Raw genomic sequence first — 144,179 nt, 5'->3', positions numbered from 1 at the left:
CTTGTCATGCATTGTATAGAACTGATGATGATTTTCTGCAGTCGGCCGACAGCGAAAAGGAGCTGTCATCGGACATCGACAGCGACTAGCCACCAAGGCTCAGCTGTGTGAGTGTCTCTGTGCTTTTATAAGTTCCATAAGAGCGTTTCAACACGGTACGCGTCGACTCAGGTTTTGTTACTTGATGTGTGCGGTAGAATCGGAACGAAATTGTGTTTTAGAATACAGTAAAAGCTCGTTAATTCGAACCGCAAGGGAAAGCCGCTTCAGTTCGAATTAACGAAAGTTCGAACTAACGAAAGCGAAGGACGGCAACAGTACACTGCGATTTGGAAGCAGTAGGGCATGTCAGAAATTTGGCGTGTCAGAAAGTGATGGCGTGTGCCGCGGGCACAGGCCATCTTCAAGTCTAAGCTCTGATTCCAACTGTGCCACACCGCCGATGTCCACCGAAACGAACGTTAGCCGAGGCTTAACACCATCACAATGAATCGCGACGGCCGATACCTCCTAAGTTGAAAACAGAGGTGCACAACCGATGAAGACTGCCGAGACAAAGACGCTGAACATGTGAAGGTGGCGAAGGCCCTGATTCGTTGGTTCTTGATTGCAAGCGCAGCTGCGACGTACTCGATTCGCTGTGTTTTGGAGCTTGCCGTGCCATCTCCGCACAACATTAACAGCTGTACAAGATTTGCAAAGCCTCCGAGATTCGCAACGGGCAAGAAGTCTCGGAGCTCACGTAGAACGGAGTGGCGGCAGCCGCTGCTGCCTTCTGGCTGACTCCACGTCGGTTCGATTTTTTTCCGATTTTGCCTTCTCTCGCCGTTCTCTCCGTTTCGGAGGCAATACAGCCTTGTGTGTAGGCAGTAGGCGCGTTTCTCTGGCCGTGTACCAGGCGAGGGTAGTTCTAATTATCCGTGAGGGAACCATCTTGCGTTCGAATTAACGGACTTTTTTATACATGGACTTCTGTGGAGCTTGGCCGGACCAAATCGTACAGTTCGAATTATCCATAAATTCGTATTATTGAAGTTCGATTTAACGAGCTTTCACTGTATATGGGCGGTAAGATAGAGATAATTTAATTGAAAGAAGGCAGAGAGGTCGGCCTGAGCTAAGGTGCTCTAGCCTGCTACTCTGCACAGGGGGAGGGGGAACGGGGACATAAAGATGTGATGAGGGATGATGATGACATAGCAAGAGAGATGCGCAAAGGCGAAAGCAAGTTCAACACTCTGATGATAAACATTCACAAATGTCATCCATGAAGCCACAATCAGGCTTCGCATCAAGTTTGTAGTCCCCAATTTGAGTGAACATAAAATAAAGGCGTTAGGACGAAGCTGGTGGGGGCCTCCCCTGCGTGAACAGCACAAGCGCCAAACAAAATATTTATAGAAAAAGACCTGCGATAAGCGGCTCTAGCACGGCGAGCACTTGTAGGGCACTTTTAGCGGCCGGAGTTTCGAGACCACCGAGAATCACGCGCATTGATTCTACTAGGTGCTTCAGCATTTTTAACGCGATAGCGTTAAGGAGCTCGTGTCGCAGAAAAGCCGGTGCCGTCGGTGTCGGCGTCGGCGTCGGCGGCGTTGACCGTGAGCGATAAATCACGGCAGGCGCTTCATAAATAAAAAGCAACTTCCAAGATTGGCCCGGTGGGAATCGAACCCAGGTCTCCGGAGTGTGAGACGGAGACGCTACCACTCAGCCACGAGTTCGATGCTTCGAAGCGGTGCAAACGCGCCTCTAGTGAATGCGGTGTTGCCTTCGAAACGAGCCGTAGAAAGTTATACTGCGGTGTATATCGGTAATTATGAACATGTAACGTACAGAAGTCACAATTACACGAGTTGCGAAGTGCGTTTCCGCTGCATTTCTTCTGCGCTTTCCGCACACGCAGAGCCATCTTGCGGCAAACACAGAAGACCCCCTCCTCTCAATGTACGGCGCTGCCCCGACAGGAGGCGCGCCGCGCGCGCATTGGGACCGCTGCCAGGCGCGTCGCGGGACTCCCTCTCCCCTGACGACGCTTCGCCGTGCTTCCGGTTTAGATTACTATCTATCTCTCTGCCCGTGCCGATCACGACGTTTGGCTGGCGTAGATCGTTTCCCCTCCGAGACACCGAGTTCTTTGGTTCGTTTCGTTCGCTCAGGCGCACGTTTCGTTGCCGCGCCCAACGCTGCGTTGCTCGACGCTCACCGCGTGATAGGTGGGCGCTAAGTCCGATGCGGGGCGCATCGTAAGTGATTGCTGTGCCGTAGCGCATTGTCATATACCCCTTGGCGGGTCGACGGGAACGCTGTCGCGTCCCACTCTTGAAGGCGAAGCTTAAGCGTCCTCCAATTTTTTGTTCACTCTCCTCATTGTGTTCATCTCTTTGCTTGCTCGCAGTGTCGCCGGTTTCATTGGCCATATGATTCTTGGCTTCATGGCGCAGAGGACCGCTAGTGCCCGCTGGCAAGGCCGTGGGCCTAGAGGGCAGCAAAGGCCATTCCGTGTCTGTATCAGCCGGTGGAGGTGAATGTTTGCCGCGTGCTCTCGTCGACCTTGGATTATCAGTAGACGCCTTTACCGTCCTCGGTGGACGCACAGGCAGAGGTGACCGTGGTACTTCTGCCACGCTAGGTAGTTCTCCTGGAATGGTTTTGTGATGCTTCTGTCGCGAGCGTTGGCCACTTTGGCGAACAGATTGAGCAGCCTCTGTACGCGAAGATTGGTCTCTTGCCATTTTTCGAAGGATACGAACCTCCTGTTTTATCTTCGGGCATTCCTTCGAAGTCGCTTCGTGAGAGCCAGTGCAGTTGGGACACTTAAATGAGGACGCCTCACAGTCGGTGGTATCATGCTCTCCGCCGCAACGCGAGCAGGTGGCTTTGCTTCTACAAACGGCGCTCACGTGTCCTATCTTGTGACATTTCCGGCACTGAATAGGCCTCGGAACGAATGGTCGTACTCGGTGTATAACGTAGCCCACTTTGACAGACGCTGGTAATGTCGAAGAAGCAAACGTTAACTTGATACATCGGGAGTCCCCCAAGCGGTGAATGTCAAGAATGCGCACCGATGACCCCAATAGACTTGAGGTCCGCATGCTTGATTTCAAGCTCTACGTCGGAAATCACTCCAGTTGTTGTCTCCTTCCCGTAAGTAATAAAGAAGCGGACGGGGATTGCGCTTAACTGTGGAATGTTCTTTAACTTCTCAAGTATTGCGGAATTTTTCACATCTATTGTCAGGATGTTCTTGCGAGCGTTGATCCTGATTTCGTTAATTTGCCCAGGGGCCACACTTTCAAAATATTCGGTGAGGAACTGCCTGCTGATGGAGTTCATGCTGTGTGACGTCGAGAGTGGCACGTAAGAAACCATGAAGGATTCTTGCTCACTCTGATACGATGAAGTCGCCTCAGTCGACATACGGCGCATCTTCTTCATGCGGCGGCCCATGACTACGGTTTACTCGCTGTCAGAGTCCATGGCTTCTGGCGTTGAGCTCTCCCAGGAATCGAGCTGGTCCGAGCTTCCAAAGGCACGCCGTCCAAAATTGAGCGATGAAGTAGACGACTGACCTTGTTCAGGTGGTCGTGGGTACATCTTCTTGCTCATCGTTGATGATATAACTCTCACGAAAATGACAAGAACGTAAAAAAATGCATAACAGCGAGAGGCCCAGAACACCAGTGAGCTCTGGGCACCTCTTTCTCTTCCTCGGCGGTAAGATAACTGCGCCTTACATAAGGGGCACGGTAGAATCGTGCAAATGCGGTGTTCAGCTGACTATCGATGTGAACGATGTTCTAGAATAAAGCGCGGAATCATAAATGAACGAAATCGTTCGCGCTTATATGGGTTGCCCATAGAAGAGGGGAGTGGTTTTTTTCCCCCTGAGTCACTCAACATAATGGAACGTACTCTATGCCTGCATCTGAAAAACCAGTTTTGCTGGTCAATTCTGGACAAATATTTATGTGCTTAATGCACTTCACAGTGGGCAAGTTGTTTGTAGCTTACTTGGAGCAGATTAGCGCCGTTAAAAGGCCTGACAGAGGACTAAAGCGGCACTGTTTTGTCCCCCGCTACCTGTCGTTTCTTATTAGCGTTCTAATGTACAAGTTGCGTAGTGATGGTAAAAAGTGTTCTAGAAAACTAATGAGTGAATTAATTAAAAAACATGGAATATTCAGACGTCGTTTATTAGTGTTAGTTGGCTACAGGCAGATACCTTGAATTTACGAGAAGTTCTGCACACATTTCGTTCTGCCTACATTTTTTCTGCTTGTTCGGTTCTAGAAAACATAGAAAATAGGTTGTTCATTCGTCCTGCTATGAGATAAAACAAAACAGGCAGCTTTTAGGAAAAAAATACGGCAAAAGAAAAGGCGCGGGAACACAGCTGAGGCATACATAAGCAATATTTTCGTATCACCATTCCGGTTTAGCACTATGAATAGCTCGGCGGAAAGAGATACAGTAACACCCAAAACTACTTGTCGAATAACCCGGAACGGCGGTGCACTGAAACCTAAATAATTGGGATAAAAAAACGCTTGGATCGCCGTGCCTGCAGGCATGTATGCAACAGTCCTTTACGATTCACTCTCTTCTCCAACGTTAAAAGTTCATCGCACATGCCAATGCTCGCGCACTTTACTCACAGTCATTTGGGATCATAATCGGTGCATTCATTGGAAATCAATTACCACGATGTGAATGCCCCGCTAACAACCCTGTACGTACCGACTTGGGAGACCATCGGGCCATTCACGTGACTGCTCGCCACCGTGAGATATGCAACGTCAAGCACGCTGCACAGAATGTTGAAAGCAAATAACGATTATTTTTAATTATTTCAGTATATCTCGTTCTTATAGCAGGAAACAGCTTAAATTCACTGGTAGCCCAAGAGTAAGCGACGTGATTAACGGCCGTTACAGTGGAGTGTTCCCAAAAACTATTGGTCCTTTTTTCATTCTGCTTATTCATTTATATTTGAGACACTTCTAAGAAGAGTGCATCGTGAGTCAAACACAAAATACGAAACTAAAGTTCCTATGCTTCGACCGCCAGTTCGAGATTACACTATCTCAAAATTTCACACGCGAACGCGAGATCTGCGACAAGTACAGGCTGTGTATGCAGCGACCAATTCCGAAACACCGTGTCCAGATAGAGCCGCAGAAGGCAAGTGGAGATTCACGTAAATAGCGTCCGGGGGCACGTCAATCGAAAGAGACCACCCGCTGAGTTTTCTGGTGAATCATGGAGCTCATTCCAGCGCGGTGGCTGTGGAAGCTGGAAAACAATTTCAGAAATAAAGCAAGTAAGCACAAGAAACCCAACTTGACAAGCATTCACAAGCCACCACGCTTCTAAAGTTGCCCGACTTCTTTGAATAACTTGAACCGTGCATCGAAAATGGAAGCTCTACTTCGAATCCAGTGATCCGTGTAGTCCTAAGATGCGTTTCAGGTGAAGTCTATTTGTTTCCCACCGAAGGCAACGACGCTTTTTTTCTTGCTACTCTCGCTATAAGAAAATTGTCTGCGAGTTCATTTTAAGAAGTCACTAACGTACGGCTGGTATCCGTGTCTATCGGACGTACCACATCGACGTCTGTGCCCACATGATTTCGTAACGTTGAAGACTAGTTTCATCTCCATGGAAGGTAGATGAAATTCGAACTTTCCCCTGAAATTTTGTTTGATGCGGCACGAAGGCCGCACGCAGCGAAAGGCATATCCTACATATCGGTGTTAGAATACGGGGTGGAGAGCCTGTACGAATTTAGTGTGTTTCCTTTCTTTACCAGCCAGTGCCTTTCTGGCGAGTCTGAATGGCCCCTGTAGCGAGCGGTGAATCAGCGAAGTGGGTTTGGTGGTCCCTGGATTTTAGCGGTGTGCGAGGTGTGTACCAGGGCCACGCCTCCTTACGGTCTACCTCGTATATTGACGAGCGTACTTCGTATGGGCGAGCGTACGTTGCATTACAAAACGGGTGCATTTCGTGTCAAATGTGTTTATAAGACGTAAAGTTTGGCGGTCATATCGCCGCGCTCTTTCTGAAGCGGCATCTGTGCGTAAGCGTCTCTGGATTGCTGCGTTTTCACTGAACGGGGTAATGGGGGCAGGGGAGTGTGAGTGAGAAGAAAGAGGAAGTGGCTGCGCACGTTGTGCTACTGGATTATCAGCGAATGTGGCACAAAAGCATTGTAGGCTGACTGGTGCCATATTCCGCATAAGTACATGCGCACCGGAATATCATATTACCTGGCTTCGTTTGCCACATTGTTGATACTACGTGAAATATCGAGCCTGCTCAGAAAACGAAACCATACCCCCGTCCCCGCTGGCCAATGCAATGCAAAACATTAAAGGGCAAACGTATGTGGCCGCTTCTGCAACAACTGCGCTCATTCTTTTAAGGGTCAGAACACCTCCTCTTTGCTGGGGTGAGAAAACTTGAATGCGCCGTTCACTCATGGGCACGTTCCATAAAAATGACCGAAAAATTTTACTTCGTGATCTTAAATGCGAGCATAAAGAAGAATTAACACTAGTGAGCCACTCGAACTAAAATATACCGTGCTGGGGCTGTACAACTTGAATCTAGTCGATTCTAACTTTATTCAAATCTTCAGAATGAAATTTACGTAACTGCCAACGGAAGCATCGGGCAGTGACCCGCAGCATTTTATGACCTGCCCTATGAAACGCTTTCCTAGTTTATAGCGGCCCCTTTTGCTTGCTTTCAAAGCGACTTGCATTGATTACCTTGACAAGGCGTGGAGAGCGCAAAAGTGCAGCGGGGATTGGCGGAACTGAGCCAGCACTTTTAAAGTAGATAACTGGGTGAGGAGGGTGGTACCGGCGTGTGCGGCTGGTCCGCTTCCCCGTACTTAGCTTGTGGTGGCTGGTCGAAATTGTGGCAGCTTGCAAGAGAATGATTAAAATACCGCTAATACGCGTCCCCGGAGATGAGTTGGCAGAGCCACATAGTATTGTTTCTGCCAACGTTGGTGCCAACTCTGCCAGCTTTGGTGCTGAAAGGGCTCGACAACAATATATTTCCAAGCAAAAAAAATTATTATATGCAAATATGACAATTTTCCCCGGTGGCTGCGAGTAGCCAGTGCCATAATAACCAGTGGGCAGCCTTCTTCAATATGTTTAGGGATGCGGCAGTCTCCGGGTATTCAGAACAGCTTTCAGTTTTGTTCGGCCTATTAATCAATCTTTAGTGCGTACATGTCACTTTGATGAGTAAGCTGTCGTGGTTTTATGACGTAACTTGACAGAGAAGAGAAGTGGCACAGCCCGATAAGTTTTACGTAATGGTAAAAATATGTAGAATCGTGAGGCTTTCTTTTTGCTTTGTTTCTGCGGTCTAATCATGCATAAGGAATTTTCGCGGTATCCATGAAGTTGCGTGAAAGTCAAGTAAAGTGGAGGTGGCCCTATAATTATTTCACCACTTGTATAGCCTTACAACTGGTGAAAAAATTATCGAAACCAAATAGAACTCAAATAGAAACAAATTGAAATAGCCTTACGTTTTGGCTCCACACCAAGTAGTAAAAACACACACTAAACTTTCCGGCATCAGATTAGTTTTTCGAGGCAGCCGAACGAGAGAACGCCAGCGTCATTTCAAATTTCCGTTTTTTTTCTTTGTGTGGATGTGCGGAATGCGCTAACGCCCATTTCTTATCAGAGAGAATGAACCTCTCCTATTTCCGGGTGCATTTCCCTTGCGATGGCGAGGGAATTGTTGCGTGTTCTCGCTCAACCGCGGTACAGGAAGGAGGGCAAGTCTGCCGTTCTTTCGTTCAGTCTGTCTAATCACTTACACTGCACTCATATTCAATGGTCTCTGCGCATTTTGGCGGGCTGGCTATAAAAGAGATTTTTTCATTATTATTAGGAGAAGGCAGAGCTTTCCCTTTGTTGTTCTTGGTGGGGACAATGCAACGGAGGAGGAAAGGGGGCGAGTGTCCGACCCAGCAACTATGAAGTAAACGTCGGAGAACGATGACCAGTGCTTAGTTAAATGTGGATATACAAAACAGTTTCTCGTACAATCAGCAAAACATAAAAAGATCCAATTTCGTTTGTTCTGTGCGTTTCTTTATCTTCAACATGGATGTCATAATCACGTGACCTTCCGCTTGGTGACTAGATGGCGAGACACGAGTTTGGCAAGGCTGGTTTTGTATGGCACATACGCGTGTTGATTTCTTTTTTTTTTTGATCCAAATGTTTAATTGAATTCTCTTGCTTGTCTCTGCGTGTATGGCTTTCTTTTCTCTCTTGTGTTCGCGTCTTCGAAGGCTGGGCTTCGTTGTTTGTCTAGCTATGTACCAGCAGGCCCAGCACCAGACCCTTCTGCATTACATGACCTGCCCGGCTTCATTTCTTTTTCTCTTTATGTCAATTAGAATATCAGCTATCCCCGTTTTTTTCTCGTACACACCACCGCACTCTTTCCTTCTCTTAACGTTACGCCTAACGTTCTTCGTTCCATTGCACTTTGCGCGGTCTTTAACTTGTTCCCGAGCTTCGTTGTGAACCTCCACGTTTCTCTCCCACATGTTAGCACCGCTAGAATGTATTAATTGTAGACCTTTCTTTCATTGATAATAGAAAGCTTCCAGTCAGGCGCAGACGATCTCTGTCGCAAGCGCTCCAACTCATTTTTATTATTCCGTAAATTTCGTTCTCATGACTGGGGTCCCCTGTAACTAATGGACTTCGGTAAACCACCTTCTTAGCAGACTCTAAAGGCTGACTGATGATCCTGAACTCTTCTTGCCTTGCCAGGCTATTGATCATTATCCATGTCTTCGGCGTCATACAGGCATTGTGTAATCAAGGAGTACAGACCGCTTACGTAAATACCCTGGAAAATATTTGCAGGTATTCCACAGCCACCTTACCTATAAAGAAAGGGGTCAGACAAGGAGGCACAATCGTTCCAATGCTATTCACTGCGTGCTTGGAAGAAGTGTTCAAGAGAGCGGTTAGGATCAGAGAGAAAACGGTTATAGTGGATATGCTACATTAGGGGAAAGAAATGGCGCTGGGCAGGTCATGTAATGCGCAGATTAGATAACCGTTGAATCATTAGGGTGACAGAATGGGTAACAAGAGAAGGGAAGCGCAGTAGAGGAAGGCAGAATACTAGGTGGTTCGGCGAAATTAGGAAGTTTGCGGTGGTGGTGGTGGTGGTGGTGGTGGTGCTGCTGCTGCTGCTGCTGTTTTGTTGTATGACGATCATCATGATGATGATGTCTTCTGCATATCAATCTTCAGCCCTACTCTTAAACCCTCTCTGTTAAGGTCTTCAATAATTTGTTTTACCTGATCCGCTGTGTTGCTGAACAGGGCAATACCATCTGCAAACCGAAGATTGCTAAAATATTCGCCGTTTATCCTTACTCCTAAGCCTTCCCACTTTAATGCCTTGAATACTTCTTCCAAGCATGCACTGAATAGCATTGGAGATAGTGTCTCCTTGTCTGGCCCCTTTCTTTATGGGTATCTTGTTACTTTTCATGTGGAGATTAAGGTAGCTGTGGAATATATGTAGATGTTTTCCAATATATTTAAGTAAGCCTCCTGTACTCCTTGATTACGTAATACCCCCATGGCTGCTAGTATCTGTACTGAATCAAATGCCTTTCCGTAATCTGTGAAAGCCATACAGATAGGTTGATTGCGCTCTGCATATTTCTCAATTACCTGATTGGTCACGGGGATTTGATTCATTGTACAGTATTACTTTCTTGAGCCAACCTGTTTTCTTGGTTATCTGAAGTGAAGTGTCGCCCTGATCTTGTTGGAAATTATCTTCGCGAATATTTTATACAATGCTGGACGTAAGCTAATGTTTCTTAAATTCTGTAATTCTTTAACGTCTCCTTTTATGTGGATTGTTATTATGTTGGCATTCCTCAGTTCTCTGGGACCCTTGAAGTCCTGAAACATTTTGTATAAAAGGCCGCCAGCTTTTCTAGCTCTCCTTTATCATTCATTAAATCGTCTGTTATTCCCTCTTCTCATTCCTATTTTCCCCGTTTCATGTGTTGCTAGGCGCCTTTAACTTCATCGCTATACATAGAAGCAGACACTGCAACCTGTTCATTACTACTTCGAATGGAGGTATTATGGACGCTGTAGGTAGTGTAAAGGTCAGAACCGAATTATTCGGATGATTTTACTATATCTTAGAAATTGCTGATGAGATTGCCCTGTAGTGCATTCATTTTGGCTTTTCTTATGCCAAGTTTTCTTCTCACTGATTTCAGGCGGCGTCCATTGTTTAGAAGTTGAATTGTGCAACATTGTGACGGGACACAAAGAAGAGAAACACGCACCACAGACGCCTCCTCAGTCTTTATTACCTTACAATTTCGAATATTCCTTATTTTCGCTATGTTGATCAGTCTTCGCAGTTCCCGCGAGTTCTATCTGATCTCGAAGTTGGACACTTTCACTCTTTGTCGTTTCTTTAGTAGGTCCTTCGTTACTTGCGAGAGCTTACGTACTGGTTGCCTCGGTGCCTTACCTCCCACTTCAATCGATGCTTTTGAAGCCAGCGTAGTAACGGTTTCATTCATTACCTTTATGACATCATAATCTCTCGGTTCTAAGGCTGCATATTTCTTAGCAAGTGCTAAACTGAACTGGTCTGTTTTTGCCCTCACGGCGTCTAGGTTGGCCTGTTTCTTCATGACCAAACTTACTCTTTTTTCTCTTCCAATTCAGGTGAATCGTAAGCCTCAGTAACGTATGATCACTGCACTTTAACCTACCTAACACTCCTAGATCTTGCACTATGCTGAAATTGGCAGAAAGTGTGAAATCTACTTCGTTTCTTGTTTACCGACTACGGCTTTTCCAGGTCCACTTTCTAGTGCTACGCTTTGTGATGAATGTGTTCATTATTCACAGCTCATTCCTTTGTCGAATCCTACCAGCATCTCTCCTCTAATACTCCTAGAATGGACACCGTAGTTTCCATTTGCTTGTTCACCAGCCAGCTTTTTCCCCACTTTTACATTGAAGTCGCCCGTGACTACAGTATATCGAGTGGACACTTTTCTCATCGCTAATTCAACATCTTCGGAAAACTAATCTATTTCATCATCATCATGACCAGAGCTTGGAACGCAAGCTTGTACTACTTTGATTCTGTATCTATTATTAAGTTTTATTACGACTACCCGTACCCTCTCATTATTGCTGTACAATTCGTGAACATTGGCTGCTATGTCCTCATGGATTAGGAATCCTACCCTGTATTGCTTCGTATAGGGGAGCCCTCTATAGCAGAGGGCATGGCAATTAGTCAGCACTGTATAAGCCTGACCAGTTATTCTAACCTCACTAAGGCCAATGATATCCCAGACTGTGCTTGGCTGTTCCTCAAAGAGTTCTGCTAAGCTAGCTTCACTGGAGAAGGTTCCGGTGTTAAAGGTCACCAAGGTCAGTTTCCATTGGTGACCTGTCCGATTCCAGAGATCTGTCCGATTCCAGAGACCTGTCCGATTCCAGCACGCTTTGCTGCGTTACAGGTCCGACTGCCGCCTTGGTAAGATGCTCCGCAGTTGCTGGGTACGTAGGGTCATTGGTTGGTCGAATGAGTCATTAGGGGTGTACTGGCCGAATGCAGCACCAGGAAGTCCAATTCCTGCTCCAGTGAGGGAGTGTCTTCGTTTGAAGCTGAGCGGGTCTTCTAATTTGGTTGTACCTGGGCCGCTATTTTGTAGAGATGCCTTATGCCCTATTTTATGCTATTCTTATCATCCACCACCCACGGCCGTCCGATCCGGTTGATAACGTGGGCAGGCCGTCGCTCTCACCACTGGCCAAGCGCGAAAAGCCTGAAAAAGCATATAATCGGAAAAGGCATCGCTACAAAATACCGGCCCTGGATTAGTAGAGTCCCACTGGCTCTCGGTATAGTATTTTTTTCATTTGTCAGGCGCCACTGCAAGCGTTGAGATGTAGTGAACTGGAGGATGCGAATTCGAGCTTAACACTTTCAAGATTTTGTTTTTTTAAAAAGCCGATGATTCGAACTTCTGACTATGGCAACCGAGCAGCCGAGATAGCTCAGTCAGATAACCCTGCAGGCGGTGAGGCCGCCTTACTGCGGAGAAGTCCAGCACCAACAGTTCTAGAAGTTAAAAAACCCACTTAATTATACGCGATGGACGGGTAAGTAATAATTTTTGAATAAGCTATGCTATAAAGAAGTGGAAAGCTCTCGAAGCGCTTCTCACCGCGTTATGTAGGGTAGCATTCTCTATTTGGCTCGGAAGCAAATGCTAGTGTCACGTCTCTGGCCGCGCCGAGGTATGCGAGAGAAGAGTCGATAAATAAATGGTAAATAACTTTATAAATAATTTAGACAGCATCGTTTTTAACCACAAGCGACTAGGCGACCGTGTATACGTTTACAGATACTAGGCAATTACGACATGCTTAATATTTGAAGAAGAAAACCATCCTGGACAGTGCTCAAATGCACACAGAAAGATTTGGTGAGTTTCTGTTTTAATGCTCGCTGAATAGAGATTATTATTCAGTGCTCTGTACCATTGTAGCTAGGAAGTTTAACTAGTTTAGAATTACCAAACCAGAAAACAAAAGAAAGTGGAATAGAGAAAAAATTTAAAAAGTTCTTTTTAGCGCTTACCATAGAGCAACTGTCCATCCACGCTAAGGGCACAACGTTGGCAGCGTAGTCCTTTGCAGCCTAGTCCTAGAGCTTTGCGTACTTTCAAGTAACTTAATATTAGCTGCAGAAGGGGGATTTCACATTTTCATGCCACTTGAATTTTGGTACATATTAAACACTTCGTAAAGCGCAGTTTTGTTATACACTATGCATTTTTTTCTGAAATGTTTGTAGAAGAAGAGGAGGGCTGTTGCTAGCTTGGTTGGCTTAGCATCAACCACAAGAGATTTCATTTTGTATATTTCATTTCTCCCTGACAATTCATATGATAAAACTTCACATCGAAAGGTGCTGTACGTATCCCCATTATAAGATACTTTCTTTAATAAGGTTTTATTGCTGAACTAATTTGTGGACTGGAAGATTATTGTCATGACGTAATCTTCTCTGCAGAAAGTTGTAAGTAGTCGCCTTCAGGAATGCTTACGAAACAATATATGTTATGACTCGCAGTGACGCTTCCGATTTGTCCGGCAACAAAGAAAAGATCGGGCACCTGTCGTGTCACTGTCATTGATTTCATTACCAGGACAACCACTTTCTAACGCCTTGCGAGCATTCTACAATCGGATGATGTTCGCGCAGGCAGTGCAGGAACAGCGTCCGTGTCGCTCGCTGCTCCACAGGCAGTGAAACCGCTACAGTCCTTCTCAAGCGTGACTGGCCTCTGGGAGCGCCAATGACTAGTGGCTGGCTGTAGCGCGCGTGAAAGTATTGATGGCAACTTTGATTACATCTTTTTGCAGCGAAGCTGTATAGGCTAGCCGATTCGTCCGTCCATGCGTCCGTGTGTCGCTTAAGGCCGATCCACACGACGGACCAAATTGCTCTTTTGGACCGTGGTCCGCGCATCACGTGATAGGACGTCACCAGTTCCTGCGTACGGCCGTTGGCCCGCGCAAGACCGCGGCCCTCGCGGTCGAACAAATCACCGAGGCTTTTCCCGCTTTCGTTTTGGCGGCGGACCACATGCAAACCGCAGCGATTTTGGCTTAGCCAACGAATGTTGTCTGGCAACAGAGTGTCGTCAGCCAAATCCAATCTAGTTTTCGGCTCAGCAAAAGCCAGTCAAGCCAGTAGTTTCATGTCCGCCGTTCCGCCTACACGTGCGTGCAGCAGACATATTTTTTAAACACCGTGTCCTCTTGGAGTGACGAGGAGGTTTTTTCATTTTGTATACCTCGTTGAGCAGTTCCTGGCTTTGTGGGGCTCGAGCCGGAATGATAACAATGATAACACTCTGGCTGAGAGTGTAGCTGGTTGGTCTGCTCTGCTGTCTGCTATGCGGTGCACCGTGTGGATGTGCTCTGCGCCGGACCGGACCGCGCCGGGCCGTGACGTCGCATCACGTGACCGAGCGGCCCGCGGACTTGGTCCGTCGTGTGGATCGGCCTTTAAGGTGGATACACACGCGAGGGCAAAATCCGCCTGGTCCGCGGACAAGATAGTGACGTCATCACTTGGATCCGTGCAGCCGAGTTAGGTCGCATTCCCACAGCCGGAGCGCCGTTTGCGGAATCCGCGTGCTTACTCTCGGCGCCAACGCCACGCACGTTGCCAAATTGCTGGGTACGAGTGCGCATTCCCAGATAGACAGCTATCGGAGGCGGCGTTTGTCCGCGTTGGCTGTTCTACTCGAAGTGAGTGAAGACGGCTAGGTGTAGGGTGTAAAAAGAAAACGATTATGCTGGAAGAAGCCACGGATGTCGAAGAATACGCTGTGTGTTCAGAGCTTGCTTTGTGAAGATCTACTCAAGTGTGATCCGGACGAATACAAGCGCCTACTGCGCGTCAGCAGCACGCACTTTTTCGAACTTCTGGCCCGCGTTCAACATACGATCGAGCGGCAAGAAACCATCGTGAGATCATCTGTGCCAGCGAAGACACGGCTTCAAATCACTCTTCGCTTTCTCGCCGCAGGTAAGCACTAGCATTTGCTTCAATTTGAAGTATCAAGTGTCACTTTTCATGAGGCGCGCTGACTTTTAAAGCAAAGGCATCCCCCAGCTTTCTCGACTGTGACTGCTGCCGCTCTCTTGGGAAGTGCGCGCTTCACGTCGCGTGTAATGTGCGCGTGCACTTATTTCCGTTAGCCCATGGACGCAGGAATAAAACGAAAAAAAAAGAACCAAACCACTCTTTAGCGTCCTAGGTCTCTGTGTGGTGTGTAGAATGACAAACACATCTTCGTTGTGACGTGAATACCCTTACCTCTCGCAATGAACAGTTCGTGTATTGCGGCGTAGATATAGCAAATGCTACGGCGCATCAACAGCACTAAATTGTTTTGACCGGCACGGTGCATGAACATCGTATAAACATGTTGCATAAGAATGTTGGAAATATGGTGAAATAAAGACAACTGTGTGCATGGAATTTAGTTTCATAGCATGAAAATAGCAGCTTTATAAGAGATCCGCTTTACACAGATTCCAGTGTGAATATCAGATGTGCATATTTTATTCGAATGCGGGGTTCTGTCTTTCTTTGTTAATTTTTAGCGTAACCAACAATTTCTTGTTTTTCTTTTTTAATAGGAGAAACGCACTACTCCTTAAGCTGACAGTTCAGGGAGGACACTCAAATGCCAACCAGCTCATAAAGAGAGATGTGTGGCAATCTACCTGGAGCTGAAAGACGAATTCTTGAAGACCCCCAAGACTGACGGAGAGTGGTCTAGAGCCATGCAAGACATCAAAGAAAAGTGGCAGTTCGCCAATTGTATTGGTGCGATAGATGGAAAGCATGTGTGCATCATCAAGCCAAATATTCAGGCTCTTTGTATTTCTACTACAATAAAACCTTCAGCATAGTGCTATTTGCGCTTGTTGATGCGAACTATATTTTTTGCTATTTGGACATTGGCGCCCCTGGTTCACAAGGCGATGGCGGACTTTGGCAGTCAACACCTCTGCGAAAAGCAATTGATGAAATAAAATGCGGGACTGCCCAAAACCGTAAAAGTGGCAAGTTCGCCGGATCTTCAAATGCCCCCGGTTATTGTAGGAGATGATGCTTTTCCTCTGGGTGAAAATTCCTGAAGGTGCGGCGTTTGTTCGCGAAAACCGTTTTTAGAAACTCTGCAGAAGTTCAATCAGATGAAGAAAACGAAATGGTTCAAATCTAGAAGAGCATTCCCAAAAATGAAGTAAATGTTTCGGCTACATGGTTCATATTGAACTGGTAACGTGCTGCTGACCACAAGAGAAGAAAAGGAGAGACAGGGCTGAGCGCCGAAATGACAGAGCACCCTGCCCTCTCTCTTTCTTTATTTTTTGGTTACGGAGCACGTCATTATCCCAGAAATGAAGTTATAGCTAATAATACACACCGACAGAGTAAGGCGCTGATTCTGCATGCCTCTGAGCCATTTCGAGAGCGATCTCTTGCCATAGCCTGTTACGCAGCTGCGCGCTTGCATAATTGGCGAGCTCTATATTCAATAGCGCTGCCAATCCATCAACAAGAGCAAAAAAAGTACCGGTTGCTTCGTCATTAAGCATTTTCTTGTGCACCTCACTCATGTTGAGGTCACGCAGGCTGCGCGGTCTAAATAGAAATGCGCGCGCAACCACGACTCGCCCTTCCCGCTGCACCACAACAAAAGCACATGCGGTCACTCCTGCACAATCCTGCACAACAAAAACACACGTGGCATCAAGCCACGGATGCATCAAGCCGACAACACGCCATCGTAGCCACGCCAACCCGTCCAATGTTGGCAGATTTGACGCTGTCTACGTTAAATTGAGGCCAGACGCCCGCCAAACGGATGGATGGAAATACCGGCGAGCATTTTCAATCCGGACCGCGAGCGGAGGAGGCCGGACAAGGCGAGGGCGGCAAGTTTTGATGACGCGCGCGTCACGTGATGCGCCATCCGCTGCGAAAATTCCTTCTCCGTCCTGTCGTGTGAATGCACCTTTATACGCCGAAATCTGCTCCTGCGCAACCCCATGCACATGCGAGAAAAAAAAAAAATTATCCGACGATTACGATACTCCCTAATGCGAAATTTGAGCGCAGCTCTATACGTGTTTCCATTTCGCGATATTTTGAAGCAAAGAATTTGAGAGAGACGTGTAGCAGAGTCGGTAATGGTCGAAAATCTGATCTGCGGATCAAGCGAGCCGGCGTTTATACATGACTCGTCAAAGGTTCCAGTGTGATCGCTGGTGCCACATGGCTCCCAGAAAGTACTATACAATTCGCATAGCGCGTATACAATCAGATTAAGAAACAATCTCACACAATAACAACCAAAACAAGCGCGAACGAGACCGACCCAACAGAACCAAACAGGCGCGGGCGAGAGCTGTGGCGCGAGCAGACGATAGTACGAAACGAGCGGATCGGCTGAGACCAGACACGAGTGCGCATCGAGCCGTAAGGAGGGTCCGCATGACACCAGCATCGCGCGCGCATGTCACTGAAGGGGCCGCTCTCATTGGTCTCCGCCATTCGCGGCTCGCGTCCTTCGTCTCCCACTCCAGCGAAGGGGGGCGGAGCTGGTTACGAGGCCGACAACGCCGACGACGACGCGAAACCCAGGAACGGACGCCAAAGAGCTGCGCTCTAAAACATGTCGCGGCTTTGGCTCTGAGTATTATCGTCTTTTACCTATGTGCAAATTGCATTAACATTTCCGCGTGTTGATGTCAGTCGAGGTGGTTGCACTGAATGTTATGATCTTACCGACCATGGTATGGCGCATGATCTCAATGGCCAAGCAGGCAACGTGGGTGGCGGCTCTCCTTCGCTCCCGTTGGAGGGTCGAAATGCATAATAAAATGCAGTAGTGTACCCACCAAACGTCAACTTTAACGTCGACCTAGCTCGCCCTAATGGCAAGTGCATTGTACCCTTGCTGTTGGAACGATTTGTAATTGAGCGCTACACGGACGTCAGTGCGCCGACCAAGCGTTAATGGCCGTCTGTAGATTTAACTTTTGGCAAGAACTTGTCTAGCATAGCAGTACCACCGATCACGGTGAACCGCAGGGACCACAAAGCTACAGCCACTGTGATAAATAATGAGATAAAATAAAGATGATAAAACCACGGAGTTAAGGGTATATCTCTTTATTCAATCAATATAGCAATCAGTATATGTCGATATAATTTTCATAATAGTCATTCCAATACAGCTTCGCTGGTTATCTTTCACAGAGTGGAAGGACACTAAATTATTTTCTTGCTGGCTTTCTTTCTCTTGATCTGTTGTAATCATTTCGCTCGTTCCTCTCTCCCTCTTTGTTTGTAATTTTATCTAGCATATAATCAACGTTTACTGCGTTGGTGACTCAACCACTGGGAGATTTCGTGTTGCACAGAGCAGTAGTTTGCGTTGCGGTGGAGTCGCCCGAGCGCGTGTTTTGAGGAAGGCTGGAAACGCAGCTTCGAGATCGCGACACACAATGCGGGTCACGTTTTCGCATGAGGGTGGCGTACTGTCATGGTCGATTCAGGAGGATGTCGCTGCAGTTTTCGGCTGGCGGGAAAATTGATGGGCAACACGGCGGTTCTTTGGCAGCACAAAGCGGCGTGATTCTTTTATAATGGCGTCAACAGTAGACAGACAGGAACCAGGGGATTTAATGTCGCATCCGCAATACCTTTGAGGATATGTCCTACTTTGTCGGACTCTGCCGTGGACGTGTACATTGTGTAACGAAGGGCAAGGACGTCTTGAATTTAGGAGACGTATGAATCAGTAGCTCAGTCACAATCGATAGCGACTGCCAAAAATATCCGACAGCTTTTGCGTGAAGAGCTCCTAGCTATTAAGTTCCTCTTCATGTGTTTGGAGCCAAATGCGTGGAGTTCCGTCCAGATAGAAAATGAGATTGGCTACCATTGCGGTCGGGTCTCACCTTTTCCCGTTGGTTACACTTTCGTACGTGCTAACCCGTTCTTCGACGTCCATACCATCAAGATCGCAGAATCTGCTGGGGTCATGATAATGAGGAAGGGCAACGTACTGGGTCTGGGTAGCGTACGGTGTTCACGCAGGCATAGATAACGTGTCGTCCCCAGGAGGCATTGTCACAAGCTTGATGCGACGTCCGCTGCAGAGCTCCGTAGCAAAGAAAACGGGTGCCTCGCACATCCACCAAACGTTCGCGCATAAAACTATTTACAATATGTATTTACAGATAGAGAACATTCGTGGAGATAGAAGAGAGCGGAGCCAGGATATGTCAACTCTTCGTCGTCTTAAGACCCGTTGTCGTTCTCTTCTTCGCCTCATCTTAACAATATGTTTGGCTTTCATACCTTCAGATCCTTGTGCGACTTCCACAAGTTAAATTGCCGTTATCGCTTGTTGCAAGTCGTAGAATTTACAGAACCTAAGTGGTTGATAGTGTGTGTGCATTGGGCCCAATCGCTTCCTATCTTTGCCGACTTTCTGTCGATGCTGACCACGTGGTGTCGGGTGCTACACGGCTTCAGAAGGCCGCCTCCTCGACATCGTGCTACCTTCGTAAACGAGCACTGGAGCTGTCGTGGGAGAAGTGCGCAGTGGTGGCATTTACCCGGCAGCCAATATGTGCATACGCCATATCAATCAATTAACCGGTGATGTTGTCCAGCAGAAGTCGCAGGTTCTTGAGAGGCAGAGATGGACCGAGACTTGTCCTTGAACCCCTCACCTGAAGCACATGAAAAGAGAAAAAAAAATATCGGTCCTTTCACTCTGAAGAAGGACCACCAGCGAAGCTGTTATGTGTTCTAAAATGGCGAAATTATACATATATTTATTTATTCAAGATACCTTACAGGCCCGAAGAATGGGCATTGGGTAAGGGGGAAAATTTGGCACAGTATAAAGAGCAAACAATTATACGAAATTGTACCATTATACAATGCTTTGTTAATAATAACACAACGAAGAGTCAAGTTTGCACAAAGTAAAAAATTCTAAGATAAAAAGAAAAAAAGCATACAAGAAGCAACACAGACAAGAAGATTTTTTTTGCTTTTTTAAGAAAGAAATCAATGTTTATGTCATTACGGAATTTTTCTTTGTTAGCTTCAGCTACCAGGATATCGCGAAGGTCGTTCCACAAGCGGATGACACGTGGAAGCGCAGATGAGTTAAAAGCGTCTGTTTTGCCGTATATGCGCGTAAAAGAAAGATGATTATGCAGTCTTCGTGAGGTGAGTGGAGAAACTTGCAGAGCTATTGGTGATGGCCTCGGTCCGTGAACGTACTTGTGAAACAGCAATATAAGTGCTACATCACGACAAGTGGTCAAAGAAGGAATTGGTAGATTGTTTTCAATTAGCGTTATACTTTCGTTCCAGTTGTAATTTTGTGAAATAAATCGAGCGGCTCTATTCTGAACTGATTCTAGCATAGTGGGTAAATAAATGTAATGAGGGCACCATATTGAAGAAGCAAATTCAAGTTTAGGGCGAACAAATGTAAGGTAGGCTAATTTGCGGATATTTGTCGGCGTCTTACGGAGGTTCCAGCGTAAATATCCCAAGGATCGGGTGGAATTTCCGCAGATATTTTTTATATGTGTAGTCCAGGAAAGGTTTGTTGTCAGGGTTACGCCTAGGTATTTGAAAGAAGTAACTGCAGACACAGGATTGTAATTAATATAGTATGAGAAGTCGGAAAGGAAATGTTTGAGAGTGAAAGACATTACATTTATCTGGATTAAGCGACATTTGCCAGGTCCTACACCAACTGCTAATTAGGTCAAGATCATTTTGAATTTTTACATGGTCATCAGTACTAGCAATTTCTCGGTAAACTATACAATCGTCAGCAAAGCTCCGCACATGAGAAGAACTGTTATTCAATAAGTCGTTCATATATATAAGGAAAAGTAGTGGACCGAGAACACTGCCCTGTGGCACACCAGAAGACACGTAAGAGAGCGGGGAGGAAAAATTATTAACCACGGTGAACTGCTGCCGATTGGTAAGAAAGTTCCGAATCCAAGATAGGGTTGGTGAATCTAATGACAACGAAGACAATTTAGAAATTAGTCGGCAGTGAGCTACGCGATCAAAGGCTTTTTGAAAAATCTAAAAACATTCAGTCAGTTTGCAGGTTTTTGTCCAGATTAAAATGTAATTCAGTCGTGAACTCAAATAGTTGCGTGTCGCACGATAAACCCTTCCTAAATCCGTGCTGGTTTGTGAAGAAAAAGTAATTATTCTCTAAATGATGGTAATTATGGGAGGTGATTATATGCTGTAGCATCTTACAGCAGATGGAAGTAAGTGAAATGAGTCTGTAGTTTAGTGGTGAATTTATATTGCCAGATTTAAAGATGGGAATGACCTTCGCGATTTTCTCGACCTTGTCGATAGCGATTGTCGGAATATATGAGATAATATTTTACTCGAGACTGATATCGTGTTTGTTAGTATTTTTCAGTTTATGTCGTCAATGCCAGCTGATGAGGACACTTTCAGATTATTTATAATGGATGCGATGCCGTCGACAGTAATGTCGATGGGCTGTAAGAAAGGGTAGTCAAGATCAGCTACCTCAGGCACGTTTGAGTCGTCTTCTGTGGTGTATACTAATGAAAAGAATGAATTGAACGCGTTTGGACAGTCACAATCTGGAATGGGAATGTGGTCGTTATCATGCAAAATGATGTTGCCGTCCTGTCGCTCCGGACACACTGAATAGGGGGGGGGGGATACAATTCACTCATGATATTGTAATAAAAATGACTGAAGGCAACAAGCACAGACTTCGGTAGAAGAAACACTTCGTAAAATACAGATGAAAAAAAAGAGAAAAAAAAAACGAAAAGTAATTTGGGCGAGAGTACATGGTACAATTCATATTTGCTGTACATGGCACTTTTCAACAAGACACAAGTGGCAGGTTGGTGCGGGTAAATGGAAATTTAGAAATTATACTTATATGTAACACAGGCCAGTCAAGAAGTGGCAGCTGAACATTTTATACATTTAAAAATGTGCGCAGGGCTGATTGGAAGGCAGACGGGTCAGTGATTGTTACAATATCTTCAGGTAGGGCGTTCCATTCGTTCACTGATAACACGAAAGACGAATTTTGGAGTTTTTCGGTCCTAGCAAATATGGGAGCCACTTTGCATACATGGTCATTGCGGGTGGACAGATAATGGGCGGGTAAGATGGGAGCAGATGAAAAAGATGAACCACAATAGTAAAGGGAGTGAAAAAAAGACAGACGGAAATATTTCCGTAATGTGTCAAGATCCGGAAGATTAAGGGTCTGCTTTAATGCTAACACACTTTGATATGGAGAGTAGGAGCGCAAAATAAAGCGGGCAGCATTATTTTGAATTGATTCGATGCAATCAGAAAGGTTAGCTGTGTGAGGGTTCGAAATAATTGAGGCGTAATCGAGGGTTGTTCTGATAAGGGAGGTGTACGCACGGAGTCATTATGTATATATAGAGAGAGAACATCAAGTTGGAACAATTAAGCATGTCTAGCGCCCTATTCGCAATCCTTTGGCGCATATTATTAATTGCATGTTGGAGTCTGGTGTGTTTTCGGAGGACCTTAATGTACCCAGGATGTGTCCAGTGAGGAAAAGGGGTGGAGATACAAACTTTAATAATTATATGCCAATCATTGTAATACCGGTATTATGTAAACTGTTTGAAACCGTTATCACAGATCGTTTAACAAGTTTTCTTGCGAAACGTAAAATGTTGCCTAAATTGCATTTCGGTTTCCGTAATAATTTTTCTGTTGAGCAGGCACTACTCGACTGAAGCTCACTATAATAAACAACATGGAAGACCGACTATTTGCAACAGGTCTGTTTTTAATCGAGAAAGCTTTTGATTCGTTTGATCATGACGTGCTGCTTTCCAAACTCAGTTATGGCATCTGAGTAACTTCAGTTGACCAAATGAAGAATTACGTAACATACAGGCTGCCGTATGTAGCTTTCAATTACAGTGTGTCGCAGAAAACGAGAATAATCTGACGGGTACCCCAAGGGTCAACACTTGGGCCATTACTATTCAATTTATACATAAATATTCTAGCTGAATTAGCACATTTCCATAGATTAATTATGTGTGCTGATGATGCCAAAGTGTTTTTCATGGCCAAAACAATTTCGCATATGCAGCAGTTAGCTATTCAGTATTTAAATGCATTGGTAATTTCTTTACTCCAAAAGAAACTACAATTGGGTGTAAATAAAACTAAACATGTTATTTTTGTACCAAGGAATTACAGTTTTAACGAAGACCCAACAATGCTATTAATGACGCTAAAATAGAGGAGGTAGAGGCACAGAAAGCTTTAGGTGACCGGTTTCAGAAGTACCTACGTTGGAATACCCATGTTTCAAAGTTACAGCAGAACTAAATGAAGCTGTTTGCTGCCTATGTAAGCTTACTGAGTTGCTGTCAATGTAGTTAAAGAAGGTGCTCTATTTCACGCTATTTCATTCAAGATTATCATAGTGCTGCTTAGTATGGAGTGCTACAAGCAACGAGAGTATATCTAAAAAATTTTATTGTGGGGTCTTACGTGCCAAAACCACTTCATGATTATGAGTCACGTCGTAGTGGGGGACTCCGGAAAATTGGACCAGCTGGGGTTCCTTAACGTGCACCTAAATCTAAGTACAAGGGTGTTCTCGCATATCACCCCCATCAAAATACGGCCGCTGTGACCAGGATTTGATTCTGCGACCTCGTCCTTAGCAGTCCAACACCATAGTCACCATGCAAGCACAGCCCGTTATTTGAAATATCTATTACAGAAACAGATTCTCCGAAATTTTGAAAACTATCATGGCGACCGCACGGCTTACGTACCCATCAATTGTTTCTTAACCACGAAATACGGAATGTAAGCCAGGTATATACTTATAAACTAATACAGTTGATGCAGCATGGCGTTAGCGACGTTTGCGCCATTAAACCCGAATTAACTAACAAACCAATACAGCGTATAAAAGTCTATATTACAGAATTGCATCAATTAAACCTTCACAACAGTATTGCCCTAGCAGAAACATCTTAAGGACATCGCAAATTCGAAATAATTGTGGTATACAGCACATAAACTATCAAATTCTCATTGTAATAAATGGAGTAGACGAAGAAATTAGTGAAACTATCAATAAAAACATTTTATAAGATAAGTGTTACCATATGGTACTGTGCAAAAGTGACGTTTTCTTGTTTGTTTTCATGTGTATTTTACTTCTCTTCCTTTTTTGTGCTTTTTCAATGCTTTCTTTGTTTGCGTGAATGCATTACATGTAAAACAAAACTATGTTTCCAAAAATTTCTTGAGGTATGTTGTGTAAAATTATTGTTCTCAATATGTCCATGTGTTAGAGTGCATTTACAACGTGTATGTAAATATTACTTTATATTTGTGAATTTCCGATAACATAACTACTGTCGTTATTTACTTTGCTAGATTGAAGAACATATTATAATTTGTGTCTATATATATAATGGCATTGAATCACATTACATTTATCGTATGTGCATTTTCTCCGCTTTCAATGCTGACTAGAGCAAGAACCCTTGTCAGGCTATGTGTATCTAGCTCTTGCTTAACTTTCTCTTGTTTTTTGAAAGAAAGAATAAACTTTTCTTATTCAATTAAAGACCGCGCCTCACCGGTGCTTCTTTGTCGCTGCCGGCGCTCGCGTTCCCGGTTCTGTACGCGTACCCGCCCGTCACGGGCACGCTGCGCATCCGTCTCCGGGTAGGGAATAGCTACGGCGCGCCTGAGGGCCCAAACATCGTCAATACGCGCGTCCGTGCGTCCCTCGTCCGTCCGCGTGCAGATGGCTGTCCAGTCGTCTGGGCCACAGACGGACCAGCCATCGCAACTTTGCCATACTTCGCTGCCCCCACGCCTGCTCGTCTCCCATTGGCTGGTCCGAGGCGGATGGCGTCGGGCGTCATCACGGCAACAATGGCGCTTTCTCGATGTGAAGAGAAGCGGGGACGCGAGGCCTAAGCTACAGTCGCGTCAGAAGATGTCTATTTTTCTGTTTGTTGTGATTTTCGATAGAATGATCTAGCACCCACGGAGATGATAATTGAAGCCAGCAAGCTCTTTCAGGACGCATCAGTCGCAACAGAACACACGGAGCGCAGGGAGCGTATGTATTGTTTACGACAGCGTCCGAAGAAATATTTGACGCCGTCGACTTCGTTATTTTCGGTGCCGTGCTTCGCGTGTTCATCGAAGACAAGATGTCTATCACGCACACATGCACTCTGAACAGGATCGACGCATGTTCAGGGCGTGGAGAAATGAACAGTGTCCGCTCGGCCCACCCACCATAAGAGATTCGTATCAGTTCTGAGTATCGGGTTCGTTGTCGCGAAGGGGTGAACGTCAGCCCTTCGCAATATTCATAAGTGATGATACGGTCAGTAGCGATAACCTTTTATTGCCTCGTTATAGCTGTCATTTTGCGTGTGCTATGCTGCGTGAGAGCCATTTTGCCAGCTCCGATGCGCCGTGGTTACCACGATGTTCGAGCTGTGTTCTTGCTGCTATGAAGCGTGTTCACAGGATGGAAATTGTGACATATATGTGCGATGTGTCACAGCTTTACTGAGTGAAAAGTTCAGGCTTTATGCGATGGGCTTGTGATCAGAAGTGACCTGTGCATAAATATTGCCGATCGCGTTTTCTTATATAGTACCCTGATAATCCCTGTCACGCCGACCTTTTCTGCTTCATACATGTATTTTTTGTTTTGGAAGTTGTTACTGCTCTTTTAAAAGTGCTTCTATTAGTGTTGGAAGTTTAGGAAACCGCATAATACTTACAGACATCACGACATACAGCGCTGTCGTGAAATGTGGACACGCCTGAGAGCACAAATGTCATGAATGAAAATTTCCGGCAGCCTCGGTTTTTATCATGGGGACATTGGTGTGAATAGCAGCAATTTATATATTGCACGAAGTAAATATCTTTATATTTTATGATGGAAGCAGCTTGCATACCCACGAATCCCAACTGCTTGTTCTTTGCTGGTGTCTAAGCACACAGTATCTTTGTGAGGAGACCAGTGGTAGATGGCTATGTTATAGATAAGAATTGGATGCTTCCTTATGATTAAGCACAAATTTGCGATTCCGGACAAAAAGGAATATGTATATAAAAATGAACTAATCAGACAACTATGTAGTAAGAAGTAAATAAGTATCACAGGTATGATGAGAAGCCCAGAAACAAAGACGCTAAGGGCAACATAGGGAAAATTACTTGTACTCACAAATTGAATTAAAGAAGTGGTAAATTATTGGCAATGAAAGTGGATTAAAAATAACTTGCCGCAGGTGGGGAACGATCGCACATCTTCACATTAGACGTGCGATGCTCTAACCAGTTGAGCTACCGCGGCACCATTTCACCACCCACTTTCTTGGGTATTTATGTTTTACTACTACAACTAACCTAGGGGATTGGGAGGTCTCGAATCAAGTAACATTGCAACGCCTTCAGGTACCATGTGTGGGTTTAATGGCCAGTTGCCTTCGTTTAAAAAGATTACGTACTCGTGAAGCCTGCGGCAGGAAGGATGTCATCCACCGCGAGGGTTTGTGAGTGATGGGGCTGGCTAGGAGTCCCAAGGTTAGTTGTAGTAGTAAAATATAAATACCCAAGAAAGGGGATGGGCACACGGCGCCGTGGTAGTTCAATTGGTGAGAGCATCGCACGCGTAATGCGATGACGTGGGATCGTTCAACACAAGCGGCAAGTTTATTTTTTCATCCACTTTCATTGCCATTAAATAATTATTTTTTCATTCAATTTGTAATTAGAAGTAATGTCTCCTATGTGGTCTTTGGCGTCTTTGTTGGCTTCTCACGATATCATTAATAAAGTCGGGCTACTCGGGTAAACCCCCTTTTTCTCGTTTATCACAGGTTGATGATATCTGATATTCTGTTAGGAGCCAGGAAAATTGCGAAAATGAAATTTTGCCTAGAGTTCTTCCTCACTGGCTAGTTATGGCCACGTTACTAATGCAGGCAGAGTAAGCTAAGTGAAAGCTTGCCGTTACTTTGTGCATCCACCCTATTTCATTCTCTGGTTTGTGTCACCTGTTTTGACTCGAGCCTTCAGTTTAATGAGAACGATATTGTCACAAGTAGCAGCATTATGTGCCTGGGAAGTTCTTTATGTTATATCCCTTTGTTCATTCTACCGACAGTCATTACCAAATAATGTGCGTTCAACTGGCTTGTGCCTGCAAGCTATGTTTATTAAGTATTTTTCCGTGCACTTTCATCTGGCTGTGAGCGTACTGCGACTTAACATTCGTGGTTGTAGGATGTTGGACACTATCAGTGGCCGTCTCGCTGATTCTTATTTTGCACAGGCCACGGCCCCACTCATTAATTGAACCGCCGTCAGCTGCGCTGCCACACTATGAAAAGAGACGCCTGGCCTTTTGTCGTTCATTAGCATATTCATGGCCACAGTGCATTGCGCCTGGGAATTCAGCTGCTGTCACAATTTAAATTAAGGGTGCCTGTTCGCTGTCATGAGAATATTATGGACACATATTTTTACTATTGCATCAGGTTTAGTTATGTAATCAATGTCAGCGAATGAGGACCAACTGCTGGCAAAATCATTAATACGCTCTGGCGGTGGAGTGCCTACACCCTATTTTATGTTACCCGCACTGTTTCGGTCAGCGTGTTGCATTGTTCTTTTGACACAAATTCACTACCTAGGCAGATAAGATACTCTCAAATCATTTATTTTTGTCCCGTACACATAAACACTTCTTTATTTTATAATAGTCTGGAAATGATACCCTGCCTCAGCTTAGATTACCAACATCAGTTTAACTTATGCACGGAGTTGAGTCGCTGCACGTGAGAAAAAGAAGCCATTGCATAACTAATAGGAATTAGTCGGGTACAAAAATTATTTGTGTATACGTCTTGATTATGTAAGCTGTGCTGTTCATTTGATGCACATAGTAACAAGCAAACCCAAATTGTATGCGTACTTTGCGTTCACTTGCACGTCTGTCTGAATAAAGCAGCACAACTAATATCAAGATAAGTTGCACCAACTAAACCTCATCAAAGATGTTCTATACGGTATTCAGCTGACCTTATTTAAATGTGGTCACGTGGTGCAGTTACAACATTTCATACCTGTATGTAAACCAACATATAGACTCTATCCACTGCATCTGAGAAAGCATATTTTAGACCAAAGACAATATCTGAGGAAGCAGCTCTTCATTTAGCCTTTGCCGTCGCTTATTAGAGGGCTCTTGTTGATTACGCCATCTAAACGACTCATATAAAGCTTTATGTTTAGTATACCAGCACTGAAATACAGCACGCAGCTACACTTATTTGTACGCCATGGGGATGAATTCCACAGCTCATCTTTCTGTGACGTGCTCTTCAGTCATACATGGTGACTGCAGTGGTGTAATGAGTGCTAGGCTCATTTTCACTTGGGCCTTGCGACGAAGTGGAATCTGCCTCTTCAATGGTCAAATTAGTGAAAAGGTGCCACAGAACCAATAGCGCAAAGACCAATTCCTGCATGCTTTTGGCCAATCATATTGTGTGAGGGCACTAGGTATGATGCATAAATTCAGCTGCGCCAATAATCACACATTTTACCTTCCTACATGTAGTTAAGTCATTGATATAGGCAGAGGAAGATGTTGCGTGTATGCACACGTTACTCATTTCTTGAAAGTTGAATGACTCAAACCTTCGTGAGCATATGCGTCACAACCGCGAGGGACAGCACAAGGAGGAACACTTGTAGTGTCACAAGTGAGAACAAGTAGAACAGTGCCACCATCTCAGCTTCTTTGTCATGATGCCAGTAAAGTTTTGTTCGTTCTCCGTCCTCGCTTCACCGTTGGAACTTGAAGTCTTCGGACGATGATCGGCAGTTGTTGATCAAACGCAGGCAGGAAACGATGAGGTCAGATGTACAAGAAGTATTTATACGTAAACTTTTCTATGTACATGGCAGGTACAACAAATACATTACAATTTTGAACAACTGAGAAACAAGGTCTCACTCTTCGACTGTCTCAATGACTGTTAGAGCCCAGACTCGTTTTAACGTACATAGTACGGAGGCTCACTGGTCTATCAGCAATCCTGATCTCAGCCAAGTCTTTAGCTGGCGTGAGCTCAAGTTCATCTAATACTGCCTTCTTTACAGTCTCATAATCTGTACATTCCTCGTCATTAAGGCCACGCAACAAATAACGGACCCGCTCGGCCAGCGCAGGCATGATCAAATGTACCCGGCTATGTGCCGGTACTTGAAAAGATGTAAACAACTTTTCGACCTCATCAAACCATATCGGAACGTCAGCGTCACACGGCAACCGGTATGCCTTAAGCACTTTAGCACATTGTGCTATTCCATCCGTGAAGGCACCGCGCCGATCGCTTCCTTCCGACACCGAAGGCGGCCTGCTCGACTGCTCGAGCTCCACTCTCCGTAGAGCAATGCGCTCGCACTCTAGCTGTAGGCGCACCTTTTCTAGCTCCAGCTCCAGGCGTCTCACCGCCATGGCCTCTGGATCTGTCGTGCTCGGAGCCTGTGAAGCGCCTTGCGTCTCACTATCCATTTCAGTATCCGACATCTCAGACTCGGTCTCTCCGATGCGTTGTAGTTCCTGCCGTCTCTGACCCTCTCTTTGTTCAGATGCCGTATCAATGTTTACGTTAGCCTCACTCGCATTTGCTGTCCTGCGCGTGAACACCATTAACCTCACTGAACAACAGTCATGCCAACCAAGACAAAACGCAAGGAATCCCGCTCACCCGTTGCTGCTGGGGGCGCCGCCTGACGTCCTTGTCCAGATGAATTGCAACCCTTGCGGAATTCGCTGGTGGCCCTCTGATTCCTTGCGCCTGGCTCGCTGCTCGTTGCTCGTTGTGGGGCTTGCCGATCCTGTCGGGCTGCGCCAGTAAAGTTTCGTTCGTTCTCCGTCCTCGCTTCACCGCTGGAACTTGAAGCTTCTCGGACGATGATCGGCAGTTGATGATCAAACGCAGGCAGGAAACGATGAGGTCAGATGTACAAGAAACATTTATAGGCAAACTTTTCTATATACATGGCAGGTAAAACAAATACATTACAAACTTGAACAATTGAGAAACAAAGTCTCACTCTTCTACTGTCTCAATGACTGTTAGAGCCCAGACTCGTTTTAACGTACATAGTACGGAGACTTGGCTGAAATCAGGATTGCTGATAGATCAGTGAGCCTCCGTACTATGTACGTTAAAACGAGTCTGGGCTCTAACAGTCATTGAGACAGTAGAAGAGTGAGACTTTGTTTCTCAATTGTTCAAGTTTGTAATGTATTTGTTTTACCTGCCATGTATATAGAAAAGTTTGCCTATAAATGTTTCTTGTACATCTGACCTCATCGTTTCCTGCCTGCGTTTGATCATCAACTGCCGATCATCGTCCGAGAAGCTTCAAGTTCCAACGGTGAAGCGAGGACGGAGAACGAACGAAACTTTACTATGCCCTTGTCTGCAGGTTCCATATTTACACCGGATAGGCTTTCTATTTTATGAATGCACAGCTTTCGTAACATTTACTGCACTAATGAAGGCACTGCACAAATACCACTAATAAAGGCGGTGTCTGTACAAGTAGAGCATAAATAATTTATGGGTAAGTTGAAAAACATGCAGATGAAACTACCTAGCAAAGTATTTGCAGACTAGAAGATATACCACCGGCAATGAATGCACATTCAGAACATGCAGAAAGCGCCATGTGTGGAAGATGGAGACGTGTGGGGCTCGAAACCTGCTTGCAAAGAAAAATTCCAGCCTGAGGTACTGTGTCAGAGGGTAGAATATCAAAGTAGACGTTCACAACGGGTGTTGTACGTAGTAGACCATTATAAATCTACTACTCAAGTTGCACCAAACATAGCTATCAATGTACAAAGTGTTGGACAAGGTACCATATGTATGTTAAAAATCCTTTGCACTGATCATTCTGCGCTCTAATGTGAAAAACATGCTGTTTTCAGCTAGAAATAGTGAATGCATTTATTTGATCGGCACCACAAAGAGCTCATGTGACCAAAAATTGTGTACACTTCAGTGTTACGTCGCTTTTCATGGTGTCTCAGTTTGCTTAATACAGTTTTGAATTTACAGATTGCTTCTCACATTTATAGCTTAAAACCACAGAAAACTGTCTGCATTGTGGCTGGGAGGTCAGAACGCGAGTATTTGTGGTGTCCTTCGTTTCCATCGATGTGGTCTTGCACTATAAATATAAGGTGCCATACACGCAAAGCTTAGCATCCACACTATATTTCAAGGGCTTTCTTTATTGCTAGGCAATTAAGCATATCAGCACATTTTTACAGCAAATGTGCACCATCTTAATTTAAGCGCGATGTACAGTGATCTTTGTGCATAGCCAAGCTGTTCTAGTGTGCCCGTAGGAATAAAGCAGTGCCCGTTAGCACCGAATAGCTCAGGCGTAACGGTGAATAACTATTAAAGAAAGGAGATGATACTAAGCGGGCCCATAGGTAGGAGCATTGTATTATCTAAGCCACACGTAATGTTCATTACAGTGTACTAAATTATCGCAGCTTTGATTTGTCAAGCTATATTACTGCAGACACAAAGCGCTGCATTAAAATATGTGCAATGGTAAGCAATATGGCAAGGAACGAAATATTACTGGTGGCGTGTGAATTTGAATAATATATGGGAATGCCTACCCAGTTCACCAGTATGCATCTTTTCTTCTGCACCATATTACGTTTAGCAAAGAGGCTGAGTCACTGTGGCCTCTTGACTGCAAATTTCTGTGCTATCTTTCACAGCGCTCCTGGGGGTATCCTTCACTTCATTACTCGAATAGTGAGTAGATAATGGAACTCACGAATCTTGAAGCTTTATGGCGTGCACCATCTGCATAATTTACAAAGATGAACCTAAGGAAGTATTTGTTGGTTAGTAATGAATAGAAAAAATGGCAATGAATATTGTCTCACTTTTTGTGTGGTCCTGTCTTCCGGAATATGCCTTCATTTTATTCTCACGGGTGTGTTAAAGTAGCTACTTATTAAGAAATACAAACACAAAACCACTTAATACATCAACCTTTTCAAAACTCGAGACGTCACTGAACTCGCTACTAATTCACGTGATAATCTTGGTTTGCTTCAACTAAGTACAGTTACTGGCCAGCTCTTTATGTTATGCTATGCATTTTTTTATTTTCCTAAAATATGGCTGTGCACCAGGCAGGTACATAAATACATAAGCAACACGCCACCCACACCCAATTAACTCAGATAACCTGAGCAGAACTTGCAATAATTCACTTGTCATGTCGTGAGCTTATTCTTTACATTTATAGATGAATCAAAATAGAACAGATATGTATAATGCTGGCCGTATCAAACAGTCTCAAGTCGATCATTATTGTTTGCTGCCATGGCTGAGAGAGGGAGCACGCCTGTCATGATACTGCTTAATTTTGTGCACTTTGGTAATGTTTTGCACATTGTTTATACGCTAAATTATGTATGTGTGAGTAGTAACGAGCCAGCAGATTGGTAATCCAGGGCAGCAAGAAAGAATGTAATTATTTGATATCACTCGAAATAAGTTGTCTTATATAAATTATTTGCTTTCAAATAAATATTCACCTTGAAAACATCTCATGATTATATATCTGCATAAGGTCACTGCTATAGGTACATATTGCTGTTATGCCCATAGTGAATTGTACGCTCGCTCCTTAACCTTCAATTGCTTGCTGCATCAAGTTAATCGCTTATGCAGAACATTGTCACACATGTAAGAAAATCATTCATGGCTGAGCACACCTCCTATTTTTCTCCTTCAGTTAAGGTATTATTTTCTTTGCAACGTGTACAAGTAGCGAGTACTAAATTTCTAAGAGGCATGTTTTATGCCTCCCTTTGTCTTTCGTGGTTTTATATATCGAAATAAAAAAAAAGAGGCATCTCATTCATCCAACTGCTTTAAGCACACTCTTATAATTGGCAGAGGGAAAAAAAAAGCCTGATCAAGCAAATGCAAGCACATCAGCTAGCTGTACTCGGAGCCGCACACGCGTGCTCATCGGTAAAGAGGGAGTGTCCTGCCGACCCACGCAGCTGTATTCGGCGACATTTGTGCGTGTGCTCTGTATTCTTGCAAGCTGTCACTAGCACCACAGAAACTAGATATGCTATGTTCCGAGACAATGCTCACGGGGATTCTGACGTCTGGGATATTGCGGAAATGACAAGCAACGATACATGCTTAATTTAACAATTCTCTTTATGGTCCGTCTATCTGCAGGATAAAAACTGTCTGCGTGACTTTACCGCACCGAATATACACGAATTGGGAAGAATAAAGACACGTGCGCATATAGACGTGTGGGTCTCGATATACGCACTGTGGCTGCAACAACACACAACTATGGACATCTGAAGTTTTGTGTTGGTCTATCCTTAATAAGCGGAAAAGATTATTTGGCTGTAAAAAATAACTTATTATGCATATTCAGCACATCACTGCGATAGCTCCAATCAGAAAGGGTATACTCTAGCATTAGAAAAATACGGAAGGACAAGTACTATATTTTTTATTTATCTACAAATTATGCAAGTCTTTCACAGAGTTAACAAGTGAACACTTCTTTTTTAATAAACACCGAGCAGAAAAAAAAAACAGGTACGTTTAGGCAGAAACGTGCTTAGGTAGTCTACGAAACAAACTACTTCAACTGTTAAGTAAGTTGGGCTGGTCACTAGATTTTGAATAAGAACGTCAGTAACAGAGCAGAACACAAAGCGTTAAGAAGAAAATGAAGGAAGCGCTGACTAGCAACCATTTTTTCATTGCGCACAGGGCAAATATATGCAAATATATGTGTGACAAAACGAAAGAAGGATGGAAGAGACAGGGTAAGATAGATGGCGAAAAAAATCTGTCACAATATTCAAAATAAAAATCACAAAAAAGTCTGAATGAGTTCCATCATCCAGGTGCAAGTAATACGAGTTCCTTGGTAAGAAGCGATATCGGTGGCACATTGGAGCACGTGTCACTTCTTCCGTGGGTGCAGAACGTCTCGTATGTATCACGTGCGCGCTGGTCACGATAATGCCTTAGTATTTTGCGCTGATAAAAAAAGTCGCAGTTTCGGCCGAAAGGCGAAGCATCGATTGCAATACCAAATTATTAGACAGCTATACGAAGTAAGCATAGTAGTTTTATCTGTTGTATAAACTTGTGAACAATGCTCCTGATTGTATTGCGTTTAGTGTTACACTGACGAAACTAATGCACGAACATAAGGAACAAAACGCCGACGTACGCTGCCCCAATAAGCCTCGTTCATTGGTTTACTAAATTGTGAACAATGGCTTACTAATTGAATTATATACCATGGTGTCACGCACGCATAAACAAATACGAACGCATCGCTCTCGGTGAGCGCTGACACACGCTGTCAAAACGCTCGTGTGAGGCAGCAAGGCAGACGCAGCGAACGAATTCACCTTCAAATCAAATCAGTTTATTCAAAACAACCTGAAATGCTTAGGGGCACGGGAAAAAATCCCCGAAAAGGAGTGACGTGGGTGCGTGCCCCCTAAAAGGCATAGAGTAGAAAGCGCGGCATGTTAAAATGCACACAGTGAATTTGCAGGACGCAGCTGCTCACGGACAGAAATGGGCACAAACACACGCAAAAGAAATTGTGCTGTAAATCACGAAGGCAAATAATATCAGTCTGGGAAACAAGAATGATCTGGCGTACGAAAATGTGCGTGAAACAAAGGTTTAAAAAACGAAAAAAATAAACATTAGGACAATGCGCATTACACGAAAACTAAGTATGCGTGAGCACAATGTGTGATAAGAAAACACTGGTGCTATCATGATCATCATCATCAGCCTATTCATGCCCACTGCAGGACGAAAGCCTCTCCCAGCGATCTTCAATTACCCCTGTCCTGCGGCACCAGGTTCCAAATAGCACTCGCAACTTTCCTAATTTCGTCACTCCATCTAGTCTTCTGCCGTCTTCTACTGCGCATCCCTTCTCTTGGTACCCGTTCTGTTGCCCTCATGGTCCAGCGGTTATCTAATCTGCGCATTACATGACCTGCCCAGTGCCATTTTTTTCTCCTTATGTCTATTAGAATATCGTCTACGCCCGTTTGCTCTCTGATCCAAACGGCTCTCTTTCTGCCTCTTAAAGTTATGCCTAGCATTCTTCGTTCCATCGCTATTTGCTCGGTCCTTAACTTGTTCTCAAGCTTCTTTGTCAGCCGCCAAGTCTCTGCGCCGTATGTCAGCACCGGTAAAATGCACTGATTGTAGACTTTCTGTTTCAATGATAACAGTAGGCTCCCACTCAGGAGCTCACGATGTCTGCCGTAAGCGATCTAACCAATTTTTTATTATTCTGTGAATTTAATTCTTATGGTCCGGGTTCCCTGTGATTAGTTGGCCTAAGTAAACGTACTCCTTCACAGACTCTAGAGGCTGACTTGCGATCTTGAACTCTTGTTCCCTTGCAAGGTTATTTATCATTATCTTTGTCTTCTGCATATAATTCTTCAGTCCCACTCTTACAGTCTCCCGGTTAAGGCCCTGATTCATTTTTTGTAACTCGTCTGCATTGTTGCTGAATAGAACAATTTCATCGGCAAACCGAAGGTTTCTGAGGTATTCGCCGTCGATCTTTACTCGTAAGCCTTCCCACTTTAATAGCTTGAATACTTCTTGTAAGCACGCCGTGAATAGCATGTGAGAGATTGTGTCTCCTTGTTTGACCTCTTTCTTTATAAGTATCGTTCTCTTGTGTAGAGATAAGGTGGCTGTGGAATATCTAGATGTTTTCTAGGGTATTTACGTAAGCGGTGTGTACTCCTTGATGACGCAGTTCCTCTATGACTGCTGGTATCTCTACTGAATCGAATGCTTTTTCGTAATCTATGAAAGCCGTATAGAGAGGTTTCTTGTACTCTGCGGATTTATCGATAACCTGGCTAGTGACATGCATGTGATCCATTGTAGAGTAACCTTTCATGAAGCCAGCCTGCTCCCTTGGTTGACTAAATTCCAGTGTTGTCCTTATTCTATTGGATATTATTTTGTTAAATATTTTACTTAATACTGGGAGTAAGCTATTGGGCCTATAATTTTTTAGTTATATAACGTCGCCCTTTTTGTGGATTAGTATAATGTTTGCATTCTTCCAGTTTACTGGGACCCTTGCAGTCGATAGATACTTCGTATAGAGAGCCGCCAGTTTTCCTAGCATTATGTCTCCTCCATCTTTGAATTAATGTACTGTTATTCCATCCTCTCCCGCCGCTTTTCCCCGTTTCATCCCTTGAAAAGCCTTTCTGACCTCAACTCTAGTTACAGGAGAAGTTTCTGTATACTGTTCACTGTTGTTTTGAATAGAGCGCTCCTGAGTCGTCTGAGTACTGTAAAGGTCAGTGTAGAATTCTTCCTTTATTCTTTATTCTTTATTCATCAATTACCCCGCAGCGCCCGAAGGAGTTACAGCAGGGGGGTTACAACATGGTATAAAATACACCTTCGTTCACACAATGCACTTGCTTTTCAGTCAGCCTATTCCACTGTTTAATTGTTCGAACAAAAAATGAGTTGGCATACATGTTCGTCTTGGCAGGATACTCGAGGATTTTGCAACTATGATCAGTTCGTTTTGAAATGTATTGAGGTTTCTGTAGGTAAATTTCCTTATTTTTTCCTGTTTTATTGTAGTAAATCGAATACAGAAATTTTAATCTCAGTTTATTGCGGCGGGCAGAAAGTGATTCCCATCCCAGCTCAGCCTTCATTGCAGTGCAGCTCTCCTTTCTTCCGTACCGCCCCAAGACGAACCTGGCAGCACGGTTTTGTATTTTTTCCAGAGCGGCAATGAAGGTTACCTCGTGGGGGTCCCACGCAACACAGCCATATTCTAAGAGCGGTCGAACACAAGTTGTATATGCCATACGTTTTAAATTCGCATGTGAACATCGCAGGTTTCTCTGAATGAAATTCAAAGCTTTACCAGCTTTGGCTATGATACTGTCTACCTGTGGTTTCCACGAACATTCAGACGACAGTAGCACACCTAAATACTTATACGTACTGTCTTGCTTCAATAGTACGTTGTTCAGATGATACCGTGACTGAATTGGTTTCTTCTTTTTAGTAAATGAGAGATGTACACACTTTGTTATGTTCAAAGTCATTTTCCATTTAGTACACCAATCATGAATGATTGATAAGTCGTTCTGAAGTTCAATTGTATCATTGTGATGGGAAATGTTTTTGTACACAACACAGTCATCCGCAAACAACCGTATAGAAGATGAAATTCCGGCAGAGATATCATTAATGTACACCAAAAATAATAACGGACCCAGAACGGAGCCCTGTGGGACTCCTGACGTAACATTTGAATATTCGGAGCATTTTCCATTCAGTATTACACATTGCCTTCTTTGGGAAAGGTAACATCAATCCATTTAAGAACAGTTTCATCAATGTGTAGGGTATTAAGTTTAAACATAAAGAGTGAATGTGATGCTGTGTCGAAGGCTTTCCGAAAATCCAGGAACGCACCATCTACCTGTCCTCCTGCATCTACGGTGGATATTATGTCATGATAAAACTCAACTAGTTGTGTTGTGCAAGATAGGCCCCTACGAAATCCATGCTGCTGGTTAATTAGTACCTTATGCTTATTTAGATGATTTAGTATTTGTTTGTATAATATATGTTCAAGTATTTTACACGGGATAGACGTAAGTGATATTGGCCTGTAGTTACCAACGTCTTTCTTGGACCCACCTTTATGTATCGGAACAACGTGTGCAATTTTCCAGTCATGGGGTAAAATACCTGTCGATAAAGATTTTTCAAAAATTAAATAAAGGTACATAGAAATTGGCCCCACGCAACGTTTGAGTACACGTGGAGAAATACCATCCGGACCACTAGATTTACTCTCATCAATATCTTTCAATAGTTTTTCAATTCCATTAATACTAAGCTCAACAGGAAGCATAGGCGAAATATTAGTTGTAGGTTGATGAATATGACAGGGGTGGTTGGGTAAGAATACCGAATGAAAGAAGTTGTTTAGGCAGGCAGCTTTATCTTCGTCTTCCATAATTATCTTACCGTTATAATTTAACTCCTGTATTCCGAAGGAATCTGATCCACACTGTTTTAAGTACTTCCAAAACATTTTAGGGTTTGATTTCATTTTGTTGCTCAGCTCGCTGAAGTAGTCATCTTTAGCTTTTCCTATTTTTAGCTTATATTCGCGTGTAATCGTATGTAGCTTTGTAAAATGAGCAGCTGATTTCCTTTTCTTGAATGCGTTAAATGCCCTCATCCTTTTCTTGATAAGCTTTAGTATGTGTGTTGTTACCCATGGCTGTTTGTGCTTTTTAAGCCGTGAAGAATCAACATTGGGGATATGTACACTTACCAGCTCGAGTAACATATTCTTAAAATTGTCCCACATATCGTGCACATTATGCTCCTCAGATAAGCACTCGAAAACAGAAAAGAAATTACGAAGTTTCTCAGAAATTGCATCGTAGTCACCCTTCTCATAAAAGTAGACCCTCCTAGTCGTGGATAACTTCGCACGGTTCTTTTCTTTATGGATACCGGAAACAACAGCCAGATGGTCGCTAATTCCCGGAATGACATTCACATTTCTTATGGAATCCGGCGAGTTACAAAACAGCAAGTCTAACAAAGCGCCATTGCGAGTAGGATCGGTAACGTACTGCGTCAGACCAAACGTGTCTACAATATTTTTCATCGCAAGGTTCATGCGCCCGCCAGAATTTAAACACGTATCATTGCACCAAGATAACCCAGACAGATTAAAATCCCCCCCAAGAAGTAGCGTCTGAGCTGACGCCTCTGTGAGAATTTCATATAATGTTTGCACTGTGCTGATATCCGAGCTGGGCGAGCGATAAACCACACCAACAATGAACGTGAAATTATCTGATAGGACTATCTTGCACCATACAGACTCCAGTGTATTGCACTTGTAATCAATTGCTGAAGACTGTAGTGATGAATGAACAAGCAAAAAGACGCCCCCACCTGCAGTGGGCCTATCTTTGCGATAGACGACGTAGTTTTCTGGAAACACCTCACCATCAGCAATTGAAGGCTTTAACCAAGATTCGGTGCCAATGACTATGTCAGCGTCAACACTTTCTATCACCCCAGAAAGTTCGGCTGTTTTATTAACGACGCTTCGGCAGTTCACGACGACAGCAACGAGTCGTCGACATCGGTACTTCTGCTTTTCTCTGGTCTGTCACTGCCTACGCAAAGGGACGACCTCTTCTTTGTCTTCATCCCACCTGAAAGCCCTGCCATTGATAAGCAGTTTGTCAAAATTCAGTTTTACTTTATTGTTCTTATCCTCTCTTTTTGCCTTAGCGTATTTAGCTGCATTTACTATATCTTCGAGATTGCTGTTGATATTAGCCTGCTTTGGTTTAGTGCATATATATTGTTTTGTCCTATGCGAAGTTTCCTTCTCACTGATTTCAGGCTGCGTCCATTTTTTACAGCTTCTTCAGTCTTTTTCATGTTACAGTTTCGTATATCACTTATTTTCGCCTGGTTGATAATTTTGACATTTCCGCGAATTCTATCTAATCTCTTAATTTGGACACTTTCATTCTTTGTCGTTTCTTTATTAGGTCTTTTGTTACTTGGGAGAGCTTGCCTACTGGTTGCCTTGGTGCCTTGCCTCCCACTTCAATTGGTGCCTCTGAAGCCATCCTCGTTATGGTTTCATTAATTACCTCTATGCTATCATCATCATCTCTCTGTTCTAACGTTGCGTATTTGTTTGGAAGTACCAGCCTAAATTTTTCTGCTTTTACCCTTACTGCCTCTAAGTTGGCCTGTTCTTTCTTGACCAATTTTACTCTTTCTCTGTTTGAGTTGAGGTGCATCCTCACCCTCACTAACCTATGATCATTAAATTTTACCCTACCTATTACTTAAACATCCTGCACTATGCTAGGATCGGCAGAAAGTATGAAATCAATTTCATTTCTTGTTTCACCATTAGGGCTTTTCCAGGTCCATTTTCTGTTGCTATGTTTCCTGAAAGAAGTGTTCATTATTCTCAGCTTATTCCTTTCTGCGAATTCTACCAGCATCTGACCTCTAGCGGTTCTGGAATCGACACCGCAGTTGCCAATTGCCTGTTCACCCGTCCGCCTTTTCCCCACTTTTGCATTGAAGTCCCCCATCACTACTGCATACCGCGTTTGCACTTTTCTCATCGCTAATTCATAATCTTCATAAAACTGATATACTTCCTCATCGTCGTGACTGGACGTTGGAGCTTAGGTTTGTACTATCTTTAGTCAATACCTTTTATTGAGTTTTATTATGACTACTGCTACCCTCTCGTTGATGCTGTAGAATTCGTCAATGTTGCCCGCTGGGTCTTTATAGATTACGAATCCTACCCCGTATTGCTTCTTATCCGGGAGACCTCTATAGCAGAGGACATGGCCGTTATTCAGCAATGTGTAAGCCTCACCAGGTCTTCTAATCTCACTAAGGCCAATAATATCGCAAGCAGTGTCTGATAGTTCTTCGAAGAGTCCTGCTAAGCTTGCCTCACTCGAGAGGGTTTGGGTGTTAAACGTTGCAAGATCAGTTTCCATTGGCGGCCTATACATGACACAAAACAGAGAAAGAACTAACCATATTGCTACGTACATTTTTGTTCGGTTTACAAAAATATTCTACGTAAATCTCTGAATGATTTATTCATCATATCTTGAGTATGTTCTTCGTACAGGCTGTTGAGGATTGACGGTAAGCGAAATTTGAACATTTGCTTTCCGTAATTTGTGCGGCATACATTAGCTTCCCATTTTTCGGGATTTCGTGTACAATACAAAGGACGGTGCGAAGCAGGGCCGGCTAAATCGGCTAATGGATTGTGATGCCTATTTCTGACTCGTAATAACGGATCAGTCTATAGGTTCACAAAGAAAGCACACGGATAATGATAAATATAATAAAAAGTTCTGCTGTATGCGAATGGTAGAGGTAGCAGGATCCTTATCTATTATGCGGATAACACGTTTCTGTAAACGCGATAGCTTATCGAAATTTTCAACTGTTGTAGTTGCCCAGACCAGAGCGCCGTAATTCATGATCGAGGAAAGCAGGGAATTGTAGAGTAGTGTATTGACCGAAATGGGAAAAGACGAACAATAGCGACTCAAATACCTAGCCGTGCGCAAATGCTTCTGCACAAGGTAGGCAACGTGGTCGTCCCACGACATATTCTCTGTGAACATCATTCCCAGAGTTTCAAAATGTCGAACGAATTCGATTGCAGTGTTGTTAATTACGAAGGGCAGAAGATCAAAATCTTCTTGACGTGGGTGAAAGATCGGTACCGAAGTCTTATTAACGTAAATTTTTAGGTGATTTTCATTTGCCCTGGTGTTTATTAGTCCTAATGCCATATACTCTCGTTCAGCTAAATTGATGCTTGACTGTCCAGAGCAAAACACACTTGTGTCGTCGGCGTATATATTATATTAAGCAGATTTGTCTATAATAACGATATCATTAATATAGGTTAAAAACAAGACGGTCCCTAAAATTTTCTCCTGAAGAACACCTGAATGTACTTGTTTATGCTGAGCGATGTCTATGAATGTCGATATATTGTGTCTGATATTGTAAATAAAATATTAAAGAAAGCACTTTGCTCCGAAAGCCATAGTATTCGAGCTTCTGAATGAAGATGTGGTAGCTGATGAAGTCGAAAGCTTTCCTGAAATCTAAAAAATGCCTGACGCCATATTTTCCGTTTCAAAATTATGTGGTATCAGTTCCTTTTGAGGAAGTAAGGCTAAATCGGTTGATTAATTCTTTTGGAAGCCATACTGCGCAGAAGTTATCGCTTTGTGCTTGTCATAAAAAGCCATCGAGCATTGCAGGCTCAAGTTTTCGAATCCTTTGGAAAAGACGGGGAGAAGAGAAATCGGCCGATAATTTCACAGATAATCTTTTCTGCCTTTTTTATGAATTACAGTTACTCTTGCGGATTGCATGTTATGGGGAAACAGGGCTAACGGCAGGCACGCGTTGAATATATGCGTCAAAACGGGCGAAATTACTTCAATGGCGAACTTAATTGGTGTGATTTGAAAGTCATAAGCATCTTTCGTCATACTGTTGCTGAGCAACACAAACGCAGCAGTAACTTCATCATTAGTCACAGCTTTTATAAACATAGTGTGACTGCTACTTGGCTCCATGTAGCAGTAATTTGTAGTTTTGCTTTGCACCTTTGCCACGAAAAGGAAGCAATTATTAAACGCATCGGAAAGTTCGAGCCCGGTTAATTCTACATCATTTATATTTGCTTTTGAGATACTTTCGGGTGACTGCCTGGTTAGAAAATGCAGTGCCTTCCAGCCGTGCCGAGATTGCCCTGCCCAGGAATTGAAAAATATTTGTGCGGTAATGCCTCTTGGCGTTACGCAATTCTTCATTTACGAAAATTCGGTATATTTTGATACCTTTTTATTTTGTCAAAGTTTCTAGTTTGCAAAAGGTTGGCGTCTTGCTGATTGGCGATCTTGCTTTTTAATAAGCCTCAGCATGTGAGATGTAACCCATATGGTTTGCGAGCATTTTTAGGTTGTTTTAATAGAACAAGTGGAAAAAAGTCATGGTAGGCCCAAGTAATTTTTTCCGTTAGCTTATCATAAACTTCTTCAGGGTTGCTCAATTCAAGAACTATCGCGAAAAGAGGACAGCGCTTCTGGGTTGATTGCGCGGTAATGGAAATTATCTTTCTGAGTGTTTGTTGGTGTTAATGATGTGCTCAGCGGCGAAGAAAATCGGAAGGGGATCACTTAGCGCGCAATGGATGATTCCACATTTCGCATAAGGTCTACCAATATTGGTGAAGAAGTGGTCTAATATAGTCCGTGACGTTTGTGTTATTCCTGTGGCTGATGATATAACCTTTTTTTATTTATTTATAATACCCTCAAGGCACGGTTGTACGTTGCAGAGGGGAGGGGCAAAGTAAATACAGAGGCAAATCACAAAATAAGGAAGGAAGGCAAACAACATGGCAAAAAACATCGTATACAAAATAAGAATGGTAAATAGAAACTTGTAAGCGTGGCAAAAATACATGGCGTAACAAAAAAAAAAGAAAGGAAAGAACATACGATATAAAAATACAAGCCATAATGTAAAATAATGGCATAAAAAGCAGTTACTATACAGAACAAGCAAACGCAACATTAATTTATAACATGAAACATTGAGGTGTGCTTTTAATGTTATTGGTGTCAATTATGGTTGTAAGTAATGCGGGTAAGTTATTCCAATCTTTGCTCGTTTGGGGAAGAAATGAATATGAAAAGCCGACGGTGTTGCAGTGCGGAATGTTTACCTTTTGGTGGTGGTCTATGCGAGATGAAATGTATGGTGGTGGTTGAACAAAGATAGAATATAAATATGTGTTGTGGTAGTAGATTTTATGGAAAAGACATATGCGAGATAGTTTTCTACGGGTTGCTAACAGCGGGAGGTGAAGGAGAGCTTTCATGTTAGTGACACTCGCAGTTCTTTGGTAGTTGCTGAGAATGAAACGGGCTGATCGATTCTGTATTGTCTCTAGAGACTGTATGAGGTTGTCATGACCAGGGTCCCATACTGATGATGCGTGCTCTAGTTGTGGAGGAATGTAAGTTGTGTACAATAAGAGTTTTAGCGATGATGGTGCTTGAGAAAATTTCCGACGAAGGTATCCCAGTGCACGAGTGGCCTTAGATGTTATGTGATCAATATGAGTTTTCCAGGCTAGATTGCTGGCAATGTCAACCCCCAAGTATCGATATGACGTATCGAAATGACCAACATTCGTACACAGGAGAGTGTTTCACAGTATTTGTAGGTTTAATTTTACGTTGCTATTAGCCAGCCAGTTTATATTGCGGTCCCCAGCAAGAATTAAGTCACATTTGTTCTCGTTTACAAAATCCAGAATGGGGTCCAAAAATGACTAAAAAAATACTGGCTAGTATCTCCATGGGGCTCTCGCATTGCCCAGGGGGCGCTGCGAAAAAGGTGCTAAAAAGCGCCCTCTGTGCTAAAATGGGTCGTACCAAGCTCGGTCGTCTGCTTCGGAAAGCACGTTTACAATATGGACCCGCCACTATCGGTTGTGTTGTTTCACGGCCTGCAGCGAATATCGGGCGCCGAAGATTTTTTTCAGGGGTGGTACGCTGCGTAAAGGCAAGAAATTATGCAGTGCCGAATACGTGTACGCCGTTCAAGAATTAGGCGGCGAAGTTTAGCACCGTGTCAATCGCAAGTGAAGCGAGTCGCGTACGAAGTGGAACTTCAGGTAAGGTTTGCACGCTAGCTGCTAGATTCAGGCGCACAAACGCAAGGAAACGCTTGTTATAAATGAATCCACAGCAGCGATAACCAGGCATCATGTGTACGGAACTGCTCGAGCGCACGACCGTGCGCGCCGCGACGGCAGCGGTCTTTCGACATGCTGCGAAACAGCGGGCCTCCTGCAATCTTTTTTGACTGCATGCCGCTAAACAAGTAGTTATGCCTGCGCTGTAGTAGCGGCCATCTGTCCCTTTAGTGGCAGGTAATAACTGATGCAACGCATGTGAGCTCGCACGTACGTGCGAATCGCGCTGCAGCGCGAGCTCGTGCGCTGCTCGCTTGATATAGGTTTTAATGACAGCGCTCGAACATCGATGTGCTGCAATCAGTACTGCCTTGCTGCGCTGCCTCAACGTGTTAGCTTGAGGTGAAGGATGAGCGCATTTAATTCTCTTAACCCGTGCTGCTCGTAGTAGAGTAGCGAATTGTCATCGAATGAGCCCGACCATTTGTGCTCATTTGCACACACCTGGTCACTTCTCCACTTCGCATCGGTCGAATTGTTAATTGTCGCTGTGGCCTGGTCTCGAATCGGGAATTACCAGCCATGCCTGCTGCTGTCGGTCTGCCGTCGGGACTGCAGGTGCGAAACACTGAACTTTAGAACGCAGATAATCAAGCAAGCTTCAAGACAGGCGAAGCAGTCAGCATGGCACGAAGTTTCACTTACTCAGCGCGACGAACTGCAGCTATGCCGCGCGCCCGACGCTCCACTTCGTGAGGCCTTGAAGGAAAACGGTAGAATCTGATGTTGGGATTCAGGCTTTTTGTTCATGGCAGCCCATGACGCAGAAGTAATGACGGTGACGCCTTTTCGAGGCTGGGCTAGGTCTCTCCGGATCGACGTCACCGATTCCTTCTGCTCCTGGCATTACGTCCCACGGCACACGGAGAGTCCGTTTTAGTTAAACTATAGGCTGCGGCGAGCTCACAGCGTGGTTTGTGAGAAGTGACGATCCTTTTCTCACTTGCAACAGGGCAGAAAAAAGTGCGAATCGACGCAAAACTCGGCCTAGAAACGTCCTTCGCCATAGCCAGGGTTCAATACGACCCAAGCTGGTACGACCCAGATGTTGTTTCCCGCGCCGCCACCAGGCGCCGCTACTATACCTCAAACTCCAGCGCAAGACGCCCATAGGGTGGATGATAACGAACACAACATATGGTGGAACTCGACCTTAACGTCAGTGTTTCGTAATCTGGCGTGACAACACTGAATTCTGACCGCCGTTCGCAGTTCAGATTGTTTGAAGTCAGAGCACAAACGCCACCGCCGCGGCGGTCAGTACGATTCATGTAATAGGATCGGTATCCAGGCATGCGAAAGACCTCTCGCTTCAACGCGAACTAAGCGGCCTAGAACACGGCGCACACGAAGCTATGAGGCCTCTGTACGCGTAGACACCATCGCATGTAGCTTTCAATACAGGGTCCGCGCGGCCGCGCTAGAGAAAACGCGGGACTTCGCATGTGTGACGACAAACACGCTACAAGATTTGTTTATTGTTGCCACTCTACTGTGTATGAAATTCCCGTGTCATGCGTCATTGCTACAGTGCCCAAACTGACCGCGGTACGAACGATCGTCTCGGAGAACGTCCCAATTAAATAAAGGGAAGGGTAGTCAGCCACATAGCAGCACATTGCTCCCAATGTGGCTGCAAGGCGTTATTTCACCAGTGCAGTGTACTAAGGTGTTATCGTGACCAGTGTGCAGGGGAAATAACGGCAGCTTTCTGCATCGAGATCGAACGGACACTCGCGTGAGTGTGCCGTGGATATCGTTTCTCATCAAGGAAATCGCCTTGCACGTTGATGATAATCCTATTTTAGTTATTTTGGAGATCTTGATATTAAATATCATGCCCTAGTTCTTGACCATGTATGCTACCTTGTCTCTGCTCGCCTTTTTTCATTCACGCGCCTGTGTGTATTTTCTGTGTGCGCAACAAAATATTATTTTATGTTCAGCGGTTGGTACATTTCCTTCTTTGTGTCCCGTCTTTTTTTCTTTTATAGCTTTTCTTACGCAGTTACTCGTTTTTTGATGCAAGCTGCGAAGGCTGTTCCACAATTTTACGGTAAGAGTGAAACAAAAGCATTGTTCGCGTTCAAGCTCACGTGTATAAGTGAATAGTTCATGCATGGGCCATCGCTTACTTCATTGCCCAGCTGTCCACTCCTTTGCGAGACGAAAAGAGCACGGACAGTAGAGTCGCAATGCGTGCAGCCCGCACTGAAACAACATATGCATATGGAGAATTGCTGTGGCGGCGATTCGGCGAAATAGGTCAATACATGGCGATGACCTCTTTCCATTTTCCCTCGCCTTCGACGAAGACCTGATCCTCGCACCGTAGTTCCATATATATCCAACCTATATATGCCTTGGCCCCGCACTCGTGGGACAGTGGCGTCGGTGGTATAGTGGTTAGCATAGCTGCCTTCCAAGCAGTTGACCCGGGTTCGATTCCCGGCCGACGCATATTTTTAATTTTTTTCTTAAATTTGATTTTTTTACGTTTTATTCTTTTCGTGGAAGTTAACCAGCATCACTAACTAGAGATCACCGGAATTATATACCGGTCGTGTAGTGAGATTTCTGTCGTTGTTCTTGGTCTGGTGCGGTAGTGCTGCAGTACTGACGTGAATGCAGCTTTTTGCGCCCAAGACAAGTACAAAGCAGCGGCTGAGACACACTAGCGAATTGAATGCGCTCTGCAAAAGGCACTAGCGCTAAAGGCCAGGGTAGCCCATTGGTCACGAGAAACGTGCAGCAATGAGCCCAATGTATTACAAATAAAGTTCTCTAAGCTGACTATTTGGGCATGTTGGTAGGTCACAAATGCAGCTTCTTGCGTTCAAGATGAGGACAAAGAAGAAGCTGAGACACACGAGCGCAGCATTCATGTCCGACCAACATGCCCAAACAGTCACCTTAGCGAACTTGTATTGTAGTATTGAGCGCTGAAAAAAATATTTAAATTCTCTCGATTGACGTGCCAAAACCACGATCTCATTATGAGGCACGCCGTAGTCAAGGACTACGGATTATATTTTACATTGACTAAATGAACCGCATTCCGCGATTCTGTCAGTCACCCAGTCTTCCCATGCTGCTGACTATCTCGCTCTCACGGTAAACAGCAGGGCAGTTCGGGTCACCGACGCGTGCAGACGTAGGATGGAGGGCTCTCCACAGGCTGCGACAGCGGCCGACGCCAGCGATGATAACTCGTGCTTCTTCGTACCCATGGGCAACCATGTTGTTCTGACCCCACTGCCCTCCAGGAGCGGACTCAAAACCTTTGTCATCCTGCAGTGGGACATTGCAGGATGTCCTTATAGGATCGATGGTTTTCGCAAGCCCTTAAAGGACGCGAATGTCATACAGCCGGTGAGCGGAATTGGCGCCCACCCCTCATGTCACATGTCTGGCTGATGAGAGGACAAGTACGAAGTGTCTGTCAGCCAGGACGCTATTTTTCTAGCTCAGCTATTTTCGCCTAATTTCTGTGTATATCACGGGGGAGCCACCATGGGATGCCGCACGCATGCAACGTGACCTCCTCGCGCCTCTACTGGTGATGGCGACTTCAGCATCATTGCTTTGGCCGGCTGACAAAATATTTCACTATGTTTATGTTCTAATAAAGAAAGAATGAAAGAGAAAGAAAGAAAGAAAGAAAGAAAGAAAGAAAGAAAGAAAGAAAGAAAGAAAGAAAGAAAGAAAGAAAGAAAGAAAGAAAGAAAGAAAGAAAGAAGGAAGGAAGGTGGTGGCTGCGTCTAAGACGCGGACTGGCCTCCAGAGCGACACCGACCGCGACAATACCAGTGTCTAGTCGCTCTGCAGTGAGGACTTCTCCGATGACGACTTTTCAAAAGCCGCAAGGCGAAACAAAGAGACACTAGGGCTTACTTGTTTGCAAGCACGTCGACTGTGGGACCAACTCCGAATACTTCCGTCAGTACGATTCTATGTGTACCAGAACTCGCTACTGACAACCTGAGGCGACTCAACGGACAGTCTGTCTTGGTGCTTCGTGAAGCAGTGACGCCAAGTCAAGTCGCGGACGTCAGAGTCAACATACGAAAGAATGCCTTGGCTATTGACGTTGTATACATGAGACGGCGCTGCGAACCTTTAGCAAACTTACGGAACTTGGCGGCATGAAGGTCCGCTCACATATTCCTCTGGACAGTGACACCACTACTGGCGTCATCTACGACGCGGACGTCTCCATCTCCAGCGCTGACTTGCCTACTCTAGTGAAACCAGCCGTTGATGGCTTCACTAGAATAGGCCAATTTAGACACCCCGCGCCACCAATTATTCGAAGGTCACTCCAATGCCGCAATTGCATGAGGCGGGGACACGTGAGCGCTGTGTGCGGGAACACGAGACTTTTCTCGCGCTGCACAGAGCTCCACGTTGCAGGCTCCTGTACAGCCACGGTTCTGAAATGCCCCAATTGAATTTGGTCCCACGAACCTGCAAGGACTGTCCCAAAATGAAGAAGGAAAGAGAAGTCTTGAAGCAGAGGGCGAGAGACCATTCGTCTCGTCGGGAAGTTGTTGCGGTCCTTATAAAACGACGCTCCCGACGCCGTCGGACGTCAAGAAACAGATATGCCTCCGTGAAGAGCACGCCACATCCAACAACTCTTTCTCCTCTGCCCCCTATGCCTGGTGAAGTCGAGTCTAAGGTCATGCCGCACAATACCAATACTGAAGCTTGCCCCGCGCTACCAAAGCGACAGCCTCCGCCCCATCTGAAGCCACAGCCAAAGAAACTGCCGGGGCCAGAGCCTATGGCGCAGCTGAAGCCACAATTGAAGTCACAGTTGAAGTCACAGTTGAAGTCACAGTTGAAGCCACAGCCGGAGGTACAGCCGGAGTCACGAGCGATGCCACAGCCGATGCCACAGTCACATCAAAGGATAGAGCGCACCGCGGTAGAGTCCACAGCGACGACTCCCGTTAAATTATCCGAAGGAGACTAGCAAGTGGTTGTGATGCTTCGGTCCCTCATAGACACCATTCGTGTACTTTTCAGCAAGTTGCATACTCTATCAGCGCGAAGTGCAGAGCTGGGTACTGGATACAGTACTGGGTGATCTTAATCCAATGCTTGCAACTCTCGAGTAAGCCCCATAACTCACCCACGGCCTCCTAATCGCGCAACGACCACTGGCACTTTGGTCGTCCCAGATGTGATCAACGCAGATCACTAGCTATGGAATTCCACTTTGGTGTCACGGTGCTTTACTGCACACACAGTCACCACTTCCTTCCTCTTTTCTTCTTTCTATTCCCCCGTTTCTCTCACCTCCAGTGTAGGGTAGCAAAGCGGACGCTCGTTTGATTGTCCTCCCTGCCTTTCCTCTCGTTGCTATCTCTTTCTGGTTGATAAACTTCCGGTCCGAAGAAGCAAAGAAGGCGCTACATCGCGCAGACCACATCACTGATAATGACCGTACGTGCTTAGTGATTTATGCAGAAAAGCAGGAGATACGCGTCAAGATTCACTGGCGAGCTTTCAATGTCACAGACGCGGCTATACGTAGCCTCCATGGAATTCGGAGAGGTCAAAGTGAGCAACTACAAATCGAAAACAGCTGATTTTGAATCGGCTGATTGGACATTCAGGGTTGTTCGTCTTGTCGTACGACATGGAGTAACCATTTAGCTCATTCCCCATCAGATGCGAGTGGGAGGAGGGACAGTGCTAGTTGTCTTGCCAGTTCGTGCGCACATCAGCCTCAAATGCCGTACCACAGGCCATAGTCGACGTGAGCGCGAAGTCCCACGCTGCGAACAATGCAAGGCTTTTGTGCACGGATAAGCTGTCTGCTCAAGATACTATGCCCGCATCGCTAGCCGCGGAGTGCCTTGTGACCGAGGTGGACATTTAATGGATGACGAGGAAAAGCAAGTGGCGGCGTCTGCAGGAACGCAGACTGCGCTAGATGGCGTTAACGCCGAGGTCTCCGGCCAAGCTGAATGTAGCTTCCGGGAACAGGCGCTTGCTGTCGAGGCCACGGTGGCAGACGAGGCCTCACACAGCGCCGGAGACGCTGTGACAAGAGCAACTCGCCTGAGGACAACGGGGGAGGCGCGGCGTCGATTCCATTCGTGAAAAGCAGTTGCACAACCATGGATACGTACGTTGCTGTTATAAAGTGTCGCCTCGAGGACATGGCTGGGCCTTTACCCGAACGTATGCGGCATCAGAAGGAGAATGATCAGAACCATGTAACTGGCGCAGAGAAATGCACCGCGAACACGTGGCGTTCCTCGTCGATTCAACGCGACGATAAAGCCAAGCTATAAAAACAGCGCCTTGCCATCGCTCAGCAAGACATCGCACGGATAAGTAAGCGCTGTGCTCTGGGTGCGATATCAAAAATAACATTCAACCAGCAAAACTTAATATAAGCATGCTTACCTCCAACAGAAGACAGAACCAATCTTCAGGTTGTTAAGAAAGAACGAGCTAGATATACTTGCCGTGCAAAAAATTAAAACAGAATCCCACGAACATACAGACAACATAGTGCGAATGTTTATAAGAACTTATGATGTGTGTGTAACCCATGCAACAAGTTTCGCAGCTGGCAGTTTCTTGCTTATATGCCGAAGTTTGGGACGTAGAGCTGAAACCGTCACAACTGATAATTGTGGGCGCCTTATAATTGCTATTGTACTCTAATGTGGGAAATGATGTCAGGGAGAAATTACCCCTGTACACGTAAGTACGAGCCACCGTCGGTAAGGGGTTCAACCTGAGCACGGTCTGTTGCCCCAGTGTATCCGGACGATGAACCTGAGTCCACAGTCTCCTGCTGCGGATTTGTGCCGGTGCAGTTCGTCGTCAACCAGCTACAGACGACAATTGCATTCCATGGTGATGCTACTCAAGACTTGCAAGGTTGGCTAGACCATCTTGAGCTGGTCGCCGAATGCAACGAATAGAACGAAGAGCGCAAGTATCGCAAAGTGTACTTCGTGCTCCAAGACTATGCCAGGATGTTGTTGCATAACGATGAAGCTGCATTGTCTTCATGGGACGAATTTCGAGGGTATCTAAGCACATCTGCTCCAACACGGACTGGAAGGAGAGAGCAGAGTTGGCAATACAGGCAAGATTCTAAGCCCCGAACGAGAGCGTCACCAGGCATACTGAAGCCATGGCTCGGCTCTTGAGACGTGCGGATGCCTCAATGGCGGAAGTAAAGAAGGTCCGATATCTGACGCGAGGTGTGAAGTGAGTAATCTTTGCTATGCTTATTTGAAATCCGCACACTATACTCGCGAACTCCCTTCCTGAAGAGACAAATGAAAAGGGCCCTTCGACAGCGTGCCAGACAGTACGACCGCAACGTGATGTAATTTTCGAACAGCCACCTACCATGACTTTGGAATTGATCAGGGCTGTGGTGCGAGAAGAGTTCCAGAAATTGCATGTACCCAACGCGCCGACAGCGGGAATTACTGTGGCAGAGGTAGTGCGCGACGAGATTAGGCAATTCATATAAGCTCCTGAACGCTACAATATACCACAATGGCGCAAGCCAGTCCGAACGATTTAAGCGGACGCGGTACGACGACCATCACTGTACGGCCCCTCAAACGTCATGCGCCCCATAGAACAAACTGAAGTAGTATTCAGGCATCATCGTCCATCGAGCGGACTACTGACCTCAGGCTCCTATGCTTTCATCGCGGAGAAACTGGTCACATCTACAAGATGTGTCCCTATTGGCTCGTGGGTCTCCGTAGGTTCTCTCCAGGTGCTCCTCGCCCACCACATGTGATCTCCCCATCCATGGAGATAGAGAACTTCATCGCGCGTCGTGATTCTTCATTAGAGCACCAAAGACACGAGCCCTGTACATCATTGCTCGCTCGATACCAAACGCCAAGTCCCGCGTTTTCTCGAGAAGCTCGTAGGCACCGTTTGTACAAACCTACAAAGGCGGAAAACTCAGTCAAGCGCCCAGCGGAGGTGAGGCCGCTGATGCCGAGGGCATTAAATATCTTCGATCAGGACGACACAGGAAGCGTAAGACAACTTACATTAGGAAGTATAATATGGATAGAATTGAGCATGCTCTCAGGAACGGAGGAAGCCTAAAAGCATTGAAGAAGAAACTAGGATTTGGCAAGAATCAGATGCATGCATTAAGAGACAAAGCCGGCAATATCATTACTAATATGGATGAGATTGTTCAAGTAGCTGAGCAGTTCTATAGAGATTTATACAGTACCAGTGGCACCCACGACGATAATGGAAAAGAGAAAAGCTTGGAGGAATTCGAAATTCCATAGGTAACGCCGGAAGAAGTAAAGAAAGCCTTGGCAGCTATGCAAAGGAGGAAGGCAACTGGGGAGGATCAGGTAACAGCAGATTTGTTGAAATATGGTTGGCAGATTGTTCTAGAGAAACTGGCCACCTTGTATACGCAATGCCTCGTGACCTCGAGCGTACCGGAATCGTGGAAGAACGCTAACATAATCCTAATCCATAAGAAAGGGGACGCCAAAGACTTCAAAAATTTTAGACCGATCAGCTTACTGTCAGTTGCCTACAAACTATTTACTAAGGTAATCGCAAATAGAATCAAGAACACCTTAGACTTCTCTCAAGCAAAGGACCAGGCACGATTCCTTAAAGGCTACTCAACCATAGACCATATTCACACTATCAATCAGGTGATAGAGAAATATGCGGAATATAACGAACCCTTATATGTAGCTTTCATTGATTACAAGAAAGCGTTTTATTCTGTCGAAACCTCAGCAGTCATGGGAGCGTTACCGAATCAGGGTGTAGACGAGGCGTATGTAAAATTACTGAAAGATATCTATAGAGGCTCCAAAGCCAGCGTACTCCTCCACTAAGAAAGCGACAAAATCCCAATAAAGAAAGACGTCAGGCAGGGAGATGCGATCTCTCCAATGCTATTCACAGCGTGTTCGCAGAAGGCATTCAGACATCTGGATTGGGAAGAATTGGGGATAAAAGGTAATGGAGAATACCTTAGTAACTTGAGATTCGCTGATGATATTGCCTTGCTTAGTAACTCAGGGGACCAATTGCAATGCATGCTCACTGACCTGGAGAGGCAAATCAGAAGAGTGGGTCTCAAGATGAATCTCCACAAAACTAAAGTAATGTTTAACAGCCTCGGAAGATAACAGCAAGTTACAATAGGTAGCTAGGCACTGGAAGTGGTAAGGGAATACATCTACTTAGGGCAGGTAGTTACGGCGGATCCTGATCATGAGACGAAAATAATTAGAAGAATAAGAATGGGCTAGGGTGCCAGGCATTCTCAGAGCATGAACAGCAGGTTGCCATTATCCCTCAAGAGAAAAGTGTTTAATAGCTGCGTCTTACCAGTACTCACCTACGGGGCATAAGCCTGGAGGCTTACGAAAATGGTTTTACTTAAATTGAGGACGACGCAGTGAGCTATGGAAAGGAGAATGATGGGTGTAACGTTAAGGGATAAGAAAAGAGCAGATTGCGTGAGGGAACAAACGCGAGGTAATGAGATCTTAGTTGAAATCAAGAAAAAGAAATGGGCATGGGCAGGACATCTGCTGAGGAGGGAAGATAACCGATGGTCATTAAGGGTTACGGACTGGATTCCAAGGGACGGGAAGTGTAGCAGGGGGGGGGGGGGGGGCAGAAAGTTAAATTGGCGGATGACATAAAGACGTTTGCAGGGACAACATGGCCACAATTAGTACATGACCGGGGTAGTTCGAGAAGTATGGGAAGGCCTTTGCCCTGCAGTGGGCGTAACTAGGCTGATGATGATGATGATCAGGACGACAATGAACCGACGTTCAGGCGCATTCTGGTGATCAACAATTTGTTATCTCGGACTTTGTGTTTACCATAGACGACAAAGTCACAGCTTTAACTGACGGTGCTTCGGACAGGTCGGTTATGAGCAAGATTTGACAAAGTGGATTTCACAGATCCATACTGCTGGAGGTCATCTACTAATTCCCGTGGGCAGATGCACTGCTCGAATACATATACGCAGATTTACGTACGTCGGAGTCTTCATTATTCTGCCCAGTTGCTCGAGGGACTTGCTACTCGGCATGGACTTTCTACAGGGGAATGGAGGCATAATTGACCTGGAGAAATTGAGCGTGGCGTTCTCTACGGCAAAAGCCATAGTAAGCGATGCTAGCGACAAGAACCACAACGAAAACGCCTTGCACAGCGTCGATGACAGCATAACGGTACCGCCAAGAGGCAGCCTATTGACCCTGGTGACGTGCGACGCATTGGATGGCTATGAGGGCATCGACGAGGTAAACCTTTCGTTAATGCTTAAACGGAACATCTGTATTGCAGGGTATCTCGTCGAGCTTCTGAACGGACACTCGTTAGTCCTACTGACAAACTCCCGCAACGAATGTCAGCATTTACAGCAAAGTACAGCTCTCACCTTCCTACATGAAGTCGCTGCCCTCACTGATGTCGCCTCGCTCGGAACTTATCCGCCTAATTAAGCGGAAACGGTCAACCTGAGCGATCACATTAAGATTAACTCCTGCTCATTGGAAGGACAGAAACAGCAACCACTCGGCATTGTCAGTGACTTCTCTGGCTACTTCTCAACCGAATCTAAAGTACTGCGCACGTCCGTTACAAAACGCCGCATTCCTACAAGTCAGCACGCTGCGTTTGTCAACATTCGTACCACGTTTCGCTTACGGAAAGGGAGGTGATAAAGCGCCATTTCCAGAACATGATTAATGATGACGTTATTCAGCCGTTCATAAGTCCATGGGAGTCCCCTGTCATGTTACTTAAAAAGAAAGACCATACACTATGCTTCTGTGCACACTATCGACGGCTTAATTGTGTCCCCAGACGCGACGTTTATCCCCTGCCACGGATCAATGACGCTCTGGACCGCCTGCGCCACCGCCAATTGTACGCTTCTTTGGATCTTAAGGCAGGGTACTGGCAGATCGAAGTAAATGAGCGCGACTGTGAAAAAACAGTACTTGTGACGCCTCATGAATTATGTGAATTTAATGTCCTCCCATTCGGCCTGTGCTCCACACCTGCCACATTTCAGCGTATGATGGGCACTGTTCTCTCTAGAACGAAATGGAAGACATGCTTAGTCTACTTAGACGACGTTGTAGTGTTTTCAAAAACGTTTGATGAACATCTAGAACTACTTAAGCACGTACTCATGGCAATCAGCAAAGCAAATATGACTATAAAGCTTGAGAATTGTCATTTTGGCATCGAGGAGGTCAATTTCTCGGACAAGTATTCAGCCCCCACGGTGCTCGGCCAGACCTCGAGAAACTAGCTGCCGTCGCAGAGTTCGCGCGTCTAACTGACAAGAAGGCAGTTCAACGCTTCTTAGGGCTCTGCGCTTACTACCGTCGTTTTGTCGAAGGATTTTCAAGGATCGCCGAACCATTGACGAGTTAACACGCCAAGATGTACCCTTCGAGTGCACAGAAGAGCAACAAGCAGACTTTACAGTATTGCCGAAGTGACTGCAAACAGCCCCCGTACTCGCGCACTTCGAGGACAAGGCTGACATAGAAATCACTACGGACGCCAGCAACGTGAGCTCGGTGCCATACTCGTCCAGTGAGAAAACGGCGCCAAACGAGTAGTAGCCTTCACGAGCCACAGTCTAGCAAAACGGAAGTCAACTATTCCACGAATATGTCGCAGTCGTTTGAGCCAACGGCTAGTTCCGACCCTACCTGTGCGGCCAATGTTTTCGAGTAGTAAGTGACCATCACTCACTCTGCTGGCTTGCCAGTCTTAGGGACCTTTCAGGCCGCCTCACTCCTTGGAGCCTCCGCCTTCAGAAGAGCGGCGTCACGGCGTTTTATCGATACGGACAGAAGCACTGCGATGCGCCCTGCCTCCTAAGCGCACCTATACAATTGAAGTCAAGTGACTTAGAGCAAGACATCCCGTATCTTGGAGCATGAGACGCTGTCAAGATGACTTACCTCCAACGTGCAGATAGCACATTGCTTGCCCTCATCATATACCTGCAGGGAGCCGACGTTGTTGTCCCACGAGCGATGTCACGAATTGCAGACTTCTTACTGCGTCTACAACAACGTTCTCTACAAAAAGAACTTCGAAAACACCCAAGAAACGTTCCTTCTCGTTGTCCCAGTTTCACTGCCCGAAGAAGGGTTGCGAGCATGTGACGACCTGTGTGCCGGACACTTAGGCTTTTCCAGGACCTTACCTTGCATGTGCCAGCAGTATTCCTGGCCACAACTGTTCTCCTCAGTTCAGCGGTACGTGAGATGTTGCCGCGATTGTCAGCGACGCAAGGTTCCATATTAACGCGATAGCGTTAAGGAGCTCGTGTCGCAGAAAAGCCGGTGTCGTCGGCGTCGGGTGTCGGCGTCGGCGGCGTTGACCGTGAGCGATAAATCACGGCAGGCGCTTCATAAATAAAAAGCAACTTCCAAGATTGGCCCGGTGGGAATCGAACCCAGGTCTCCGGAGTGTGAGACGGAGACGCTACCACTCAGCCACGAGTTCGATGCTTCCAAGCGGTGCAAACGCGCCTCTAGTGAATGCGGTGTTGCCTTCGAAACGAGCCGTGGAAAGTTATACTGCGGTGTATATCGGTAATTATGAACATGTAACGTACAGAAGTCACAATTACACGAGTTGCGAAGTGCGTTTCCGCTGCATTTCTTCTGCGCTTTCCGCACACGCAGAGCCATCTTGCGGCAAACACAGAAGACCCCCTCCTCTCAATGTACGGCGCTGCCCCGACAGGAGGCGCGCCGCGCGCGCATTTTTCAAACCTGCTGGTCTTCTGCAACCCCTTGACACTCTCCAGCACCGTTTCAACACGTGGGAATGGATCTTCTCGATCCATTTCCTACGTCATCCGCAGGCAACAAATGTATTGGCCTCGAGCTCCACCACTGGAAAAGCTGGCGCCACCGTCGGCGTGACGTGCTAGGAGGGATCACGTGGACATAGCGGCCGCGTCGGCTGCTTCGGGAGCGCCGAAGCGAGCTGAAAACGAGAGTTTCAATTCCCTCGTACGCTGCGGTCCTCATTTAGTGGCGAAATTTTCCCGCTTCGAGTGTCTCCTTTACAACGCTTAAAAGCACTACAATAGGTAGTGGCTGCCTGTGAAGGCGCGCAACATGGTAGGCTGCTGCTCGGTGCCACAATGCCGGATGTAGTACGCAACGGAGCCCGCAGTCAGCCTTATTCACACGTAGCCGCAGGACAAGCTGCGTGAAGTTTGGCTAGCGAAACATAAAACCGGCGAACATCGGCTACAACTCGGGTATGCAGCAAGCACAGACGCGAGGAAGATTTCTGCTACGGCGCCCGGTCTGCGATGCTCTGAAAACGCGCACTGAGACGCTCGCCCAAGTCCGCTGCCCGACTAATGTCATGACGGTTTGGTCTATGAACTTGTCGATGCTATAGATACTGAAAAGTTGAGTGGAGTGGAAAAGCAGCGCTAAGAAGCACATTCAAAAAAAAGCATGGCATATGGTCATGTTTGTGTTATGAATTATAATTGCATGCACTGGATTACAAAAAAGGAGCAGCGGGAAATTGCACGCTGAGAACACCGATAAACATACAGTGCGACGCAACTCGAGAAATAATATTGAAAGGTCAAAGAATTTAGAAAAAAAAAAGATTGAATCGTTGCGACGGCACATCACAGCCCCCGTAGGCGTACAATGAAGTTATTTTTGAACAGCTATGATAACACCCACGCATCAATGGTTGCTTGTATACTGTCAAATGCTCATATTCTGCGGCCTAAAGCTCATGGCACGGTGCGAAAACGCGCGCGCGGGGAAAGCGAAACAGTGCGCGGACAAGCATCCAGACGCGCCGATCGCTAGGAATCTGCGCGATCGCTGCATTGAGGCTTCGTTCTATTACGCTCAATTTAGTTATACAAACACTATAAGAACATATTTCACATAGCTGGCTCTCAGCGTTTACCTACCTTTCACGCAAGAAGCCGGTTCGGGAGACTCCATCGCGGCGACCGCGCGCAGTGGCGTTCCCTGTACGTATTCGGTAAAGAGATAGCGTCTGTAAACGATTGTGTGCTTTCAGTTTGCCCAAGATTATTATTAAGACAGTAACAAACTTCTCTCGTTTCGAAAGTACTCACAGAAATGTCCGGGAGAGCTCGCGCGTGGTGTTTTCAGTGAGAGCTGACAGCAAAACCTATGAAAAGCGCGCCGCCTGATCCCTCATACTACGCCAGCGAGGCGTTTCCGCTAGATGGCGACTCCGTAACTCCTCGCCGCCAATAGTCGTCACAACGGACTATCTAATGCGGTACGCTGAAACAAAAGCTGTGCCCCGCAGAAGCAATAAAAAAGTCGCGATGTTCTTTGCCTATGACGTCATACTCCGTCACGGTGCCCCTTCCATCTTTATAACCTACCGAAGGACTGCACTTCCTACTGACTTAATGCAGGAGATCGTCATCCTGACCAACACTAATCATAGAAAAACTACGGCTTACCACCCACAAACTAATGGACTTAAGGAGCACCTCAGTAGAATTGTGGCCGATATTATCTCGATGAACGTTGACGTAGAGCACCAGTTATGGGACCAAATTCTGACACTCGCGACATTCGCATACTACACGACTCTTCAGGAAACCACCCAATTCACACCATTTGAACTGGTTTATGGACGATGCGTAACACCTTTAGACGCCCTGCTCCTGGTAGACAACGAACCAACAAGAAGGAACAATGCTGAAGACATCGTCCAGAAGGTCGAAGAAGCTCGGCAGCTTGCTCGTAAACGCATGCGTCTCCAGCAGAGCACTGACGCCCGCCATTACCACAGTAGCCGAAGGAACATCCAGTACGAACCCCGCAACTGCGTTTCGGTGTGGACAACCGTCCGTTATCAGGGATATGGGAAAAATTACTCCGTAGATACTTTGACCCGTACAAGATCGTCAGCCGACTCAGCGACGTGAGCTACGGGCTCGTCCCTCAAACATCTACTATGAGCTCGAGCCAACGATGGCCATGAGCCGAGATTGTTGATGTAGTACGGATGAAACTGTACTACGCCCGCGAAGAAGTGTCCCTCTGATCAACATTCTCCCGCGCCCTCTGTCATCCTTTACTCCCTCCGACCGGAAACCGGGACAGTCGCTTTTCATGTAGGGAGTAATAGCGCGAAGTAAGCTGCACACCACGGGGCCCGATCGCCAGAAGTCTGCTGCCTGCTACAGGCACCAGTCGTCAGAAAGAAGACGACGAAGGGCGCAGTTGAGCGCCGGGTCTTCGGGTGTGTGCCATTGTTAAAGAAGGCTGCTCTGTTTCGCCGAGCCCGTCTTTGTTATCTTCACAAAAGTGTAGTGATAGCACTACAGAAACTCTTATGGAAATCATTCAAGAGCACGTCTTGGAGGATGTGGGAGAGTGTTTGGAGATGCCCACATGTGTGCGACTTACGCACTTCCAAGGATTCAGCCGTGCACGCGTTGACCGATCTTATGCATCAGCAGAGTGGTTAGCTTTGTGTCGCGAGTACGGAGAAAAATATCTTTTTGTAGGGACCACATTCTGGTGAAATTCGATATTGGTGAAATGAAAAACGAAAGAAGCAAGTTTAAATGGTAAAGTTTAAAATTTAACGACAAGGTATACGACATGCTGAGTGTATGCAGAGCATGTCAATGACGCTGTTCATAAATTGCTCACCACTGATGAGGCTTGTCTGGGGGAACAGTGGGACCTCTCTGAAGGGGCAAAAATAAAAGCACTCGAGAATGCCAGCAGAATGCAGCACAAAAAATGGGAGAATAGAAAGGTCTTCATGAATGTTTGGACACACTATTACCAGAAGAATGCAAACAACCAGGAATGTTTAAAGACGACGTTCTAGCCAAGAAGCAAAACCAACATGCAATTGACGAGGACAGGTACCGGGGAGAAATGTTGAGAGCAATAGCACAACCACTGATAGCCGATCAGACATCCCCCCCCCCCCCTAACGAGCCTTCGGCATCGAGAAAAAACGTGCCTACAAAACCAAATTTTGGAAATCGAGCGGCAAGAAGTAATCTGCGTGGACAATAAAGACATTCGACGAACTTTACAACGGGCTTTAACATTTTGCCTATAATTCAGGCCACATTGAAGCTCTTAAAAATGAATTTTTGCTTCCGGTGACAAGACCAGATGACGCAAAAAATGCTCTTAGGGATTCCTATCTCAATCGAAGAAGAAAAAATGGCAATTGATAAGCTCGACCCCAGCAAACCACCTGGACCCGATGGCTGACAGCAGCGCTTTATAAATCAATAAAACGTCGCCTTTCTACTGTGTTACTTTCATTATTTAACAACGTTTAGGATGGAGGTCTCCTGCAGCCGTCGTTTCTAACGTCGCATACTGTCTTCATTCCCAAAACAAAGGACCCCAAGCTCCAAAGGCAGGTTTCTTCTTACAGATCAATAGCGCATACAAATGACGATTACAAAATTTATATTAAGGTCTTGGCTAAAAGAATGCGAATGGCTATAAGCAAATTGGTTGGACAAGTTCAAACATGTGGAATTAAAGGTCGCACAATAATAATAAATGTTCACAAGGCAAGGTGCGTGCTCGAATACTGTGACACTACTGGCGAAGGAATCGGAATGATACAACTCGACTTTGAAAAAGCATTGCGTAGGGCGCCTCGCAATCAGTGGCGTAGCTAGGTGGTCTGGCACCCGGGGCTTATAGGTCTTTTCTCCCCCCCCCCCGTCCCCCCCCATTTGTAGTCGAGGAAGGCGAGGATATCGACTATTTCCGGGTGTCTTAAGACGTATATGACCCCTTCCGACCCCCCGGTCCCTTGTACCCGGGCCCCGCCCCCTTGATACGCTATTACTCACAATTTGCCCTTGTGTATGTTGCGGCATATAAATGTTTGTTCTTTTATAAGAAATGCTGCTGCCATGGCGTATAGGAATTACAAAGCGCGTTTTGTTTTTGTTAAAGTGGTGGGAATACGAATCAACATTCAATGCTCTGTGCGCCAGGGATGTCCTCTCTCATCATTACTTTTCTGTTTGTACATTAAGCGATTTTGTCTAACCGTAATCAATAAGCACCAGCGTTCGAGGTTTCCGTCTGCAAGCAACTGCAGTGCGGCTACCCGCATACGCTGCCGATGTTGTTGTATTATGTTCAAACCCAGAAAGCGTTCTTAGTGTTCTGAACGTTGCAAACATTTTTGCAGTCACCGGCAGCGCTAAATTTGGAGAGAGCTTGGGGTTCTGGCATTGCTACTGGCTTTCGGCCCCAAGTGTCTTCGCAAACATGTCTTTGGTCGTCACGCCAGTTAAATACTTAGGTGTACCTTTGCAGCATTTCAGATCCAGTGAACACTATTGGTGTGGAGACGTTGCCACTGTGCAGGAAATCTCGTTTTAAACGCTTCAATCTGTCTACTCGTACGCGCCAAAATTTGCTACTCGTACTTCATTAGCAAGCTGTGGTACGTGCTGCAGGTATCACCTTGCTCACGTGTTAACACTCAGAAATTACATCGCGTTTTTGCTGTTTTTGTCAGTGGATCTACGTGGGAAAGAACTAAACAAACAAATAATTTTAGGCGTGCCAATTTAGGAGGACTTGGCCTCTCACATCTGTATCTTAGGCAGCTGCGGAATCGCTTTATGCTTTTCTGCACTGTTACTGACTCCTTTTTTTTACAAAATGTGGCCAAGTGAGGACAGGTAGATATGTGCCAAGCTTAGTTGGATGGTCGAAGTGTCTGCGAGGTAGCATTTCTGGGTATATAAAAGAAGTTGGCATTTCCTGTCATATTTTAGAAGCTGATTTCTCGCTCGAATAACTCTGTGGCGTGCCTCACAAAAACCTGTACAAAGACATAGTTTAATGTGTTTTTTCCCATTCCCCTGAATAGAACTCAATACAACGCTGGCCAAGGTCAACAGATCTTAAAAAGGGCAAGAACATGCCTATTAGGGTGGTGTCAAAACTTTCTTGAAGCTTCATACTAATACGCTATAAGTAAAGACATACATGGAAGAAAAATATGTGCATGTACCTTGGGGCACTCACTGCTTTATTTATAGGAAACCTGAGACAATTGAACACGCTTTCTAGACTGTAGGGGAGGTTGCTTCTTTGGGGATATTCTTCAAAGAACTTTAAAAAAGGACTTATCCATAGGTAGCTATGGCATTAGATTTTTACCGGTTCATAACCACGAAGGTTTTCCGTTTGACATGATAATGCTCCCGGGCCTACATAGCATTTGGTTGCCAAGAGTGGCCAATCGTCATGCAGATCGGGACGTGAGGCCAATAAGGAGCTACTTTCACGAAACTGCAAGCAGAATAGTTCAAGTGTACAAACGGCTAAAAACAAACCAGACTGGCTTCCCAGCTTTGAAGGTCTGATTCACATGCCAGAGGTTTGACTGTTTCTCTCCTCAGCCCTTGCTGGGTTGGTGCGATTGTACAATTCCCGGGTTCGATTCCCGGCCAACGCAGTTTTTTTTTTCTTGAAACTGGTTATTGTTTTTTTTTCACGTTTTATCTGCATCGACATAAAACGTGACTTGTGCATTAGTGTGCCGTGGCTATCGTATGTCACCAAGGAAACGGCGATTCTGGCACGTTGATGAGGATCCTCATATAGTGATTTTGGAGATCTTGCTTTTCAAACACATGTTCCAGTTCTTCGCCATGTATGATACCTTGTCTCTGCTCTTGTTTTGCTTTCACGAACCTGTGTGTATTTTCTGTGCGCGCTGCTAAATATTATTTTATAATAAGCACTTCGTTCATTTCCTTCTGTCGGTCCTGTTTTTTTTATTGCTTTTCTTAGACAGTCACTCGCTTTTTGGTGCAAGCTGCGAATGCTGTTCCACAATTTTACGAAAAGATTAATAGAAAAGCATTGTTCGCGTAGAAGCTCGCACGTACAAGCGAATACTTTCTGTGTAAAAGCCATCGCTTATTTTATTGTCCATTTCTCCCTTCTTTGTGAGGCGAAAATTGCACGGACAGCAGAGGCGCAGTACATGCAGCCCGTATTGAAACAACGCATGTATCATTGCTGTGTCGGTCGGTCGGCCGAAGAGGTCCAGGTCCATATATGGCAATGACCTGTTTCCCTTTTCTCCTCGCCTTCGACGAAGGGCTCCTCTTACCGTAGTTCCAAATATATCCAACCGATATATGTCTTGGCCGTCGACACGTCGAGCGGCGGCGTCGGTGGTATAGTAATTTTTTTTAATAACGATGAGTATTGGCAAGATCAAACAAGAGAAACACAGATAAAAGCGAACAAGTGGAAAGGTGGACATCTGTCAATGTTTGCAAGAGCTACAGTCTGCAATCTATTTTTTGTCGCGAAAATATGGTATGTAATGCAGGTATTGCATTGTTCAAGGGTAAATATACAGAAGTTGCACCGAGTATTCGCAGTATTTGTGTGGGCTTCGAATTGGGAACGATGCAGTCGAACGAATTTGTTCAGGCGAGTTAAAGACGGAGGTTTGGGAATGACGCACCTTTTTATACGACAGGTCGTAAACCGGTTTTTATTTTTCCGCGACCTAAGCGATCCTTTCTTGCGCACGGTGTGCCAAGTGAGGCTAAGGAGCGCGTTACCTAGCTATGTAGTCTGCACAGACAATATGAGCGGTCCTGTTTGGGGATTCCTTAAAGAAGTTATTTTAAGTGTACGGTTTTTGTCCGTTAGATTTTCAAATGAGTACCTTTTTTCAGTGAAACGTAAAACATTGTACAAAGATGTATGCGATCTAGTTCTCCCTGTGCCAATGTACAGGGCCATATACAGTGGAGGCCAAGGGCAAGACGTGCTTAAGCGGGTGAAAAGAATGCCAGTAACGCCAGAGACCAAGTCTTTCTTTTTTAAGCTTCACACGGGTACGTTGAATGTCAAAACCTTTTTAGAAGATCGTGTGTTTTTCTTACCCTGGGGCTCGCATTGCTTGATCTGTAAGAAACCGGAAACTATCGATCATGTATTTCTAGATTGTTGGGCGGGTGTCTTCTTTTGGGATGTACTTCAGAGGACTATCATAAAGGACTTTCCTTTAGATCCACAGGGTATTAGATATTTATCTATAGAAAACGATGATGGACTGCCATATGATCTTATTATGCTAGTTGGCCTTCACTGTCTATGGCGCGCCCGTATGGCGGGCTATCACTGTGATCCGGATGCTCGGCCTGCACGAATGCTTTTCCGAGAATGCATGTCGAGGTTTGTGGAAATTCAGAAAGCACAAGATTGTGTACCTGCTTGGCTGTCAAGGGTGGAACCCTTGACCGCGCTCAAAGAATTCTAAAATAGTCCACCCTATAAGGCTGACACTTGGTGCTTTAAACTTGCGAATTTGTCTTGTTTTCTCAAATGTCATTTGTTGTTTGATATAGAAGTACAAAACAGGCACTAAAGAAAAAAAAAAGCGTCGGTGGTATAGTGGTTAGCATAGCCGCCTTCCAAGCAGTTGACCCGGGTTCGATTCCCGGCCGACGCAGTGTCTTTTTTTTTATATATAAGCCTTATTTTTTTACGTTTTATTTTTCTCGTGGAAGCTAGGCAGCATCGCTAAGTACCGATCATCAGGCTTATATTTGGGTCGTATAGTTAGAACGTTTCCATTGTTCGAGGTCTGGTCGGATCGTACTTTAATATTCAGCGGTGAAACATTAATGAAGTTCTCAGGATTGACGCGTTCAAACCACGATCTCATTACGAAGCACGCCGTTATCGAGGACAACGGAATATATTTCACAATGGCTGAAGGAACGCTTTCAATCCGTCAATTATCCTGTCTTCACACACTGCACACTATGTCGTTCTCAAGCTATAAACTACGGGAGTTACTCTTCTGATATTTTTCTGTCCTTTTTTTTCTTGGAGACAGTTTTCGATGTGGTATACGCCTAGCAAAGAATGAGGGGGATAGTTCCCAACCACAGCAAAAAATCAGGAGCGGGAAAAAGTCAAAGTGCAAAGAAAACGATGGGATCTGCCGTGGGCATGTAGTTGCTTAGGCAATGCGCTGCCAAGCTCTTGGGCACGGGATGGAATCCTGGGCGTGGTGGCCACATTTCGATGGGGGAGTAATGCAAAAACGCCCCTGCGTTGGGTGCACGTGACAGAAGCCCATGCGGTCCAAATTATTCCGGAGTCACGCACTACGGTGTGCCTCATTATCATACACTGCTTTTGCTCGTAAAACCTGTGAAATCTTACAACGACAGGACAAGCGCCTACATGCAACCGCCTTATTCGTGATTATAACTTTTTAGATCAACGTTATGTGTCCGTGTTTTATAGTCAAATTAGGTAGATCTTTATCTCAGCTGTGGAAGTCATATTGTATAAATTAGGGTGTCTTTTTAGCTACATTGTTCTGTTTGGATAGTTAGTTGAGATTGTTGCTGCTGTTTTTAGAGCGCAGCTCTTTGGCGTTTGTTCCTGGGTTTCGCGTCGTCGTCGGCGTTGTCGTCGGCCTCGTAACCAGCTCCGCCCCCCTTTAATCCCCCCAGCGCTAGCAGCGACCGACTGATACCGCTGGATGCCGCTGACGCCGCTAGAGAGTCAAGATAACGTGACTGCATAGAACACCGTCGCCGCCATGCAGAAAGAGGAGGAAAGGGTCCCCCCCCCTGTCCTTGTGTGGCGGATAGGGTGCTCTTCAGTTGCCGACGCCCCGGTTATTTCACGTAGGCCCCGGCACGTCGACGAATACGTGACCACCTTCCCACGGCTAGACCTGGTTCTTAGCGCTGCGGAAGCGAGGGTATCATATTAACGCGATAGCGTTAAGGAGCTCGTGTCGCAGAAAAGCCGGTGTCGTCGGCGTCGGGTGTCGGCGTCGGCGGCGTTGACCGTGAGCGATAAATCACGGCAGGCGCTTCATAAATAAAAAGCAACTTCCAAGATTGGCCCGGTGGGAATCGAACCCAGGTCTCCGGAGTGTGAGACGGAGACGCTACCACTCAGCCACAAGTTCGATGCTTCCAAGCGGTGCAAACGCGCCTCTAGTGAATGCGGTGTTGCCTTCGAAACGAGCCGTGGAAAGTTATACTGCAGTGTATATCGGTAATTATGAACATGTAACGTACAGAAGTCACAATTACACGAGTTGCGAAGTGCGTTTCCGCTGCATTTCTTCTGCGCTTTCCGCACACGCAGAGCCATCTTGCGGCAAACACAGAAGACCCCCTCCTCTCAATGTACGGCGCTGCCCCGACAGGAGGCGCGCCGCGCGCGCATTGGGACCGCTGCCAGGCGCGTCGCGGGACTCCCTCTCCCCTGACGACGCTTCGCCGTGCTTCCGGTTTAGATTACTATCTATCTCTCTGCCCGTGCCGATCACGACGTTTGGCTGGCGTAGATCGCTTCCCCTCCGAGACACCGAGTTCTTTGGTTCGTTTCTTTCGCTCAGGCGCACGTTTCGTTGCCGCGGCGAACGCTGCGTTGCTCGACGCTCACCGCGTGATAGGTGGGCGCTAAGTCCGATGCGGGGCGCATCGCAAGTGATCGCTGTGCCGTAGCGCATTGTCTCACACCCCTTGGCGGGTCGACGGGAACGCTGTCGCGTCCCACTCTTGAAGGCGAAGCTTAAGCGTCCTCCAATTTTTTGTTTGTGTCGGCATCGGCGGCGTTGTCCCTGAAACCAACTCCGCAGCTGGGGTTGACTCACTATCGGCGTCAGCGGCATCAGTCAGTCGCTGCTATCTCTTCCCTCCTCCCTTTATCGTGTTGTCCGCTTGCTGCGCGCGCTTCTGCCCCCATCGTTTGCCGCTGGGTGTACACGCCGCCCCCCTCCCCCCTCTTCCTGCGAGTCTCCGGTTGTCAAAGCGCCGGCTCGAACTTAATTCCTTTCTTCGCTCCTCCTCCAATGTAACCCCTGTGCGGTGGCACTCAGAGAGCCAGATCTCAATCTATCGAAAAGGTGAAACAGCTTATTTACTGCGCTGAAATTTCGCATTAGGAAGTAACGTAATCCTCGCTAATTTTTATTTATTTTGCGGCTGCATCAAAAGTTGATCTGAAAAAAGAATCATTAGATGCACGTCAGCGCTCGTTCTGCCGTTTTGATTGTCTTTCGTGTTTTTACCCCACTGGTAATCTGCACGCTGATACCATGCCTAATCCCACCTGCATACCTACTGCATATAAAGCTACAAATTAAAAGCAGAAGGTCCATACCATGATGGCAATGAGTAGTACAAAGCGATGAGGCAAATGCATGGTACGTTTCGCACAGCGCGAGTCTTCCCGTCTGCTTTCGAAACACTTCCCTTTGTATGCAAAAAAATCTGTGCCTTCTAACGCACAGACAGAATTCTGATGCAGCAGTCTTGCATGCATCTCTCGGCTACTCGAATATTGTTTTGAAGGGAGCCGGTTCATCCAAAGTTCTTATAAATTCAAGGCTACTGCATGAAGACTCACCTGCAAGTTCGGTCGCCCTAAACATGGTCCGTCAAATGAAATGCGGATGTAGTCAACTCTTCTGTACTTACAACAGAGATAGCGCCTGAACACGATTTTTTATCTCTAGCAGAGTAAGACATGCAGCAAATGTATATGTTAACATTTGAAGCAAATTTCTTTTCACGCATGAAGTGATCACAGTGGGAGGTTCGTTAACCACATGGATACGGCTACTTTCATATCGGATGCCAATTACTACTGCGCCATTTCCTCAGTGCTCACAACGTAACTAACTAAACGTGCTCACGGTGCGGAAGTGAGCATGCGTCTGTTGAAATTGTATGTATCATTGCAAATAAGGCAGAAGAGCGGAATTTGATTTGGAGAAAACCTGCGACAGAATTTCATGCGAAGTGAAAGTGCTACGCGGACACGCATGCTGGAGACCTGGAAATAGGCAAGCTGTTATGAAAGGCATCTGTTTAGTCGCCTGAAACCCATTATTCATGCGTTGATGGGCCTGGTAGGACTGCTGTCAGTTACGAGGATATAGGTGAAATGAATATAAGTGGTGCATTACCGCAGGCGTAGTAGGAAAGGTCTGGGGTCGTTTTGCATCCAGGGCTAGTTATCTTTTCGTCCACTCTACTTTCCTTTTGCCATATTCTATCCAAGTTTCAGTTAAACGTTACAATTCAGTCCGCTTGAGTTTTCTCGTTGTCCGTTGTCAGCTTCTTCGTAGGGCTAGACAAAAAAAAAATCGACGCCCGTGAATGCTGTTATTCTTGTCGCTGTCAAATACCTCATGTAGGATGGACTCACATGTCGTTGACAAATAAAAAAATGATAAGAAATGAAAGCAGAAAAAGACGTGTTGCGCCCAACACACAGGAAGTTTAAGCGAGATTCCATCCGTGGAAGGTCAAAAACCTGTTTCTCCCAATCGAAGTCGCAGTGGTCGAGCGCCGGGTACTCGTTTACCGCGTCCGCGTAGATCCCGTGGTTGATTATAACTGCAGTCAGCCCAACCCGCGACAAGCTTCTTAGCACGCAAGACCCCTTCGGTGTGCGAAACCTTCACCGGAATGCGTCGTCGCGGTTCTCCACCCCAAATAAAGGCCGCATTGTGACTGCACCCGCCTCGGTGCCACCGCCGCCACCGCGTGAAGATGCCGAGGTCGATGAGACGCGTGCCGCTTACGGCCTAAGGCGATCACGTCCCAAACCGACCCGCATTTGACGCCGGGACTGGGCAGGCTGCCCGGAGCGTGCTGGCCACGCGACGTCGGCTCGCGGCGGTGTAGTCGTCGATAGGCAGCGTGTGTCTAGTGCAGTACCAGTGCGTTGCACTGACTGGAGCGGATGCCAGGACGCTATACTGGGACGACAGTGCCGCAATTATGTGACTTTTTGGCTGCGGACCAGGGCGTCGAGGAGAGTAGACTCGACGATCACGTGGCGCAAACACTCCGAGGGAAGAGAGTACGTGGTGGGAACATATTGACATTGCTGTAAAACAGGCACCCAAATGCGTACAAAATAGGAACAACAAGGACAACAAATCGTTCCTACATGTGATTGGGTCTGGACGTCGCTCTCCTAGGAACACAAGTTATTACCGCCTGGCTCAACTGTCGGTCGTTTCAGCGCAAAAGAGCTTGTCACTGGACAAGCTGATGCTCCTTATTTTATGGATAATTTTGAACGGCGCGATAAGCAGACACGACACCGAAAATACGTACGACACGCACAAGCGCCACTGTACGGAATGGAAAGAAGGCGTCGCAAGTGTCAATATTTTTGTGCAGTGGAGAATGTGTTTTGTCTAATTTCGCCTCGTTGAAAAGAACCAATTGTTCAGATGCAGTGTGCTACTGCTTACCTGTGATAGATACCTGGTTCTACAGGAGCTTTAGCTACAGATTTCTGGCACCTCTGGCGTCAGCAATTAGTTGGCACAACTGCTGAAGGAGCTTGGCGTTCACGAAAGAAAGACGCGTGACATGGTATTTTTTTACAAGATCTACAGGGTAGGTGCAGTGCAATTTAATAAGTGAAAAAATTATAACTGGAGTTTCATAATCAAACATCCTAAATTATACACTAGAAACACAGTAGAACCATATTAAATACTAAATTATCAGCCTACGATCCGTTCTATTCTGATGTTTCGTTTATGTCCCATTTCCCTTTGACAATATGACCTACACTTCTAGGTAGCCTTCAGTTTTCTCATCCTTCATCTTTATGCAGTACATAGACTTACCTAAGAGATACCTACAAAATATTTATTAATGCATACGAATGCATATCCCTTAGAGAAGGTCTCTTCAAACATTTAGAATGAATTCTAATGCTTTCATCGCTAACTCGCACTGTAACGTAGCCCGAGGTCCTATCAATCATTCAAATTGCAAAAGGTTATAAAAGGAGAAATGCCAAATTCGTTTGACCGGACAGCACATTTTCCTACAGGACTAGCTCTCTGGCGGCGTGATCAGCACTGACATTCCATGCACTCATTGGATGAACTCCACAAATTAGTTCACTCAACTAATCTGTGGAGTAACTGCATTTAGCAAAGTGAACCTCTTCCTAAAGGAATGCTCACACTCTCCATTTAAGTGTATCAAATTTGAATGTTCACAGTACTGTACGGAAATTGTTTTTTTACGAAACGTGCGTGCTTTCGACAAATCTCTTTTTGTTCCTGTAATTTTCAAAACTAATATTTATCTCGCCGCTTCCCAATCTCAGTCATCCTAGAACCTGCGCACTATATGAAAGAATGCTTCGTAGTGGCATCACTTATACACTATAACCCACATTTTGCCAACGTTGCCCCATTTGCCATTGTAGAAGACGATATTAGTTTGTTCTGAACACTTTGTTGTTGTCTCTGGTAATCACCTTTATGCACAGATGTTCCTTTCTTTCTTCATTATTTCATTATACTGGGTTCAGGAGAAAACGTTCTCTTCCTTTCACGTCGTGCTGAAAGGTTTGTCGCTTACATACATGTTAATTTCTTTAAGGTAAATATTTGGGCATGGTGGTAAACATGAATGCAGCTCTATGCGCACAAGGGAAGGACCCAGAAGAGGCTAAAACGCATGAGCGCAGACTTAGAACAGTATGTTATTTCGAAGAGAGTAACCAAATACATGGCAAATTCTGTGAAAGAACACGTGTGCGCCGGCCACAGAAAATTCCTTTTGGGCAAGAAAGATAAGTCCTTCCTGGAAAGGGTGATAAACGATTTTGACACACAGATGTCACGGAACCGGTTAATCAATTCCGCTTTGACCGTGACGCTGGTTACCTGCTTGCGACTGTTACTGACAATTGAGCCATCACTATATACCGGTTTATAGGTGCCCTTTATTGAGGCGTTTGCTTGTTTACACATACAATTTCAACAGTGTGCATCTAAAAACCCCCTTTAATTTCTATCGCATTGTAGCGATGTTCCCGAAGCCTTTCATTATTACATCGTCAGCTCTGACCAACGTAGTTGGATCCACAAATCAAAGGCAGATTGTAAACGATTCGTTCCGCACATTCAACCAACTTTGAGTGATGTTTCTTTTTGAATGCAAGCTCTTTGGAGGCACATGCACTGGCCAATCTGCAGAAGGATTGCAGTTTATTGGAAGCGGAAAAATGCAATGTTACATTGGCCAGCTGATCAATGTAATTGCTTGCGCTCCCAATTTTGATTTAAAGAATTTTTTGTGTGTGTGTGGCCTACCATCTCAAACTGATACAGGCCGTCAAGGGTAACAAAAACGGCCTTTTCATGGTCCATGTCATCAACGGCGATCTGCCAGTACCCACACCGAAGGTCGATTGAGCGAAATTACCTGGCGTCGTCAAGGCAATCCAGGACGTCCTGCATGTGCTGGAGCAGGTACCTGTTTTTTGTGTGTGTGTGTGTGTGTGTGGTCTTGTTAAGTTGCCGGTAGCCCATAAGATATCCCCGATTCCGTGTTTCTTTTTAACGAGAACCACAGAAGAATCCCAAGCGCAGCAAGATGGCTCGATTATATCTTTGCGGGCATCTTGTCGACCTCTTTTTGAATGATGTGGCCCGGTAATGGCTTCGGTGGATCGGATGGGCATCACCAGTCTATATGCGGTGCTTGACAGCGCACGTTCGAAACTGAGAATGGTCAGAAATGTCAAAGCTGCCCCGACAAAAAGAGGGGATATGAAGGAGATTGTCAGTTTCTTCGGGAAGAAGGTCTGGAGCGATCATTTTGTTCAAAACGTTAGGATACACATCTGTGAAGGAAGACGGGATATTGGCGGCGCGCACGCGAGAAACATCAGGTGGAGACAAGGCCGAGTCAACGTAGTCGTAGGAAGGCGTCAACTTAGTGAAAGAAGTGCCATGTGTGAGCACTTGTGAGTATAGGCTGAAATTCACCACAGAGAGAAAGTGAACTTGTCCCACATAATTATTAAAGTATGTGGAAAACCAACACTGTGCGTCAATGGAACGGCAGTGATAAGTGCGAGCGCATAGTCACAGTCGGGTACTCGTGGAGAGGGCGTAACGGCAACAAAAGTCACGGCTGGCGACGGAAAACGGCCATGCTCAACAGGACAGACGCGGCTCTTGTTTACTCTCGGTTGACCAGTTACGCTTTGTACGTAAAGCTGGACAGTACCAGCGCAAGAGTCGATAAGGGCGGAGTTGGCGGATAAGAAGTCAGGACGGAGGATGACATCATTGGAACAGCAGATGAGGACGGTGAAGAAAACCGAAGTTTTACGGCCGGCAACACTGATACGTGGAGTACAGAGGTCAGCCACGTGAGAGGTAGCACCATTGGCCACACGTACAACATGTGATGCGGCAGCGGTCATGACTTTCTTCAAGTGCTGACGGAGGTGCAATCTAATAAGAGAAATATTGTCCCCGGTGTCGATCAGAGCTCTAAGCTCAAACAGGTAGGCCATCCACTTCAACGTCAGTCAGGTTCTGATTGGTAGAGAGCGTCAACAGAGGAATTTGAGGACAGGTCGTAATAGCAACTTCACCTACAGAGCAGCAGCCATCAGTTTCCTGAAGGAAAATCCCGGGAGTCGGACGGGGAACGGCATGTTAGAAGTGCACGAAAATGTCAGCGTGGCGGTGAGGGCGAGCTGCTGTACAAGGCAGCGCTTGTATTGCTCTCGGCAGATGTTTCTGGTTCAGCTTGCGGTTGCACCTGGTGGTGATTTCGGGGCGGATAGCGGAAGCCGGACAAGCTTGTGCGGGAAGGCGAGGGCCAAGGACTTCGGCAATACCGTGAAGTGTGCGCAACACGTCCGCATCGTAAGCAAATTGGCTTGTAGTCAGGCGTCGTCCATACATACGTATCGCGATAATTGGGAGTATGACAAAAGCGTCGAAGACGGTTGAAGGTGGCCGAATGGTAATTGTCAGGGCGGTTCACGGAGCAGATAGTTTCAAGGCCGACGTTTGCCTGTTCTTGACGAATAACGGATTGTATAAGTGGTATGGTCGGTTGGGGATCACTGAGCTCCTCGTGCAATAAATGTGCGGGTGACGCGGCTTCGATTTCGCGTCCAACGATTCCGGCGATAGTCTCCAACGTCGAAGGCTGAATCGCCATATGAACATCCTCCCTCGTTGATGTCGCTGCCGCATTCGCAAGGCGAGCGAAATGGTGGGCGATACGTCGGCATTGAGCATCTTCCAATTGTCGACATTCAGTAATAATCTCGTTGACGGTGGAATAGTTTTTAAACGCGATCAGGTTAAACGCATTCTCCGCGATCCCTTTCAGTACGTGCGCGACCTTATCGGCTTGTGTTATCTTGGCGTTAACAGTTGAGCAATGGGCCAGCAAGTCCTCAATGAACGTCAGGTGCGACACGGTAGACGTCTGCGCCTGCGAGGAAAAGTTCTATCTTCGCGGAATGCTGGCAGCCTGCAGGTTCGCCAAACAACTCGCGGAGTTTCGTCTTACAAACGCTTCAGCTTGTAAGCTCCTCTTCGTTGTTATCGAACCAGGCCGTGGCAGTTCTCTTTAGATAAAATATGATGTTCACCAGCATCAAGATCTGGGGCCACCTGTAATGTGAGCTTGCGCACTCATAGAGTCGGACCCAGTCATCGACGTCGTCGCCATCAGAGCCGGAAAAGGTCCCAGGGTCACAAGGTGGAACCAGGAGGACAGCTGGCATGGCAGCCGCCGATGAGACAATTTCCCCGCCGGCCTAGACATGCCTGGAGTGGTGACCTAACGGCCGCTGGAGAGCTCCGCCTTGCAGTAGATCCCCAGTACCTCCACTAGGATGTTAGTGGAGGCAGACACAACCGAAAAACGTATTTGCAATATACTTACAATGACATCAAGAGCACAACCATACGGTCGAGCGCATACGCCAGATCAAAAGTGTCTCCTTCATCGACGATCCTTATCAGCAATAATACCGTGACAATATGTACAGCATGAAGGTGTTGTAGGGTGAAATCGAATAACCGCCGTCCCCAATGCTTCATGTACCATCGTCAACGAAGGAACACACATCGTTCTACCTAAATCGCAGTCTTAATGCAATAGCCTTGGAACCTAAACTATTCCCCAGCATTTTCCTATCACCTGCTAGAACCAACAGTGCAATCATTTGGACAGCTCAAATTAGGCACTTGCGTATAGTGGGATTTATCCGAGCTGCAATAACACGCCACTTGGCCTATGCGGGCGTCTGCACGATGCATTCAGTTAGCGAGGTTCACTCGCAATGTGACCGAGAACGTGAAAAACATAATGAAGTACGCTTTGAGGAACTATGCTGTACATTCATTCGGTGCTTTCGCATATACCAAGATTTGTTATCGCGGAAACACGTTCCGCCATTCGCATTACTCGGGAAGCAACTTAGATGCTGAATATTACGTCTGATTCCGTTAGAACTTGCAAATCACAATAGTGCAAAACAAAATCATGCAAAGCTAGTTAGCCCCATTTCTGCTCATGATTCATGTTGAGTGACAATTTTATTGTATATCTGCAATCGGAGCGACGTAGCCCACTGTAGGAAGCAAAATGACTAACAACGTTGGCTGCGCACTAATTCAGAAAAAGCGCTTTGCCCTCGAAGAAAACAGTAGATCACGTAAGTTATCTTACCTGGAAAATAGTAGTCATAATGAAGGCAAAAAAAATCTGCTACGGTTATTAGACTCCCTAATGCGAAATTTGAGCGCAGCTCTATCGTGTTTCCATTTCGCAATATAATGACTGACGAGGACAACCTGTAATGTACGGCACGTTGCAAATGAAGCCAAGTGAGACTCTACTGCCTGGCTTATCTGGAGATTGAGAGAGCCAGTGCGTGGGCGACGCGTGGGCATGGTTCACAACAGCTGCTGCTGACAGATCTCTCTGAAGATGCGTGCTACTCTGTCGCCATCTCATAGGCATCGTCACCGCACTTCGCTTCTATCGACGTATCATCATGATCATCATCATCAGCCTGGTTACGCCCACTGCAGGGCAAAGGCCTCTCCCATATTTCTCCAACAACCCCGGTCATGTACTAATGGTGGCCATGCCGTCCCTGCAAATTTCTTAATCTCATCCGCCCACCTAACTTTCTGCCGTCCCCTGCTACGCTTCCCTTCCCTTGGAATCCATTCCGTAACCATTAATGACCATCGGTTATCTTCCCTCCTCATTACATGTCCTGCCCATGCCAATTTCTTTTTCTTGATTTCAACTAAGATGTCATTAACTCGCGTTTGTTCCCTCACCCAATCTGCTGTTTTCTTATCCCTTAACGTTACACCTATCATTGTTCTTTCCATAGCTCGTTGCGTCGTCCTCAATTTGAGTAGAACCCTTTTCGTAAGCCTCCAGGTTTCTGCCCCGTACGTGAGTACTGGTAAGACACAGCTATTAAAAACTTTTCTCTTGAGGGATAATGGCAACCTGCTGTTCATGATCTGAGAATGCCTGCCGAACGCACCCCAGCCCATTCTTATTCTTCTGATTATTTCTGTCTCATCATCCGGATTCGCAGTCACTACCTGCCCTAAGTAGATGTATTCCCTTACGACTTCCAGTGCCTCGCTGCCTATTGTAAACTGCTGTTCTCTTCCGAGACTGTTAAACATTACTTTAGTTTTCTGCAGATTCATTTTTAGACCCACTCTTCTGCTTTGCCTCTCCAGGTCAGTGAGCATGCATTGCAGTTGGTCCCCTGAGTTACTGAGCATGGCAATATCATCAGCGAATCGCAAGTTACTAAGGTATTCACCATTAACTTTTGTCCCCATTTCTTCCCAATCCAGGTCTCTGAATACCTCCTGTAAACACGCTGTGAATAGCATTGGAGAGATCGTATCTCCCTGCCTGACGCCTTTCTTTATTGGGATTTTGTTGCTTTCTTTATGGAGGACTACGGTGGCTGTGGAGCCGCTATAGATATTTTTCAGCATTTTTACATATGGCTCGTCTACACCATGATTCCCTAATGCCTCCATGACTGCTGAGGTTTCGACAGAATCAAATGCGTTCTCGTAATCAATGAAAGCTATATATAAGGGTTGGTTATATTCCGCACATTTCTCTATCACCTGATTGATAGTGTGAATATGATCTATTGTTGAGTAGCCTTTACGGAATCCTGCCTGGTCCTTTGCTTGACAGAAGTCTAAGGTGTTCCTGATTCTATTTGCGATTACCTTAGTAAATAGTTTGTAGGCAACGGACAGTAAGCTGAGTGGTCTATAATTTTTCAAGTCTTTGGCGTCCCCTTTCTTATGGATTAGGATTATGTTAGCGTTTTTCCAAGATTCCGGTACGCTCGACGTTATGAGGCATTGCGTATACAGTGTGGCCAGTTTCTCTAGAACAATCTGCCCACTATCCTTCAGTAAGTCTGCTGTTACCTGATCCTCCCCAGCTGCCTTCCCCCTTTGCATATCTCCCAAGGCTTTCTTTACTTCTTCCGGCGTTACCTGGGGGATTTCGAATTCCTCTAGACTATTTGCTCGTTCATTATCGTCATGGGTGGCACTGGCACTGTATAAATCTCTATAGAACTCCTCAGCCACTTGTATTATCTCATCCATATTAGTAATGATATTGCCGGCTTTGTCTCTTAACGCATACATCTGATTCTTGCCAATTCCTAGTTTCTTCTTCACTGTTTTTAGGCTTCCACCGTTCCTGAGAGCATGTTCAATTCTATCCATATTATACTTCCTTATGTCACCTGTCTTACGCTTGTTGATTATCTTCGAAAGTTCTGCCAGTTCTATTCTAGCTGTAGCGTTAGAGGCTTTCATACATTGGCGTTTCTTGATGAGATCTTTCGTCTCCTGCGATAGTTTACTGGTTTCCTGCCTAACGGAGTTACCACCCACTTCCATTGCACACTCCTTAATGATATCCACAAGATTGTCGTTCATTGCTTCAACACCAAGGTCCTCTTTCTGAGGTAAAGCCGAATACCTGTTCTGAAGCTTGATCTGGAATTCCTCTATTAACGCGATAGCGTTAAGGAGCTCGTGTCGCAGAAAAGCCGGTGTCGTCGGCGTCGGTGTCGGCGTCGGGTGTCGGCGTTTGCGGCGTTGACCGTGAGAGATAAATCATGGCAGGCGCTTCATAAATAAAAAGCAACTTCCAAGATTGGCCCGGTGGGAATCGAACCAGGGTCTCCGGAGTGTGAGACGGAGACGCTACCACTCAGCCACGAGTTCGATGCTTCCAAGCGGTGCAAACGCGCCTCTAGTGAATGCGGTGTTGCCTTCGAAACGAGCCGTGGAAAGTTATACTGCGGTGTATATCGGTAATTATGAACATGTAACGTACAGAAGTCACAATTACACGAGTTGCGAAGTGCGTTTCCGCTGCATTTCTTCTGCGCTTTCCGCACACGCAGAGCCATCTTGCGGCAAACACAGAAGACCCCCTCCTCTCAATGTACGGCGCTGCCCCGACAGGAGGCGCGCCGCGCGCGCATTGGGACCGCTGCCAGGCGCGTCGCGGGACTCCCTCTCCCCTGACGACGCTTCGCCGTGCTCCCGGTTTAGATTACTATCTATCTCTCTGCCCGTGCCGATCACGACGTTTGGCTGGCGTAGATCGTTTCCCCTCCGAGACACCGAGTTCTTTGCTTCGTTTCGTTCGCTCAGGCGCACGTTTCGTTGCCGCGCCGAACGCTGCGTTGCTCGACGCTCACCGCGTGATGGGTGGGCGTTAAGTCCGATGCGGGGCGCATCGTAAGTGATCGCTGTGCCGTAGCGCATTGTCTAATACCCCTTGGCGGGTCGACGGGAACGCTGTCGCGTCCCACTCTTGAAGGCGAAGCTTAAGTGTCCTCCAATTTTTTTCCCTCTTACCGCTAACTCATTGATCGGCTTCTTATGTACCAGTTTCTTCCGTTCCCTTCTCAGGTCTAGGCTAATTCGAGTTCTTACCATCCTGTGGTCACTGCAGCGCACCTTGCCGAGCACGTCCACATCTTGTATGATGCCAGGGTTAGCGCAGAGTATGAAGTCTATTTCATTTCTAGTCTCGCCGTTCGGTCCCCTCCACGTCCACTTTCGGCTATCCCGCGCGTGTCTATTCTATCAACGTATACGCGCACCCTCAGAGCGTGTATATACTTGTGCCGCTTTCACTGTTGTCACGACGGACCTTGAACTCTGATTTCTCCAAGTACTACTGGGTGGTTGCTCCTCTCCATTGCGCCTTGTCAGCGAGACGCTCTGCTAGTAGGCTAAGCTACTAATGGGCTAGTAGCTTCGCAAATACAAGGTGAAAGTGAGCCGCTTGAAGCGTCATCTCTTCTGGATTTGCCGCTAAGTCGCTGCTTGTTCTCACAACCGAAGACGCCGAAACGAGTTCGCAGTCGAAGTCAGAGTGATACATAGTTCGCATTGACGTAGCCTACTTCCAAACTGGCTCCTCGTCCTACCGCTTCTGTAAACAGGAAGGAACGCATTCAAAATACGGCCGCCACAATCAACACCCCGAGGTATGCCATAAAAGCAAATGTCACTTCCGCCTCAAGCATGAGCTGCTTACCGCCGCCGTAATCGTTTTAGTATCGCATCCAAAGGGTAGTTGAGTAGACATCGCATCGCCTGACGAAAAAAAAAGGAAACAGAGATAAGCGCAAGATATCCCTCAGCTTATCTCTCTTTGCAACCACTTCAAAAGTTCCGTGCTATCCTGATATAAAGAAATCAATGGAAATTCCTGCAGACAAACCACGCGGTGAAGTTTTCAAAAAGCACTCTAATGACTCTACAGAAAGCTGTGCGGCACCGTCACCACGAATTGATCTTTAGGTTTTGCCGCCAACCCTTTCCGGTGTATAAGATGCGAATCTTACGGAGCTTCTGCAGGAGTGGCAGCCTTGAGATAGATAGATGTTATGAGCGTCCCTTTTCGAACGGGGCGGTGGTTTGCGCCACCAAACTTTTGGGATTTTTTCGCCTAATGGCCTACCTATGTTAAAACCAAAAGAAAAAGAAAAAAAAACACCATGAATTCACATAACCAAAGTTTCTGAATCCCTATTGTGAACCTTTTTTTTTGTAAGCCTCCGTTGTTTGTCGTCTCCATACTTCTCTTCCACCAAACTTCCGATCACCATTTACTAATCTATATTGTGGACATGTTTACCTTCCCCATGCTCTCATTGAACGCAAGGGTTTTAAGAAGGCCACTTATTCCTAAATCGGCCACTGGGCAGATATCTTCACTTTCTAATAAAACATGCGCCATCGTTTCTCTATCTTTACCGCAGCACGCACATGCTTATTCTTTCTTATATATCGCTTTGTAAATGCGTGTTCCAAGGCATCCTGATCCCTCTTCGAAAAGTAATTTCATTTTATTTCCTTAAGTATCCCAGGAGGGGGTATTACATAAGGGGTGGAATCAGCTAAACAAACATGAACAATGCCACATGTGTTTATGTAGAAAACAGATTATTTAAATTTTCAACTAATGATGATGCACATGTGATATGAACGATATATTGGGGAAGGCCGTTCCAATCTTTAGCTGCACGTGGGAAGAAGGAAGCTGAAAACGTTACTGTTTGGGTACGTGGACAAAAAACTTGAAGGTTGTGGTTGGCTGGCATGATGTAAGGTGCAGGATCGAGTGATGAGCAATAGAACTTGTGGTGCAATAATAGGGTGGCTATGCGACGGCAAACTGAGAGAGGAGATCAGGCATATTTGGTTTTCAGAGCTCAAACACTGATGTCATACGAATAAAAAGAATGGAGGAACCTTGCAGTCTGATTTTAGAGTGCTTCTAGATCATTTATGATGTTGAACATGATACGGGTTCCATATGACGGATGCATATTCTAGTTTCGCTCGAACGAGTGATTTGTAAGCAATCGATTTATCGTGGTGTGGGCGCTTCCCTTTGAATTATCATAAATTATTTCTTTCCTGTTTTTATTTTTGCGTCTTAACTAGTTACTGATGGGAGGTTTCTTTTCCACATCGGCCCCCCTGAAATTGTCTCATCCTCTCTGATAATTCCGCTTGACGTTCCTTGTTGCTGTGTTGCTCACCCTACAGGCCTCATACTTGCTGGTAAGCGTCCTAGTTCTTTTCCTCCACTGTGAATCAATGATTTCCAAGAAAATAGCGCAACACTCTCCCACCCCATTTACTTTGTTCAATTATCCTCAGCCGTTCTTCATATACAAATTTACTGTGAGCTTCCCTCACTTCAAAACTTGTCCAGCCCATACCACCCTGCACAGCTTCATGTGTAGTCTTCCTGTGAGCGCAAAATGCGAGGCGTCCCCCTTACGTTTGGTTGCCATCGAGTCCTGATTGTACCCCTGATTTCAAGTAAACGACCGCATTTGTAAATCTAAGTACTGGAATTACACCTTTCCAAAAAGCCCGGAGCACCTTGTACCTATTGTAGCGCTCTGTATTTCATTAATGCAGCATTTCACTTCCCCTTTATTGTTATTTTTTCCTGTGCCTCCATATATGTATTGTCCTCGTTTACCCATATACGAAGGTATTTATATTCTTTTGCGCGAGGTATTTCCTGGCCCTGTATTGTCACTGTCTGCTCGCTTTTCTCATTGAATATGGGAAGCCCCATAAATTACGCCATCTCGTGGAAGAGTTTAGCTCTACACTGCTAATGGTACGCCCACACTAGCGACAAAAACGCGCGCGACACGCCGCACGCGGCAAGCGCCCGCGCGGCAGGCGCGTGCGGGCAAGTCCACAGTCGCGTTTTGCGGCACGCGACAGCGGCCCGTGGAGTCCCGCGTTGTCTCGTTCCATTCGATACTTCTCGTGACAACGCGCTCTCCGTTCTCCCCATTTCGTCTTCCATCGGAAGTGTCTGTGTTTTTTTGCGCCACTGCCGGCCACGCTCAGGCATGTCGGATACGGACGAGGAGCTACTGGTGACTGTGAACACTATAATACTTGTTTGTTCTTTACTTGTGTGACGCCGACGTGCCAGAAAGCGGACGAGAAAGTTTTGGGTGCGGTACAGGGACACTGAGGGCCAGGCGCACACTCTGCTTTCCCGCCTTCACCAATTACTCACCTGTCATGCCAAACTGCTGCTCATAATGTGCCACCGGTTGGCGCGCAGCTCCTTGTCCGACGCTCGATTTATCATAGAGGCACGCATATCCGCGAACGGTTTCCCAAAACGCCTCCATTGCGAGGCGAATTCTTCGTCGACGCTTCAGTGGTGGTGTGGTAAGGCTTAACAAAAAATTATCCGACGATTACGATACTCCCTAATGCGAAATTTGAGCGCAGCTCTATACGTGTTTCCATTTCGCGATATTTTGAAGCAAAGAATTTGAGAGAGACATGTAGCAGAGTCGGTAATGGTCGAAAATCTGATCTGCGGATCAAGCGAGCCGGCGTTTATACATGACTCGTCAAAGGTTCCAGTGTGATCGCTGGTGCCGCATGGCTTCCAGAAAGTACTATACAATTCGCATAGCGCATACAATCAGATTAAGAAACAATCTCACACAATAACAACCAAAACAAGCGCGAACGAGACCGACCTAACAGAACCAAACAGGCGCGGGCGAGAGCTGTGGCGCGAGCAGACGATAGTACGAAACGAGCGGATCGGCTGAGACCAGACACGAGTGCGCATCGAGCCGTAAGGAGGGTCCGCATGACACCAGCATCGCGCGCGCACGTCACTGAAGGGGCCGCTCTCATTGGTCTCCGCCATTCGCGGCTCGCGTCCTTCGTCTCCCACTCCAGCGAAGGGGGGCGGAGCTGGTTACGAGGCCGACGACAACGCCGACGACAACGCCTACGCGAAACCCAGGAACGGACGCCAAAGAGCTGCGCTCTAAAAGAACCCCCTTTACTGGAAATGGCCTCTGAGATTTTACGGCGCGCGTGTCACTGTTCAGTCTCAGAGCCCATAGATTATGATTCTTTGCTTATGCGACAGGTGGCGCCACAACAGCGCGGCTCGTAAAGCGGCTCGCTTCTGATTGGTGGTCGTTTTGCGTCTGCCGCGAAAAATGGGTCTCGCACCCATACGCGCGTTTGCCGCGCGTTGCTGTCGCTTTTCGCGAATCTTGCCGCGCGCGACAGAACCGCTCGCCGCACCTGGTGTGTCGCGCGCGTTTTTGTCGCTAGTGTGGACGTACCATAACACTTTTACGTGTGGTTGGCAGACGTCAGCCAGCAAGACCCCACAGCTGTAGGCGAAGAAACACGGCCCTGTGAAGCCGCTCGGCTACAGATTGCATCGAGGGGTATATTGGCTGGCCGGTGGGAATACTTTGGTAACTGCACTGAACCGACGTATTTGGAAATCAGTCTTTCACGGAAACCATAAGCTCTTTAATTTGCTGCCACAGAAACGCTACTGCGGGATCTTAAAATTGTCCATATTTAGGAAAAGCGACCGAGGTACTCTGCCAAAAGATAATGAGCATCCTGCATTGTCCAGATGCGGAACTGCAGGGAAGCCAGTCGAAGATCTGACTTTTCATGAATAATCAGGCGAAGGTTTGGTCATAGTCCAAGGGTGCTTGCATTAGCTTCAATCAATATTATTCCCCCTAATTGTTCGTCCTTTTGTCACCTGTTTCAATGGGTGGATTTATTAGCTGTGACATCAAAAATTCAAAAGTCCAGAAAGACGCATGCACTTAGCCTTAACAAATACAAGGGGCACTTGGTTACCCCTACGGGGATAATGCGGAAGCAATGCGACCACCGAGCGACGTTTAGACATTATGTCACAACGCAAGGTCCTGTGTGCGACTCCAAACAATCGTCGGGGGTTGGTGTGTCCTAAATAACTCTACCTTAATTCACTGTGCCTTATTTAACTTTGCCTTAACACCAAAGACGTGGGTTCAACTTCCACCAATCGTCGTGGGTTAGAGTGCCTAATTAACTCTATCTTAAATAACTTTACCATAATTAACACCAAAGGTCGTGGGTTAAAGTGCGTTAATATGCTATATATTAATTAAATGAGCCCTACTTACATTCCCCTTAATTAGAACCAAAGGTTGCGCGCTCAAGGGCTTTACTTAACTTACTCTTAATTTACTGTGAATTAATGCCAAAGCTCGCGTATTCAACTCCCACTAAAATCGAGGGTTCGTAGCCTTAGTTACCATTAAAGGTCGTGGGTTCCACTGCTGCGAAAGGTCGAGGGTTCGTAACCTTTTTGTACCATCGTTTGGTCACGCCGCCAGCGCTGGATTTTCCGCCTGATGAGCTATTTAATTCTTTCGTATTTAAAGGCCGCAAGGCTGAATATTTTTTTTGTGTCCAAATCTTTCCGTTGCACGAAATGTGCAATTTAAGTCCACTGCACTGCTCTCATGTACAATATAACTGCGTCGCCATGCACACAAGCATTGCTAGACAAGTGCAGTCATCGGAGGAACTTCCTCAAAAAGAGCATCTACGACGCTGGATACGGTACTGGTTGATAGCACTGCAAAACGATGTCTGAATGGTGGTGTTTTACGTGTTAAAACCAAGATTTCATTACGGAGCACACCACAGCGGGAGTCTTGGGATTAAATTTTGACCACCATGGGATGTTCAACGAGGCTCGAATGCACGAGACACGAGCGCTTTTGCACACTTTCGTAAGGTTTAATGATACTTCTGCAAATAGAACAGCATCCCAGATCACGTATTTTCCATATGATCTTAGGTGAAAGCTGTCAAATTAATACACAAACTTCGCCAACGATGGGGATAGAACATCACGTCCGTTATGAACACATTAATCAACAATCCGGCTTCATTTGGTGTTATTGAAGCAACCAAAATGTTTTCACGAAGTACTTCAAAATATGTTATAGAAAATAGAGCGCGAAGAACAACAAATTCATTACACTTTGAAGAATATGGATAACAAGCAGGTGGGTCAGCGTTCGAAATTATATTCGGAAAGTTAAAGTCCCCCATTAATATAATGGGTGCTTTCGGATGCAGCACACAAAGTGTGTTTAGTGCGTCATGAAGTTCGGCAGTGAAAGAAGACGGGTAAGAGGGAGGGCGGTAACAAACAGCGAAAATCAATTTTCCGTGGCCTAGTTCAACGCAGGCGCACAGTATTTCTAGGTTGCTGCGAAAGGTAACGTGATGACAAGGCAAAGATTTCGAAATGCCAAGCAGTGCACGCGCACCTCCGCCGTGGCCAGCCATGCGATCCCAACGGAAGAGATGAAAGCGGGATACGTCAAAAATTTCACATTCGTACACCTGAGGACGCAACCACGTTTCAGTTGGAGCGATAATACTGGCACCGCAGTTGTCGACGAGAGAGTTCATTGCTTCGCGCTTGTTTATCACACTTCTTACTTTAGCAAGAAGCACTGGGACATGTACTGATGAAGCAACGCCACTACCCCTCACGTATTTCTACGTAGCAAAGACAGTGCCTGAACTGACAGCTGTGGCACAGCCATCAGGGAATGCGTGCTTGATTTGCCCGACGAAGTCATTCGTTGGGTCGTACAGGAAGGATTGCCTACCAATAAAAAGCTTAATGAATCTTATCTGAAACGGGGGAGAATTGGGCTGGCGCTTACCAAATTCGATAAGCTTTTTCCTTGCGTGCCTTGTAGCTGGCGAGAAGTCCTCAGAAACAGAAACATTGTTAGCTTTCAGCCTGCTGCGTGAAGAAAGTATGGTTTCCTTGATTCTAAAGTTTGTTAATTTCATTATGGCTGGGGGAACTTCCCGTCTGAAAAGGCTCCGATACGATGCGCGCGTTCAATAGAGTGCGGTGGCAGATCACGTCCACCGCAGACGACAAGACAGCGATTGTTTTATTTTCGGTCTGCAGCTATGATTCAGGGCAGTCAGGTATGCTATAGAAAATTTGGCTGTTACGCCTTCTCCTGTCCTCCAGATCATCTAGACGAACTATAAGGGCGATCTGCAGTTTTTCCAGGCTTTCCGTTGACTGTTGCACTTTGACGACCCGGAGCGAAGTCCCGAAAACCCAACCCCAACTTTGAGCAATCATCGACGAGAGGACCGACAGGTTTCGTGGCGGAAACCCAAGAAACCATGGAGGAAGATTTTCACGACGCCACCGAGCCCGTCCTCGCGCAAGATCGAAGCGCGCCCGCGGAAGGCACCCAAGCCCCCAGGGCACCACCCCAACGACAGGCAGAAAGCAATAACGACGCGGACCCGGAATGGGAGATCGCCACGTCCAGGAGACAGAAGAGGCGCCAGCGAGACGGCAAAGGATCGAGCAGCCAAGTTTTGGCGGGAACGGCGCTAGGGAACAGAAATTCCCTAGGCGACGCAAAGATCACAGGCGGCGCGCCAGCTGCGCCGAAGCGAGGAGGAGGAGAGGGCGTGCCGCGGCGGAGACTGCCTCCCCTTACAAAAAATTTTAGTAACATTTTATAAACCGTCTTTAGACAAATGTTACTAGAACCTATCGACATTCTATAAAACGTCTTTAGACACCGTAACAACTTCCTAGTAACCTCCTACCGACTATTGGCCACCGATATTGAATTGAAAGTATAGATATAAAATGTCGATAGAATTCTTACCGACTGCTTATTATCTTATGTCTTTAGAAAGTGTCAACTGTGAAGCGACTATTTATTGACCAACTTTACACATCCTAACTACTTGCTAGTAACATCCTGTCGACTATTCGCCACAGATAGTTGACAGGATATTACTAGATAGTCGTTAGGATGTATAAAGGTGGTTAATAAATAGTCGCTTCAGTTTTTAGAAAGTACATAAAAATTTTATTCAGAGGTAATTACTTTTGCAATTATATATTGCAAAAGTAAGCTTTGATTATCTCTGAATAAAATTTTTATTTGCTTCCTAAAAACTGTGCAATGACTATTTATTAACCACCTTTATATATTCTAACGACTTGCTAGTAACATCCTGTCAACTATCTGTATTTGGCGAATAGTGATTGCCAAGTGGCTAGGTGTGGCATGCAACAGAAGAAGACGGGTTTCCATTTGTGCTTGAACACATCCATTTAATATCCCCGGGCTAGTAAGGAGGACGAGTTCTCCAGCTGCCCTGGAAGTAGGCTGAAATGTTGCGTTGTGTAGTCTAGAAACGAGAAGAAAAAAGGCAATATATTAGTTTTGCTACAGTGACATGAGACAAGAAGTGCCATGAAAAGTGCACAAAAGACAAGCTTTCAATCCTGTGAGCTATAAACATCTCCACCTGTTTTGTGCAAAGTCCTAAAAATGCATGAAATGACTGAATTCGTGCATTAAAGCTGGGAGCGTGATGGATGTGCGTAACACCAACAGATGCACGACACATAAACAAAATCAACTTCAGTTTAATGAACTTCGATATTCGTATTGTGACTAGTACATGGAAGTTTCATGTGTGATTTATCTTAGGAAAGGCAAGGTGTCAGTCATAACTATGCTGCAGCTTTGCTTGGGCACAGGTACATAGAAGAGTTGATTTTTATGTTGCACTTAAGAACCACGAAATGATACAAGCAACATTTAAGCAGTTGAACAGGCATTACGGACGTTCTACAGCAAGATTACAAAATGCCTTTGTTGTGCAGGCAGACATTGTCAAAGTGAGCTTGTTACTAAACATGTTAGCTTTCCACAAGACAGGATATTATATTATCAGTGCATTCACATGACCAGGGCCTCTATCACAAAAATACATATGCCAACAGTAATGACAATTTTCTAGTTATGGTGGCAAAGCTTGCATTATAATATGCTATTATAATCAGGTTAATAGCTATTTTAGCAGGAAAGAAAGGAGTATACCCTAAGATAGCACTGAAATTGCCATGAAAGGAGTTCTGTTGAAAACTGCACAAAGAATATTAAGATGCTTCTTTGTGACACACATACCTACTATGGTGTTGACCTTCTTGGAATCCAACGGATCCTTCTGTGGAAGGCATTTGACAGCCGCCCAAAGAAGGACCTCAATTCAACGTCTTCTATTGAAAAAGGAGCTTTAAGGAGGCCCTCCGCGAAGTGAAAGCCTGAGTTGTTAGCATCCAGGCACAGCCTCTTCAGCAGGCCCTTTTCAACGTATACACCGTCACCGATGTCTACCTGTGAAAGAATACAACAACCAAAGATTCATTTTGTACGCATTTGATCAATGAATGGTTAGGAAGTAGGGTAAGGTTTGCAAAAACGGAAGTCGCTGCTTCTTGTTGATTCGGTTTAAAGAACAAAGCAGCCTTACGTATACCATACATACATTGTACTGAGCTGTGTACTTTTACGTAAGACTAGAAAGTATTGGGAACTTCAATGCGAAAGAAAGACATGCATCTGCCTAGAACTAAGCAAATGTGTGCCACCCCTTGACACAGAGTGAGATCTGGTGCTGTTTTAGTGATTAGCAGACATTGAAAGCTTCAAGCCTCATCGAGTATAGGGCCAAGCTGTGCTCGATTAGTGGCGCACAAGTGCTCGAGAACTATCAAACAAGATGCAATTGTCTTCAAATACAATTCTGACTTCCCCTTGCAGGCATGCACTTTTAAATTTACTGACTGCACTTGGGTGTAAAGATTTTGTCTGACAGAGTGAATAAACAATATACACAAGCAGCATTTTCATAGTTAGCATAGTCTTTAATAGGTACCGATACCTTCAATTTAGAAAGCCCTGTATATTGGGCCTCATCAAACTAATTTCACAAAAGGTTTGTCAAGGTAGAAGCATAGAACTTTAGTCATTAGAAGACAGGTGAAAGTAGTTAATTATTGCAATTATTACTGAAAATTAAATTTCAGACAGCTCATCGCAATGAGAAATGGATGCAAGCAGTTTGTACATGCCACATAAGCATTTAGATATCAAAAATAGGGATTAGAGAAAACCTTCCCTTAGAGGTTCATTATTACAAGCAGCCATGCCCTCGAGAAGACATAACTTCTTTTTCTGTAGGCAGAAAGAGGCTCGAGTATTTTATTGACACATATATGTGCCCATGCATATATGTCATCTCTGTTGTAAACCTTTTTTTTCATGTACATGCAAGGTGTGTTTATAACATCTCATTGTGCACAAAATTTGCGTAATAATTTAAAGACCGCGATTTTGTAGCGATGGTATTCCTTTGCGCTATTCGTTAGCAGGCTGACCGACGCCCCGGCCCGTGCTACGTACTGCAGCTGCCGGCCGTTAGCGGTGGGCGAGAAGAGTGATATAGAATCGAGGGGTAAGTATTGCTACAAAATCGCAGTCTTCAAATTATTACGCACTGCCGAACGAACACAAACTTTCAATGTGTTTTCATAATTGTGTGCCAATTCAGGCATAGCAATCAAGGCCGGTAGCAGAATGCAAGTACGCTGTAACATCAGAGGAAGCTTTCGTGAAATTGCTTGCTAAATGTGCACAGCAACATGGCTAACATACGATAGGAAAGCGCTTTGCTCTAGCTAGTTACACAACGCTCATTACGCAAATCATAAGCTTCAAGAATGCGCGCGAGTGCCAAACTTGCTTACCTTTCAAGACTTGGCAAACGCTCCTTCGTCTAACAGGTACAGAAGCACCGACGTTTCTCTGGCGCAAGCACTGTAGAACTGCCGATGAACTCCGGCTCCACAAAAGCACAACCTTCAACAGTCTTCCAAACACTACAATTCGAAGCCCCAGTACCAGACTTTTGACGAGAGCTCGGCAGAACAAAGGCAGCTCGGACGGGAGCTGTACTAGGGCACTCACTGACGACACTGGTGGATCGCTCGAAACGCACGGCGAACTAATGGCGTTACACGAGTCCGGAGGGTTTGGGATGGTCACTGCACACAACAAGGAGCACGTTTTGTCTAGGCACTTCTAAAATTTACCTCAAATACCACCTTACTGCAGGGAGCACTCACGACAACCAACGTGGTGTGTCGACCAAACAAATACTACAGTAGCGCCACTCTGCGGTTTTTTCGAAAAATGTATCTTAAATGAAAAAATTGCATGTTTTTTCCTAGTAACATTTGATAGAGTCTTTTAATAAATTTATTTGGTCCAGAAGTGTGTACTTTGTACTTTGTGATACGAAGTTTAAGGAAATGTATATATAATAAAAACTAAGCGGATGTTGCCTTCAAGATTCGCAATTGCTTCAGGTGCATGCAGGTTGCAAAAGCATGGCCTTCGAGATCAGACTGTCACTCAAAGGAAGCCGTAGTAGGAGGCGGAGAGGCATTTAGGCCCCAATCATTGGGTTTACAGTGCCTAGGTAGGCTTCCTTATTTATAAAGTGTATACGGGGACTTCAGCCGAACCATGAGCGAGCTATACAGACGCACGCGGTACGATTCGGTGTCCGATCCGACGTGCGGCGCTGCATGCTACGGCATGAGCGGCGCGTAAGCTCCGCCCACATACAACTCCCCAGCTTGAGTTCATATCCACGTCGAGAAACGCAATATAAACAACTCTGCACCACACTGCTTCGCTTTACGCGAAGGCTGTTGATAAAATTATGCCCCTGTGAGTGACAGAACACTTCACGACGGTGCGTTGTCCACTGACGGTTCCGCTAAAGCCAGCGATAGGGCCGGTAGGCATAGCTAGGCGGACGCTGCAGCCGACGGCGCTTGCGATCCAGTCCGAGCTCGTCAAAGAGTGCTTATTTTGGCAAAACAATGAACACTGTACACTTAGGTCGGCCGTAATTAAATACAATTGGTTTACTCGACGCAGTCGTTGCGAAGGGCAAACGTGCAAGCGAAGCGAGCGGCCTCGCTCAGACGGTCGGTGTGTGATGTCTGCTCGCGAAATGCCCTCGCGTCGCGGCTCCCGATCTCACCAGTAGCTTAGCGCTAGTGTACAAGGCGCTGGTTTGCGTAACAGGCACACGTTCGAAATAATTTTACTGAACTGGTAACTATTTCATGTCAGAAACAAGCTGCAGCAGGCAAGGAAAAAGAATAACTGCGAGAAACCGGAAAGCCAGCACCGCCTCCGTGGAGGGAACGTCAGAGAACGTCACATGCCAGCCGCGCTGCCAATGGCTGCGGCCAGACGACGGTGCAGTTGTCGGACACGTCGAACGATGAAAATCTGCCCGGTTTGTCGCACGCCGGACGTCCGATCCGGCGCTTCGGCACGGCAAAACACCTCGATTCGGGCTGCAGTTTCGGCGCGTCAGACGCCGGATCGGACACCAAATCGGACCATGTGTCTCCCGCTTTAGTTGGCGAACACGAGCCGATCAGCGCGCCGTCTAGTGCGATGGTGCATGGCCTACGGGCTTCTTTGACACCTACTGAGCACAAATTCATGATCACCGCTCATATACACGCTTCCAATGGCACTAGCTGTCGTGTTTTCGAGAATACGTGCCCACATCTTGAATTGGTGAGACCATGGCCGGTATTATGTAGCGATGCCTTTTCCGATTCTATGCCTTTTCAGGCTTTTCGCGCTTGGCCACTGGTCAGAGCGACGGTCGGCCCACATTATCAACGCGATCAGGCGGCCGTGTGTGGCGGATGATAAGAATAGCATAGAATAAGGCATAAGGCATCGCTACAAAATAGCGGCCCATATTTCCTCTTAGCGTCCAGTATTAGAAGGAATTTTTTTTCTATGAACATTCTACTATCATCTGTTACTAGGAAGTTAATTAAAAATTAGGAAAACAGTTACTGTGCAAAAAAACATTTTTTTTAATGCAGCCAGTCTTTGCATATTCATTTATAGTTCAGATGCTGTTATATGTTCATTTTTCACTAAATCATTTTTAACAACCTTGTAGTAACCAGTGTTACTAGAAAGTTGATTGCAAATTGTGGAAAGTTACACCTGTCTATGAAACAACACTGTCTTGCACCAGATATGTTCACTGAATAATTATAACCTTATTGAATAATATTCATGCATGTTTTGTAACTTGGGTTATGTACTTTAAGAACATAATTATTTTTATTACCTTCCTATTGAATCGTGTTTCTAAAAAGTTAAAATAGTGTGTCTTAACTTTCTAGTAACATTCTTTTTACATACTGAAGTTAGAAAAGAAGTAACCAACTTTCTTTTGACAAACGTTACTAAAAAGTAAAAGTCAATAGGATGTTACTAAAGTTGATAAGATGTTGATAGAAGTTCTATAGAAAGTAAGGAAGCATTTTTGTATGGGTCCGCTCCCAAAGGACGATTTAAAGATAGTGCTCAGGCCCAGGGGACTCGCAGCGAAGAGCTTGCAGACACACCAGGTTGCGCGAGCGGTGGTCGCGGCCACCGAATCCGGATGCAAGGCGGAAGACTTGATCATCAGGCTGCGCAATGGCTCCAACATCATAATAGTAAGCACCGACAACGAAGAGGCGGCCCAACGTATACGCCGCATCACGCAGCTAACGTTCGGGAACAGCACCTACGCCATCAACGCACACGTGGCGGCGCCGGAGGGCACGTTGCGGGGGGTCATCCACGGGGTGGACGCGAGGACCTCGCCGGAAGAGCTCAAGGCGAACCTACGAACCCGAACGCAGGGAGTGAAGATACTGGCAGCCAGAATGCTAGGCCGATCGAGCACGGCTGTCATTACTTTCGAAGTCCCCATTCTCCCCAAGCAAGTTTTATACTACGGGGGAGAAATGTGGTGATACCCCTACAGGCCGACCAGTCAGATATGCTACATATGTTGCCAGCAAGGACACCGATCGGACGTTTGCCCAAACCCGAACATCAAGGCCTGCAAGCAATACGGAAAACAAGACCCAATTACAGAGCATCAATGCACACCCAAATGCCTAGTCTGTGGGGGCGACCACAAGACGGGCACTAGGGACTGCAAACAACGACTAAAGACAGCGGAGGAGCTGCGCGGCAGATCCGCCCAAAAGGGCCAGCAATGGCGGAGCAGGAGCAGGAGCCGTAGCCGAGGAAAAAGACCAAGGTGGTTCGGAGAAGAAGACGACTCCCGGGACCAAAGCAGAAGCAAGTCAAGGAGCCGGAGCCGAGGAAGAAGCACGAGTCAGGACGGACGCCGGGACGAGTCCTACCCGCCACTGGGGAAGCAGAACGGGCCCGGACCAAAACAACAGCAGACGAAAGGTGGCGTTAAGGTGAGCTGGAGAGCAGGCCCTCCCAAATCACTATTTCAGCACTCGGATACCAACACTACACAGACAAACAATGAAAAGAAACTAGAGGAGGAAAACAGGGCATTAAGGAAGGAGTTAGAGCAATGTCGCGAAGAGACTAGGCAACTTAAAAGAAAACTAGACGAGATCATCAAAGAGTTGCTGTGGCAGAGACAGGGGAGGAACATGACAAACACGTCGGTTCCATCAGTTGAGGACACGCAACAGACAGAACAGCAAAACTTCAGAGACGAGATTAAAGGTTTCATGATAACAGTACAGAAGCAGATGCACGAAGTGCAGCAAAAGCAAGCGTTGCAGGAACAGAGCTTCCGAACCTACGCTAAAAACCAAAATACCCAAAAACCACTAACGACGCCAGAGATAGACTCTACAATGAGGGGCGTTTCGGACCTGAAAGCCAAAGTGCAAACAATAACAACACAACAGGGCGGGACAAAACCAATTAAACGTATGGCAGTGGAACTGTAGAGGGTATCGGAGGAAGCAGGGCCTCTTAGAGCAGTTTATTAACACTAAAGGAGCACAACCAGACATAATCATGCTACAGGAAACCAACATAACACCCACGCTAAGGGGATACCCGTGCCAAGAGAGCGGAAGGACCGCAACCCTCATTAGCAATTAGATAGTAACCATAGCACACAAGGAGATTGAGGGGACAAAAATCGAACACGTGATCACAGAAATCATACTCAAAAAGAAATATAAAGGGAGAAGCACGTTCATAATAAACCTATATAGCCCCCCTAGACAAAAAGAAGGAGATTTCGAGAAGCTGTTTGCCGAGGCAGACAAATTAGCCAGATCGAACACACTCATCATAGCAGGGGACTTTAATGCCAAAAGTCCGAACTGGGGCTACCAGAAGGCAGAACGAAAAGGACAAAGGATAAATGACGTGGCGGAAAGAATAAGAGGTGAGCTACTCACAGACGAAAACCAACCTACGCGACTAGGGAATAGCGTAAGCCCAGATACCTGCCCAGATCTAACCTTTGTGAAAGGAGCAAGCCAGGTCGAATGGGAGAACACGCTAGAAAACCTAGGCAGTGATCACTATATCATAAGAACGTCAATAGAGGCAGGAACAATCAAGAGAAAGATAGGATTCACCCATTTAACAGATTGGGACGCGTTCAGACAAGGAAGTCAACAACTAAAGGGAGAGACCACATCCATCAAGGAATGGTGTCGGCAGCTCAAACAAATACAGGAAACATATACGCATGAAATAGATAGGACGGAGCAAGTACCGGAGGTGGAAAAACGTCTGCTTGGGCTATGGGAAGCGAGACGTGGGCTCACTAAAAGATGGAAAAGACAAAAGCTTAACAAGAAACTCAAAAAGAAAATAGCAGAAATCACAGCAAAAGCAGAGGAATATGCAAAGCAACTGGCCAGGCAAAGCTGGCAACAGTTTAGCAGTTCGCTACAAGGTACGCTCAACACGGCCAAAACGTGGCGCATTCTGAAAGCATTAATGGACCCAGGGAAAACAAAGACAGAGGGCAACAAGGCAATCCAGAGGTTGATTCACCAGTACGATGGTACCGAAGAGCAGCTAATGGAGGCCTTGAAAAACAAATGCTACGGACAGGAAAGACCCGAAGAATATAAAGGGGAATACCAGGGGGAATAAAACGCAGATATGGACTGGCCAATCACACGAGAAGAAGTGAACGCAGCTCTGGGGTCCCTAACCAAAAACACAGCAGCGGGAGCAGACAAAATTAACAACTCCCTCATTCGCAATCTAAGCGAGGAGGCGATAGATCAATTAACAATCTACTTAAACAAATTGTGGAACGAGCGAACGATCCCGGAGGAATGGAAACACGCCGAGGTCGTAATGATCCCGAAGCCAGGAAAGAAACTACAGATAGAAAACCTAAGACCAATCTCCCTCACCTCGTGCTTGGGAAAGTTATACGAAAGAATAATCACAAAGAGAATACAGCAACTCACGGAAGGCAAGGAACTGTATCCGCACAGTATGTTTGGCTTCCGAGCAAAGCTATCAACACAGGATGTCCTCCTACAGATTAAGGAAGAGGTCCTAAGCAAAGCACCCAAGACAGGAGAAAACATCATAATGGCACTAGACATCAAGGGAGCCTTCGATAATGTCAGCCACGCGGCAATAATGGAAGGGCTTCAAAACATAAATTCTGGGAAGAGGACTCATGACTACGTGAGAGCCTTCCTAGCAAAAAGAACGGCCACAGTAGGACTAGGGAATATAAGAAGCGAAACCTTTGTCACCCCAAGCAAAGGTACGCCACAGGGCTCAGTCATTTCACCCATACTGTTTAACATTGCGATGCTTGGCCTGGCCAGGGAACTAGGCGAAATCGAGGGCATACGACATGCAATGTATGCGGACGATATCACAATATGGGCCAACCAAGGAACGCTAGGACAAAAGCAAGAGAAACTGCAAGAGGCAGCAAACCGCGTAGAAAACTACGTTAAGGCAAGAGGCCTGGCTTGCTCCACAAAGAAATCGGAAATACTCAGAATTGGAAAAAAAACCCACCAAGGCCGAAATCGAAATAAACTTAGAGGGCCAGCTTATAGCGGAAAAGAACATGATAAGAATTCTAGGAATGTGACTGCAAGGCAGCGGAAAATGCAGTCACACAATTAGCTCACTCGAAAAATCGACAGATCAAGTAAGCAGGATGATTACGAGAGTTTCAAATAGAAGGCATGGCATGAAAGAGGCAGACACGATCAAGTTGGTTAAAAGTTTAGTTGTCAGCAGAGTCACATACTCGCTACCTTACCACTTGATGAACAAGCTAGAAAGAGAACAAGCAGAAACCATAATAAGGAAGGCGTACAAAACGGCACTACACCTACCGAGGAATACTTCAAACGACAAGCTACTGCAGCTAGGAATACACAACACGTTCAGCGAGCTGGCAGAAGCGCAACTAAACACACAAATAGAGAGACTTTGGCAGTCGGCTACAGGAAGAATGCTCCTAAAGAGACTAGGATACGATACGAAAGGGGCAATAGATCGAGAGGCAGACATCCCAGACAACGTCAGACAAACCCTCAGAATAAGTCCAATTCCACGCAACATGGATGCGAACCTACACGCAGTCAGAAGGCAGGCAAGGGCAGATTACGGGGAAGGCCACCTGGCAACACATGAAAACACGGTGTACACGGATGCAGGGCTATACCCGTGGGACAAGCACACTAGAACACACAGAGTAGCTACGGCTGTAGTAGACTACATGGGAGAGACAACCAGCTACGCAACCATAAGGAATTGCACGGTAGCGGAGGGAGAAGAGGTCGCCATAGCGCTTGCAGCGACCGAAGGCTACCGAAGTAACAGATCACTAACCATATTAACAGACTCCAAAGCTGCATGCAGGCATTACATGCAGGGGAGAGTCTGTAAAGAGGCCCTGCGAATCCTCCTCGGAGCAGGAACCCTCGGAAATAAAGTGAAACACAAACTTTTTTGGATACCGGCCCATACCGGGATAGAAGGGAACGTGAGAGCAGACAGTCCAGTTCGCGAGATCACATACCGAGCTGGACAGATAAAGCCTCTCGAGAATCCTACAACGGTGGAGCCGACGTGTGCGGAAATAATAAACTATTATAGAGGGCAGAGAATCAAATATCCTCCGCCACACACACTACTTACACAACAGGAAGCAGCCGACTGGAGGAGGCTACAAACTGGAACTTTCTATAATCTACACATACTAAGTAAAATGTACCCGACACAATACAGAAACTCCTGCCCATGGTGCGGAGAAATGCCAACTCTTTACCACATAACATGGGAATGTAAGCATAACTAAACATTCCATAAATATAAAAACCCGAGTGCGGAGCAATGGGAGGGCCTGCTCACCAGCAGCGAGCTCACCGCCCAAAGGGCAGTGGTGCAGCACGCGTGCGAAGTGGCCAGGCTCAGTGGAGCCCTGGAATAGGGGCACACCCGTGCTGAAGAGCCAGGCAGCAAGCGCAAGACGGCTCACCGCTAAACCCCTTGATAGAATCAATGAAGTTTTTTTTTCTCTCTCTCTCTCTCTCATTAACACTATTAGAAGCAACGGCATCTTGGATTGATTTTTGAGGTTTTGGAGGCCCTGGGTTTTTCTCGACATGGCCACATTTTAACCACAGTACTCATACTCATGCAGTCGCACAGACTATCGAAGAAAACAAGTGGACAGTGGAGCAGCAATAGCGAGCGATTGTCACTCCGTCTAGCGTACAAAGCCAAACCGTTAGGCACCTGAGGAGCCAAGAAATGATCCGTATGAAGTAGCAATAACCGCTGATCCACTGCGCACGAATGTGGTAGACCATCCGCGCGTTGCTTATGAAGAAGCCGGGCATGGGCGTTTCTTTCGGTGCTGTCCCAGAAGCAATGAGCTTCCTGTCCAGCAGCCAACTTTGTGAAGGCGGCGCGTAGGTATCAGCTCGTGTGCTGTCGACGGAACTGCGATGCTCATGATCAGAAACCGCGTAGGCGCCGGCCTGAGGGTAGACATGCAGGGGCGTAGATGGTGAAACAATCGCCAGGATCAGCAACACCTGAGGAGCGAAGAAATTATGCGTATGAAGCATACTGCCATAAGCGCTGCTCCACTGCCCACTAAAGTGGTAGACCATCCGCGCGTTGCTTATGAAGAAGCCGGGCATGGGCGTTTCTTTCGGTGTTGTCCCAGAAGCGATGAGCTTCCTGTCCAGCAGCCAACTTTGTGAAGGAGGCGCGTAGGTATCAGCACGTGTGCTGTCGACGGAACTACGATGGTCATGATCAGCAACCGCGTAGGCGCCGGCCTGAGGGTAGATATGCAGGGGCGCAGATGGTGAAACAATCGCCAGGATCAGCAACACCTCAGGAGCAAAGAAATTATGCGTATGAAGCATACTGCCATAAGCACTGCTCCACTGCCCACTAAAGTGGTAGAAAATCCGCGCGTTGCTTATGAAGAAGGCGGGCATGGGCGTTTCTTTCGGTGTTGTCGTCCCAGAAGCGATGAGCTTCCTGTTTAGCAGTCAACTTTGTGAAGGCGGCGCGTAAGTATCAGCACGTGTGCTGTCGACGGAACCACGATGGTCATGATCAGCAACCGCGCGAGCGCCGGCCTGAGTGTAGATATGCAGGGGCGCAGACGGCGAAACAATCGCCAAGATCAGCAACATTTGTTAAATTATTGGGTTTAACGTGCCAAAACCGCTTTCTGATTATGACGCACGCCGTAGTAGAGAAATCCGGAAATTTCGACCACCTAGGGATCTTTAATGTGCACCTAAATCTAAGTACACGGGTGTTTTCGCATTTCGCCCGCATCGAAATGCGGCCGCCGTGGCCGGGATTTGATCCCGCGACCTCGTGCTCAGCAGCCCAACACCATAGCCACTGAGCAACTACGGCGGGTTGAGCAACAGCTGAGGAGCGATGAAATGATGCATATGAAGCATACTGCCATAAGCGCTGGTCCACTGCCCACTCCAGTGCCCACTTTTTCACTTAATGGCAATTTGAAGTGCTATAAGCAGCAAAATTTATCTTTCGTCAGTGCATGTTCCCGCACCTCATACACATGTAATTATGTGCTACTTTTAACATTTCTTGAAAACATAATCTGCATACTACTAGTTTGTGTGGACATTGGGATTAAGGTCTATCAGTGCGCTTGTGTCAGAGCCTTTCAACACTACAGTCCACGTCTACGGGACAAAAAGGACTGCAGTACAAACACCATGGAGCTGTGACACTGGGGAGTACGCGCTAGCCATCAATCACGGTTCTGGCAAAAATCAAATACAAATAAAATGTACGATTGAATTTACAGCTGTATAGACAAGAACAGGTCTCTCCGAACCGTTTAGGGCAAGCGTGCTTAATCTCGACTCTAGTCGCCAGCTGGTGGTGGAACCTGCGCTGCGTTCCGATTTTGAACACGGGGACCTCGTGAAAAGACCCGAAGAGCATTCTTGAGTAAATTCAAAATTTGGCTGCATGGTTTATGATCAACGTTTGGCATCACTAAAACACAATCTTTCTCTTTCTCTCCACACTAGCTGAGATAATCCATTTGTATTAGCTTTATTAAAAGAAGACGTTGTTCTAAATGTATTTACGTCACAATTATCGTCGTAGTTTCGATGTTATGAGCATTCAGGGTGTTACTGGCAGCGTTTTAACGGACACTAAGCGTTAAGCCGGGCCAAGATCACACTGATTCTGCGCAGCGCCAGCCTAGGCACCATATAAAGTTCACTCTGCGAGCATAACTACACGCCTTGTCATTTTCGCACCAGAGAAAATAGAAACCATGCGCAAAACTGAAGATTGCAGAGTTGAGCTATCCTGCAGATTCACAGCCCATTTGACAACGGGTCTTTTTATTTCGAGCAGCATCATTAACAATTTCGGTTGCTTTAAGTAAACGCCTCACGTTAAGCTTCACCCACCTACAACTCGGCCGTTTGGGACATTGCTATGATTGACGTTTTCAAGAACTACATGAAGAATTATCAAAAAAGAAACTGTACTTTGTAAACGATGCGCATGTACATCAACCATAACGTTCTCCCCACCACTATTTTCACGAGAATTGATCTTGGTGGGTGCTATAGTACTTCAAGTACAAGTAAGTAAATTGTACGCTCTTTTTAAGAGGAAGCTTTAGCTCGTGGCCAACCCCTGTTTCCCTATTCTGACACATTTAAAGCAGAAGAGCCTCACAAACACGCCTTTACCGTTACATAGCTGTGTAGAGGGAAAGATCGTTTACAGCGAAGCTGTGTACTTCTACGTTCAAGAAAATTTTCTGACGTAAGCAAAAAACTCCCCATACTTGGGTCCATCCCGGAGATACTGCAATGCCGGATGGACCCGCGGCGAAGGCGAACCAGGCGTTAAGCACTCCCCATACGCGGGCCGATCCTGAAACTAGTGCGCTGCCGCGCCGGACGCGGCGGAGCTGCAGTTCGCCATTAAGGGACCCACAAATACAGCTTCGCTGGTGCCCTTCCACTCTTCACAGTGTGGAAGGGCACTTACATTTTTTTTCGTACAGTCTTCAAAAAACTTCACCTTCAATGAAAGAAATGAGCTTGCAGAACATGTTATATTGCCACATGGTGTGGTGCAGCGAGGGACTGAAGAAGAGGAGAACGAGGTTCGTCTCGGCATCGCGCGTCGCCGCTTGCGTTTTCATAAAGCGAAACCGCCTGTATCTTCATTCAGCTTGTATACTCCAGCAAGGTATACGCGACAATTTGGTGGAGCTTGCTGGGTACGCTCAACTTATGCAGGAGACCCCACTGGGCAGCAAGAACCTCGCCCCACAGTTAGAGTTTATTCCAGTTCACCGCACAAGCCGGCGAATCCGAGGCCTCGTTCCAGAATTAGGAGACCTCCAGGAAAAAAGTAATGACGGCGACCGCCGCTACTTCTACGGAACGGGTGACACCGACTTACCTAACGCTGCTGAAGCCCCAAGTGCCGACGGCTTTTCATGGCGACACATTTGAAGACGTGGAAGACTGGCAGGCGGAGTTCGAGCTCGTGGCTGCGTTTAACGAATGGGACAACAACGCCAAACTCAGGAACGTCTACTTCAGCCTCCAGGATGGTGCTCGCATGTGGTTTATGAACCGCGAAAGTGCCCTGTCATCCTGGCATGATTTCCAGAGCAAGCAACTGGAGGCTTATTCCAGCCCCGATCGCCGGGAAAAAGTGGAGCGGACCCTTCAGTCACGAGTTCAAAAGCTCAACGAAAGCGTCACGATGTACGTGGAGGACATGACGCGTCTCTTTCAGCGTGCCAATCCGAGCATGTCGGAAGAGAAGAAGGTGCGTCATCTGATTAGAGGCGCAAAGGAGCAGCTCTTTCGCGGTCTTGTTCGGAATACGCCCAAGACTGTTGCGGAGTTCCTCACCGAAGCCACCGCGACAGAGAAAACCCTTCAGCAACGGTCGAACTTGTACAACCGACAAGTCAATGCCGCCTGCACTCCGGATGCTACATCGCCTTGCTTTGAGAGCTGACTCGCTCAGTCGTTTGCGACGAGCTGCAGAAGCACCACGGTACGCCGCCACCTCCAGTAAGCTCCCTCGCCAGCGTCGTACGCAACGAAGTACAGCAGGCACTGCAGGCATCTCTTTCCAGTAGTGAAGCACCACCTCTGCCAAGCGAATCCCAGCGCAAGACTTACGCTAAAGCAATACTGAGCCCCGTCCAAGCTCTCGCACCTATTATGTGGCGCCGCCAGTCGCGTTGCAATCGGCGCAAGCCGCTGGGACAACTCCGCTACCGTACTTCGACGATCGCCGAACACCTGCGGGGAAATCAGAAGTTTGGCGAGCACCCGATCGACGACCGCTGTGCTACCACTGCGGCGAAGCTGGTCATGTGTATCGGGTGTGCCCCTACCGACGTCTCGGACTGCGGGGTTTTTCTATCGATTCACCTCGACCTAGGTTCGGCCAAAGGCCACTCGACATCGCAGAATTTCTCGAACAGCAGCGCAGGCTGGGCCCATCGCAGCGGCAGTCACGCTCACCCTCAGCACGGCGATATTTCCCTGCTCGCGATACCACCTCGAGGATGACGCAACGGCGATCACCAAGTCCACGCCGGAAAAACTGACATCAGTGACCTTCCGAGGCGGGGCCGCTGACACTCTACGCGCTGGAGACCTCGTATCGTGCCGCCCGCAGAACAGCGAAAACGCGATGACGCCAGAACCAGTTTACGCGAACAAGATTTCACTGGACATACCTGTGTTGATCAACGACAGAAAAATGGGTGCACTTGTAGATACCGGCGCCGATTACTCTGTTCTTAGTGGAAAACTGGCGAGCGTTCTGAAAAAAGTTACGTTGCCCTGGAACGGCGCACCAGTTCGTACGGCAGGTGGCCACGTCGTCACACCACTGGACCTATGCACGGCCAGAGTAGAAATTCGTGATGCTGCTTTTCTCGCCACTTGTCTGGTTCTACGCGAGTGTTCCCGCGATTTAATTCTTGGGATTGACTTTCTACGGGAATATGGCGCCATTATTGACCTCCGCGAGCGCTGCATCACTTTCTCGACGCAAAGGGGAACACAGACCGACGCCACTGGACATAATTCTGCACTCCGCGTTTCGGACGATGGTATCACGATACCGCCGCGTGCGAGTTCCGGCGAAGTCCGAGGAGAGACAAGACGGTGAAGCCATTGTAGAAGAAAACATTTCTGTGTTACTGGCACAATGTATTTGTGTAGCGCGAAGTCTTGTGGGACTTCATAATAGCCAGACAAGAGTCCTCGTTACCAACTTTATCTCTGAGCGTCAGCACATTTTTCGTGGCACTGCCATCGCCTACGCCGGACCATCAACGGATATCGTCTAGTGCTTTGCTTCTGAAGTGGATACAGACGACGGTTCGCTACGAGACATTGATGTAAACTCCGAGCTTACGGACGACCAAAAGAGCGCACTGCAGGAACTCTTGAACGAATTCCGCGCGTGCTTCGCTCGGGCTACGAAGGTGGGCCAAACGCCAATCACGAAGGACCGAATAACGACATGCGCCGACGCACGTCCCATCAAACAACATCGTTATCGTGTCGCGCCGAAAGAACGTGAGGCACAAGTCAAGGAGATGCTAGATGATGGTGTCAGTCAGCCTTCGCACAATCCGTGGTCCTTCCAGGACGTTCTAGTCAAGAAAAAAGACGGAACGCTTCGTTTCTTGTCATATGCCACATTACCTACGTTGCTGCGTACCTCAACTGGTACCGAGCTGAGCAGAACAAGCTCGACACCCTCATACGAGGGGTCTACAAGCAAGCACTTGGTCTCCCACATTGCACCAGCACTGAACTCTTCAACCAACTGGGAGTTCACAACAACCTTTCCGAACTCATTGAAGCCCAACAACGCTCTCAGCTTGAACGGGTCACCCATACTGAAACGGGGCGCTTTATTCTGTCCACGCATGGCTTCACCTACCATCAGCAACAGGGCCCCAAACCACCGATCCCGACCGAAATCCGTAGCTGGATCTACATAGACCCTATCCCTAGAAATATGCACCCTGAATATAACAGGGCTCGGCGCCAAGCTCGGGCCGGAGCTATCATAAAAGCCCTTGCCATTTGTCACATTTGTTGATGCAGCCCGATACTCCCATGGCACACGATTTGTGGCCGTCGCCACACGCGATGGAGTACTACACCACGCCTCCAGCCTCACTACCCCCACTGCCGAGACGGCTGAAGAAGTGGCCATCGCCCTGGCCACTTTAGATCCCACCTGTCACACCATAGTGTGTGACTCTCGCTCAGCCGTTACTAACTTCAGCAAAGGGCGTATTTCTCCCCAAGCTCTTCGCATCCTCTGCCAGGCACCACACTCTAAAGACAGCATAATCTCCCTAACATGGATCCCGGCCCATGCGGGCCGTGTCCACCCACACCTCCCCAATCTCAACGAGGTCACCCACTCCATTGCGCGAGGCCTAGTCAGCCGCGCCGGAGTAACTGGAGATGAGTTGGACACCAGGGACAGTCTGACAGCTTATAACGACCTCGTTAAGGCCTTTTACCTGAGTCGCCGAATCTTCCCCCCGCCTCACCCAAAGTTCAGCCGGGCGCAGGCTACCACCCTGCGTCTACTACAAACAAACACGTACCCTTCAACCGCCCGCCTCCACCTTATATTTCCGGACGTCTACACTACCCCCAACTGCGGGTGCTGTGGAATTCACCCGGCTACGCTTCCGCATATGCTATGGGAGTGCCCAGTAAAGTACGCACAGTACGCACAGGCAAACACCACGATTCTCTCGTCGAGGTTGCATGAGGCTCTGCGGAGCTCCGCCCTCGACGACCAAACCTGGGCGACCCAGCACGCCCGCGAGGCGGCGGCGAGGCAAGCCCTCGACGTCCCTTCGTGGGAGGCGTAGGCCCGGCCATCATAAAGTGCTGGTTCTACAATAAAAGTTTATTCCTCCTCCTCCCTTCGTTTCTGTGTTGATTATCGACGCCTCAACGATGTTACCAAAAAGGACGTGTATCGATGACTCTTTAGACAGGTTGCGGCGAGCTAAGTACTTTTCGTCTCTCGATCTAAAGAGCGGTTGCTGGCAAATTGAAGTCGATGAACGAAACCGCGAAAAAACTGCTTTTGTCACTCCAGATGGCCTTTACGAATTCAGAGTACTTCCTTTTGGTCTCTGTTCGGCACCAGCAACTTTCCAGCGAATGATGGACGCCACTATCGCTGGTCTGAAGTGGCAAAGCTTCCTCGTCTACCTCGACGACCTGATGGTTTTTCGGCGACATTTGACGACCACCTGAAACGACTGCGCCAAGTTCTCGAAGCCATCCGAACGGCTAACCTCACCCTTAAGCCTCGGAAGTGTCATTTCGGCTACATGGAGCTGATGTTTCTCCGACACGTGGTCAGCGCGGAAGGCGTTAGCCCCGGTCCTACGAAAACTGCCGCTTTAGCTTCATTTCCAACGCCGACCGACAAGAAAGGTGTCCGACGCTTCCTGGGCCTTTGCGCATACTACAGGCGTTTCATCGTAAATTTTTCAAAGATGGCGGAGCCGCTGACTCGCCTCACGAGGGACGATGTATCGTTCGTCTGGTCTTCAGAGCAAGAGAGTGCTTTCATGGAGCTTCGACAGCCTCTGGTGCCAGCACCAGTTTTGGCCCACTGTGAGGAAGAGGCGGACACGGAAGTTCATACAGACGCCAGTAACGTTGGTCCTTGTGCGGTGCTTGTACAACGGCAGGAAGGTATTGAAAGAGGTATCGCCTACGCAAGTCGCGCACTATCGCGTGCCGAGACCAGCTACACCACTAAGGGTGTAGCCAGGGGGGGGGGGGGCTTTTGAGGCTTCAGCCCCCCTCCCCCGAAATTTTTTCGTGCTGTGATGCACTGCCAATGAACCAACCCAGCCGGAAATCATTCTGGATTGTCTCTAGAATACATTTTTCGTGCGCAAAAAACATTTTGGCGCGATGATTGTGAACTCGGGCTGGATTTCATGGCGACGCCCATGCAGCTGGAGTTACATAAAGCAAAGATCCCCATCGGAGCACAAAGTTTCAAGGGCGCTTTAATGGCGAGCGGATCGCCGCGGCACCTCGCAGAGGTCGCAGAATCTACGGAGCGCATGGATTTCAAGAAAGTTTAGACGTATAAAGATCACATAATGTTTTGATGCGAAAGGTGCATTGACATTTCCGAAGTCGTGCTTTACATGTTCAATTACAGATCTTTGTGGGTTTAATGTTCTTATTAACATTTGATGCCAAAGCTGCATTTACTTTTCTAAAGTCTTACATCGGACCCTACAACGAAACAAGCCAACTCAATACACTATCAGACAAGTTCGAAAAGCACGCAGCGAGGTCCGATGAGACGAAGCGTTGTGATCGTTCATATTTCCCATCATGTCACAGAAAACAATGTCAACATCTTTTTAACCTGCGTCAAAGCATCCATGTCAAGACACTGAAGCCAGCAAAGGTAACTGCGTTCTTATTTATTTTTTCTGCTTTGAATTGTATTCGCGAGGACACACTGAGCCTCTCCAATTTTTTGATCTCGCTACCCGAGAGCTACCAGAGCCAGCCAGAGGTCATGCGTTTTTCCTGTGTGGCCCTGACAACCGCGCGGCGCACTGCCGTGCGCGTTCGTTTTTCTCTGGCCGAGCGGATTTTGGTCTCGGAGGGTTTTGCACGCTTTCTGGCTAGCAGACAAGAAAAAGAGGTAATGGTCGCTCGCCGTCACCATTGTGGGGACTCGACAGATTGCATCGCGTTCGCTTAAGGGCATCACCATCGTTTCGATGTTATCGCATCGTCTACGGAAAGTCTTATCTCGCCAGTGTAGGATAACGAGCAGCATGCATATGGTTCTCTGTGGACCAAGCGTCTCATGTTTTCTTGGATATTCCTTAGGTAGCTACGTTAGGTGCCCCAGGTAGGCATTCGATTGTGGCCAAGATGCTTTCCTTTGCGTTTCTTCATTTCGGTGCCCCCTCCGACACACAAAGACATTGTTGCCACGCAGCGAATTGTCGCACGCTGAAAGTTCGATTTTGTTACTACTTTTGCGAAGAGTAATGGGCCATTAAACTCTTGACTTGCCGGATACTATTACTATATTATTGCGATAGCAATTAGGTGGACACTCAAGGCGCATTCCTGTCGTCGCCGTCATGTTCCGTATGAAGTCCAAGGGCGATAACATCGTCAGCGCGCGCCGCATGCTGTATGTGCGGGTGAAAGCGCAGCGGAGGGAGCGGACGTTGGTGGGTCACTCTTGTGCGCGCAACGGAGAAAAGCGGGAAGAAAGCGCACCGCCTTCCGTCGCGCGCGGTGCATCGGGTGAGTGGAGGGGGGTACGGGCCTTAGGATTCTGTGACCTGTGAATCTGTGATTGCACAACATGTTTATTTGCCTTGTTTGACGCATTATACGGGGTGTTTCAGCTAACTTTAGCCAGAGTTTAAAAATATGCCGATGCACTCTAAGACGACGCGACCAAATGCATGTTGCTCACTTTTGTATGCATTCTGTAGCTGTTCTTGTATATTGTTTATTTGGTAATTAGTCAAGATTAGTTAACTAACTTCTGAAGCAACGAAGCTAGGAAAAAAATTCCAATTTGAAAGTTTCAGAGCGCTTTGCAAAGCGTCTGAATAAACAGTCTCTGTCTTTCTATCTATTCAGAATTAGTGTTTTTCAGCTCACTGCGGATTCCCGCCATATACAAAAAAATCTAAACCGGGAGCACGGCGAAGCGTCGTCAGGGGAGAGGGAGTCCCGCGACGCGCCTGGCAGCGGTCCCAATGCGCGCGCGGCGCGCCTCCTGTCGGGGCAGCGCCGTACATTGAGAGGAGGGGGTCTTCTCTGTTTGCCGCAAGATGGCGCTGCGTGTGCGGAAAGCGCAGAAGAAATGCAGCGGAAACGCACTTCGCAACTCGTGTAATTGTGACTTCTGTACGTTACATGTTCATAATTACCGATATACACCGCAGTATAACTTTCCACGGCTCGTTTCGAAGGCAACACCGCATTCACTAGAGGCGCGTTTGCACCGCTTGGAAGCATCGAACTCGTGGCTGAGTGGTAGCGTCTCCGTCTCACACTCCGGAGACCCGGGTTCGATTCCCACCGGGCCAATCTTGGAAGTTGCTTTTTATTTATGAAGCGCCTGCCGTGATTTATCGCTCACGGTCAACGCCGCCGACGCCGACACCGACGACACCGGCTTTTCTGCGACACGAGCTCCTTAACGCTATCGCGTTAAAACACAACGTGACATGCCTGCTTGCGTGTGGTGATTGTACTGCTCCCAAGCTTTCCGTGCACAAACAGCCATAGCTGCAATAGCTGCCACTTAAAAAGCGACAGAGCAGCGACGCAAGGGTTGGCTGTTGGATTAAAGCTAACAACCGTTATCTCGTGTGTTGTGTAAAGCGATCTGATGGACGTGGTTGTAGTGGTAGGTAATAATTTCAGACTGCGATAAACAGACTATCGTGCATCAGCCGCTAAAGCGCGAGCAATTTTGTGGTGCGTTTTTCTAACGAGGAAAAAGCAAACTTGATCTTTAGTAGCTGCAAGCAGACAGAGACGGCAGGCTGCACAAATATTTCGAAGCTGGCACCAGGGCACGCGAATAAGCCCGATCGATTACAATATTCAACACTTACGAGTCGCTGAAGCAAGCCGGCAGCTTCACAAGAAAGAGGCAGAGAGCTTCATTCATAAATAATGAGGTTTGTCAGAACGTTTTGCCTTTTATGGCGGCTAATCCACACGCTAGCATGCGCAGCGTGGCGCACAGCTCGGTGTGTCCAACTTAACTGCCTGGATGATTTTGGAAACAGCTGGACTGCACCCTTATCATCTGCAGTTGCATCAATGCCTGGAGTCAAAGGATATTCAAAAGAGACTCAATTTTGCGAATGAGATTGTGATTCAGGTGGAGCAGGATTCTGACTTTCTCACCAAGGTATCCGGACTGACGAGGTTAACTATTCCAGAAATTGCCAAGCAAATACCCACTATAGAAGTGAGCAAAATCGCCACTGGCTAGGAATATCCCGCCACCAATATCAGTGGTCTTTTAACGTTTGGTGCGGAATATATGATACCAGAGTCATTGGCCCAGTGCTTTTAACAACACTCTGACCAGCAAGAGGTATGCCAGTTCCTCAAAGGGCAGGTTGACGACTTCCGCTGCAACATGCCACTAGCGCAGCTTGACGCAATGTGGTGTCAGCACGGCGGGGCCAGTCAAGCACGACAGTCAAGTACGCGCAAGCCTTGATGTTACTTTTCCAGGGCAATGGATAGGGAGAAACAGACCTGTGCTGTGGCCGGCAATGTCATCCGACCTCAGCCCTCTCGACTTTTTCTTCTGGGGCTATATTAAGGATCACGTATTCACAACGGAAACGACGACTCCAGAAGCCTTACAGGAGAAGATAATTGAAGTCTGCCAAAGCATTTTACTGACGGTGCTCAAGGCAGCGACAGCAAGCGTTCTCAGAAGGTCCCAATGTTGTATCGCTGCAGAAGGTGATCTCTTGGAGCGCTTGCTGTGAAAGCGCATGAAAAATAAACATAAATTCGGTGAAATACCGCGTCTGGTCATTAATGATACTCTTATTCCATCATTTTAGGCCTTCTGAAAGCTGAGTTTGTTTTTATTTAGGGAAGTTCAATTTGCTTACAGCTATCGCGAAATGACGGACCTGTTACTTCCGGCAGCACAAGCGATAACCATGCGTCTGCTTATCGCTATAACGAGCATTCGCTAGGGGAGCACATCACTGGCGTAAACGGCACAGCCAATGCCTACGTGGTTGCCCTGTCGCCTTTTTAGTGGTAGCGCGCCTATGGCTGTTAGTGCGCGGAACGTTGGGGAGCAGTGCAATCAGGACGCGCAAGCGGTCATGTCGCTAGTTTTGTAGTTCGCGGGCATCATCAGTAAGCTGAAATACACTAATACCTAATATATGTACATAGAAAGACAGAAACGGTTTATTCGGACGCTTTGCAAACGGCTCTGCAATTTTCTAAATTGAATTTTTTTCCAAACTTTGTTACTTCAGAAGTTGGTTTATTAATCTTGACTAAAACTCTAATTAAGCAAAACACATAATATAGCATGACACATTACCTACAAAAGTGAGCAACATGCACTTGGTCGCGTCGTCTTAGAGTGCATCGGCATATTTTTAAACTCTGGCTAAAATTAGCTGAAACACCCTGTATAAAGTGACCTTTGCTTAGATACGTAGATTTATTGGTTACTTGTAAGTATATTTAAATATCTTGTTGCGAGGTTTTGTGGATACATGCAGTGAACTTTGTTTCCAGAGACACTTTTTTGCTTTTTATCAATGGTTATCTTGGCATTTGTGTATTCCATTTACTTCGAATTTGTAATGTATATTTTGCAGAACTGCTGCTTTTTATATGTGATCTCTGTTGCGACTACGATTTCGGTGCAATTACAATACGCAACCGGTGACAGCTGCTCCTGCGCAGTAAATTGGAACGAAGGACAGCCTCTCTGAGATTTTCCCCTGGCAGTTGCATATGTTCAAAGATGCAAACAAGGCTTTCGAATGAAAAAGTATTATTAACATATTCGTCCTCAACTTATTCATGTCACGGCCTTTACATTTATCATATCAGCGGCATGCACTGCTTTGCTTGTTTCGCACTGATATAGCTCAAAGTTCGCGTGATATTTTCTTTCTTAATAAAGAGGCAAACAACATGCATGGAAGCACTGATATCAGTTATTTTTGGCACATTTTTTAGGACATAAGAATATATTATTTTATGAAGGAATACATATTTTACTTGTCTTGACAGTGTGTAGCCTTCAAGAATTTGTTTGCAGCATTTTTGGCAATTGAAATGCAGTTATTATTCATGTATTTGATCCCTCGACAAATTCTCTGTGGAGGCCAAGCTCCAACATGAGTCCCCCCCTAAGGAAATTTCTGGCTACGCCACTGTACACCACCACGATAAAAGAATGTCTTGCCGTCGTATGGGCGCTGGCCAAATTTTGACCTTACCTTTACGGCCGCCCATTCAAAGTTGTAACTGATCATCGCTCGTTATGCTGGCTTGCAAATCGCCGGGAATTTTCTGGACGATTGGCACGGTGGAGTCTACGTTTGCAGGAGTACGACGTGACCATTGTGTACAAGTCGGGCCGCATACACGAAGACGCTGACGCACTCTCGCGCGCCCCTATCGACACTTCCGACCACGACATTGAGGACGACGGCGCTTTCCTTGTGGCCGTAAGCTTTACTGATTTGTCCACATGGCAGCGCGCAGACGACGCGCTATGGCCTATGTTCAAACATCTGGAAGGATGAAACCCATCAATATCCCGGCATATCGCTCGAGGATTGTCGTATTTTTGTTTACGACATGGCGTCTTGTACAAGAAGAACTCCGCTGCTACCAACAAGACCTAGCTTTTGGTCGTTCCAGCAGACCTCCATGCCGAAGTTTTGTTCGCCTGTCTTCACGAGCCTCCATTTGGCCATTTGGGTTTCACGCGGACGCTTCATAGAGTGCGCAAATTTTACTACTGGCCGAAACTTGCCGAGTGTGTTAAGCGGTACATTCAAGCCTGCCGTGAATGCCAGCGCCAAAAGTCGCCAGCTGTGAAGCCTGCGGGATTGTTGAACCCGGTTGACCCACCTCGCAAACGTTTCGACCAGGTCGGCCTGGATCTTCTGGGCCCGTTTCCACTGTCATCTTCTGGCAACAGGTGGATAATCGTCGCCGCGGACTATTTAACGCGGTATAATCAGACAATAGCGCTGCCTCGAGGCACAGCTTCCGAGGTTGCCCAGTTTTGCATAGAGAGCATCGTCCTACAACATGGCGCCCGATCGCACATCATCACAGACCGAGGCAAAGCCTTTACAGCACAGCTCATTGAAGATGTTCTTAAACTCAGCTGCACGACCCATCGAAGGACAGTTGCCTATCATCCGCAGAGAAATGGCTTGACCGAACGACTGAACAAAACGATGACTGACAGGCTGTCTATGTACGTAGACGTACAGCACAAGACGTGGGACGAGATACTCCCTTACGTAACGTTTGCCAATAATACTGCTAGGCAAGAAACAACCCGCTTCACGCAGTTTTACCTCGTTTACGGCCGTGAAGTGCAGACTATGTTAGAAGCAATACTGCCGTGCGACAAGATCGATCATCTTGAGCACGCCCAAGATGCCGAAATTTTCGTGAAACGCGCGGAAGAAACCCGTCAGCTCGCCCGAGCGCACGTTAAGTAACAACAGAGCATCGATGCGCACCGTTACAATCTCCGCCATCGACATGTCGAGTTCCAACCTGGTGATAAAGTTTTGACGTGGACACCCGTGCGCCGAAAAGGACTATCCGAGAAGCTTTTGAGTCGCTACTTCGGACCTTAGAGAGTGTTGCCGTGAATTACTGACGTGAATTACGAAGTCTCTCCTCACGGAAGCCAGCCTCCCCGACGTCGACAACCGCAAACTGTGATAGTGCCCGTTGTGCGGTTGAAACCATACTATGGCCCCTAATATTCGACGTTTTCAGCCGCTTCGGTTAGTTTTTGCTGTTGCTCGTCCATCAGTGCCTGATGACTATATCGCACACCGCAGTGATTGTGACTATAGCCTATGTGTTCGTCCTAGACCATCTCGGCGCTCTCAGGTCAAGCCTATGTATGCTTTCCTCCGTTTTTTTTTTTTTGAAGAAGGGGTAATGCCACTTAATGTGCCGCAGCAAAGGACTGAAGAACAGGAAAACGAGGTTCGTCTCGGCATCGCGCGTCGCCGCTTGCGTTTTCGTAAAGTGCAACTGCCTGTATCTTTATTCAGCTTGTATACTCCAGCATGGTATACGCGACAATATGGGCTCATTGCGTAACATACATCATACCTGAAGTGCAAAAGAAGTTTGGAAGCACACTCGCATGTTGCCATAGCCGCCTATATTGTGTAGGACAAAGTTGGTGCAGCTAAAGAGAAACAAAATAAATTTCGTAACTATTTATCTGAATTTCGTAATATGCTGTCTGGCGGTAAGCTACCAGACTAAGCAACGACGAAGTGATAAAGAATAAACGAGGCACAGCCGGCTTCGAACCTGCTATGTCGTGCTCGTGGTACGAGTGATCATCACCTGTCGTTGGTCACAGCACTCGGCCTTCACTGCGACGCGCTGTGGTAGCCAAAAACCAACTTTATTTACCTATTAAAAAAATTATGTGACCTTGTTATGGAAACTCTGATTTTGGAACGACATTTTGCCATTTCAAGAGCTGCTGCTGCAACCAGCGCAAATCTGAGTAATTCAAGCTGCTAAATTCCCTAAAATATACTATTCGATGCAAAGTTTCAATAGATGCCGATTTTTATGGGGCAAAAAACTAAAATCGTCCAGAATTTGAATGTTTCTATAGACTACCAGTCTTAAAATTTCGCCCTCAATTTAGAAAGCATTTTCTGCCGTAAGCGACGACAGTGTTTGCATGAGATATCAGGCTCGGCACGCAGACCCAATTTCAACGGAAATTTTTGAAAAATGGCTTTTGTGATTAGTTATTAGCAGAAAACGACGCTCCCCCATAAAAAACGCGCACGTTTCTAGGGGCGGCCGCTACAGGCGCTCTTCGGCGATGTCCCTCAGCTAGGACCAAAATGTAATGAAGCTCTGTTGAAAGCAGTACAAAACCCTAAATAATTGACGACAGAGTCGGGGATAAATAAGAATGAATTCAATTTATAAAGGTAGGAGTGGTCGAGATAGAATGCCCTTATATAGACCGTTTACTAGTACATGGGTAATGTACAGGTTAGCAATGCAGGCGATAGAAGCTGCAAGCATGGGCAGAGAATAGTAGCATAATGAGAGAATTTCAGAATGGCTTAAGAATCGGTAAGTGTTTGCATGATAGCTTATTTGTCCTTACTCAGTGTATTGAAATAGCGAGAGAAGAAATAAGACTGTTAATGTGGCTTTATTGAGAACTACCAGAGCGTATTACAAAGAAAACCGCTACATATTTCGATATATTCTGGAAGGGGAAGGCATAGGCAACAACTATATACAGCGTTTGACGCAGATTTAGCTATAAAACACAGTTTCCGTAGAATGGGAAGGGATGAGGAGCGAGGAGAAAGTTCATTTCAACAAGGCACTGAGACAGTGGTGCCCTCCATCCCCGCTGCTGTTTATGATATACAGTCAACCGCAAAAGTCTACGGGACGCAGGATCTGCCAAAAAGCTGAATTCTCGCGAAGCATGGTCAGGCAGCCTCGAATTAAATGTTCCAGCATGTAGTAGGCTTCGCCACCTACGCAATGATTCATTAAGTGTCATGCCTTAACAGTGCAGGAATTCACATGTGAAAGGGAAACCGCATCCCGCAAACTTTTGCTGTTGACTGTACATGGTGAGGACGGAGAGGGCGCTAGGGGAAAGTAATATCGGGTTTAATCTCTCATACAGACAGTCAGGTACAGTAGTAGAGCAGCAGCTTCCAGGTTTATTTTATGCGGACGAGATTTTATTGCTAGTTAACGAGCAAAGTCATACCAAATGTCTGGCAATAGCTGTGGACAGAAAGGCGGGAGTTAAGGTCTAAAATTGAGAGTTAAAAATATCTGGTATTATGGTACGCGATGAGAACAGTGGGCAGCGTCAATACAAGGCCACGAAATACGTCAAGTATTATTACCTCCGTATATGGATAAACGAAGGCAACAAACATATGGAAACACGGGAGAAAGTAATAATATCAAAGGGGAAGAGAAGTTTGGCCTTAATGAAACACAAAGCGCTATGGGGATAAAATAGGTACGAGGTGCTCCGGGGTATGTGGAAAGGTGTAATGGCTCCAGGGCTTACAGTTGGAAATGCAGTTGTTTTGTTGAAATAAGGGGTAAAATCAGCACTTGATGGCGGCCAAAAGTCATGTAGAGGCCTCGCATTGTGCACTCACGCGAAGGCTACAAATGAAGGTATGCAGGATGATATGGGGTGGACAAGTTTTGAAATGAGGGAAGCTCACAGTAAAATTGATTATTAAGAGTGACTGAGGAATATGGAGGAATGTAAATGGGCTGGGAGAGTTTCCAGGTGTTTGTACAGGAACAAATTTGATTCCCACTGAAGGAAAAAGAACTACGAAGCCTACCAGCAAGTATGCGACCTTTATGGTGAGCAACATACCTGCAAAGAATGTGAAGCGCGAAGTCAGAGAGGAAGAGATAATCTCATGGGTGACGGCAATGGAAAAGAAACCTGTTCTAATTAACCACTGCAGAGGAAAAACCGAAATCCGGAACGAAACATTTATGATGACTCAAAGTGAAGCTCATTACTTTTCGAAGCAAGATCAGGAGACCTTATAACACGCATTTATAAAGCGGGATACAGCAAGGAAGAAGACCATGTGGTTCCTGTGCTAAAGCTAGGAAAACGATAGAGCATTCTTTATTAGAATGTGAAGATATCTGCCCAGCAGTCGATTTACGCACGTCAGGCTTCCTTGAAGCCGTAATGTTCAGCGAGAGCGGGAGGAAGGCAAAGATGTCCGCAGTGGAGATTAGTAAGAGGTGATTGGAAGATTGGTGGAAGTAGGGAAACGACAAATAACGGAGGCATGCAAAGACTAGTTGCGAATAGGGGTTCAGAAAGCTTGGTGATGGGAATTGTTCGTGTGTTCTTTTTATTCCTTTTCGTTTCTCTTTCTATAATATAGGTAGGACATTAGGCAATATAAGAACATAAGTTTTCCGGTGAGCGCCCCGACCAGCTTCTCGAACCCCGAGCGCGCGTGTACGTGCGTGCGTGTGTGTGTGTGTGTGTGTGCGTGCGTGTGTGTGTGTGTGTGTGTGTGTGAGTGCGTGTGCGTGTGTGTGTGTGTGTGTGTGTGTGAGTGCGTGTGTGTGTTTGTGTGTGTGTGAGTGTGTGTGTGAGTGCGCACGCGCGCGTGTGTGTGTGTGTGTGTGTGAATCTGCCTTCGTGTAACTGTCTTATTGTGAAGAAATACTCACAAAGTACTCAAAAGAATCAGGGTGTAGACGAGCCGTATGTAAAAATATTGGAAGATATCTATAGCGGCTCCACAGCCACCATAGTCCTCCATAAAGAAAGCAACAAAATCTCAATAAAGAAAGGCGTCAGGCAGGGAGATATGATCTCTCTAATGCTATCCACAGCGTGTTTACAGGAGGTATTCAGAGACCTGGATTGGGAAGAATTGGGGATCAGAGTTAATGGAGATTACCTTAGTAACTTGCAATTCGCTGATGATATTGCCTTGCTTAGTAACTCAGGGTACCAACTGCAATGCATGCTCACTGACCTGGCGAGGGAAAGCCGAAGGGTGGGTCTAAAAATTTATCCGCAGAAAACTAAAGTAATGTTTAACAGTCTCGGAAGAGAACAGCAGTTTACGATAGGTTGTGAGGCACTGGAAGTGGTAAGGGAATACATCTACTTAGGCCAGGAAGTGACTGCGGATCCGGATCATGAGACTGAAATAATCAGAAGAATAGGAATGGGCTGGGGTGTGTTTGGCAGGCATTCTCAGATCATGACCAGAAGGTAGCCATTATCCCTCAAGAGAAAAGTGTATAACAGCTGTGTCTTACCAGTACTCACGTACGGGGCAGAAACCTGTAGGCTTACGAAAAGGGTTCTACGTAAATTGCGGACGACGCAACGATCTATGGAAAGAATAATGATGGGTGTAACGTTAAGGCATAAGAAAAGAGCAGATTGGGTGAGCGAACAAACGTGGGTTAATGACATTGGAATGTAAATCAAGAAAATGAAATGGGCATGGGCAGGACATGTAATGAGGAGTCAAGATAACCGATGGTCATTAGGGGTTACGGACTGGATTCCAAGGGAAGGGAAGCGTAGCAGGGTGCGGCAGAAAGTTAGGTTGGCGGATGAGATTAAGAAGTTTGCAGGGACAACATGGCCACAATTAGTACATGACCGGGGTACTTGGGGAAGTATGGGAGAGGCCTTTGTCCTGCAGTGGACCTAACCAGGCTGATGATGATGATGATGATAATGATGATGATTCTTACAACTCGTTCGGGGGGACCAGGCCGTATTGCTCTGCTGCACACGAGCTTTAACGCTAGTTTCAATTTATTCATCAGATATATGAGCAGCTGGAATAATTACAATGAGTTAGTCGTCCGGCAGCATTTTTAGTGCAGAAAAAAATCATAGCGCTGTCAAAGGCTCACAAACCCTGCTGCAAAGCATAGCTTGGTGGTGACGTTCATATTGCCATCACTGCAACTCCAAAATGGCACCAAATGTATTCTCCCGTTTCCGGCACGTCTTACGGAATATTAAAAGCTTGCATTGAAAAATTCGAACGGTTTTTCGGCAAGATGGCATAATAATGATTAGTCTTCTTTCTACGTACCGTCAGGGTAGTGGCATATCGGTCTCTCTGTAACAAAGCAACAATATTCGCGTTAGTTATTTAAAGAAAACGCAACACGATAGCTCCGAATAAATAAAATGACTTGCACACAACAGGCATTTACGAAAGACAAATCGGTTTTCGCTGTGAGTACGAAGTCGTGAGTAAAACGTTAAATGCAGTGCTGTCGGGTGACAGTCTCCATCGCATTATAAGACGTGTGATTGGCATCTTGAGACAAATTATACTGCGCGCCTTCATGACAAGAATAATTTCGACGAAATATTTTAATTTTTATTTAATAAGTGGTCGCTTCGCTTTTTAAGAAATTTTGAACTAATTCTCTGAAGCACCCTGATTAGAAATTCCACTGAAATGGTTTTGAACCTTCATTACCGAACCTTTGACCTCCCCGTGTAAAGTTTAAGACACCATTCACACAACACTAGCATAAAAGCAGCAATCACTTATGTGGAACCTGTGGTAGTATGCGTGCTATCTATGAGATATGCTTGAGAAGAGGGTAATAAAAGGGAAGCAACAGAAATAAAATATAACCCCTAAAAAGGAAAGCACAAAGAGCGTCGTAGAAGATCTTGCCTTGGGTTAGGATATGTTGGCGCGAAAACCCACAAAAGAGGAGTAATTCCTTTGGCCTATCCGAGCCGTTCTTTCAAACGATTTCAGACAAATTTCACATTTCTAACGCATTAGTCATTTTATGCCCTAAATAAGTCACCACCACGAAGAAGTCGAAAAATGTCACTAACACGGGTAGTGCAAGCGTGAAAAATATAGGTCCGGAACATGCTGTATTGGAGCGTCAGTTACCAAGCGTTTCCAAGTTTTAACGCGATAGCGTTAAGGAGCTCGTGTCGCAGAAAAGCCGGTGTCGTCGGCGTCGGGTGTCGGCGTCGGCGGCGTTGACCGTGAGCGATAAATCACGGCAGGCGCTTCATAAATAAAAAGCAACTTCCAAGATTGGCCCGGTGGGAATCGAACCCGGGTCTCCGGAGTGTGAGACGGAGACGCTACCACTCAGCCACGAGTTCGATGCTTCCAACCGGTGCAAACGCGCCTCTAGTGAATGCGGTGTTGCCTTCGAAACGAGCCGTGGAAAGTTATACTGCGGTGTATATCGGTAGTTATGAACATGTAACGTACAGAAGTCACAATTACACGAGTTGCGAAGTGCGTTTCCGCTGCATTTCTTCTGCGCTTTGCGCACACGCAGAGCCATCTTGCGGCAAACACAGAAGGCCCCCTCCTCTCAATGTACGGCGCTGCCCCGACAGGAGGCGCGCCGCGCGCGCATTGGGACCGCTGCCAGGCGCGTCGCGGGACTCCCTCTCCCCTGACGACGCTTCGCCGTGCTCCCGGTTTAGATTACTATCTATCTCTCTGCCCGTGCCGATCACGACGTTTGGCTGGCGTAGATCGTTTCCCCTCCGAGACACCGAGTTCTTTGGTTCGTTTCGTTCGCTCAGGCGCACGTTTCGTTGCCGCGTCGAACGCTGCGTTGCTCGACGCTCACCGCGTGATAGGTGGGCGCTAAGTCCGATGCGGGGCGCATCGTAAGTGATTGCTGTGCCGTAGCGCATTGTCTTATACCCCTTGGCGGGTCGACGGGAACGCTGTCGCGTCCCACTCTTGAAGGCGAAGCTTAAGCGTCCTCCAATTTTTTAATTTGTAAGCCCAAGTGCATGTACCTGCTTGGTTCTTGCTTGTCATTTCAATAATTTTATGGTTTACGACGACAAGTAATAATGTAATAGTTTCGTGATGATCACAACTTCATGCACTCCAAATAAAAGGCGCTCTTAACCGTTCTATGCAGTTTACCAGCTCTCGTCTCTAAATTTATGTTTAACGCTTGCGAATAGTACTTGCGGATATATGCATAAAAAATGCGGCTCAGAAGTAACGCTAAAAGCAACCAATGCAATACCATGGGGAAGCACATGCAATTGAAAGCTTAGGCGAGGGTTGCAAGAAAACACGTCTGGTGAGATAACAGATAGAGAAAAATGTCGCAGTTTCCCTCAGAAACGAAGCTTCGATTGCGATAGCAAATTAGTGGACAGTTATACCAACTAAGGATAGTAATTTTATCGGTTTTATAAAGTCGTAAACACAGGCATACTAAATAAACTGATAGGCATTGTGTCGCCCTCGCAGAAACAAACATGAACACATCGCACTGAAACATCGAGGTAACTCGCTGTCGAAACGCTGCAGTAAGGAAATGCGGCAGCAGCAGCGAGCAAATTCACCTTCCTTCTGCATATCGCATGAACGCAAAGCCGGCAAAACGCAGCGCGCGGCGGACGCAGTCCTCTTCGATTATCGCTTTCAAGGTATACAGCGGCCCGAGCGATCGCACGCGGCCACTGCAGCCGTCCGAAGTAGAACGTGCCACCAACCCCCCTTCCCCCCCTACCCTCGGCATACCGGATCAGCGTCGCAGATAGCTTTCAAGATACAGCGGCCAGGGTGGGTGTGCGCGGCCGCCCGGGTCGTCCTGAGTAGAACGCGCCCCCCTCCGTACCCTTCCACGGAGGCGTGCGTGCGACGGAAGACGGCACTCTTCCTCTCCGCTTTCCTCGCCTTCGTGCGCGAGATTGAGCCGCGATCGCCGTCTCACCCTCGCACGATTTCACTCGCGCATACAACAGACTACGCGCAGAGACGATTTTTTCGCCCTTGTACGTTATACCGTACCTCACGGCGAGGCCGATGGCGACGACAGCAATGCGCCTGGAGTGTTCATATAATTGCTATCGCAACAAAATTTGGTAGTTTCACTCCAAGGGTGAAGCCCTGAAAGCGATGGCAAGGTCTGTCCACAAGGAACCCGGCTGTATAATTTCTTAAACCTCAATTAAGGTTTGACTTGGACACTCACTAGAAGCTCTCGTGTCTAAAACTAAGGCCCAAACAATGAAACCTTCCTTTCGTTCGAGCGCTTCCTAACCTTACGTGAGGCCTCCTTACAGCCAAGGACCGATGGAGGAAGCAAGCGTACTCTGATAGCTCCCTTCACCCGTCCTCGCGTAAGGAGCGGTTGCCACGTGCCTGGGTTCGAGACTATCTCTTAAAATCTTCACGCGAACACCATTATTCTATAAAAAAATGCTGTATCATCGCACAATCTAAGAGATAATATAGAGAAGCGTGGACGCTTTCTTGTAGTTTTGTTAACTACACTTAAAAAAAGTTGCGCATTACAGTGCAAAACTTGATGTGCTCCATCAACGCTGGCACGCCAGCGTCGTGCAACGCCTAACAACGCTTTCATGCCACACACGTGACTGTAACATACATGCCTGGCAAGACGTACCGTGCTCGCGCTTCTCTGCAGGTGTGCGACAGCGCGCATGCGCAAGCAAACGTCACGTGGTTAAGCAGTGAGGTGAAGCGCTAGTTCAGGGCCAGGAGGGGCGTAAGGACGCATGAAGGTAGCTTTGGAGCTAGCTTATGCTGAGAAAGCACCAAGGAAGCCTTCACCTAGGGCCCCTCAGTAAGGAAACTTTCAGAGTGACATAAGGTAGCCTCACCGCAATGAATGCTTCCTTACTGAGGTAAGGAAGATTTCGTTGTTTGGCCCTAAAGCTTCTTTACCAAACCCTGCCAGACATCCCTGGCCATGGCTGCTACTGCAACTGTCTGGCTGAATAGAATCACTACTCACGTCGCGAAGCTCATGCGCGTGAGTCCACGTTCGCGTAAGAACATGTGTGCATGCGTTAGCTTCCATTAGCCCATTGACACAGGAATAAAACAGAAAAAATAACGGTAAACTCTACCACTTTCTTACGTGCCGAGCTTCTCTCAGGATACGTCTGTCCTCGAAAAAAATGCCTATCGTCCTCACGACATCAATGCGTCAACGTCCCATAGTGTGCATTCAGATTAACTGGGGTTTGCATCTCGGCTTAGATTTTGAACGGTGTAGTGCATAAATATAAACAATGTATCACTATAAAGTGCGACTGGTAGGGGGCGTAAACATATCCTGTGATATTACACGGTGCATAAATGGCAATTAGGACATTTGCACGCATAGGATATAGTCCTGGGATTAACAGCGCAAAACTGGACGGAGACACGAGACGAGAAGACGGCATCGCAAGTGTGTGCAAAACCACCAATCCGAAGCTGCTGTTGTATTGAAATACCATTTAGTGGTATAACATTTACTCATTGCACGAAAGCGACGCTAAACACTGATTCAAACACGGGCATTGCATCGGCATAACTTTTTTTTTCTAAAATTCATAGCCAATTGTCAAGACTCCAAACAAACCATGACTTCTCCGATTTGCCTTGTACTGCAAACATACTTAAGTTTTCAAAGTGAAGAGTCTATGGACGTACTTTTACACCATATTTAGTGGTCTTTCATGAGCGTTCGCTATATTTAATACAGTGCAGACTGTGAGCATGTATCTTTCGGGCGGCGGATATATCAAGTTTTCCCGGTACAGTGGCACCTGCGTATAGGCATACGCTGTCTCTCCTATCCGTTCTCTGAAAGGTTCAATATTTGAGAAGAAAATCCCGCAGAACGTCCTCTGGGAGTTCTTTAAGTATGCGTAAGCATTGTACCACTTTGTCATCCCCACGTATAGCCCGGTGTCCTTATCGATGATATGAACGTTTATACGACCGGTATAAACGACAACCCGGTGGCAACAGGCACTGCTGCGGACGGCGGCGCAAGGTGAATTGACGAGGCAAGCTAACTGCCGCAGGTGGCGCGCCAGGATCACTGATGCCGGTCTGATTTTTATAAGCTCGTCTCACTCTTAGCGCCTTGTCGGTGCGCGTCGAACCATTATGCGCCGCGCGGCCATATCTTGAAGTCTGCGCTGTAGACAGAGTGCGCCAGCTGCTGATCGTTTCCAGCGCCGTGTTCTCGCCTCTTCGCGTTGATGAGATGCGCAGGCTCATATCTTGAAAGCGATTTCCGAAAAGGGCAGGGCGCTTTGTGGGCGCTGTGTTCTCGCGGCTTCTTTCGCCTGGATGCGACAGGCAGCACGAAGACAAATCAGCTTGGAGTGCGGGTTCAATCTATATTTTATGCGTGATTTCAAAGATTGTTCGCACTTTTTTGCTTTACTTTACTGAGTGCTTGCAGCATGCTTCACCTCCCCCGTGGGTTGGTCCGGTATTGCGCTATCTGCGGGATCGGTCCACTTTCCTGTCTTACGTGATGGACGGTTTTCTCATTAGGTAAGCGTAGAAATGCCTATGCATTAAAACTGTGGCGTTGTTCTAGCGATACTTTTAGCGCCAAAACACAACCAAGTTCTTTCCAGGTGAGCTCTGCAGTGCATAACGCTCTGAACCAAGGGCAGCCATTGTGATCTATAAATATAGCTTAGGATTGCTCAGGGGCGCACGCAAATAACCTGCAGATAAATGTTTACTTGTGATATGCCGTCGTTTGCTAAGAGCCCAATACGTAATCGTATGACTGACATAGAACGTTGATTCAGCCAACCCTTACCACAACTTGGTGAGCAGAATGCCACCGCGGCGAAAACAGCCAGGTACACCACAAAAATCTTTCGGATAGTCGTAGACGCAGTAAGGTTCTTTCAGATGCAGTTGCCAGCTTACAGAAAAACCTCTTCTCTTTATATATACCCTTTGTGAAAAAAAATTATGGGAGCTGTGCTATAGGTGAAGTTTCTTTTTTTTTCCGTTGCTGTACACGCTTACCTACGTGCAGAACACGTCGGCTTTATTGTAAAGCGTTTTTGACCTTCGCGATCTTCTGTAAGAATTCTTTAGTTTCCCACCTGCTGTCGTACCATCTGCAGTTGCTCGAAGAGGCTAAGGCCATTCCTGTTAACTGAGGATACGTTAACCCTGGTTCTAAAAAAAAACGCTTTTTTTATGGTGTGAACATATGCAGTTTCTGTACTTCTTATTGCTGGGTATTTCATTTATTGCGGTCCTGCCTTTCAAAGTATTATTTCTTATTCAGATTTATACTTGGCGTTTTGACTATGTTGCAGTGAAAAAATTTTCAAACATAATATAACGCTCGAAGAATGAATGATATCCTTGTTGTAGGGACAAAACGATAAAATCCAGTGTTTCAGTTACTACCTTCCACACGATCAAGCGCATTCACGGCACGTCTTCTTTTTTAAAATCTTTGCCACGGTTTCGCCGAATTGAATATCATTGTTTGTCCTACACGCGTAGAGAGGATACAGCTGCGCTTTATGTATTGTCATGTCTAAAAGGCTTGCTAGAACAGTGCACAACATGTTATCTAACGGTACGAAGAATGACAATGAAGCTCTTTAGATAACGCTCCATTTAGGTTCCACGCCGCACACTCTAAGAAAAAAGAGAGCAGAAAGTGAGTCACGGGACCTGGACTGTCTTTTTTCTACCGAAGGCGCTTTTTTGCGCGAGTAGAGTCACACAATAAGAGTCAAGATTTCTGCAAGGGTCATTCGACTCTCAATGGCACGCGAAGAGTCGTCGTGAAAGATCTCTACTCCTGTGCGACTGGAGAAGTCTCCGCAAGGGAAAGCTGAAACATCACTAGTCGAAAAACTTGAAAATTGTTTTTCGAAATTTTCGGACTTTGTGTTTAAACATGCTCCCAAATACAAGCTTTTAATTTACGCCTTACTTAAATTATCGCAATACAGTTACCGCATAGTTCTACACACGTTTTGCATTTTATTATTGAACCAATAAGAGATAGTCATTATATAATAGCACTTAAAATTATTCTTGACAGTGAATAGAAGGGCACCATGGCACAAATGACAATAAACTGTTCAAATATTGCATGTGACAAATAACTAAAGAATCATCAATGTACATCGAGAAAGTGATTTTATGCATAGAAACTTCCTATATTAAACTATTGCTTATCTCTGTTATCATCTATAAGTTCACCATGTGTAGAATGTGAATTCGGTGTTTGCATAACCATACAAAAACTAGAGCATTTTCGATTGATGCAGTTAAGGCCATGACAAAATTGATGATTTATTAATGGCACATATATATTTGCTTACCTTAATAAGCGATAAATGCTTGGATTAGATATTTACATACTAGCAATAGAGGTAATGCAAGTTGAATGCACGTGCGTGCACTTTTAAACTAAACTGAAGAACATTTTTGTACACAAGATAACGAAAATATGAATTACCAGATACATAATGAAATGTATAACCACAAGGACCACTCAGTAACACTGTCAACAGCAGCATTTATCAAACAAAACAATTTCACATCTTCTTACAAGTTCTCGAAAATAATGCTCAAGGCACTCTGAAAGTGCTTCACCTTCAGGTTTCGCAGCATACATTATACCACACCTTGCGACCCAATAAGAATACCGGTGCCTTCTTAATTCTAGTACTTCAAATCTTTCGACTAAAAAAAAAAAAAACAACTTCATTGCTCACAATGAAGATGCCAATAATCTGACACAACTCTGGATCGTCCCCTCTGCGCATCACAAGCACACCTTCTACATTGAGGGTTACCTGCCGTAGTGTCACTGACTTAGCCTGCCAGGTGACGCCAACTGGCAGCGCCTCTTTAATGCATGGTTGAAGCTCAGCCCTCTCCACAGATTTTGCACTGTTCGCAGATAGCACACCGTCTAAAGCTAATTCACTCAACGCAAAGCTTTGGAGCAACTGCTGCCTCTCTGCAAGGGTCTTGCCGATATTCCTGAAATGTTTAACACGCGTTGCAAGATCTTAAAATATTGGTGCTTTGCCTCGAACCTCATGCACCAGACGTGTTTCAGTGGTCCAGAAAGTGATATCATGCAGAGGTAATGTATGAGATAGTGAATCTTTGGAATGAAATGGACAGATGAGTAGCGACTGACGAAGGAACGAAAGAACACTTGAATTTCAATTTCGAGGTATGAAAGAGACTGCGATGAGAGGCTGTCTGATAGAAACAGGTCTAAAATTTCTCTTAAAAGGAGGTATACTTTCCAGTCCTTATTTGCCTCTGGAACACTGCACCTAAATATTTGGGGCAAGAGTCGGAAAAAGCACCATTTTTGTGATGCAGTGCCCTTTGGGGCACTTTTGCCTTGTGCAAAGGCTTCACTTGGTGGCAGCGGTTTGTTTTCACATCATTTCGACCATACTGGAACTTGCTCACTTTTTCAAGGTCTGATGAGGTCAAAATATGCTCATCAAACAACCCTTTCAGCACGTTCTGTATTACAAATGACAATGCTCCTTCAAACATATCATGCATAATATCCGCTGGCAACTGTGATGTAACATCAAAGTGTTCAAGAAAAGACATTACTGACACACAATTCAAGCCACACAGCCGCTTATACAATGCTGGGTTTGTTTGAATGGCTTTCACGTGCTTTTCATGGAGCTCTTTGCTTCTTAAGTGGCATAAGTATTCTCTTGTTATTGATGAAAAGTTTTTGATTTGTGCCATACAAAACCGGCAAACAGATCCATGAGAAAAGTTGCAGGAGAAACCACCTAAGCGATGCATGGATAAGTTGTCTCCACAGAAAGCTAAAACTACCACCTTTAAACACACTTCCTTGCCATCCAACATGAGACTAAGGCCCCTATCCTGCAAAATTTTTAACTCTGCAAGCAATAGGCGGAGCACAACCTCTATTCCATGCTTTTGTACATCTACATACTTTGCCATGATTGCGAGACGCAGCATTTTTAACTGTGAACGATACGCAGCTGGCACATTCAGTACATTGTAATAGACTACCAGAATATTGTGCACACCTTTCGCTGCTCCGATTGGGTTAGCAATTTCAAGCTCATTTGTATACAATAAAAGGTGAAGCAGCTTCTCATTAGAGTTCGTAAGCATGTCAGTCACATGCTTTTTATAAATCGTGCCTTAACGAAAGCTTTGGAATGTAGTTGCTACGGAAGCCTCAGGTTTCATTATATGTTCAGAGATACCCTTGCACTGTATAAGATTGTTCAGCACACTGCTTACAGAAACTTAGTAAAAAGAAGCTCGATCACTGTCAGTATATATGCACTTCTGGGCCTCGGTGTAAGGAAACTTAGATTTAGCATACTGAACTCTTTGGTACTGTGAGCGAAGATCGTCAAAAATGTCTTCAAGGAAGTTGCCGTTTAACAAGTTAGTAAGAGATTCAGGCACATTAGAAAAATTGAATTCAGTGCACACCTTTTTTGCTCTGCAAACTGTTGCATGGTGCATCTAAGTATGGCCTCAACTTTTTAGTAAAGCAATGAAGGGGGCTAGTTGGTGAAGGTTCATGGTTATATTGCGCTCAGTTTTACTAACACGATATTAAGGAAGGACAGGACGTGGACGGACGCAGCGTCCGTCCACGTCCTTTCCTTCCTTAATATCGTGTTTGTAAAACTGAGCGCGATATAACCATGACCTCAACTTCTTGGAACAAAGTTTCACAGGTTGAAATGGGCACCTTTCGTGCTTCAGCTACACGAAGGAGCAGGTTTGCAAGGGATTTTTTTCAATCCTAAGGCAATGTGTTCCAGCGTTGAAGGCGCCGGCATTTCCTGGAACGTTGTATCACGTGAAGCAGTTGGTTCAAGCTGTGAATGATGAGCGACGAGCTGGCCTGTAACACCCGCAGCGCCAGGGTCATCTGCTGCGTCTGCGTCGAAGTGTTCTAGTGATGGAGGCTCTGGCCATTCCTGCAAATTTGTATCACGTAACGAAGTTGGCGAATGGTGCGAATGATGAGCGGCGAGTTGGTCACGAGCACCTGCACCAGGATCTTCTGTTGCGTCTGCCTCATAAACATCAGGACTGTCGTCCGACTCTTCTCACGTTTCTCCGTCAACGCACGAAATCCACTGCTGGTGCTTGCGATAGAGATGTCTTCGGAGGCTTGACGCAGTTGTGTATCGTTTCTCACAGCCTTTAATCCACACTTTACTACGAAACGCGACTCCGCGGAGTGGGCACATTCAATATGCCAAATCTAGCGCGTAAACTTAGCCGCGAAAAATGGCATCGCGGACACCGAAAGCAAGCAACACAACTCATGGCTACACACTGAAATCGCAGGTTTCTTGGGTATCTCGTCAGTCATCGTGCAACATACACAAAATAACCTCCATAGACGAGGTAGCGGATGACACGAAGAGCGCAGCGGCCCCACCGATGAAGCCTGCACAAGGTATGCAAGTCTGTCGATGAGCGTGTAGACAACACACCTTCAATAGTGCCGACTGTGGCAGTGAAGGGGAACGCTAGCAGAAAACAAAAGTAGCAGCAGTGATCAACAACTCCGCGCCGCAAGTGATCGTCTGCAAGATACTGCTGATACCGCTCGCTTGGCGTTGCGATTACTATCGAACCTCACGCATGTCTCATGCGCTCCAGCCGCCTTATATGCACATCCGTTTGTTATCTTCGAATAAATATTGAAGACGGTAGCTTGCCGTAGCCGCCAGCTAAGCCTCTACCCCGCACCTAACATGCAACGTGAAAGCGAGCATGCTGATTAAAAAGATTGGCGGCAACTTAAACTGGAAAGAAAAGAATCATATTCAAATAAAATTTTGCACGCCTCACACCGGTTCTAATCGAGCACCCCACGCACGAGCAACGGCTCTGGTAACGATATAGAGATGTCGAAGGCTGTGCTTGTGGCAATTTCAAGTGCCAAAAGTTATTCCGAAGTAAAATATACATAAAATGGCATTATAATTTAAAACAGCGTTTATAACAAGCTTTATTTTCTGCGATTACTTTTGACAAAGCTTAAGAATAAATGTAGACTACGAGATTTGCTTTAATTACGCGGAGTGAGCCTTTGACCAGCTTTGACAGCTATGGATTTGGCTTTTGGATGGCGCGTACACCGGGAACCGCTTGACTTTACGCGGCGCGAGATGATGGCCACGAATTCGCACGATCTTTTTGAAGAAGAGGCGAAGAGAAGGGCGCTTGACCCAACCACGCAAGCTGTTCGTTTAGTTTCTTACAGCCAGTCAAAGAGGATTGTTCGACTGACGGGTGCCCGGAAGGAAGCTGGTCTGCGCACAAGCCTGCTTGGAAGCCACTTCGCGCTATTGTCTGGCAAATGCTTCCTGATTCAGGTGAATGTGCGGAATATTAGTTTGTATCTTCGTATGTTCTTACAGCGAAGCTGTAACGTCACTAGAATTATTCGAAACTTTATATGGGTGTTTTGAAGGCGCCCCATTGAATTTATAATCAAAGGAAACGTGGGGAACGTTGACAGTGATACGCGAGTAGGAAAATTAAGAACTATAAAAAAAGATATATCAACTCTCCTCCGAGGCGGTTGACTGACTTTAGCAACTAGATTTAAAGCACATAAAAAAAGTTTTTTCAGCGTCTGCGCGGAAAACAAGTGAGCCCCTCTGGAAATCGCAAACATCGGTGCGTACAAACGAGTGAGCGAGCTGACTGCTGCGCCGGCTCTACCGACGGCAGCGTCGGTGGTGCTTCGTCATACGACAACTGCGGAGCTCCGACACAAGCTGCGATGCTGGCTGTTAAGAACTTGGTACATATTGAGGTGTGTACTTATCTTTATCGGGATACCATGTTTTGCTGCCTAACAAATGTTATAGCACAGCGCAGGACGTGCCTGCATGTAAAAGAAGTTTCTCGAATGTTATCGAAGGTTCCGCCCACTGTCTTTCACCGCAACTTGTGTAATCTGATTGCATGTATGCGCGACGCGAATAGTGCAGAACTTTGTGGAAGACGAAGCGGTTAATCTGGAGCATTCGACGACTGATTATAAAAGCCGACGCGCTTGACCCGCTGATCTGATTTTCGACGATCGCCGACCGTGTTCGCCGCTATCGTTGTGCTATAAGTGTAGCCTGTTTTGTGGGCACAGGTTCGCCCAATAAAAGTTAGTTTTGTCGTTCACAGTGTTGCTACTGTGTTATTCAACGTCACCACCACGTGACATCTGGTGGAGGTGCTTGTGCGTTCATGTACCGAACGCCCCCGCAAAGCCGCGATCCAAGCCCGAAGCCCGAGGACAAAACCGACATCGCCCAAGAACAGCGTGCTAGCCTCAGACTGCAAGGACTGCCCCCAGAGCACAGACTTCTACCTGAGACGACAAAGAAGATCATGGTCAAGAATACCCCAATGGCTGCTCCAGCGTCCCCCGTTATCCTACAACAAGCTCGGGACCCACCGACCTTCCATGGAGCAGCGACTGAAGACCCGGAATCCTGGCTGGAGACCTACGAACGAATCGCGACATTCAACAACTGGGACTCCGACCACAAACTGCGGCATGTCTACTTCGCTTTAGAAGACACCGCCAGAACGTGGCTTGAGAACAGAGAGTGGACCTTGACAACGTGGGACCTGTTCCGTAGCGGCTTCCTGCGCACCTTTACAAGTGTCGTGCGCAAGGAAAGGGCCGAAGCTATGCTGGACGACCGAGTGCAGCTACCAAATGAGAACGTCGCCATATTTACGGAAGAAGTGACCCGTCTGTTCCGCCACGCCGACCCGGATATGACCGAGGAAAAGAAAGGTCGCCTACTCATGCGTGGTGTGAAGGAAGAACTTTTCGGCGCAATGGTACGAAGCCCACCGACGACTGTAGCACAGTTCCTTCGCGAGGCCACCGGCATTGAAAAGACACTCGAAATGCGAAACCGGCAATTCAACCGCCGCACGAACTCTACAAGTTATGCAGGAATTCAATCACTGCCCACCGACGATCTGCGCGAGACTATCAGAGCTGTCGTACAGGAAGAGCGGCAGAAGTTGCATGCGAGGTCGCACCCTCAAGGGACCTCAATCCCCGAAATCATCAAAGATGAGGTTCAGCGATCCCGTGAAGTTCCTGAGGTGCAACCAAAGTCACCGCAGCCGTAAGCAATGACCTACGCCGCCGCCGTCGCCCGCCGTCAAGGCCCCCCTGCGCGACCGCGCCAGGATCCTGCAACACCGCAATTACGTCGTCCGCCGCCACCGCCGCCAGCGCACCCACCCGTCGCTCAGCGCAATTACGCGAGGAAGACGGACATTTAGCGAGCTCCCGACCACCGCCCGCTCTGCTATCACTGCGGAGAAGCCGGCCATGTGTACCGCCGATGCCCATACCGCGACTTGGGACTGAGAAGGTTCGCCGTCAACGCGCCGCGTCCACAGCTTGGGGAGTGCCCACGTGACATCGCCGATTACCTAGCCACCACTCAGTGGAACTCTCGATGACCTTCCCGTTCGCCGTGACCAGGCCGCTACCTGTCACCGCAGCGCCGACCATACACTGGTCCATGCCGGGGCCGCTCTGCGAGCCCATATCCGAAAAACTGAAAGCAGCAACCGATGGAGGTGCGGTTGCTGTTCGTCGAACTAACGAAGATCCTCCGCCGCCGACGAAGACGACAAAGAAACCATCTCGGCGACCTAATGACGACACGCCACCGTCCCGACGAAGTCGGGAAGCCAAGACTACACCGACGAAAGACGACTTGACGACGCGACGTTCTAGCTTCAGTTCAACATGACGCAGCCGTGATCCGACGGTAAGACCTAACTGCAACGCCAGGAAAAGAACCAGCGACCTCAACATGCTTCTCGACGGCCACGCAGTCACTGCCTTAGTCGACACAAGGGCCGATTACTCCGTAATGAGTGGACACATCGCCGCCCAGTTGAAGAAGTTTAAGTCTGCAAGGGAGGGTCCCCAAATTCGTACCGCTGGAGGACACCTCATTACGCCGAGTGGAATCTGCATGGCAAGAATCACCGTTCATGACCGGACTTACCCTGCCATCTTCGTTATCCTCCAACAGTGTTCGCGAGACGTCATTCTCGGCATGGACTTCCTGAACCAACACGGCGCAATCATCGACCTGAAGTCGAAGTCCATAACGCTGTTGGAAGATCGAGCAATACCGCCGGAGAGCCCTAGTAGTCACCATGCCTTAAGCGTGCTCGAAAGTGAAGTCAGCATCCCGCCTCGCTCCAGCATTGTCATTTCCGTAGGCACCAAAACGCCTGCCGACGTAGAAGGCGTCATCGAGGGTGAGTAACGTCTACTGCTAGACCGTGAAATTTGCGTCGCAAGAGGGATCGCTCGATTGCATGGAGGGAAGACTGAAGTGTTGCTGACACACTTCAGCCAGGAGTTCAATCACATCAACAAGGGCACGACGATCGCGTACATCGAGGAAATTCTGGAAACAAGTAAATCGTTTGTCCTCTCGGATTCCGCCGCATCTACCCCGACGACCATGGTTCCCGAACCAGACTACGACATTAATCCAAATCTTCCTAGGATTAAGCAATAGCAGCTCAGAAGTCTGCACCGACGATACAAAGGCTGCTTTTCGACGTCATTGAGGATTCGACAAACACCAGTCGCCAAGAATCGCATAATCACCGAGGAGTGCGCTCGACCACTCCGCCAGAGCCCTTACCGAGTTTCGCCGCGAGAACGTGAAGCTATAAGAGAACAAGTTGACGAAATGCTGCGCGACGACATCATCCAGCCGTGGAAAAGCCCGTGGGCATCCCCTGTGGTCTTGGTGAAGAGAAAGGACGGCACCTTACGTTTCTGCGTCGATTATCGTCGACTGAACAAAATCACAAAGAAGGATGAATACCGCCAACCACGGATAGACGACGCATTACATCGGCTCTGCAACGCAAAACGCTTCTCGTCGATGGATCTCAAGTCTGGCTACTGGCAAACAGAAGTCGACGCGAGAGATCGCGAAAAGACCGCCTTCATCACGCCAGACGGCCTCTGCGAGTTCAAGGTCATGCCATTCGGACTCTGCTCGGCGCCTGCAACGTTCCAGGGCGTCATGGACACGGTGTTAGCAGGATTGAAGTGGCAGACCTGTCTTGATTACTTGGATGACGTCGTCGTCTTCGCCGAAAATTTCGACGATCACCTTAGGCGGCTTACGACAGTACTAGAGGCCATCAAGTAATCAGGGCTCACTCTGAAGCCAGAAAAGTGCCGCTTCACTTACGATGAGCTTCTGTTCCTAGGCTACGTCATCAGCAAGTCTGGAGTCCGCTACGACTCGCAGAAGACAGCTGCCATCGCAAAGTTCCCGCAGCCCATCGACAAGAAGGCAGTGCGTAGATTTCTTGGCATGTGTGCTTACTACAGGCGATTTGTGGAGGACGTTTCACATATCGCGGAGCCGCTGACACAGCTAACTAAATGTGACGTCGAGTTCAAGTGGGAAACGCTGCAGGCCGACGCATTTCAAGAACTCAAACGACGCATGCAGTCGCCGCCCGTACTTGCGCACTTCGACTAGCACGCTGATACCGAAATTCACACTGACGCCAGTAGCCTAGGCCTCGGTGCCGTGCTAGTCCAGAGAAAAGATGGTCATGAAGACGTGATAGCTTACGCTCGCCGGTCGTTGTCAAAAGCGGAAGGCAATTATTCTACAACCGAAAAGGAATGCCTCGCCATCGTTTGGGCTACAGCAAAATTTCGCCCGTACCTATATGGCAGGCATTCAAAGCCGTCAGCGACCATCACGCTTTGTGTTGGCTAGCGAATTTAAAAGATCCTTCAGAACGGCTGGCGCGGTGGAGCCTAAGGATGGAAGAATATGATATCACTGTAACCTATGAGTCCGGACGAAAACACTCTGATGCCGATTGCCTATCACCCGCCCCCATTGACCCGCCGCCGCAAAATTGCGAAGATGACGACGCCTTCCTTGACATTTTAAGTGCAGAAGACTTCGCTGAACAGCAGCGAGCAGACCCGGAGTTGAAAAACCTCATTGAGTATATGGAAGGGCACACCGACGTTGTCCCTAGGGCATTTAGCCGAGGATTATCTTCGTTCTCGCTTCAAAACAACCTACTCGTTAAGATGAACTTCTCACCAGTGCGCGCCAACTACCTTCTTGTTGTCCCGTCAGGACTGCGTCCAGAAGTAATGCACGCCCTGCATGACGATCCGACCGCTGGACACCTCGAATTTTCCCGGACACTATCGAGGATACAGGAAAGGTATTATTGGCCGCGCCTGACCGCCGACGTCGCCCGTGATGTCAGAACATGCCGAGACTATCAGCGACGCAAGACACCGCCGACAAGGCCAGCCGGATTACTACAGCCAATCGAGCCTCCTTGCCGACCATTCCAGCAGATTGGGATGGACTTGTTGGGACCCTTTCCGACGTCAACAACCGGAAATCAGTGGATCCTCGTGGTGACGGACTAACTCACCCGCTTCGCTGAAATGAAAGCACTGCCGAAAGGTAGCTCCGCCGAAGTGGCGAAATTCTTTGTCGAAAACATGCTGCTGCGACATGGTGCCCCAGAAGTCCTCATCACCGACAGAGGAACGGCCTTTACAGCGGAGCTCACCCAGGCCATTCTGCAATACAGTCAGACAAGGCACAGGAGGAAAACTGCCTACCACACACAGACGAATGGTCTTACGGAGCGGCTGAATAAGGCCCTCTCCAATGTGCTAGCAATGTACGCCGATGTCGAACACAAGACCTGGGATGCCGTCCTGCCGTACGTAACATTCGCGTACAACACGGCGGTGCAAGAAACAACACAGATCACGCCATTCAAGTTGGTTTACGGCAGGAACCTGACGACGACGCTCGACGCCATGCTGCCGGACGTCTCTGACGAAGAGAATTTTGACGTCGCTACCTATCTCCAGTGCGCCGATGAAGCCCGACAGCTCGCCCGCCTGCGGATCAAGCACCAACAGAGGACCGACAGCCGACGACACAGCCTCCGACGACGCCTCGTCGAGTACCTTCCCGGTGACCGTGTTTGGATATGGACCTCGATACGCCGACGAGGACTCAGTGAGAAACTACTCCGACGCTATTTCGGACCCTACAAGGTCATCCGACGCATTGGCGCTCTTGACTATGAGGTCGTGCCAGACGGCATTTCGCATTCACAGCGGCGCCGCGCACGATCTGAAGTGGTTGACGTGGTGCGTCTTAAACCGTTTTACGGACGCTGACGAACTTATCTTGTTTTCGTTGCTACCACTGCTTTTTCTTTATTACTTTCGTTTGTTTGCAGCATCCGGTTGATGCTCTTTAAGAGGGGCGTAATGACGCGTGTACTTATCTTTATCGGGCTACCATGTTTCGCCGCCTAACAAATGTTATCGCACAGCGCAGGACGCGCCTGCATGTAAAAGAAGTTTCTGGAATGTTATCGATGGTTCCGTCCACTGTCTTTCACCGCAACTTGTGTAATCTGATTGCATGTAGGCGCGACGCGAATAGTGTAGAACGTTGCGGAAGACACGCTGGTCCAAGCGCTTAATCTGGAACTTTCGACGACTGATCTATAAAAGCCGACGCGCTTGACCCGCTGATTAGATTTTCGACGATCGCCCACCGTGTTCGCCGCTATCGTTGTGCTATAAGTGTAGCCTGTTTTGTGGGCACAGGTTCGCCCAATAAAAGGTAATTTCGTCGTTCACAGTGTTGCTACTGTGTTATTCAACGTCACCACTACGTGACAATATCATGTGTGAATAAACATTAATTCACGCCTAGTTCTTGTATCTGCCTTGACTAGAGAGGTTGTGCGAGGTTGGCGAAACCGAAACCGGTGCCGAGCGCGGCCAGACTACATTGCGTACGGATACAGTCATGTGCAAAAGCTCCGCCCCCCGTAGCTTTCGCTTCATAACAAAAAAAAAGCTCTCTGCGAGTATACCTGGGTTCATTAGAGAGAAAATTAAAATTGCTAATACCTCGTTTCCTACCGGTTTGGAAGCGCTTTTGAAACAAAACAAAAAGTTTTCTCGCCGCCCTGGAACAAGCAAAGCTCGCAGCGCTTTCCTATTTGGACTGAATGCACTGCATGTAACCTTATTGTTTACACGTGCCGAAACGCAATACTCGGATCGCGCGGCCGCCGGTGTGCGCTGGGTGATCGCTGAGAGGCGTAGTGCGGTCAAGGCGCATCACAAAGGCTCTCGCTTTCATGTGGTACAAAAAACTTATCAGCTCGGTGGCCCTAGCGCCTGCCGCTTACACGAAGAGTGCAAGCGGCTACGCGCTCAGAGTATCATGTTTCAATTAGTTTTTTCATGCAATGTATACAAGCGTACAACAGTACAATTTTATTTTGCGAACCGCATGGGCAGTTTGCTTAACGTCCTGAGACCTCAAGGTGCTACCATGTGGTTCATTGGAAGCGTCATATGGCAGTTATTCGCCATTTCTCACTGTTCCGAAATAACGACGTTGCACAGCGTTTACATTTGCAAATCAGTGTGGCCTGTTAAGTGTAATTCTCGCTAATCTTATGGGCCTTTGACGTTCTTTGTGCTAATTTCCTCCTTTTTAACCCGTTTTCTTTTGCACTCGGCGGCTTGTGGCTCCCGACGCTTAAGTAGTCTAATCTAAAACCCTCTCTTAGCTCAAACATTGAGGCTGACGTGCATGGGAAGTTGAGAGTGTATTGCATGTATTGCACAAATTCTTAAGCAAATGCTCCAAAACATGTACTATTTCTCATCAAGAGGAAAGTGATAACCTCGTCTTTTTCCAACATTCTCCACATTGATGGCCGCACCTGAGCTTTAAGTGCAGTAATGTTTTCTAAATATTTTACTATATTATTAATATTTCATTCCGTTCAGAGTAAATTGAATATATTGTACCGTGCTAGTGGCTGTAACATGCTTGCGAATTTGAAAACGCTATGCGCTGCAATATTTGTCAGCTTGTAGAAGCTTACTGAACTTCAAACCTAGGGAGTAGCGAAACGTTAATTGCCACTGTGCACCACTAAACACATAATAAACACATTTTGTTTTATAACACGTCATTGTCAGGTACATCACTATGCCAGCAGGTTATCCTAACGAAATTGTGCGTTTACAGATATACAATGAACGCTTCCATTGTTTCGTGGACTTGGACGAAGGCACTAAAATAGAGGATGGAGCAAGAATTTATTTGCTCATTTGCGAAGACCCTGAGAAACCAATGGTAGAAAAGTAAGAATTCTCTATTCAGTAAATGCCTAAATAATTGCTTGTTTGTTAATTGTTCATTTACTGCATGTAGCAGATGCACTTCATGCTCACCATTTAGCATTTTAATCACTTATGTCACATTTGTTTGTTGCATTGTGTTTTATGCAGATATATATCGTAAAGATCTTCCGGAGAGCACTCATGAACGTACAGCAGTTTTCATAAAGTGTAAGGTATTGGCTCACCAGTTAAGTCGTAAAGCCATGGTGACTATTCGTTTGCGCACCATAATTACTTTTTCTCGTGGTGAGGTTACCTGCACTAGTGGTGAGTGATTTGTCGCGGCTATTGATGCATCGTGAGTCAAAATGTAATTTCCATTTTTTGAATGTGCAGAGACTGGTCCACCAATGATTCCAGCTTCAGCACAGAGATACCTATGACGACTGATTTCAGATTGTTTGAGCTTTTCTGCACAGAGTTCAGGTTCTTTCTTGCACTCAGCTTCAGCAGATTGCTAATTATGGCAGCTATTTTCTAGACAGCCAAACAAAGGGCTTCAGGACCTACACCATGTGGGAAACACAAAAGGTTCATCTGAAGAGGTTGGCGAGTATGTGTTGCCTCAAGTGCCAGTCGGCATTACAGTGGAGCTGAAGACGGTGAAAAAAAGGCGATGTTCCAGACTGGTTGAGGAGGAGAATTGTAGACTGGAGTTTCTACGATTTATCATCACGTGGAATGTTAGCAAATATTAATATTTAGAAAAATATTTGTTTTATGTATGGCTGTATTTCACACCATGCACGTCATAATTCAGTTGTGTAACTTTCTTTGCATTCCGTTTGCTGGCAAGTGCAATATTGTGAATTTACCTGTTCACCAAGTAGCCAAAAAGAAATTGGTTGCATAGCTGTTTAATAAACCTCACTAACCACTTAGATCTTAGTGATACGGTACATGCGTAGGGGAAAAACCTATGCACCTCTTTTCACTATTGGGTTCATAAGTTAACCAAGGTGCCTTTGCATAAGTTATTGCAGAGTGTTTTGCTTGTCCTGGAGATTTCTTTTTAGTGTTCAGAGCATGGTGTTGCCACATTTATGAAAACTTTATGTATACAACATGTTTGAAAATGGCTTAAAAAGTCAAGAAAATTGCTTGTGGCCAAGAGATTAATTCCAACCCTCTATGTCCATTGCTTCAAGAAGCAGGCATTGCTTGCACAAGAACTTGAAATTCACAATTGAACAATTAGAAAAGGTTAGTGGACTTTAAGCTATTAATTCGGCACTTCTTAACCTTGCCGGGTTCACTCCAATAAATCGTGCGAAAATGTTATTCCTAGGTACCAAAAAACGATTTACACGGCTACAGCAAGGTCCCTGGTGGCTTCATACCCGCAGTTGAAGGACAGCGCTGACAATCACTACGTATGAAATTTAAGTAGATTTAAGTAAGTAAGTAGACATGCTTGTAAGTAGTAGACATGTAAGTAGACATTTAAGTAAGTAGACATGCTTGTAACTCAAAAGCTGCATAAAACCAGGCAATATATAGTAACACAGAAGTCAGCACATGTGTATTTTTATATCAAAGGAAGTTTCATATTGACGTGATTTAGCTCTCCACTACAAGACCTTATGGAAACCATCATTTACAATATCCCTCAAGTCTTCCTTCTAAAGTTGGGCAATTTATTTAAACTATACAAGTATCATTCTTGTCTCAGAGGTAAGAATACTAGGATTGCTGGTATGCTTTAATTTCATGCCTACTGGCTCTGCAGAAACAACACAAGACAAAGGAATATGCTGTGAACACATGCGTCAGTGGACAGAGCAGTTAGTTTACTGTTGTCAATTCCATGTCAGTTTTTTTCTGTGGTGCCATTAGGAAACAATGATATCCTTGCGCGTACCTTCATTAAAACACTACATAGACATGATTCAAACAGGTCCATTGCTGCTTTTATCCTGAGTTTTTACCTTGTTAACTGTAATTTTCATAAGCAGTGCTTTGACATCTTTCTATATGCTCTCTACTTTCTTTGCTAGAAGCAGTTAAATGTAAATGTGTCATGCCTTTGTGACATATACTATTTTCTACAAATTCTGGGGAGAATTGAATGAATGTCCTCAATATGCATTGTACAAATTATTTTCATGTATCAAAAACTGGAAGAACTGTCAGTTGTTTTAACGATGTCTAAAGTACATTGTTCAGCCCTGGTTACTTACGTGAGCATTTACAATCTTTTATTGAAGTTTTCATGGTTGCTGTCTCTGAAAGACAAATTTATGAATGTTCGCAAACGAATGCCACCTGGGTGTCCTGAAATTGATGCACAAAAGGAGAAAGTACGAATGCGAAAACTGGGTGACGGCTGTGATCAGCAAAATGTACCATTCCGCCGTGAGGTAAAACATATGTATTTTCATGCACTAGGTTAGCAGGCACTTGTCGACAAGCAGCCATTAGCTGTTGTAAAAAATAAAGAACCCTTTAGTGTCATTATTGTGCATAAACTTTTTACGATTAATTGCTCATTTCTCTAAGTACTTTTTGGAGCTAAAGTACTCATTTCTACTATAACTTGGCAGTTTAGCCAGTTTGTAGAATTCAATTGCTTATATATAAATATCCTCGCAAATGCTTAACAAATGTTCAATTAATAAAGGCAAAATCGGACATCCACCCGTTCGTAGCAATTGCTACAAAGGAATCCCATACGGGTCTCTCGAAAGAAAAGTCAAATGTTCTGATTTGGTAAGAGCCTCAAATGAAAATCAAGTCAGACATCTTATACATGTGATAATTAATCTGACATTATACATTCTATCCTTCTCGTGTGTTTCTGACAGTGTTACTTGTCAGCAGTGAAGCAGTTTTGGAGTGATGTTTTAGTGTCACATGGCAGGCATTTATCTTCTAAATCTGTGTCGATTTCAACCTTGTATCATAACATTTCATTATCTGAACAATGGACCACTGTGTTCTGTAAGGCACGAGTTTGGTGTCCGTAGAAGTGCTTGCCCTAAACAAAAAGTAAAGTGTAAGTAGCTTGCAGTTTAGTTACTCATATGATACATCATTAGTGATCACAGCAGAGGAATAATATTTAGAAAAACTGAAGTGGTTTCTAAATGTTTCAGTATGGGCCTGCACATAGGGAGTATGAATCCGCACTGGTATGATTTTGTTGGAGTGGCAAACTGTTTAAAGCGAATGACAAAAATAAAGGTTTTCAAAAGTTCCTAAGTGCCGACAGTGAATACATTTTAATTTCTTTTATTTTCATACTGCTATTTCAACTTGTTCTGAGATGGACCCAGTGTTTGTCACATAGACTATAAATTTCATGAAGGAGTTGTCAAATTCGAAGCCAAGCAAGGAAAAGGTCAAATGCCATAGATCGAAGATGCCAGGCTAGGAGAAAGTGCCTAGAAATGGACGCAATGGACATAAAAGAATTCTTGAAGTTGTATCCAGCACTAATGGTTGGAAAGGAAGTGAGTGTTGCGGTTGCTGAGTCGCAGTAATACAGTTTTGTGTAGCAATATTGCTGAAGTGTCATTTGTTTATGTTATTCAGGTGTCATGTAATACCATTCACTTAGTGCCATTGATGCATTGTTGTCTGCATAACCTGCTTATTGTGTTGCCTGCAGTGTTTGCTGCAGTAAACCTGATTATTTGTCCAAGCTTGCATGGAATGTACTGGAAATTGTTGCATGTGTTGAAAGTTGTTCAGGGATGCCATTCTGTTATGTTTTGGTGTTTTGGCAGCTAAATCATGAGTACACTGACTCGTACTGCAGTCATTTATGACTTATGGATACAGCTTTGGTGAGCGACAGAAGGTTGAGGGACATGAATATGGACGCAGTAGTGCCAGTAAATGTCAGTACAAACTACCATCTGTGAAGGTGAGTTTGGGCGGAAGTAACTACTAGTGTGAGTGGATGGGAATATGTATATGAGTGAGTGGTTGTGAATGAAAGTAGACAGGAGTATTGCCGTGCATGCGTGCCAGTATGTGTGACAGAAGCATGACGCGAGTGGGTGTGAGTAGAAATATGAGTGAGTGCTGACGAGTGTGAGTACACAGCTCATGAAAATATTCGTAAGTTAGCATTAGTGTCGGCTTACCATGCTGACTTGTGCATGTTTCATGCATTTCATTATGCATATATGTATACAAAGCTGGATCGCCACAATTCCTGACAGGGAAAAATATGGTATGCCTACTTATTCAAAGAGCTATGTGCACTAGCAAACTCCTGTATTGCTGTTCTTTAAAAATTGTCCATTAGAACTTTATTCTACATAGCTATCCATTCGTCCCGCGGTAGCATGCTAGGAGCAGCCAGTTGGCTACTTTTGTTTCTTCAGGACAGAATGCTTCGAAGAGGCTCGGTGTGGTAGCCCAGTAGCTATATATACGGTTGCAATGATGAGCTTGAGGATGGTGCTCAATCCCAGCCACATTCTAATAGGGGCAGAATGCGAAAACATTTGTTTACTATGCATTAGGTGCATGTTAAAAACTGCAGGTGGTCAAAATCAGGACCCTCTACCATGGCGTGCCTTCACATTGTGGTTGTAGCACGTGAGACCCCAGAATCGAATTAAATTTGTTTAAAAGGCGTGCAGACTGCATTCATGTTTTCAATCCTGAAATGATTTACCAGATAAACCACTACCACTGACAGTGCCGAGAACTGCAAGTGTCAAAGGACAAGCGAAACTCTTGCCATGGATTATGAGAAATATTGTCATTACATAGTCTGCATCATTGTACAAGTCATGTGCACAATTTTCTGCAGTTACGTTGCCACATTAACTTACTTCAATATGTGCTATCGCTGCTAGGGATTCGTTTATATCGGCAAATTCTTTTATTCTGAATTTATAATATGCTTAAAATGGACAAGGAGAAAAGCTTCTTTTGTAAGACACTAACGTTTATGCTTGTGGTCTAGATCTTGAATGAATGCAGCCGTCTGACCTCCATTTCACCTGAGGAGTCCCTTCTACAAGCACTTCGGCACCATGCCAATGGAATTCTTCAAGCACTGCAATATAAGCGACCTGCGTTGCCTACCTACACCACGGTGACAACAGCAATAAACATGGTACAAGGGATCTCCAAGAGCTGTACGTATTGGAACAAAAAAAGTTTTACACTTGAATCAGGGGAAGTTCGTGTGCAGTGTGGTTTTTACAAGTTCATTTGAAATTAGGCTTCAACTGAACCCTTCAGACACTTGCATTTCATGGAGATATCCATTAATCTTCAAGACACGTGAACCAATGTTTTTAAGCAGAGTTGCATAATAGGCCGTGCACTACACTTAAAATATTTCTTATGCTTGAATGTTTTTTCTGGTTTCTTGGTCAAGAATGTTTTTTTTTCTGGTTGCTTGGTTTAATAATGTAATTTGTTCTGCATTTTGTGTACTTTTTAATTATACGGTATTTACCCGCATAATTTGTGCCCTCGCGTAAGTTGCGCACTCCTAATATTTAGCCAGCTTTAGAAAAAAAATTTACCCCCACATTTTGAGCTCTCCGTCCCGCTGGAGTCCGCTTGCCGGCGCGCGCGCACGGAGACTGGACGGCGGCGCCCATCGCCGCGAAGGCGAGCGTAGTCATACACAAGACGGGCTGCGAGTGCGAGGTCCCTTCTTCCTAGGATTTCGTTGTTTACTCCGAAAGCCCCTGAACTACGCTCCCTAGAATATTACATTCTAGGGACCGTAATTGAACAGGCCAACCTGTTCATGGGTTGCCGGAACTGCTCGAGCGTTTGCCTCTCTCTATCTCCCTGTCTCTCCCGCCATGAGAATAACCTAACCTATCCTAACCTAACGCAACAATCAGTGAGAAAGGCGCCTCGTCCGTTCCTATAAAGAGAACCGGCTGTGAAAAGCAACGCTGCACGGTTATGCTTGCCGTGACAGCTGATGGCCGAAAACTACCATCGTTCGTGATCTTCAAGCGGAAGACATTGCTCAAATTGAAGGTTGAAGGCCGTATTCACATCCGCGTCCAACAAAAAGGCTGGGTGAATGAAGAACTGATGAACGACTGGCTCCACACTGCCTGGGGTAAGCGACCAGTTGCCTCACTGTGACTGCCATCGCTGCTGGTGTGCTCGACAGTTTCAAAGGCCATTTCATGGACAGCGTAAAGGAGAAGCTGCGGGATATGAGGAGCAACATGACTATTTTCCCGGGTGGACTATCATCTGTTCTGCAGCCCTTAGATATCTCCGTAAATAAACCCTTCAAGGACTGCGTGCCGAAGATGTACGTGGAATGGATGGCCAGCCGAGAGTATTCTCCCACTGGCAGAATAAAGAGACCGCCACTAGAGAAGGTCTGCGAGTGGATACTCGCAGCGTGGGACCTGGTTTCTCCCAGTATTGTCGAGAAGAGCTTCAAGAAGACGGGACTGTTGAACACGCTCGACAGAACCGAGGACGATGCACTTTGGGAGCGCGGTGACAGCGGCCGCGACGATGATTCCCAGTCGGACCTCTTGACCAGTGATTCCGACTAGAGCGTGCATGGCCGGATCTGGGTTACGCGCTATATCTGTTTAAAAAAAAAACAAGTACCCTTCGTTTGTGCTATAATTTTTTTCTTTTTAATGTCTATACCGTCCGCGTTACTACATATTGCACGTTATTTCGTATGCGTTCGCGAAGTCACGTAATTTGCGCACACCATTTTCGGAGCTCTAAAATCGAGAAAAAAAGTGCGCAAATTATGTGAGTGAATACGGTAGTGGTCTGCTCAGCATACATAAATTACTTTTTGTTGTTGGGCCACAAGTGGCCTTCAATGTACGACAGCAAATGGTGCACACGGTAACCAGTAAATATTTTGCATGATGGATGCAATGGTTGTCTCTCTGATGATAGCTGTATCACTGCAACATTAGAAATTGAATAACACATTGTGGTTGTAGCACAGTTATTGCATCTTTAGTTTCACTTGATATTGTGTGTGTACAGCATGCATGTATACTTGCATCTTGCAACTGTGGTATCACGCTTTAGTGAATAGACCTACACAGAAGTTTATTTGCCTGGTCAAGTTGGAGAATTAAATCCAAGAACTTCAACTTGTTCAAGCTTAGCCTATAAGATATAATTCCTTCCAGAGTGTGATGTTGTAATGCCAAATGCAGCCAAATTTTATTTATTTATTTATTGTCAGAATGCCTTGTATATCCCCTCCTGCATGGGCCAACAGTTATGGCCCATGCAGGAGAGGATATACAAGGCATGGAAATGCGCTGTGACATAAAAAAAAAGAACGGCAGTTTAAGAGATTGCCGCTAATAAATAAGGGGAAAGGTATGCATGCACATACACATATACATATTTATACATATATACACATATACGCACATATACAGGACTCATTCACTGAAACAAACCAAACTGTTGCTCGGTTTGCGTGTACGTGATTCTTGGGGGCTGGATTATGAAGTTTGTATGATCATGCTGGGGGGAGCCGCAATGGTAATAAGCTTTCCCAAAGAACACTGCCTACCTAGCTGAACACTGCTTTTGGTTAAAGCTATAGGACATGTTGTTCAGCACGCACTGGAGAAGCATATTTTTAAAATACTCGCCCTTAATGTGTAGAGAGTAATTAGAGAAGTTGTCCTGCATGCTAACCATCAATTTAATGCCAGTTTTTACATACATCGGTCATCACCATTGCCTCTCCAAGCATAATGCATCACCTTCATCCTTTAGGCTTTGCTATGTGCACGGCTCGCATTATGCATCTACCAGATTTGATGTTTGCATTTTAGCATGGCGTGTATACATTGTAATGCATAAATGTAAAAATTGCATGAGTTGCAACCTTTACGGCAGATAAACATCGAGATTGTATGAGGTTGCATGTTGTATATGATACAAGTAAACAGTTGCATATATTGCGTTAGTTGCTTAAGGTTTAATTAACACTGGTTGGCTAAAGCTACACCTCTCATAGTTTCCGACATTTGCATTGGATCTGCCTAGTCTTTTGCATTCATATATAGGTCATTTTATCAGTAACCTAAATGTTTACGGACTACACACAGTGAAATGGTTGTGAAAAAAGCTGTGAAAAAGCTGTGAAAATAAAGCTGTGAAATGGTTCCTATTACGAACGAGCTCGGCCTAAGCCTTGCATTTTTCTATGATTTACATGACAGAGGAGTTTGTGCTCTCATTCTGTTGCCATTCCTCTTGAATGAACGTGGGGATATCTTTGCCCCATTGCTAAGGCCTCATATGTTTTAACTATTCTTTCAGACTAACACCAAAAGAACAGTCACGGAGGTATCCTATTTGTGGGTCGGTTGGACATTGGTCTTTGAGGCAAAGAAAATTGAGAAAAGAAGTTTGGAAAAAGTTATTTTTTTAGTTTGATGAAACAAGGCTGTAGGGCTCTCGTGAATCACCAGTACAGCGTTTGGTGCCACTCATACAAGCTCAATTTTAACTAACGTTTGTCTTTTGTCGAAGCTCTGTCAGTTTGTGATTTAGGAAAGAGATAGATTAGATCTAGCACATCTACTGCTTTAATTGTGTTGGCCACGTTACGTTATGCATATAGACCATACAAAACTAGGAGCAGATCATGTATTGCTGAAATACTTTCTTTTCCTTCAGAAGACTTGCTGCAAGCAGTGGGCTTTTATTGGAAGCTGAATCGCTATTAATGGTTTATTTGGCGACTGTTTCAAGTATTGCACACGTGCATTGTGGTTCTATAACCGTGAACTACAATATAATATGATCCTTGTAGTGCAAAATATTAGTAAAGGAAAACGAGCGAAAGGAGAGCAGACAGGTTATCTTTCAGCACATTGCAGTTCTTGCTTTCGCGAATTAGGTTTCTGTACATTAGGATTCTGGGTGGAAATAAATAGAAAACTGCCTGCCAACTGTGAGACGCACATCATATTCAAATAAATGGTGAAGCCTGTGTTACCCAAAGCTCAGTATACTTATATGATGTGGAAATGAGATTCCCAGGTTTTATGCTGGCAACTTTTCTTCTTTTTGTTGCTCCTGGTTAATGTGTGTCGCAGGACCTCTCATTCAAATTATTCCATCCATCCATCCATCCGTCCATCCATGTGTGTCGGCGCTATAAAATGTTGCACACCTTGCTTCTGAATTAAGTTTTGTAAGTATAAAGCCTGTCTACCTCCCTTCCTGTTTCGCTGGCTTTTCTTTCCCAATTATTAGTGCTACAAATATATGTCTTATAGCAAAGATGAACTCGCCA

General features: G+C 46.3%; 2 long non-coding RNA genes and 2 other non-coding genes across 4 annotated transcripts; 2 read left to right on the top strand and 2 right to left on the bottom strand.

Moving 5' to 3' along the window:
* Positions 1-37,616: 37,616 nt before the first annotated feature.
* LOC139051825 (uncharacterized) lies at positions 37,617-121,483 on the bottom strand. The gene is made up of 3 exons (XR_011509574.1): positions 121,415-121,483; positions 115,903-115,929; positions 37,617-37,667 (listed from the first exon to the last, which is right to left on the bottom strand). It is a non-coding gene; the product is annotated as an uncharacterized lncRNA (long non-coding RNA).
* Positions 46,690-46,761, top strand: TRNAG-UCC (transfer RNA glycine (anticodon UCC)). The gene has a single exon. It is a non-coding gene; the product is annotated as a tRNA-Gly (tRNA).
* Positions 64,795-64,866, top strand: TRNAG-UCC (transfer RNA glycine (anticodon UCC)). Its single transcript has one exon. It is a non-coding gene; the product is annotated as a tRNA-Gly (tRNA).
* Positions 86,279-89,200, bottom strand: LOC135913433 (uncharacterized). Its single transcript, XR_010568011.2, has 3 exons — positions 88,784-89,200; positions 87,162-87,371; positions 86,279-86,376 (listed from the first exon to the last, which is right to left on the bottom strand). It is a non-coding gene; the product is annotated as an uncharacterized lncRNA (long non-coding RNA).
* Positions 121,484-144,179: the final 22,696 nt, after the last annotated feature.

This window comes from Dermacentor albipictus, unplaced genomic scaffold (assembly GCF_038994185.2).
Source record: "Dermacentor albipictus isolate Rhodes 1998 colony unplaced genomic scaffold, USDA_Dalb.pri_finalv2 scaffold_15, whole genome shotgun sequence".
Taxonomy (NCBI): domain Eukaryota; kingdom Metazoa; phylum Arthropoda; class Arachnida; order Ixodida; family Ixodidae; genus Dermacentor; species Dermacentor albipictus.
This window is presented reverse-complemented; position numbering and strand designations above follow the sequence as displayed.